Raw genomic sequence first — 139436 nt, 5'->3', positions numbered from 1 at the left:
ACGTTGAAAAAGAAGAGCACATTTGCTAACAGGAGCGGGTGGTCATAGCACCATTTCCAGAGAGATGGATGGTGTGAAGTGGGTGAGTAGTGATAGTGGTTGAGGAATGAGAGGTAGAAGAGGATGGATGGAAGGGGTGCCAAGAACGCTATGATGATATTCTTCACATTACCCATTGTGTTTACAATGAAGTACTTAGTTCTTTACTTCTTTTATATATAGCAATGAAGCAGCTAGTGGCTTATCGTAGCATGCATGATTCATCATCCTCTACTGTACACAAATTAAAGTTAGCAATGCCGGCTATGGTGGTGTCCCTAATCATTAATTGATATGATTAGGAATCCACTCGCATGGCATTGCCCCACCCCCTAATTATGAAGATTAAGCTGCGCAATTTACGCAAAATATGTCACACTTTCACCCTTTCTTCATCTGGGACGGGAGAGGGGCCGCCACACTTGTGCATGTGTTCCCTTCCAATTCAAAAACCACCATCATTCTTGTCACTTTGTTGCCTATTGCAGTCACGGTTAAGTGCATGCCTACTTATGTCTCTTTCTAGATTCCGCTGATCCTTGAAATTTTGCTATCTACTACTTTACGTCTTTTTTTTGTTCAAGGACTTGGATACAAGACAATCAATTATACTGGTTCAGTTGCTTTTTGAACTTTACTTATTAGCTTCTTTGTTTTTATTATTTTACGTTTTTAAGTTTTAATTTGGAGAATTTGCTTATTCTTTTTCATTGGGCGGAAAAGAAAAGGACAGAGCCGTAATTCTTTGGTTATGAGGCTTTACCGCAGAATTTGACCCATCTCATCTTTTAGGATTACAAAACTACAAATAGATATAAATTTGAACATTAATAAATCAACACTGACTCAGTTAAATGAGTTTAATTGATTAAGAAAGCGAATATGGTTTAATAGTGAAATTAAATTTGCAAATTTCATATGATGACTAGAAACGTGAAGCGGGTTGACATCTACATATATATGGAGGGTAAGTGTTAAGTAAGCAATATATAACATAATATTCTCATGATTGAATTAAAAATAATATAGAGCAAACAAATAATCTTGTTTTCGTTATTGGACGGCAGGGTCCTTCTTCCCTACCCCTTATTAGATGATTGATGCAGGGCTTGCATGATGGTCATCATGAGATTGTGGAAAAAGCATGCAGCACTGAGGGAATCCACCACATACAAAGCTAGCTAGGTCTCCTATCAGCAACAAAACCCAGCCATTGAATTGAGAATGAATGAGTCAAAAAGAGAGAGCGAGTAGAGTAGAGTAGAGTAGTGGATGACAGCAGGGTGCAATGTAGCCAAGCAATCCCTAATGAGCAAACAAGCAAGAAGGGTCAGTCATCTCCTTGAATGTACCAACAGAGAAGCATGGTGGCACAGCGGCGTAGGATGTAGAGACGAGCACGCTGCTCCTTAACCAAAGAAGCACACTTGTTGGTATATCGCTTTGACGATGATCTTCTTTTTCCTCCTTGCATGCTTGAGGTAGTAGGCTTCAAAGGGCAAACCCTAAAAAAAGAGAGCTTTCGAGCCTTGAGGGCGAAGGAGGGCAATATATATAGAAAAAGTGTAGGGACTACCAAGTTTATTAAATTCTAGCCAGTATGTAATTAGAAAAAAAAAATAAGTAATTTTACACAATTAAAATGAAATTTTATATCATTAAAAATATTATTAATAACTATTTAATAGTTATAAATCACAAAAGTTAATGACCCTAACACTCCTCTTATATGAATATATGGTTAAAACTTAAAAGTGGTGTTGCTTGAGAGGTAAGGGCGGTAGTTGTAAGTTCCAACCAAGGCAGGGGGAATGGATCTTGGGAATGGGATTCCTTTACTCTTGTGTTACTTACCCATATAAACTAAATCAAAGTAGGTGCCGTACCAAGTGGGAAAGGATACATGCAATACAGACAAAGCATGGCTATGGGAACACGCTCATCTGCTCACTGCTGCGGGAAATGTGCAGCTTATTTGCTAATTACACTGCGTCCACTTACTCATCTCATATTCAAAACTTTGGATTCTAATTCACCATATTTCAGTGGTGCTGCCATCTAGAAATTAGATTTGTTTTGATCGCTGGGTCAAATGGCTACTGGCTATTGGTTATTGTGATCGTGATCTATTTTGTTGACTTCATTAATGATAATTTAGATATTAATGTATCTCTTATTATTATTACAGGCATGTTAGGCATGCAAACTTTTTTTACATATAAATTTATATAAATGGATTCAAATCTAATAAAATTAACTCTCAATTTAAATTGTATGTAAACAGTACTTTCTTAATTTTTAAATAGTACAAAAATTATTATGACAAATGATTTTTCTCCGTCAATTAAAACTACAATACTCAAAATTCAAATAAATATTAAAATCTTTTAAAAATTTCTCCAAATCGTCAGTGAAAACTGAAAGAAATTTTAAAGCTGAATTCGAAATCTTCAGCAACAAACACAAAAAGAAAACACAAAAAATTATTGAAGATAATATTTACTAATCTTACATTTTTCTCACTTTTTTTTCTCTCATTCTGATCGCAAAACGCTACAAACTCATAAATCTCTTTATTTAATGTTCTTGCCTTTCAATTATTATTGTTCTGATTATACGCTTCATTTCGAAGTAAAATTGTTAGGTCGACGTAATTGATCTTATGATGCAATTTCCTTTTTCTCTGAATTGTGATTGGACTTTCCTGAACTTCTCGTGAGTATATATACATGTTGAAACTAAGCTTCTATTGAGGATTTTGTTACACACGGTATGGTGGTATGAAAATCTGTAGCATCCGATTCTCTCTACTCTTTACTTCCTAGGCAATTATCGTACTGTTTGACAAATTGGATAAGTGAGCTGTTGCGCGTAATAAACTTGTTAAAAAAATTATGTATGCTCTCGCTCCTTTGCGTGCTTCTCATCCCAACCCAAAAGTGGTAACCAAGATAAATTGGAATCCATAAATGACGATCTTTGAAAAGCTCTGAAAAAAACCTAAATCAGAACTAAAATACACCGAAAAACATACAATTTGACACCTCTACTGTACAAGCAAAACACATACTAAAATTAACAATATCAGTTAATCCTAATAAAAATAACATTACCTAAAAATCACTTGTTGTCCCCAAGACCATTCTTCATTAAAAAATCATTCCAATTCCTATCAAATAATTCTTTTGTAAAAGAGTTCTAAACAACATGACTCATCTCGTGCTCAATTTCTTCGTGTCGCTTGTAGCTATTTAATTTACTTTGGATCTTCTTCATGATATACCAAATATACCACCGGTGAATTGTTGTGGGCATACAAGCCTCAATAACCCTTTGTATCGATGCGCATTGATCGGTAAGAATGCCTTTCAGAGCATTTTCTCCCAAGCAACGAAGTCAATATTCAAATAACCATTTGAATGATTGAGTATCCTCATTTTTCATCAAAGTACATCCTAGAAGTGTTGACTAACCGTGGTGATTCACTGCAACAAAAGAACCAAAAACTAGATTATACCTTAATACAACGACACAGAAACAAAATCATTAATACACCAAAAGAATATCTCGATACACCGAAAATGATATCAAAATATACATAAATCAGAACAGCATATTACTTGTTTTTATTGTAAGTGATATCAAATGAAATAACATCTCCAAAATACTCATAGGCAGCCTTACTTCTTGTGTCGGCCCAAAAAGCAATCTTAATTGATTGATCAACCTAAAGTTCAAGCTCGAAAAAGAAATTATGATTCTTCTCTTTCATTCTTAATAAGTATTTTCCAAATTCTTTTGCATCCTCTAGTTCCAAACATTCCGCACTTCTCTCGTGATGTAATTTCTCACATATTTTCCAATAAAACTTAATTCACGATGACCCCCTGCTATTGCGACAAATAATTAGTATGATTTGCTTGGTCTGATTTCGGCTTCCTCGTTATTCTCTATTGTACGATGTACGGACATGCTTAATTCCATATGTTGTTGAAGCATCTCTACTTGATTTGCACAGCAGAGATGTGAATGATGCGACACAACCTTCGAAATGATCAAAATACCACCGTTCTTTAATGTATATATTCTTGCAGGACAATTTAATCCAGTTGAGGGATTTGTCTTCTCAGTTGGAGATATGTTTGATTTTCATTTCCTCTCTCTGCTATGTGTAATCAATTGGTTCTTAATTTCATTTTCCTTCTTATTTTTGCTCCGAATTTTTTATAGAAAAATTTGCAACTTTCGAATAATCTTTGTAGAATTTTGTAGCTTCTTCAAGTGTGTTAAAAGTCATCTCAACTTTTGGAACAAACTGTTCATCAACATCACACAGAAACTGCAAAGTACACCAAAAATAGTCCAGAATACACCATATTAAAGGATAACATACACCGAAACTCATCATCAAAAATAATAAAATCAAATTCAGAACTCATACATTACATTCAAATTCAAACCATCAACTATGCACAACAATTTTCACAAACAGAAACTAAATAATTTAACTACATAATCATAAACTACTAACAAACTACTTTAACTAGATTCAAACCACACCTCACTACTTGGTTCGATTCAAAACAATAATACAATTCACCCTTGTTCAATTGAAAAGTCTGAACCTATAATACACCGAAAAGTTTCTATAATACAAACCAGCAACGATGAATATCAATTTTCACAAACAAAAACAACATTATTCACCTACAGAACCATAAATTACTAACGAAAACATTAACTAGAATCGAAACGTACCTCAACCACTTGATTGGATTCCAAATAATAATCCACTTCGCTCTGATTCAATTGACAACTTGAACTTGAATAATTTATTATTTTCAACAACTAGATAACTGTTCAAAATTGATTTCAGGGCTTAATTTCAAAACATAGAGAACGAAGAAAATTCAAAAATAAAGAGAACGCAAAAAACGAAGGAAGAAAAACACAGAGATGGAAGAGAACGTAGATAGAAAATATTAAAAAAATTCACGCATTAATTGAAAAGTTGGTTAGATAGTAATACGTAAGGTAAATTAGATTAAAAAAATTTGTTTAAACTTGTTTGTATAAATGACTTGTACATAAAAAATATTTGTTATTATTATTATAAAAGAGAGCATGGTGAAGTGGAATTTCACGCTGTGAGTCCTCCTAAGTATGGTAGTACTGTTCATGGCATGCCCATCATTAATCACATGCCACGCAATGGTTCATACATACATAGAGAACGACTGATTGGTTTAATCCATGCTCTCATGTGTGTCATCTATTAGCATGATTGTTATTATGGTATTTATCCTCTTTTTTCTACTACTCTTTGCTTGCTCTTCCTGACAAATTTCAAATATCAAGATTTTTACATGTTTAATAAGCCATTTCATCCAATCATATATTCATATGATATATTTTTTACCAATTTTTGGTAGGGGTTATGGCAGTGGATGAGGTGGCGACCCCTATGGTGGTGGAGGAGACTATGGCAGTTGGATACAAGGAGGAAGCCGTGGAAAAGAGTGAAGAGTGATTGGTGGATACATAGAGCACATACAGCTAAAAAGATTTAATCTTAGTTATAATATAGATTTTACGTGGATTTACAAATCAAATCAAATAAATTATCATTTTGTATGTATTCCAAACAAAGAATTTAATTTGAAAATTAAATCAATGTTAATTCCATTGTATTTCAAAAACACACCCTTAATATTTTTCTTTACGCAGTAGTATTATCATTATTTATTTAGCGTTCATTTGATGGTAACTTGTAAGATATACTGTGGTCATAGTGTCATATCTTTGAATAATTTGTAGGGAAACGATAATACCACTCTTCCCTTTTTTTTTTTAGCAAATTTATACCTACAGTACGAGAAAAAAAACATGTGAGGAACCCAGACCTGCCAAGTGCACTCACTAACATGCTTCTGCCGATGAAAGCAGGCATGAGTGAGGCCTGTTGTTATAGAAGAAGGTGCAGAGTGGTGGTTGTAATTCACGTTTACAATAAATCACAAATCGCGCAACAAAATTTTGATAATAATTTGAGCTTACCAGAAACAGACACAAAAGGTGTTTAAATTATTAATTTACCCTTATAAAAAATATGTGTTACACTGGCTAACAGAAGCAATATCTCAATATAAATCTCAAAGATAAGCTGTTAAAGCTTTGTAAAGAAACAGAAGGCTACACTAATCGATCAGTTCTGCCTTCACTTCTTCTCATTGTACAGGCCACAGGGTATGGCAATTCTCGTTTCAGGACACAAAATTAATAAAATCTAAAGGCCATATATAGATAAGCTACAAGCTTTCAACCTAATAATTCATAAATTATAGATCAAAGAATAAAAGAACAGAATGTACTTGCCATTATTTATCACAGACTTTAGAAATCACTTTATCACTGATGTGCCTTTGCACTTTGGCTCTCAAGCTTCAAAGGGGTAAACATGAAATTTCCTGAAAACAATGCTTCTTTATCTGCCAATTCAAAAGATTCACATCTTGGTTAAACTCAAAAACTAAAACTCAAAAAGAAATATAAATATCTCCACCAGATCCTTAGAATGCTTCCAAAATCATTTCTTTCATGGTTTCAAGCATTCTAACAGTACAAAGACATGTAACAACCAAGGATAACCCAAGTTTAAAATTCAAAATAACTTTCTTCAGGAAAAGAACTGATAGGGTAGAAGTTTAAAATATATAGATAAGATAAGTAGGATATTCTGCATATATATATATATATAGAGCGAGAGAGACCTTTGCAGAGTGATAGGAAGCACTTCAACTCACTATAGTTTACAACATAGTTAGTATACAGTACACAGCAATAGGCATAGTCCCATATTTATCATCCACTTTGTGACAACTAATATTAACAGTTTGACACACACAGAAAGTTCTCACAGACAAGGTCTGTGACAGTCTTTACCTGTTAAAGTCATGCAACTTACTTCCCGACGAGCATACCTGGCCATTGCCTATATGAAGGTTTGAAATTCAGTTTACTCGTATGAAAGATGAAACAATAGAAAATCAACTATACAATTAAAAATGAAATGCAAAGGAAACAGTTTAGGCCAAAGTGCTGGGGGGAATTCTCTTTTGAAATTTGTGTGCCTAAAGAAAGTCAAAATTTAAGTCTCTTCAATCAATCCTGTAGATTTAATCAAAAGTGACCACCAAATGATCCCAGTTTTAGCAGACTCTAGATTAAATATAATATGTAAAAAAAAAAAAAAAAAAAAAAAGAGGGTGGGGGGGGGGGGGGGGGGGGGGGAATTATGAAAGGGGGAATGCTTAAAAAGTCAAACCGAGACAAAATTTTGATCCAGAGCAGACGCAATTGGTGTGTTAATGAACGGTTAATAAGCTGAAGGACTTGATTTGAATATTCAAGAAACCTCAGGCCTCAAGGTTCAGTATATTGGCTTTGTTATAACTTTTCACAAATTGTCCAATTTCAAAAACGGTATACTATAAATGCCACACAACATCTATTCCCCGAATATAATTAAAAATATTAACATCTATTAACATCATTCAGAGGAGAGCATACATTCACCAACTGAGAAGCAGCAGCATCTGGCATTGATGAACCATCATCAGAGAAAATATTCCTGAAGCAAAAAAGATTGTAGATAACGATAAACTATGAATATTGCATAAATGATAATCTTGAAAGAGTGAGCTATTCTCATTACGCAAAATATTTATATAAGCACCAATAAGTTTATCAAATTCTCACAACTGAACAAACTCTGCTGAGCTGTGTAACTAACAATAATTGTAACTGCCAACTAACTCAACTGAAATTATTCTGTTATAGTGTAGTGATAACCAAGAAAAGAAAAAAGAAAAAAACTAGTAACTATTATATGGTGTAAGCAATAATGTGATAAACTGTGTCGTCACTTGTCACTGATATAGTACCTAAATTAGGAAAAGTCAGAGAAAGGAGTATAACTTCAGAGGAGAACCTACCTCCATAAAACAGTAGCAAGATCACTAGGTTTAGCCTCTGGAAGCATTGCAGTGTCATATGCAACGATGTTCCCGTAAAATATCTTCTCCAGATCTTTCATCCACTTAGTCAACAGGAGGTTAACCTGTCATTCCAAACCAAAATTGTCAAAATTCAATAACATAAAAACCAACTGCTACATGCCTCGTACTGATTTGCACAAAAGGAATTCGGATAGTTAAATTATGCCCCATTGAGGGACTATTAATGGATAAGTAAATCAAGAAACAGATAATTACTTAAGTGGTTAACAATTAACATTCTATAAAATATAAGTACTTAGGCGAGTGTTTCAAATTATACATTCCTGGAGAAAAAATATCTAATCTAAAAGGCTACTCACTCCAGCTTTGGACACTCTCAGCTCCACATCATGATTGTATATCTCGTAAAGGTACTGCCCAAATTCAACACCCTCCTTCCCCTCTTGTTTCAAGCGACGCAAACATAGCCACATATGAAGTACTAGTAAAGAGAACGTTGTTTTGAATGTTTTCTCCAGGTTAAACACTGCAAGCAGAATAACGAAGTTTAGAATGCTACAAGATTTAACACAAGTTTGACAGATACTAATCTAAGGTGGGAGGGAGAAGAGGCTTTACACCTTCCCACAATTGGTGAACAACAAGAAACTACCTATTACAAGATGGGGAATGCAAGCAAAACAGCTCCAAGTCTGCAAACTACCGAGCTATAACACATATTTCAGATGTTTTATGTTGTATGGGAATCATTGTTCGTCAAATTATGTGACCAAAAACCAATAAGAAGATGAATTGGTTGGATATAAATGCACACGTGCATGCTACATATTTGCATAATGCATCTGAGCATGTTTTACATCTATCAGAAGAACTCACCTTCATAAATCGGAGGTTTATCAACTTGCGAAATGATTCTTTGGTATACGACATTAGCCCCTCGAATTGACTTGCTCTGCTTACTATAAAATAGCATGAGTTTTAGAATGAAACGCTTGATGCCCTGATAGTTTGGTTCTTCAACTCTTCGTGGTGAATCCGGGGGCAGGGCCAACGAACAGGGTGCAGACCAAAACATTTTGTCTAAGTTTACCTGCAAAACACATGCTTTCTTTTAGCAGAACCTAATCAAGTGGACAGCACAAATTATCAAATAAAATGCAGCTCTATAATATGTATGTTATGATTGCTAAAATTGGCTCATATTGCATAATTCTTTGTGTCTCGCACAGAAGCAAAACCACATAAAAATTAGAAACCTTATCAGAGTAGCTACCAATTAGGTTTAGTTCGTTAATTTGGCTACGCAGCTCTCTACTCAAGTATATTCGAATAGAGAAGAGTACTCTAATAACAAAGAAGAAGGTTTATGAATATGATACCAGTGGCGGTTGGGGGGTGAAAGGTTTGTCTTCGGTGGGTGGTGGAGGAGCCGCAGCAACCCTGGCGTAGCTATGGCGTGTCCCAGTGGCACCAGAAACAACATTCAGAGATCCAGCCTTGCATAAAGGAGTAAATGCTCTTCTCCATCTTTGCAACATTCTCGATCACTTCTCTGTTCCACAGCATACTCAGAAATCAGAATAAATAAATAAACAAATAAGTAGATTGCACGCTGGGACTGAATGAAACAAAAGAAGCAGGTAGGTACCCGGGTTAAGTGATTGAGCTCGATCACAGTTGTTGGAGCTGACTCTTAACCCTTTCCAAGAATAACTGAATCTTGGAAGCGGAAACGACCAATATGATGAGAATTAGAATAGCAAACAATCTAGTAAAAGACAGGAATAAATGCGCGGCGGTGAAGGCGACGGAGATGGCGGCAGCTTGAGAGAGATTCAGAGAGAGTTGCTCACGGATGTGTTATGGGCTGAGAGAATACGTATTGGGCTAGTATTATTTTTTTGGTCAGGCATATTGGGCTAGTATAGCTAGCATTAACTTGTATCGTGGGCTTCAGCCCATTATAGTTTCAGTATGAGAATACTAAGCCATCAGAGGCCATTTTCCGATTTGGGTTCAATCCCTCAAAAATCACGTTCTGAACCGGCATCAAACCTCACTTGCACAGACTTCTCTTTCTCTGGCTATTTTTTTATTCATTTGGATCTGGCGATGAGTTTGTGCTCAGTTCTTGATTCTTTTTGTGCGGTTGTATTTGCGGCATTGTTTCAAGTTAAGTTGTTTTACTTCCATGGCCGAATTGAATTCATTATTTTTTGATCTTTTGGTTTACAAGTAATTTTAATTTTTGATTTTTTGAAGTAGAAATTGTACATCAATTTTATATAATCCAATGATTCTTCTAGCAAAAATAACTAAAATTCTGTGACTATGAAGATTGAAGATGCAATAACAAGCTAGGGAAGCAATAGGAGGATTTGGAAAAGAGGGAGAGTTGAGAAGGAGAACACGGGGATGAGGCGAAAGTGCGAAAGGACGGAAGAGCGGCAGTGGCGGTAGAGGAGGAAGAAGCTGCCACCATGAAATAGAGATGGGTGGTTGAAATTAAAAATAGAATTGAAGAGGGATAGGGTTTTGGAGGGTTGGGGTTGAGGTAGGTTCGGATAATTTCGGATAATAACAAAGCAAGTGCATAACCAAAATAGGATACTTTCGGATAATAACAAAGCAAGTGCATAATCAAAATAGGGTACTTTTGTCACACGAAGGCAACTTTCGTGGGTATAAAATTAGTTTCGATCTATCATGGATACATATATCAGCATTATTCTCTTTTATGGGTACAAATAGTCATTTATTCTAGTAAGATAAAAAGATACTTGGCTATAACTCAAAGTTTTATTTGATTGTGGTATAGGATAAGTTGAAAATCATGCATTTTAGTTTTGTCTCCCACACAACTTTGCAGACAGAACCTGCAATGCAAACATAATATAATCACATAGAACTACTAAAGCATGTAATATGTGACACAAAAGCCTTCAATTTCCCTGTTAAATATGGTTACAATATACTTGGGAAATAAATAGTCTTATTAATAAGAAAAAATAATTTGAAATGCTTCAAAGTAAATATATAGCATTCAAATGCTTGAATCTTGAGCTAGCACTACCTACAGCAGAATGCTGAAGAAAAAAGAATTGCAAGCAGCATTGTTAAAACAAAGACCTCATTTTTACAGCAGGAGAAACCATACTCCGTCGGCTATCCGTGTACCAATGCAAAGCAATGTAAACCATGAGTCCATCCATTCAATTGGTTATTCCCATTCCTCCCCAAATAAAAAAATTGATTCTGAAACCAACATATCCCTGTTTGAAAAAATAGTGGTGCTTCATTTCAATCCTCCAAAGATAGATCATTCCCACCACTTTTTGGTACCTTAAGGTCCAAAAAAGTGACAATTTTTTCCTTTTCGGTCCACATTTTAGCTTTCCACTAGAATATATACAGCGACACTTGAGATTCCAAGGCGCTATAATAAGAATTGTTCTTAGAAAAGAATCAATCAAAGGTTCATAGCTGCCATGTCAATAGAACCCATCATCTTCTTGATCACTGTCTTCATCATAATCTTCTATGTACTCATCCTCACTACTCCCCAACATGTAATCGTCTTCATCCTCATCTGAAATTGTCGCAGTAAAATCAGTCCTCACTGCTGCAAGTTCATCTACAAGCTCATCCAAATCACTACTCCCATGACCACCACCACTGTCAAAGCTCGACAATGAAAAAAACCCATCATCATCTTCTTCCACGACAAAACCGTCCCTTTGAGCTCTACTCCTGTTCTTCTCGATCACCAGATCCTTCTCCGAGACATTCCCATTCTCAACATCAATCCAAGGAAACCACAAATCGGCTTGCCTCCCCAGTGCCCTATCCCAATCCCCAACCACCACTGTCCCCAATTCCCTCTCTCTTGCTCTCCTCAACATCTCTGTGAAATCCGAATCATCTGAAACCAAAACCAGCCAATCAATCCCCCTGGTCATTGAGTGCTGCATCTGCCTCTTCAATGCCCAATCTGCAGCCTGAGGCTTATCCTCCACAGTCTTCACATATACCCCAGCCCTCCTCAGCTCTGAAGCTAGCCCATAACCAACCTTGTGTTACAAGAAACAAAAAATAAAATACTAATATACTATATAGAAAGAGATGACAATATGAGCTGAAAAAATTTGCATAATGGAACAGAAACAAATTGTTCATCGTAACTACAGTGAGGCGTGTAAACATCAACCTTATGTATATGCCAAACCAACTTTAAGTTGAATAAGTGCAGAAATTTCATGTAAAACTCTAAGCTTTACTTTGTTATGTAATCAAATTCAACAAGTTGATGTATATGGTGTGTATCCAACATAATTTGTGAAACTATTAGGTTTTCTTAGAGTGCTCAAATGGATTATGCTCATACCATAAATGGAATGACATTTCAGCTTAACATACAAGATAGTTGCTGGTGCAAATGAAATATCATGATCATACGATCGTCATCCACTAAGTAGTCTCTTTTCTCATCTTTGTAACACCCGAACCCTATTATTATTATTGTAAAAAATCTGACTAATCTAACTCAAGCAACTAGTGGCTACCACTCCCACTATATGTTTCCTCCATCCCTATGACTCAAACTCCCAAATTGGTTATGATTCTAGAACAATGCATAAAAATGAACAACATTACATGGCACTAACATATAGCAAGCAAAATAAAAACAAGGATGATTAACAGAAAAAGAAAAGGAAGAAACCTTGGGCCTAATGAGAGACCTAGCAGCCTCATTATACTTTTCATTCCCCTGAATAAACCTCTCTTTAAAACGCTGCCGTTTCTTCCCTTTCAAGGACCTCATCCGATTAAGCTGCTTCTGCCTCTCTCGTTCATGCAACTGCCTGAAATGCTTTTTCAGATCCAGATTGGTGCGACACTTTCTCCCGCAGACGGAACACCTGTAGGGCTCCGACGGCACCACCAGGCCCTTCCGTTCCAGCACGTCGAGGTGCTTTCTCTGGCGGCGATCCTGTAGGACCCACTGCGGGAGGTGGATGAATGTGTGGCGATTGGCATAGGCAGAGATGTCGACGACGTGGCCAAAGTGAGTTGCGAGGCGTGTGAGGGAACGTGCGGCGTCGTATGGGGGTCCTCGTGGGGGCTTATTGTCCAGGTCCCAGAGGACGACTACTTTGGGGTGCTTAGGGGTGTAGATTCCTTGGTTGTTCTTCACCATGTCGATTTCGATCGAAGAAGAAGAAGAGCATGCTGTGATGATTGGCTTTTGATGGTGGCATTTTAGGTTTGATGATGTGTGTGGGAAGAAGAGTGAGATTGAGAGAGAGTGAGAGTGGAAGAAGTGGAGTTTGTTGACTGGTGGTTGATTTGTGGGGTTCAAAACACTGGCTGTGACTGTGAGGGACTTCATGTTTTCATGCTTTGCTCTGTTTTTTGCAGTTTTCGTTTCAGCAAGATAGATAAGGCTGCCAAATAACCAAATCACCCTCTTGGATATAGGATGGGTTGAACCGCTTTAGTTACTGATTCACTGATTCAACCGGTTCGACCGTGATTCAACTGAAAAAACCATTTTATAATAAAATAATAAATAAATATAAATGAAGACACTAAAACATAATTATAGTCTAATATAAAGTTTAAAATATCATCCAAATTAAAAGTACTATCTAAACCATAATATTATGATGTCATTCAAATACACACTCAAAAGTCAAATAACAAAAAAAAAAATTCAAAATTATCTTCTTGGGGAAAACACCGTTCAGGTATGATTGATGAACGCCGATTAGGCATTATCAAGTTTCTCCTTATCAGATTGAAAACCTTGTTCAATTAATTAGCTGTTGTCGATTTTTATGCTTTTACTGCATGTTCTGCGCAATGAAATGTTAATGACAAAAACTAAGCAGAGCTTTTCAAACTATAGGTGTGCACTTGTGTTATGATGCATGGCTGTGGTCTTGTGAAGAAACTATATGATGAGCTTAAAGACTTCATGGGAAAGCACAATTTCATATCAATAGAAGATTTCAGAGGGTAATAGAACTTAAAACTTGCCCAAATACGTTTTTAGTCCCCATAAAATCGTAATTTCTTTTTAGTCCCTGCAAAATTCAGAAGATGATTGGTCTTGGGTCCTGTTAAATGCTGACGTGATATACAGAAATCCAACCCTTGCATGTCGCATTTCATCACATTTAACAAGAGACAAACTAACGACAAGGACCGGGGATTAAAAGAGAAAATCACAAATTCTAAGGGACAAAAACCTTATGAACAGAAACTGATCTGGTTTCAACTTTCCAATAGATTGAAATACAAAAATGGAAGAAAAGCATTTTGATATTTTCCTTTTCTTTTTTGTTTTCAGGGGACGAAAATTGCAGGGCTTCGAAATTATCCAATAACAATACAATTCAATTACAATATCACAGCAACCCACTCCAACCAGTAATCTCAACAGTCAAAATTATTCAAAATTATTCAACCCAGTAACAACAGCAAGGTTCACAGATTGACTAACAACAATTATTCAAAATTATCCACAATCCTAAACCACAGTAATGAAAAATCACAGTTCACAGATTAACTAACAACAATTAGTCAATTATAGTTACAAAAAAAATTAATACCTAGAAGCTAGAACAGAGCAGACTGAGCAAGAGCGGGACAAATTCAAAGGTTTCAATTTGCCAGGAACCGAAACAAAGCATGTAATCCATGTTGATCATATTTGACATAGGCAGCCATTTACATAACCTGTACTAATCCTGGTTTGATAGTAACAGACAATACCCCAGACACAGCCAGTTACAAGTCAGTGAGAACTCTAGACCCTATCTTATCCGCCTTCAAAGTAACAATCCACCAAATAAGATTTACAAGACCAGCTAATAAGTTATCAAATTAACAAGTTAATAAGATCAAGAACATATCAAAACAAGAACATAACAACACAAGTTAATAATCAAAACAAGTTAACAAAACAAGTTAATACAGCAAACCAACAACAAAACAAAAAGTGGAAGTCTGGAACAGCAACCTAATAATTAAAACAACAACAAACTAAAACAATAACTGAAAATCAACAGAGGAGGGAGAGGGAGCTGGAGCTTACCTTAGGCTGTCACACGTTCTGAAAAATCGACAGAGGAGGGAGAGGGAGCTGAAGCTTTATAACTCGACGGAGATGTCTGAACAGAGGGATGAGCAGCGGCGGAACGGCGTCTGAACAGCGGCAGAAGCACGGCGAAACGGCAGCAAAAACACTGCGAAACAGAGGCGTTGCGACGACACTGGAGAAGCGCGGCCGGCGGCGGTGGCTGGACTGGTTGAAGAACAGCGACGAGATGGAAGAACAGAGGCTGCTGCGTTCGAAGTGGTTATGGTCTTCTGGAGTTGTGAGAGAGAGGCGAGAGAGCTGAGGGAAGATAGGGCTTTTTGGGTTTTTCCTTTTCCTGATTGTTAAAACGGCGTCGTACACCTCTTTTTTCAAAAACCCGACCAAGTATCGGTTCGGTCGACCGACCAGTTAATTTTTCACAGGTATCAGAGTCCAGTCTCTCTTCCTCAACCCTCACTCAGACTCGGCCCCTCTCCAGTCTCCTCTTCACCGCCGGTCATCCCCTCCACCGTCGCAGTCCCTGCGTCACCCTTTCCCACCCTCGCAGTCGAAGCGGCCGTTGTTCATCGCTCGTCGCCCGCAGTCGCACTTCGAAGCCGTCGCCCGTCATCCTCCGCGCAGCTCGCAGCCGCTGTCGTCCTCCGCGTTGCAATCAGCGCAGTAAACAGTCGCATTCCTCCACATCCTTCACCCCCGCTCTCTGAATCTCTTCAACTAGAGTGTAGATGTCTCGGGTGAATGATTTGGTTCTGTTTTTTTATTTGCAATTAGCTGTTGAATTACTGTTTTTTGTTTTTCTAACCTTCTAATTATTTATTGAAAGTAATTATCCAAATTAGTAGAAGTGGATATTTTAGTTCCAAACAAAATTAATACACAGATTAATTTTTAAAGTTTTATTTTGGCAGATAAATTAGTTTTCAGTTTATTTTTTGATAAAGTAATTACTCAAATCAGTTCCAAAAATTTTAAAAATAGATATTTTAGTTCCTAAAAAAATTAATGTACAAATCAATTCCTATTATTTTTTTTATTAAACATAACAATCATTTATCTAAAAATAAAATAAAATAAAATAATTATTATTATATTGTACTATTATTTTTATATTTTTAAACAAAATAATAATAAATTTATTTATTATATATATATATATATATATATATATATATATATAATCATTCAATAATAATAATAATAATAATAATAATAATAATAATAATAATAATAATAATCAATAAAATTATTAGAGATTATTCCACAAGATAATTTTGTTAGCATGTTAATTTTGTTATTGTATTTTTAACCTTTACATGATTTATTTCAATCAATAAAAAATCTAAACACTAACCTTTACATCATGAAGAACTATCTCTATTGTTATATTTGAACCTTATTTTTATTTCCCCTTTAACCTTTGACAGGAACGGCTGAACAATTCCTTCTTTGGTGGAAACAAGTTTTCCACCATTCTGCTGAAAAGAAGGCTCAACTTGTTCTGTAATATATAAGAATATTTGGCAACTACTCTCATAAAGATGTTAAAAATATTTTCTCATGATGTTCTTTATTTAAAAAATATAACTTATTTATTTTGTAACATTTTAAATAAAAGTAATATTTTTATTTTAAATAAAATCAAACCCTACAATCTATCATTCAATAGTCAAAATAATATATCTTTACATGATGACAATCATTAAATCTTTATTGGAGTAGTCACCAAAACATTTTGGTGGAAAAATAGCTCCACCATTTGAATTTAAGACATTTAAATTTTGAAATTTGCTTCTGATTCCGGATTATTATTGTTCCGGGGCTTACCTAGAACCGGACGGTGGTTGGACTTGTTTGAGGCCCAAGCGCTGGAGGAGTGTGGTCTCCGACTTGGTTTATGTCTGGGGGCCGCCTCCGAGTTGTGTGTTCCAAGAGATGGGGGGTGGTACCTGCAAAGACACTCCGATGCCTAAGTCAGCATGGGGTTAAGCAGGTTTAGAATGTATTGGAACTTAGAGATACCTGAGGGGTGTCAGGATATTTATAGTGGTGATCCAATAACCACCGTTGGAGTAGTGCCACCTTTTTAGGTGGATAACCGTCCCTTTTATCTAGGGATTGTTGGGATATGACTTCTAGAAGTGGGTTGAGAGATTTTAGGGGCAGTTACTTATTTGAATAAGTGTTATCTGCCAGCTATTTCTTGAGCCCGACTTCTTTGGAAAGAAGTCTGTGTTGAGTCCGACCTCTTTTGAAGAGGTCGGTGAATAACGAAGGCCAATCTTTGGATTGGGCCTTTTGGTGTATTTGGACCTGGGTCATACCGTTGGGTCAGGGTAGGAACAGTGCCCCTACTCGAGTCCAATCTCTTTTGCTTATGAGTTGGATTCGAGTATTGAACTTGGTCTGTAGCTGACATGACTTTTAAAACTGACGTGATTTTAAATTTCTTAACCGCCAAGTCTAATCAAACGTCGCGTCTGTTGGGGTTTTCGCATTTACACGTGGGAGCAGTTACATTGGTAACAGCGCGTTTCTTTAATGATCGCGTCAATTTACCCTTATGCCCCTGGCGTGCTATAAATACTTTTCCCTCTTTAAACGACTTGTTTTTGGCCAAGTCTTTTTTCTAAGACTGATTGGTACAACTCGTTCTTTCTGAGTTATTTAAGGCTTGTAGGCTTTGTATGACTGGTTTTAGCACATCGTGCTTAACCAGAAAACATTTCTTATCCTAATTTTGTACAACTCGTTCAGTTCGAGCTGTTTTGAGGATGCATGACTTGTTTTAATACAAATCACCTTTCTGAAACTTATTCTGATTTCTTACGACTTGTTTTGATACAAATCGTTTATTTCAAAACTCGTAATTATTTTTTAGTATAACCTCATCTAGCTCGTTCGATGCGAGTAGTTTTAAGGTCTTACGATTTGTTTCATTTCAACTCGTTTAATTAAAACGTGGCTATTTCTTGATCTAATTTCATACAACTCATTTAAATTCGAGCTGTTTTTTAGGACTTCACAACTTGTTTCAAGTACAAATTGTTTATTTTGAGTCCTTTTAAACTATCAGATCATCTTTATAACCATCGGACTTTGTTGCTTTATCCATTATGCCCCTGCTCGAGGTCGAGCTTTATGAAGTCGGACTCGAGCAATCAAGCAGAAAGGATTTTCGAATGATGCCTTTTTTTGTTGAACTCATTCATTCTGAGTTTTCTAGATGACTTGTTTTTTATACAAGTCACTTTTTTGAAGCACAACTCGTTATATATCAAGTTGTTTTGCGCAATTTAAATTACTTAGATCATATGGTTATTTTTTACTCGATTTTGTTCAACTCATGGGCTTGAGTTGTTTTAAATCATCAAGCCGTATTATAACTATTGGACACCAATTTATATCTCGTCGCTTTATCCGAGCGACCATTGAAAAGGCCAGCTCGTGATTTTTGCGCTTTGTCGAGCATAAATTGGCGCCTTAGGTGAAGGGATTATATGCTTATTCCCTCCCCTTTCTAGTTTTTACAAGGTTGTCGTCCTTGTGTATGATACAACTTGTTTTATCCAAGTTGTTTTTTAGGATAGTTTTTATGTTTCGATTTTGTTCAAAAACGTTTACAATCCTTCCTTTTTAACTCGTTTCTATACGAGTCGTTTGAAGTGATTCATTTTGATACAAATCACTTTTAAAGCTTTGCTTTTAGATAAACACGACTTGTGCTTAACACAATTTCGTTGAAAATATGGTTGACTGGCATAACTCGTTTAATCCAAGTTATCCTTATGTTGTTGTGAATGCTAGAACGAGTTTTCTTGGAACAACTTGTTTTTGTGAAAGTGTTCCATTTTATACGACTAGGTCGTTTATTTTTAGAACTTGTAGAGATGAGATTGTGGGCTTGAGATTTTGTACGATCCATTCGTTATCCGTGTGGATCGAGTTGTTAGATCGTATTTATGCCTCAAGGGGCATATTTAATTAAGTTACTTTTGCGACTTGTTCTAAACACAACTTTTTCAACCCGTTTGGCCCAAGCTGTTTCGAAATGTTTTCTTTCCAATTCGCATATGTAACTTCTTTCCACCAATTGGTTCTTCGTCGCTTCATCCAGGCGATTTCTATATGATCGGCCCGTGACTTTCGCGGTTTATCGAGCTTCAATTGGTGTGTGTTAATTGTAGAAAATCAATTTTCATAAGGAATTGTTTTATCTCCTTATGTTGGAGGTGTGTTGCGACCTGGGTAGTTTTCCACCCTCGAAATTAGACACTTTGTAGTAGCCCGTTTCTAAGATTTCAGTAATCTTAGAAAAAACCTTTTTGATCTTTGTTTTGAAAAACCTTTTTCTTGGCTGACTGTCCCTTTCTTTAAGTTAAGTTTTCCTTAACAACTCGGGACAGCCTTTTGCCTTAGTGCTTTCAATAGGTTTCCTGATCTCTTTTTGGTATTCCTTATACTCAATTTTTGATTTATTGAGCTCTTATGATTTAGGTTATTTTTGCGATGCGTTTCCTTTTTTCTCGGTTTTTCCGACTTGTAAGTCAGATAATTTCCGAGTTTATTATGATCGACTTTTATAACCTCTTTACACCGACTTGTACCTCGTCGTTTTATCCTGACGACCATCTAGGTCGGTTCATGGGATTTTCACGCTTTGTCGAGCTTAAGTCGGCGCGTTTCATAGAAAGAAAGAAAAACGAGAAGGAATTTATAAGAGATAAAAGATCTTTATTTATTTGCGAAGGTACTTTCACTGCTACTAAGGGTTTTTCACTATCTATGATCCCTTAGTCTCTACTATGATGCCTCGTTAAAAACCCTTCTTTCAGAAAAAATCCTTTAATTTTTGGGAAAAAATCATGAAGTTGGAAAAAGAGTATATCAGGGAGTAGAGTTCGCTTTTAGCTATAGTACCTTTTCATGTTACAAGCATGCCACGACCTTGGTAGCTCGGTGCTGTTTAAGTCGGTCACCTTGTAATAACCTTTTCCTAAGATCTCAGTAATCTTGTAGGGTCGTATCCTTTTTGTTGTCAGCTTTCATTCGCCCAAACTCAGTAGCCTGATATTTTTTCTTATCAAGATGAGGTCTTTTGCGGCGAATCTCGTAGCCATCCTTTGTCTCAAGAGCTCTTTCCTTATCTGAGTTTACTCTCAGGTTTCTGGAAGGGGGTCACGTTCTTCTTTCGTGCTCTAGCATCATTGTAGAATGTTGTCTTTAGTTTTTAATAATTTTGGACTTAGCTTTCATGATAAGCCAGTGCCCCTACTCGAGGTCGAGCTTCATAAAGTCGGACTCGAGTATTCAGTCATGCCATTCTTGAATCTTACTATTTGTTGCTATGTGACTTTTACAAGTTATTTTGGACTCTCTTTTTGGGAGTTCGGATAACTTGTTTTATACTTGTTGTGTCAACTTAGTAAGGTTGGATACTTATCTCTTGGCTTGAGGAGGCATTCTTATAAATCGCCATCCTTTCTCAATTTGTTTTAAACAAATTGTTGTGACGTCGGGTTTACATCCTCTTTGTGTTGATGTTTGATTATGATCACGTTGTCCTTAAGTTATTTGTGCAATTCGTTTTAGGCTTTGCCTCTTGCCAGTTTGATTTAGTACAAGTGGCTTAATGAGGTCGGACCATGATTTGCATTTATAACTTCTTACGCCACTTTGGATCTCATCACTTCAAGTCAGAAAAAGTGTGCATTAAGGAGTAAGGTGCACTTTCTAGCTATAGTATCCCTTTTGTTATAAACATGGCACAATCTAGGTAGATTGTTTTCGAGTAAGTTGAGTATGTTGTAGTAGTTCTTTTTCAAGTCTTAAGTGACTTTGTTGGATCTTTTCATTTTGGTGTTGGCTTTTCTTCGTCCGTTTTTGGTCCGATGTCATTTTGGATCAAGACGAGGTTGTCAGTTGAGAAATTTCTTCGTATGACCTTCTCATGGCCATTTATGCTTGGGATCTGGTTCTCGAAGTTGTACCTCAAGAAAGAAGTCGGACTTTTCTTTGTAAGCTCTTAAAGGAAGTCGGATTTTTATTTGTAGACTTGAATCCTCAGAGGAGGTCAAATTATCTTCATAAGCTTGGATCTTTAGAAGAGGTCGGATTTTTCTTTCTAAGCTTGGAAAGAGGTCGGACTTTCTTTCTAAGCTTGGAGGTTTTCGACCTCATTGTAGACTCTGATCTTTAAAAGAAGTCGGAATCTCTTTCTGATATTCTTCGAGGTTTTTGACCTCATTGTAGAGTTGATCGTGAAAGAGGTCGGATTTTTTACAGACTCCAAAACGAGGTCGGATTTTTTCTTTGTCGGATCTAAAGAGGTCGGATTCTTCTGAGCAAAGAGATTTTAGACCTCATTGTAGAGTCTAACCTTTAAAAGAGGTCTGACTTTCTTCATGGGATCTAAAAGAGGTCGGATTTTCTTTGTGAGCTCCCAACTCATCCGACCTTGTTGTAAAGTCCAACCTTTAAAAGAGGTCGGACTTTTCTTCATGAGCTCTCTAAAAGAGGTCGGATTTTCTTTGGTGAGCTCCCAACTCATCCGACCTTATTGTAAAGTCTGACCTTTAAAAGAGGTCGGACTTTTATTCGTGAGCTCTCTAAAAGAGGTCGGATTTTCTTTGGTGAGCTCCCAACTCATCCGACCTTATTGTAAAGTCTGACCTTTAAAAGAGGTCGGACTTTTATTCGTGAGCTCTCTAAAAGAGGTCGGATTTTCTTTGGTGAGCTCCCAACTCATCCGACCTTTGAAGAAAAGTCTGACCATCATTCCCTCCAATGAAGACTGGGCCTTTGTCACCCCGACTTTCTTTTTTCTTTGGATCGAATTCCAGTTTTCTTCCTGGAAGACATCCATCTTTATTGGTGTGCAAACAACATCAAATTCTACCACAGGAATATTTCTTTCCATATTCATTGGCAATGATGTAATTTGTGAGCAACCAACGAAAGATATACCATGAGAATTCTTTGTGTTATTCACTGTTGTAATTGACAGGTGAATCCACTGAAGAAAAAACTGGATTCATCACTCCGTTGTCGGATTGGGTTGCGTTCAAATTGGCTGATGCTGTGTATTTAGAACATGCAACTGTTCCATTTTATGAGTGGGTATCATGGATTTTTCCGAGATTGTAAGTTGGCACAGATGTCATTGTCCATCCTATTTCACGAAGAGGTTGGGATTAGTCACGTTCCCTTTTTCTCTTTTTTTTTTCTTCACGTAACTTCTTTTGCCAATTGAATTTTCTGAATTGAAAATTCTTTTATTCAATTGGCTTTCGAGTTCATTCATTTTTTTTTCAAGTAACTTCTTCTGCCAATTGAATTTTCTGAATTGAAAATTCTTTTATTCAATTGGCTTTCGAGTTCGTCTTTTTTTTTTCACGTAACTTCTTTTGCCAATTGAATTTTCTGAATTGAAAATTCTTTTATTCAATTGGCTTTCGAGTTCATCTTTTTTTTTTCACGTAACTTTTTTAAGTGTTATCTGCCAGCTATTTCTTGAGCCCGACTTCTTTGGAAAGAAGTCTGTGTTGAGTCCGACCTCTTTTGAAGAGGTCGGTGAATAACGAAGGCCAATCTTTGGATTGGGCCTTTTGGTGTATTTGGACCTGGGCCATACCGTTGGGTCAGGGTAGGAACAATTATTATTATTATTATTATTATTATTATTATTATTATTATTATTATTATTATTATTATATTTTAGTTTCTCAATTTGATTGAAAGGGAGCTATTTCCACTGCCTATAATGTTAATTTGTAAGCACTGATGTAGGGTAGATATGAGATTGTACTCAAACACATGAGATACAAAAATATTTGAAAATCCTTGCGTACCTATTTGCAAAAAATCAAATAGACTAATATACATATGATAGACCAATGAGCTGATGCCACAGTAAATGAGCACACATCTAGTTTTGTGACACTTTGATAGCCTCTCCTTTTGGACTATCCAAGAAATTTATTACAAAATAGATAAAATAGATAATAAATAATAGATATCTTATTAACCTTTGACTTACCAATAATAACATATGGACATTGAAGGAGTTTATTTAGCATTTGGTGGACTAAGAAACAGAGACTAAGAGATAAAGATTAAAATAAATATCAGTATTCTGTTTGGTATAAAATAAAAGACAAAAATAGAACCAAGAATGAAATTATAATTTAATATGCATAAAAAATAAAATTGGAATTAATTAATTAAAATGAAGGTATTTTAGGTATAAAATGTTATTAAAATTTTAGTTTCTATCTCTAAAAATTTTAGTTCCCTGTGTCCATACTTTTTAGAAGTACTAAAATACAATTTTAGTATCAATCTCTAAACCAACAAACATGATACTGAGTTTCAATTACTCAATCTCTATCTTAATACCTCAAAACAAACGCTACCTAAGAGGACTACTGTCAACAATTTTTCACTCCCTCATGTCAATGGTCTTAAGATACTGGAGCTCCCAAACAATATTTACATTCGAACACAAACTACAATAATATCAAGTTTTTTCTATTTTTGTGGTTTAAATGCATATACATAGTTTAAAAAGGAAATTTTCAATTAATTTAAAATAGAAGAAGAAATTCATATAACAATATAATACAAATAAAATAATTGGAAAAACGTGCTGTACTGTGTTGCTATGTATACGCCATACGTGGTAAACTCCACGTAATTGTCAAGAGAACATTTTGGTCATATTTTAATGAATATATAAAGATGAGCACATATATGTTAGTATGCTACTAATTGAAGACGGTTAGTTAGGTTGATGAAGGAATAGGCAAGTTATGAAGGGTAGTTGAAACCAACGGTCTTGTTATGTTCTTGGTGTTGCATATCCATGGTCAAATCTAATTAAACTTTGTTGGAACCCACAATATGCATGCTGCATGGATTTTACCAACCAGTCAGACACCAATTCCATTTAGATATGCAAGTAATGGAACTATCCATCCTTCTTTGATTCATTTTTGTGTAACCTCCCTCTCTTGGAAAAGCAGGTAATACTCTAAGTTTGAACTATATATTGATATATGGATTATTATATGGTCTTAATTATTGAACTTACTGCACTTCACTAATCCTAAGAACTGAATCTGCTTAATTTGTAGTTGTAACATGGCTGAGGAACTGGATAAGCCTCTGCTTGATCCTGAGAATTTCAACCGAGATGGTATTGATTTGGTAAGTAATCTAACAAATGCAGAATAGTCAGTATAATAGTGCATTTTCAGTTTCATACTCAATCTTTGCAAATTGTAGAATAAGTAGCACTCAATAATTTTGGTCAGGAGCGCATACCATTGGAAGAAGTATTTCAACAGTTGCGAACATCGCGAACCGGGCTTTCATCTGACGATGCTGAAGCCCGGCTGCAGATATTTGGCCCCAACAAACTTGAAGAGAGGAAAGTAAGCTAAGAACAATCTTCTCTGAAAAATATCTGATTTTCTGCATGTGAAGCTTGATAGAAGTAGAACTGGTTATCCAATAAGATATATGCATCAGAGTTACAACTATGTAGTTATTTGAAAGAGCTTAATCATAGAAGGGAAATGCTGAACTGGAATAGGATAATATTGGAGGTTGAATATGAGCATTCTGCTGTCATTAGTTCGTATTGATCAAAGTTCAAGGTGTTCCTGTTTGTTTCTTCCACCACAAGAAATCTAGTTTCATATTATTTACAAAAATTTAATTTAAGGGTGAAGTTTGTCAAAAGTTTTAAAATACTCGTAAGTTTTATTTTATTTCAATTTGTCTAAAAAATTTTCGATTTGTATCAAATTTAATCAAGAAATTTAGGACTAATTTATCAATAATTTCACAAGGACAACCTTCAACACAAGCAAATTGGCTCCTAGTTGTTGGGTATTGTCAATGCATTAGTGCTAAACTTTTTGAAAATTTAGCTACTAGGGGTGCATGTAATGCAAATTGAAAACTTCTGGAATAAAATTGAAACAAAATAAAGCTGAAAGGGCCGATGGATTTAGACTATTTATGTTCTATAATCTATATATTTTGTGCTAATTTATTGTAGAACTGAAAGGGCCGATGGATTTCGTATCAAAGGCCACCATCCATAGCTCATTGACTAGCAAGAACTTATGCATATAATTGAAGAAATTCTTCTAACTATAACCTCATCCTCAACTGTTATTGCAGGAGAATAAAATACTGAAATTTCTAAGTTTTATGTGGAATCCTCTATCATGGGTTATGGAAGCTGCAGCATTGATGGCCATTATCCTTGCTAATGGGGGAGTAAGTAGAGAACATATTCACCTTCACTCTTCAATCCTTTGGTCCCTCATCACATGGTTCTTTAACCATTCATTGGGTACTTATTTGGAGAGATATTTTCAGGGGGATGGTCCTGATTGGCAAGACTTTGTAGGAATTTTATGCCTGCTGGTAATAAACTCAACAATAAGTTTCATAGAAGAAAATAATGCTGGTAATGCTGCAGCAGCACTAATGGCTCGTTTAGCTCCTAAAACAAAGGTATTATTCTTTCTCTTTGACATCTGTTTCTGGAATTCATTAGCTATATTATATGCATATGTTACATAGAGTGATTCCTTGCCATTAATGAGTATAATTGCATTGTATGCAATTTTGCAGGTTCTAAGAGATGGGCTATGGCAAGAGCAAGATGCAGCTATATTAGTACCTGGAGACATAATCAGCATAAAGCTAGGAGATATCGTTCCAGCCGATGCTCGATTGCTTGAAGGGGACCCTCTAAAAATTGACCAGGCAAGTCATTCTCAAAGAAATAAAGAAATCTAATACTACACTCATTTGTTACAACTACAATTATTTGTTGTTTAATGGTATCAAGAATCAAGATGCTTTCTTATGCAGTCGGCGCTTACCGGAGAATCTCTACCTGTCACAAAGAGAACAGGTAATGAGGTATTTTCAGGTTCAACATGTAAGCAGGGAGAGATTGAAGCTGTAGTGATAGCAACAGGAGTTCATTCCTTTTTCGGAAAGGCAGCACATTTGGTAGATAGCACAGAAGTTGTTGGGCACTTTCAGAAGGTAAATTTGGAAAGTTGTTAACATATTTTGTATCAGGTAATTTTAACAAGCCCAATTATTTAAGTATCTTTTTGTGCAGGTCCTTACTTCAATTGGTAACTTCTGCATTTGCTCTATAGCTATAGGGATGCTACTTGAAATAATCATAATGTTCCCAGTGGAGCATCGTTCATACAGGGATGGAATTAACAACCTTCTTGTTCTCTTGATTGGAGGAATACCCATTGCCATGCCTACAGTACTGTCTGTGACACTTGCAATCGGCTCTCATCGTCTTTCTCAGCAGGTAAAACTCTCAACAATTTGTTATTGGAAGATATTTATGCTTGATACTCAATATGCTCTTTGTTCTTCTTTCAAGGGAGCCATCACAAAGAGAATGACAGCCATTGAAGAAATGGCTGGAATGGATGTCCTATGCAGTGATAAAACTGGAACTCTTACACTAAACCGGCTAACCGTTGATCGAAACCTTGTAGAGGTAAGAGAAGGAGATGACATACAAGGTCATTATCTCTGTTGTTATTGTCCTTATTGAGATTTTGTTGAACAGGTCTTTAACAGAAACATGGACAGAGATATGGTTATTCTATTAGCAGCCAGAGCATCCAGACTGGAAAACCAAGATGCCATTGACAGTGCCATTGTTAACATGCTAGCTGATCCAAAGGAGGTAAAGACATCCATGTTACTTTGATACAACAATGCCAATGCATATGTTTTCAAACCCTCTTCTATGATTTCTCTGCAGGCACGTGCAAACATTACTGAGCTTCATTTTCTACCTTTCAATCCAGTAGATAAACGCACAGCAATCACATATATTGATTCAGAGGGTAACTTTTACAGGGCCAGCAAAGGAGCACCCGAACAGGTGTCTAATTTTTAGTCCTAGTATAAGATGCTTGTCATTTCCTTCAGTTTTGTATAAAAAACTCATAAAGCTTCTTTAACATGTTTCTTGAAAACCAGATTCTAAATATGTGCCAAGAGAAAGACGAGATTGCTAGAAAAGTGCATGCAATCATTGACAAATTTGCTGAGAGGGGACTGCGATCTCTTGCAGTGGCTTATCAGGTAGCGTGGCATGCCATTCCTCTATTTCCATGCTTGGTAATTGATTGTATACTAAAAATATAAACCTTTTTTGTACATAAATAATTTTTAAGAATGACCTACAAATGTGGTCAAACAAGAGTCAAGTTCCTCCTAAAGGTATTGGGTCAAAGGATGGAATCCAAAAGAACACCTTGAATCTCTCATCTTACCCAATTTTTTTACACTTAATCTATTTTCCACTAAACGCACCCGAATCAGTAATTGAATGGACTTACTCAAGGTAAAATCTTTCAGGAAATCCCTGAAAAATCCAAGGATGGTCCTGGAGGTCCATGGACATTTTGTGGTTTGTTGCCTCTTTTTGATCCTCCAAGGCATGATAGTGCTGAGACCATCAGGAGAGCACTTAACCTGGGAGTCTGTGTTAAGATGATCACAGGTAAGTATGTAGTAATGAACTTAAAATGATATAACATATGCCTCCAATTCGGTACTTTTCTCCCTTATTATGCAAGGAAATATTTATTTCTAGGCCAAAAGATTAATGTATGTAAATATGAGCTAGCTTACATGGAAATGCAGGGGATCAGTTGGCAATTGCAAAGGAGACTGGCAGAAGACTTGGTATGGGGACAAACATGTATCCTTCTTCATCTTTATTGGGACGTGAAAAAGATGAAAATGAAGCACTCCCAGTCGACGAGCTCATCGAAAAGGCAGATGGCTTTGCTGGTGTATTTCCTGGTACATTATTCTGAGAATTGTTCTAAGAAAAGTAAACCATACTTAGCATCCAAATAAGAAGTGATCCAAATGAACTTCTTTTGTATGATGTTATCTATTATTTCTGTAAATGATACCGTTTCACTAGATCTGTTTAACTGATTATTTTATCAATGTGATACTTTCAGAACATAAATATGAAATAGTGAAGATTTTGCAAGAAAAGAAGCATGTAGTTGGAATGACAGGAGATGGAGTGAATGATGCCCCAGCACTGAAGAAAGCAGATATTGGAATAGCTGTGTCAGATGCTACAGATGCTGCAAGAGGTGCTGCTGATCTGGTCTTAACTGAGCCTGGCTTAAGTGTGATCATCAGCGCCGTCTTAACTAGCCGAGCTATATTTCAGAGAATGAAAAATTATACAGTTGAGTTGAAATTAAACTTGAAAGCATGATTCCCAGAAAGTAGTCTTACATGATACTTCACATTTACTTGAGGCAAAATTGACACCTTTGTTACATGCAGATATATGCTGTTTCCATCACAATAAGGATAGTGGTAATTAAACAAAGTTCCAATTCTATTCCACACGCATTTCTACTTTCTAGACTTCCATACAACTTATCTACCTAAACTCTCTTACAGCTTGGCTTTGTGCTCCTAGCTTTGATTTGGGAGTTTGATTTCCCACCTTTCATGGTCCTTATTATTGCAATACTGAATGATGGTAATACTTCTTCGGATTGGATTGATCCAAACCAAATCGCGAACACCCCACTTTGTACTCATAATTTTATTGTTTAGGCACGATCATGACCATATCGAAAGACCGAGTGAAGCCATCCCCTACACCTGATAGTTGGAAGCTACCAGAGATATTTGCCACAGGAATTGTCATTGGCACATACCTTGCTTTGGTTACTGTCCTATTCTACTGGGCAGTAGTTGACACCACTTTCTTTGAGGTACAAAACTAATTTGCAATTAGACCTTATTCATGGACAAACATTTTTTTTAAGCTGAATGTTGCATTACTGCAGACTCACTTCCATGTAGCATCCTTATCCAGCAACAGTGAGAAAGTTGCATCCGCTGTATATCTGCAAGTTAGCATCATCAGCCAAGCTTTAATTTTTGTGACTCGCAGCCGCGGCTGGTCATTCCTAGAGAGACCAGGAGTTCTACTAATGTGTGCCTTTGTAATAGCTCAATTGGTAAGGTTTCCTCAAAATGTCAACTGCAAATAAGTATGACTCGAATTTCGAATGGGTTTGTTTTTAACTCTCCAACTGTTCAGGTAGCCACCTTGATTGCTGTCTATGCACACATCAGTTTTGCTTATATAAGAGGAATTGGATGGCAGTGGGCTGGTGTTATATGGTTATATAGTTTAGTGTTTTATGTGCCTTTGGACATCATTAAGTTCATAGTGCGCTATGCTTTGAGTGGAGAAGCCTGGAATCTGGTATTTGACAAGAAGGTTAGTGCAGATATTTTTTCTTTTATTGACTTTGGTCCCAATAAGATAGGATATGATCTTGCTTATTGAAATGTTCTTGTGTGTTTCATCAAAAGACTGCTTTTACATCAAAGAAAGACTATGGAAAGGAAGACAGGGCTGCAAAGTGGGTTCTTTCTCAGAGGAGTCTGCAAGGACTCATGGCTGTGGACCTCGGAGCCAACGAGAGGAGCTCTTCTTGGATAGCTGAACAAGCCAGGCGCCGCGCCGAAATAGCCAGGTACTTTAATATATATAATTTTAGGTGGAATCTCACGTGTAGCTGTCTTCACGTGAAGTTGATAGTTGAAAATCACTAGATAATAATTTAGTCAAATATGTCAAATCATTTAACAGTTCTCAATTATCAACTTTACGTCTAGTCAGCTAACTGTACGTGAGTTTTCACCATAATTTTATGAGAAATGTTATATATGCTACCTTTATATAAGAATCCTTGACAAGTCCCATTTGATAATGAATGCATGCAGGCTGGGGGAATTGCACACTTTGAGAGGACATGTAGAGTCTGTTGTGAGACTCAAAAAGTTAGATTTGAAAATGATCCAATCAGCACACACAGTCTAATTAATATGCTAATTATGTTTTTCTTCTTCTTCTTTATGTCATGGCAATGAAAGAGATTTCACACCAAACAGAACTTCAAATGAATTACACATAGTGGATTCTCACTGAAACGCTTCACGGGTGGGATTCCTCCTGACACCATAAATTTTGTATTCTAGTGTTTTGATAATAAGGTTACCATGAAAGTTTCATTCATCAATTATTGGCTTCGATCCAATTATTACCTAGGAGGACCGCTGAATCGTGACTCTGCATTTATAAATTGATGTCTCACAAACACATAATAATAATTTAATTCAGAACTTGAAATTAGCTTCCTATGCTTTGGTTCTAAGGGGTGTAACTGTGTAAGTTACCGAATTGGACCGAAAATTACCGCAAATCGAACCGAAAATTATAACAATCGATTTAAAAATCGAAAAAAATGGTTTTTTTCTATTTTTTTCTAACAAAACCGATCGGTTCGGTTTAATTTTCGGTTGGCTCGATAGAAATCGAACCGAACCGAACATATACATCAATTTCAATCTTTTAACAATTTTAATCTTTAATCTAACAACAAAAATTTTCAACCTCTAACCATTTCAATGTCTTACTCTTATTATTTTAGTTTATTGACTATTTTAAACCTCTAATTATTGTGATTCATATTTTGCTCATTAAAAATTATAAACCAAAAAATCAATCGAACCAAATCGCTATTAGTTCGATTTGATTCGATTCAATTATTGTAAAAATAACAAACCAAACAATTGTGTATCTGTAAAAACCGAACATATCAATTCAATTAATTTTTTATCCAAAACCTAACCAAACCGAACCGATAACACCCATTCTATCACTTTCATTAGAGTTATATGTTCATTGCTGAACATGGAATGTTTCTTCATGGCTATTGTTGAGGCCAATGTATTGCACAAGTGGTGTCATTCCAAATAAGTATAACAATTCCCTCCTTAGGACACACTTTATAGTATTTTCCATCCAGTACCCTTGGAAAGTGCTTTTGTAACATTTCAAACGTGGAGTTTTCTGTCTACATCTATGGGGCTCTTTAAACTCTGCGACTAATCATTTTTCTATTATAAGACCTACAATTGATTACGTTATAAAATATCTATCACACAAACCTTGAAAATTCACACAGGACAAGAACATGTGATAGATTTATTTTGGGAGTTGGCCAAATAATCACACCGATAAATAAAGTGAAAAATTTGTGGATTGTGGCTGTGTTGTTTAGTCACCATCCTAAAATAATAAAAATATTATTTGTACATTAAAATTAATTATCAAAATTAATTATTGTGTATTTATATATAAATACATGTATTATTTAATTTATTTTTAATATATATTTTATATTCATAATTAATTTAGATATACATATAGCATAATTGCTAAAATAATTACAACTAGATTTAGACTTACATATTATGCAAAACTAAAATGAAATAATTTTTATATATAAAAAACTATTTCAAAATTATTTTTAATAGAAAGACCTTAAAAGTTAATATTAAATATATGTCTGATACAATTTTTAAAACATTTTTATTTAGAATTTTTTTATAAATTAACTAATTGTTTAAATTTGTAAGTTAAAAATAACTATTTAGTGCTATTTGCTTTTTGTAGCGCATCCTCTAATTGTAAGAATAAACTTCTTCTTAAAAGAAAATTATGATTAGTTATATGAATATTGTTTGAGGGTTATCTAAAATTGGATTGCTTTGGGTTTGAATATGAAGTCCAAGTGCTTTTGAATCGTATGTCCGACGTCTTCTCCAACGAGGGTGAATATGTCCGAATTGTTTGTAAAGAGGTAGGGGATAGTACCTGTAAGGGACTCCGATACTTAAGTTAGTAAGGGTTTAAGCATATTTTTAGTAGATTGGGTTATGAATATACTTAAAGGTGTCAGTATATCTATACTTTTATAGTAGAATACATAACTATTTTTTAGAGTAGTTCCACCTTTATTGGTGGATAACCGTTCTCTTTTTTTAGGAAAGTCATTGAGATCTCCCTTCTAGATGAATTAGAGATATCTTAGAAGTCGATTACTTATTTGGATAAGTAGGGACAGACCCTTGTCGCAGTGTCTGACTTCTACAAGGTTAGGTAGGTATTTACTGGACTGGTTCTCTTAATTGGATCTCATTCATTGAGTCTGGCTATGTTTTTAGGCCAGGGTATGAATAGTGCCTCTACTTGAGTGCGAGATTCATGAGGTCAGACTCGAACATTTGTATATTAGACTGGTCTCATGTGTGTTAGTGCATCATGTCGGGCATGCTGCCTTTCTAGGGATTAGGTCGGGTACTCAACGTGTGTTTATGAACTTGAAGTGTCATGTCTTTTCGCAATCATTTACACGTTTCTCTACAATTACTTTGGTAACCGTGCACGTCATAAATGGGAGGGATGAAATTACTCTTTTACCCCTGGTGTCTTATAAATACTCAAACCCTTTTCTTTTTCTTCTTTTTTCTTCTTTTGAAATGTTTTATGCATCACTCTCCCTTTTTCCAAGCCTTTCATTTTCTTCATCACAACCTTTTCAAGATTTCTTTGTCTTGAGGTTCTAAATTTTTGCTTTGCATTTTTTCTGAAAAACTTAGAATGTTCGTGTGTTTGTTATTTTCATGCATTCTTCCCGCTTCGTATTTTCTTAAGGTTGGTTTTTTGGCCTTTTGAGCTTTATTTTTTGTATTTTTGTGTTTTTGTTGGGTGATATACTTCTGGTGCTATCTTTTTGACGTAAATGATAACGATTTCTTGTTGGTATGCTCTTCGTGATTGCTTTGTTGTTTTTTTTTCTTAAAAATTTTATTTCTTTATTGTGCATTTGAGTGTGAAATTTTGCCTTTTGGTGTCCCAAATAGTGTCATTTTTTCCTTCTAGAAACGGTGCAATTTCAAACTTGTAGTGGTGTTGTTCAAAGATTTGGGTCATAAGAGGTTTTGAGAACTTTGAAGTTCTTTTTTTGCTTGTTGGAGGTGGTCCGACCTCTTGTGACTTTATCGGAATGTTTTTATTTGTCTTGCCTGGCTTACCAATTTGTAGTGATGATTTTTTTTTGTTGTATTTGTAGGTATAGCTTTATATCTCATTTAGTAATACTCAACATGTCGTTTAAAGTCCCATCCAATCTAGATTGGGTAGATATAACTATGCTTTCTGTTGTCCCTGTTATTGATAATGAATATGCCGAGACCTTTCGTAGACAGCATAGGTTGTGTAGAGATCTGGAGGATAAGAGTAAATATAAAATTATAGTTGTCGATCCCGAGGAAAGATTTTGTTTCCCTCGACTTGACAAGTCGGAACACCATTTCATATATGTGTACGAATGCTTTTTTACAAAGTTTGGAGTTAGCCTTCCTTTTTTTGATTTTGAGTTCGAGATTTTTAGTCTTTATAAAGTTGCCCCTTCTCAATTCTATCATAATTCTTGGGATTTTTTTAAAATTTACCAGCTGCTTTGCCGTGAATTCGACCTCCCTATTTCTTCAAAAGTTTTCTTTTATCTCTTCCAACTTACCAAACCATTCAGTTCTAAGAAGCAGGGCTGGATCTCTTTCCAAACTGTTCAGGAGAGGAAGGTCTTTCCTATTTTTTATGATTCTTTTCATGATTTTAAAAATAATTTTTTCAAAATCTGATCTGTCGAATGTCTCCGACCTTTCTTTCTTAATGAGAGGGATGAAGCCCTTTTTAGTTTGTCTTAGGAGGAGTCTCCTATAATTATTAAGTATAACCTTGATGATTTGGATGAGGTAGAGGAATGTGTAGTTGCTTTGTTCTAAGAGTGTTGAAGTCGAGCTCCCAATCTTAACACCAAAAAATTCTTACTAGGAAAGCCAAGACATGTTCGTCTCGAGTTAGGTAGTATTTCTTTGTATCTTGTAGATACTTTTTTATTGACAATTTATATGCCGATGCAATCCAACTTTGATGTTTCAGGTTTGTAGAAAAGATGACTAGTGGATCGGGAGTCTTGAAAACTCTTCATACAATATTTCGTTTGTTTGCTCGGACAAAAAGATTATATTATTGGACCATTGAAAAAAATACGTGTAATTAGATCAATTTAAAAGATAAAATTCGTATACTTGGTTATGATTTAATTTGTAACAATTTAATTTTATTTTTGAATCTAATATAATTTTATTTAAATGATTGCGATTTACATTTTATTAATTTGAATTTATTTTATTATTTCTCACGATATTTCTCAATTTGATAAATCAAAAACTAATTTATTGTAATTTAAATTTTATTATATAAAATAATATTTAAATCCTAATACTTATTTAAACGAGTGAAATAATCACTCGATTAAACTGAATTGATTTAATTTGAATTTATATTTTATTACAACCAGAGTTAGATTTAGCTTGATATAATTTAGATTGGATTGAACTATATAATTCCGATTTCATATATCTTGTTTGTAATAAAATTGTATTACTTATTTCATTTATACTAATGGCTTGAAAAATGTAAATAATTTGTGCGTATATATATATATATATATATATATATATATATAATTTATTTTATTTTATTTAAAAAAATCCCATCGTCGGTCCATTATTATTACTCCAAAACGAGAAATAAGGAATGGTGAATCCCACGTTCTAGTTTATAATAGTAGTAATCTTGACTTGGACTCATTGCATTGCATACATCATGTTTCCATTATTATTATATCCCAGAATCTAAACAAAACTCGTTGAAATTATTGAAACCTCACAGACACAAAGACGGAGGTAAAAGCAAACCGAAGTGGCTATAGTTCACGAGTCTTTTTCCACCATTTTTCTTGTTAGTAATGTTAAAAAGATAAAAAAAAAAAAAACTTAAACCAAGTTGGGTTGGTCTAGTGGTTAGCTCACTAGTCCACTTAAGCAAATGTCGGGGGTTTGAATCCCGCCTTGTGCATGCAGACGGATTAGTCCTTGACCAGTCGGGTTGGGAAATACCGTGGGAAACAAAAAAAAAAAAACTTAAATTTATGTTATTTAAATAATTTATATTATTTTTTGTTATTAAACAATTTTGTTTTTTATTATTAAATGCATTTATTTCGGTATAAACTATTCAAAAATAATTATTAATACCTTTTATTAATAAGTGCTGCATTAATAAAGATTTATTTTGTTTGACGTATTACTAAACTACTATATTACTGGACACCAAAAAAATACTACTATATTACTTAATATAAATACAATCAAAATATGTATAAACAAAAAATTAACTATAATATAAAATATTTATTAAAAATATATAAAATAAAATATATATATATATATATATAAATATATAGACATAAATACAATTTTTTATTTTTTTTATACGCAAAACATTTTTTAATAATTTTTTATTTTTCATTTGGGTACCTGGTAGCCGACACACCATCAAAGCCACATATACGAATTCCACCAAAATATGATATGATTTTTCTTTTTTGTTATTTTTCAATTTTCACCATAGCCTGAGGCGTGCGTGCCTTACATGTTTGTGCTTTGTGCACATCGAAAGCTACCTAAATTGGCTTATTGAAATTGGTAAGCAAAAATCCAAAATCGATAATAATAACAAAAATAATGTAACGATTAAAATATAAATTAAAGGTCAGTTATTTTTGTGATTTGTAATCATCAAATAACTATCAATGATAATTTTAATGGTATAAAATTTTATCCAATAATTTATTTTTTTTGCTGATTTTATGTGAGTCAGAATTTAATAAAATTGCTAGCCTAGACATATATATGTACCGTGAAAGAGAAATACTGAAAGAGAGAGTCAGAGTCACTTGTGAATTGGGATGAGTTTGTTTATGAATACATTTATGGATATTTTTTTTTGGTGTTTATAGATTTATGGATATAAAAACACAAAATTATATTTAATAGATAAAATATAAATAAAAATATTATAAAAAGATAAATTAAATATTTTTATTATTTATTGTATCTAATATTTAGTTTATTATAAAATAAAATTAAAGTAATTATTTTTGTGTCATGTTTTTCGGTATCATATCTGGTTTGGAGTCGGAGTAGAGGGAGTGATAAAGTATACAGAAATTTTCTGTGGCTTTGGATTCTTGTGGCGATTCGTGCTAGCCAGCTTTACTTGGGTATGGTGGGTGCATAATCCCGTAAAATCATTAGAAAAATTGAAACTTGGCCAAAAGGGGTGACTCCATATTCATCCCCCTTTAGCTTTTAGCTTTCTGGGTTGTGAGCAGAAATAAACATGGCGGTAGGAGAGGGTGGAAGAAGGGTGCTGCTACTGTTGTTGTTGTTTACCAGTAACTGCATTCTTCATTGGATGCCCGTTGCTGTTAATGGTAACACAGATCCGAATGATGGTTAGTCAACACATCAACACTGTCTTCGTTCATTTCAGTTTACTTTTCATCACACTTTCTAGCTTGGGTCTCTTGCATTGTGTTATGCTGTCTTCACTCTATTTTCTTTGTTTTTGCTCTCTGTTTCCACTTTCCACTTTCCACTACAGTTCTGTTTATTCAGCTGATCTATTCATTTCTGATAGTTGAAATAATGTTACTCTTTATTTAGATTCCTAATATTTTTATCGGTTCCTCCTTTGCCTAAAGTCTTAATGATTTCAACACAAAGATTATTATTCTCCCTTTTGTGTTTGTGCCAGAGCTATATTTGCTATGTACTTATTTTGTCGGTGTCATGCTATTTGTGGATTAATTTCATTCCTTCCCTGTCATTATTGTTTTCATGGGATACCTTTTGCTAAATATAAAATGGTTACTTCATCCTTTCAGTGTGCATTGTTAAATGCTTGGTTGCATTATAAGTGTGTGGTATCATCTGTAGGTTTTCTTTCCTTAAGTCACTGGAGAAAGGGGCTGCCTTTTGTCTTTTTTTTTTTTTTTACTATCCATAATTTTCTAAATTTAGATTTAAGACTAAGCACCCAGATTGTATACTTATGTATAGAAGTAAAATATTGAAGGTTACTGCTTAATAGTTCACTTTGTCTAGAGAGTTATCCCATATCTTTAGATATGTAAAATCAATGATGATGAATGCATGTCTTGGGTTTGCTAAATTATCTCTTTTCTGATGTTTGATGCAGCGGCCGCTATAAGGATTTTATTTCAATCTATGAACTCACCTTCACAGCTAGGTTGGCAAGCGAATGGTGATGATCCGTGTGGACAATATTGGAAAGGCATAACATGCTCAAACAACCGAGTTACAGAGATGTAGTCTCACACTCCTCTTCACTTTATACCACTTTTTATCATGATTGCATTTTGATGCTGATTTCTAAAATTATTGTTTTATTTACCAGTAAGTTATCCAATCTTAAACTAACGGGAACATTGCCTTATGGATTACAACCCTTGACATCTTTGACCAACCTGTAAGATTCACTATTCTTTCATACAATATCCAGTTTTGTGTGGAAATGTAACTCACTATGTGACTCTTCTTTTTATTGTAGAGACCTGAGTAGCAACAATCTTGGAGGTGGCATACCATACCAGCTTCCTCCAAATATGCAGCGCTTGTATGTTTCTATATATATATGGTTGTTACCCTTAAGTTTATTTCACCCATAATATTATGATTATAAGTTCTAACATAATTAATTCTTTGTATGCAGAAATCTGGCTTATAATAACTTCACTGGGGCAATCCCTTACTCTATTTCTGATATGACCTCTCTTACAGACCTGTGTGTAATTATCTTCTTGAGCATTTATCATAATAATACCTTATCAACCAGCTCCATGAGCTATTGGAGTAACTTTTTTTATTGTTTTTGAGAACATAGGAATCTTGCTCACAATCAGTTCCAGCAAGGATTGAACGTTAACTTCATGAAGCTTTCTACCCTCTCTTCATTGTGAGACTTCCTCCTCCTGTGAACTGTATAGAAATGTAATCTAGATGGCTGTCAAGTTATTGTTCATGTGCAGTCTAAAAGTTTCACGGTATTGCTTCGGTTGCATGTTAAGAGATTTTTCACTGTCATCTGTCAAATTTCATATATACTATTGCACACTCTCTTTCATATCATATGGTACTCTTTACTGCTGCGGCTATGTTTGGTTTTTCTGATTATTTAGGACCAAGATGATAAAACAAATTCTTTTAACTTTTTGCAGGGATCTCTCCTTCAATTTATTGACAAGTGACCTTCCGCAGACTTTGAGCTCACTTTCAGGCATTACCAGCATGTGAGAATCTAGATTATCAATATTCTTTCTGTCAATACTTTACATCATATTGATTATATTCCAAGTTGACTTGTTTATATTTGTGCAGGTATCTGCAGAACAACCAGTTTACAGGCACTATTGATGTCCTTGCTAATTTGCCTCTTGAAAATCTGTGTGTTGTCATGCTCACATAACATACCTGAAATGTCCTTTTAATATATTTTCAGAGAACTTGAAACTAATTTTATTTATTTATGTAAAATTATTCTCAGGAATGTGGAAAACAATAATTTTACTGGATGGATACCAGAACAATTGAAAAGCATAAATTTAAAGTAAGCATTGCAATGAGAATCTGATTTTCATCATAAATCTCTCTAAATCTTAAAAATGGGACTAAATTAATGACAGGACTGGTGGTAATACATGGAGCTCCGGACCTGCACCCCCACCTCCTCCCGGGACCCCACCATTACCTAAAAGCAATCGACACCACAAAGCCGGTGGCGGAAGCACCACTACCTCCCCCTCAGATGCTGGCAGCAGTAATAACATGAGTGAAGGCAGCAAAAAATCTGGTGTTGGAGGTGGTGGCATAGCTGGAATTGTGATCTCAATAATTGTTGTTGGGGCAATAGTAGCATTCTTTTTGGTGAAGAGAAAATCCAAGAAGTCATCTTCAGATTTAGAAAAACAGGACAATCAGTCCTTTGCTCCTCTTCCCTCAAATGAATTCCATGGTTTGCATCTTGCTTACTGTTTTGATTATCTTTTTTCCTCCTTATCTTTTCCAAATGAGGTCATCATTATTTTATGTTACTTTTGTTTATCATATTCATATTTTTTTTTGGTGATGAACATTTTTTTATTCTTGTAGTTTTGCAGTTTTTTGGTACCTATATCTGCAGAAACTGCCTACTCTTTTGACTGTTCTGATATATTATAATGCAGAATTGAAATCTGTGCCACCTTCCTCTATAACTGAAATGAAGACATTTGAAACTTCTGCCTCAATAAATCTTAAACCCCCACCTATGGATCGTCATAAATCATTTGATGAGGATGAACTTTCAAAGAAGCCTGCCATTATCAAGAAGACTGTCACATCTCCTGCTAATGTGAAATCATACTCTATAGCTGATCTACAGATTTCAACTGGAAGCTTCAGTATTGATCATCTTGTTGGTGAGGGGTCCTTTGGTCGTGTTTACCGGGCTCAGTTTAATGATGGAAAGGTATTTCTCAATTGTAATTCCTGCTGTTCCACTATTTGTAGGATTCTGGTGGTTAAGACTAGTATCTCCGAAATAGTGTTAATTTGTAATGCAGATTACCTTTTAACTGAGTCAAATCACAATCTGAGTGTTGACAAACAAATAGGTGGATGCAAGATTATATAACATAATGCTGCTAGTGTCTCTTTTCATTTCCAACACTCCCTCCCCTAACCCAAAGAAACAAGGAGAAAAAGAGGCCGAGAAGTCGAAAAGTTCTTGTGCACACTGTCACCACAGTCCACAAGAAGATGAACATTTATATAGTTGAACCAGACCTTTAGTCTATGCATATGCCGACAAGTTATATCAATGGTTTTGACGTCTTTTATCCCCATCAAATGCTGTAGGTTCTTGCAGTGAAGAAAATAGATTCATCTGTCCTTCCCAATGACCTTTCTGAAGAATTTACAGAAATAGTTTCAAACATCTCCCATTTACATCATCCGAACGTGACAGAACTAGTAGGTTATTGTTCAGAGTATGGGCAGCACCTCTTAGTCTATGAGTTTCATAGAAATGGATCACTGCATGACTTCCTTCACCTATCAGATGAATATAGTAAGCCATTGATATGGAATTCCCGTGTGAAGATTGCATTGGGGACTGCGCGTGCTTTAGAGTAAGTTTTTTCTGAACTAATGAAATTAGAAGATCATGATGTGGAAGTTGTGTCATTGCAGGATAGATTATTTTCTTCTTGCAAATCTAAGCTTGCCATGTTGTTTTAGCTCCTCGTTTCCACTCTCTTCCATTCCCATCTTTCTTATTATATATATTTGAAAAAGAAAAATTGTTTCATGGTTAGCTTTGCACGTAACTTGTTGATTAATTCACAGTGATCATTTTGTTCTTTTTTTTTTTTCCTGATTGATTAGCTTTATTTGAGATTACAAACTGTGGTTTTTAAATTTGATTTTATCCATTACCATCTGAAAATCAATATTTTAGTTTAGCAGTAATAGGGAAGTTGCCCCTCATTGAAGTAACTAAGTTATTTACTTATGATAGAAGCTTAAAAACCGATTATTCGTGTGGCATTGTGGCAACATATATTTGCACTAACATTGACCTAAATGTTTGCCTCAAGAGTTAAGACTCATTGATGTGACTTCACTCGCTCTTTTTCCCCCTAGGTACCTACATGAAGTTTGTTCACCATCAGTTGTACACAAGAACATTAAATCAGCCAACATATTACTTGATGCAGAACTTAATCCTCATCTTTCAGACAGTGGATTAGCAAGCTATATTCCAAATGCAGACCAGGTGATTTTGTAGGCTTTTGTATCTTTATTCTGCAAATGAATACTTGTATGATTGAATGTGACTGTATTTTGGCCAAAATAACTCTTAACTCTGTTTCTTAAACTTGGTTTCTACTCCTATTCCCTGTGGATTCACCTAATATGTTGAGTTATATGATGTGTAAATAAAGATACTAATGATTGAACATATACTTTTAAAATGATGACCACTGGCCCTAGTTGTTCTTGAATTATGACTAGGTTACATAAGCTTGGTTTTTGGTATCTTTCAACTTTTAAGATCCTCCTGACAATGTGACAACTACACAAGTAATTTTTATAATGTGAATGCATGAAGTATAAGTTGTAGCGTAGTGCGAATGTAGTGTAGTGCGAATTCAGTGATTAGCACAGAATGATAAAGGGCACTAGTTGCCTAGTTGGCTCTTCAGGCTAATTAACTAGGAAATTTGATAAACAGGAATACTGATCATGCTATTAACAAATGCAGCTTATCCTTTTATTCATTGAAATTAAGCTTACAAAAACTGCACAATTTTAACTTATGTCTTGTGATTAGGTGTTGAACCAAAATGCCGGATCTGGATATGATGCACCTGAAGTTGCTTTGTGTGGTCAGTATACCATGAAAAGTGATGTTTATTGCTTTGGAGTTGTGATGTTGGAGCTACTCAGCGGACGTAAACCATTTGATAGGTGAATGATTGGCATACTTTTTAATGCAAACAGTTTTCTTCTTTCATGTGATCCCAGATGTAGAGGGCACATTCATGTGCTCATTCTGCAGAGATTTGAGATTATGCAATGATATTATAACATTCACACATTTCCTCCTTGGTTTTTGAAACATTTCTCAACAGCTCGAGACCTAGAGCTGAGCAGTCTCTAGTTCGTTGGGCGGCACCTCAACTCCATGATATTGATGCATTGACTAAAATGGTTGATCCTGCGCTGAAAGGGTTATATCCTGTTAAATCTTTGTCTCGTTTTGCAGATGTTATTGCTCTCTGCGTTCAGGTATTCGGCCAACTTTTTTTGTTGATTCTATGTGCATTATTTGTTTTGGGGGATAGAAACCTTTGGCATGTTTTTGTTTCATTCTACTAATAAACTTTTGGCACAGCTGGAGCCTGAATTCCGACCACCAATGTCAGAAGTGGTTCAAGCCTTAGTACGGTTGGTGCAGCGAGCCAACATGAGCAGGCGGACTACTTTTGGATCTGATCATGGAGGATCCAATCGAGGGAGTGATGAACCCGCCATACATGATGTGTAAATGAGAACATAATCCTTGTGTCATTCTTGAAAAGAAATGTAGTTCTCTTTTTTTTTTTGTTCAGAAACAAAAATTCAATTTAACCCCAGTCAATACCTCTATCTTAGGTGGATTGGTTGCTCCTTTGATTAACCGAGTTAGAGGATTGATTATGTATGTTGTTTGTGCAACTTATTTTAATTGTAACTAAATTCAGTTAGCTAACCGGTTGCAAAGTGGAAGCTCGGTGTAGATGGATGGTTGCTAGTCTTTTGATGTAAATGGGGAATTATATTTCGTACTCAGTGCCAGGCATAACTCTAAACTACTTACGAAGACGATGATGGTGAAAGAATCCAAAGTCTAAACTACTTGGTACTAGTTTTTTTTTTTTTTTTTTTTGGATTTAGTACTTGTTGATATCTATATCTAACCCTGCACATTCCCGATTTACTGTTGTCCATAGTATAGATCTTTTATTATATGAAAGCATCGATTCATCGTATATTCACATGGCTTTGGCAACCCTAAGTTCTCTAAATACAATGCTTTATAATCTACTATCTGAAAGAGTAGAACTCTACACGTTGATGAGAGCACAACTCCATTACAGCCAACTATATTTCAAACTTCGAATATGAGCATAATGGATCCAAAGAGAAGGACCAATTTAAAGAGAGTAAAATTTTATAGATGTAAGTATGTAACTATGTAAAAATGCTTGGTACCATGATTTTAAAGTGAAAGGTGATCGTGTTAGCCAATGACTCTATTCAAGTGACAAACCCAACTAAGGAAGAGATGTTCAACGGGCCAAAGGTCCTGGATTCAATCCTAGGTGGAGGGGGGAAAAATCGGAGCCCTTCGCACTATCAAGTTCCTCGGTATTTCCACGCAATTGTTAAGGGACTGAAGGGCTTAGTTTGGCGATGCTGGCATAACCGCCAAATGTTGAACGTGTTAAACACGGATACTAAAAAAATGTATGAAAGAATATCTCAATTGTAGACCATATATTTGGGTGTAGCACTGAACTTCTGGTATCCTTTGATGACTTTATTTACTGCATCAAGGAAGTCTTTCTCTGTTACAGTCTTCCTTCGAGCTCGAATTGCGTACATACCAGCTTCGGTGCAAACACTCCTTATATCGGCTCCTTCAGAGAGAGAAAGAAAAAAAATAAAATTTAGTCAAAAAATAAAACACCAATCTCTAGAAGTAGAAACACCCAAGCCTACAATATTTAACAGCAGGCCTCCTACAATATTTAACAGCAGGCCTCGGGACATGAGGAAATGAAGCAGAAGACATCTCTCACAAGCATAGTCATACTATCCAGTATCCAAAGTACCAAAAAAATCAGTTTCATAGTCAAAAAGTATAAGAATGAGCAAGAAAATTCAAGTTTTTAAGGTGTAGTTACCTGTGGAATTCGGGCAAAGCCGAGCCAAAAGTTCAAAGCGGATATCCCTTTCACAGTTCATGGTTCTAGTGTGGATCTTGAATATCTGTGTCCTACTCTCTAAATCAGGAAGCCCAAACTCAACTTTGCGATCCAATCGCCCAGGCCGCAGTAGTGCTGGATCAAGAGTGTCAGGCCTAGAAACAATGGACATAAAGCCACAGTTGATCAGCCCCACCTGGAAGTAATAGTAATAATTCCTAACTTAAGAAAATAAAAATAACTCTGCAGCCATGAAACAGATTGCAAGGGTGTAACATGATATTGGATTTTATTTTATACTTCTTCCACGAAAGGAAGGGACCAGGCTAACATTTGGAAACTCTAACCTCACGAGGTAACACACCATTAAAACTTTATTTCTCAACATAAAGAAAACAGAATTTGATCAGTACACCCATGACCCAACATCAAAGGCATCCAAGCAATATAATAAACATAACACTATATATTACAGAATTTATTATTCGAAATTTAGCAGCTCCAATTCTTGCATACTCCTCTAAACAGCCACAAACATGTGATTGAAGAAAAGAATATGCCTTCATGTCAGACTCAGTTGTTACATTTTAGGAGGTGGGGAAAAAGAAAACGCTGAGAGATGAACGAGAACATAATATAATCGCTAATTCAACCAACCTGTTAGTTGCCATCAACACTTTAATATTTCCACGGGCATCAAATCCATCTAGCTGATTCACAATTTCAAGCATTGTGCGTTGAACCTCATTATCACCACCTACACCATCATCAAACCGTGCACCTCCAATTGCATCAACTTCATCAAAAAAGACAATGCATGCCTTCTTTGAACGTGCCATCTACAGGATACAAGTTTAGTGATATTATACCAAATCAGGTAAACATGATCAAAAGCTTAAGATGTGTATTAGTCATTCACCTGAAATAATTCACGGACCATTCTAGCACCCTCGCCAACATATTTCTGAACTAACTCACTTCCAATGACTCTTATAAAACAAGAATCAGTCCTGTTAGCCACAGCCCTAGCAAGAAGTGTTTTGCCTGTCCCTGGTGGACCATAGCAAAGTACACCTTTTGGAGGATCAATTCCAAGTTTAACGAATTTCTCTGGATGAAGCATGGGAAGTTCAACAACCTAAAAGCAAGAATTCAAAAAACTACAGCCAAAAAACTTATTTCCTCAATTACAATTGTAACTGAAAACCAATGTTCATTACTCACTTCTCGCATCTTTTCAATCTGCTCCTTACAACCACCAACATCATTATATGTTACATCAGGCTTCTCTTCAACTGTCATCATGGTAACACTTGGATCAATTTTTGGAGGCAAGGGAATCTGAATCTGATATTTGTTTCTATCAACCCTGCAATGATAAAATGAGGTCAATTGGAAAAACCAGACAGTAAAAAAAGCAAAACCGTCGTTCTTTCTCAATAGTGAATCTTTTAGCATCAAAAGATACTGAGTGGAAACATACCCTACGCGCATCCCTTCTTCTACGTCAGTGGGGGAAACCTTGTCACCAAGCCCAACAACGAACTGTCGACAAAAAAGGCAGACATTAGTCACACTCACAACTTCTAACTTCAAGCCCCCACTATTTAAAAAAAATTAAAAAAAAAAGCAACAACAACAACAACAAAACACAACTACTTTGCCAAACCATTGTCGTTTTACACAAAATACAGAATATATTATAGTTGCTACACAAGTGATATCTTTATAACAAGTGATATCTTCAAGGTTAATGGAACAACTGACAGAATACAGGTACCTTTGCTATCTGCTTCACATTGATAACATATTTGGCATCTTCAGAATTTGGATTTATAATCTTCGTGCACCTAGCTACCTGAAGAGGCTGCTCCTCCTGCATCATTTGCTTATCAGCAACAAGATCCCACTGGCTTGGTGCAGCTAAACCAGTATCAGACTCTTTGATACCTATAAGAAAAAAGAAAGCTAAGATTCATTGAACTTTAAGAAATAAAGATAATCATCGGGAAAGCAATATAAACAGCACATGCAGAAAATATCAATAATTAGCTGAACTCCATTGATCATTTGTTCTGGTTAATGACTGAGTATGAACTTGTAAACATGCATTCGACATTACTGGCCAAGAATATGCAATAAAACAGAGAATCCACATAATTATGATAAATTAATGAATACAATATCTCAAATATATTAGCTACATGTAGTAGAATAAAATCGACAAACATACCGCATAAGTCATTGACTTTCTTTGCCATATCTTTGATTTCCTTCTCTACTTTCTTAATAATTGTGGAGTAAGGACCTAAACCCTGCACAAAGACGAAGAATGCTGGTAGGTCAAAAAATGTAGGTGAAGATGGAGAAGCAAAGAAGCGGAAAGGTGGAAGCAGAGGCAGCAAAGCAAGAAATCCCAAATGAAAGTGGTGAAAAATATGAAGTAGGGTTTGAAGAATAGAAAGATAGATACATACATAGGTTTTGAGGAGTGCGATGTCATCCTCGTCGAGAGGGCGGGGGTTCTTCTCGTCCTTGAAATCGTCGTCGTGCTCATTCCCCATTCTTTCTATGCGACCAGCAGAGCAGAGGGAGACACAAGACGAATGAGCTGCACTACAGCAACAAACTTATTCCACAAGTCAAAGCAAAAGCGAAAAATAATTAAAAGAATTTAACTAAAAAATTTATTTTAAAGTTTACAATTGCATAACTCATATGTAAAGGAACACTTTTTATTTTTATAATGATTAATCTCTAGTGTTTTGCGCTTGTTTAACAGATTTTTAAATCAATTTAAATTAATTAATGTGCAAATATATAACTTTTAATTTTTAAAAGATTTCGTTTCTTTTTTTGAATTTCTTGTCAAATTTGTTGGATTTTCTTTTTCTTTCGTTTTTTTTTTCGATTTTCATAGTTTCTGAAATCAAGTTTTGAAATTATTTTGAAAATAATAAACTTCAGAAATACACACAAACAATTACAGAAAAGATTACTTACAGAAATACACTTGAAATCTTTTAATGTTTTGATGGTTAAGGATATGCACATGGCAGAGACAATCTAGAAAAAAAAAACCTAGAATAACAGTAAACAGTACCTTGAATAATGTTTCTTCGTTTTTTCTGGTAATTTTTATGGAGATTTGTATTTTTTTTCTTGATTTCTTCTACTCTTCGCGAAGAGTTGGAACGTGTCTTTTGTTTCGAATGTCGTTTGAATCTTGACGGTTTGTGTTTTGATTGACGAAAAAAAGAAGAATGCGGCATAATGAACGTTGGACGCTCGATTTTAAAGGAGTGGTGCGCATGTTTTTTTCTTAGACTTGGACCAACTTGTATAGCTTGTAAACCAAAAATGCTTATATGTGTAGCAAGCCTCTTTTTATTATTGAGAATGTAGTGGTGTTTTTAAATAATGTGGAGAATTTGTGTGTTTTTTTGTGTGAATGATCACAAATCAAAAGCACAGTTTTGTGATTTTTTTTTTTTTGATATTACAAATGACTATCAGATTTGTGGTTTTAAAATTTAAAAAAAAAATACAAATCTAACCCTCAGATTTGTGGTTTATAATTTTTTTTTTATAAAACTGACCTACCAATTTACTTATCTCATAAAAAAATTTTCAACCGGTACAAATTGAGGCTCAAATTTTTCTATTACTCCAAATCTGATCCTAAATTTTGTTTTCAAAAACAAACTGAACCTCTAATTTATGAATTTTAATTTTAAAAAAAAAATCTCTATATTCATAAAAAATACACTATTTTTTCATAATTAAGTATAACAAATTTTCAACTTCCATAACTAAAAAAATGAGCGCAAAGGAGTGGTGCGTTTGCCAGATTTTGCTTGAAAATTTTAGACCTATATAATGAACATGTGTGCATATAAAAAATGTTCTAAAGTGAGAATGGATAAAATTGAGACCATAAAATATATTTTATACCATTGATCAATTATAAAAATATTATTTACATATTAAAATTAGTAATTATGTATCTTTATATCTTTTAACTATTTTTAATATATATTTTGTATTTTAAATTTTTAATATATATTCTATCTTAATGACTAATTTTAATAGTTAATTTTAATATACATCTAACATACAAAATAAAAATTATTTTGTGACTAGCATTTTTGGTTAAACTATGCATACAAAATTTTACAAATCAAATAAATAACTAGAAAATTATTTGATTGATTTATAGGCTTGTTTGAGTGAACTTTTTTAAGAATAGATTTTTTTTTAGCTATATTTTTTTTTTAAAAATTATAGAAAAATAAAAATAATTTTTTATTTAAATATTTCATATAAAAAAATCTTTTTTATTAATTATGTTTGGATATAACAATATAAAAATATTTATTTATTTATTTTAAAAAATATATTTTAGAAAAAAATTGTAAATTGTAGTTTTTCAAAAAAATATTTTTTTAATTTTTTTAATATTTTAACTTTTATTACTAAAAGTTTACTAAGTATACAAAAAAAAACTTTTTTACTGAAAATCATTTTTTTATTAACTTAATGATACATAAACAAGTACATAATTGATGAATAGAGATGCACTTACACAGTCATGTATTCACGCCTGTTCTTTTGAATTATCATTTACCCGTCAATATAAGAAATAGTTATTTTTATTAATGTGATCTTAGGTAATTAGATATACGTATAAAACAAGAATCAAAATTAAATTCTTTTATTATATAGAGGATAGGCGTTTTACGAAGACTGTTGAGGTTATGCATTTTTAGATGTCCGGCTTTTCCGTTCTTTTACCATTGGGGAAATCACCTCAAAAGTTGCTCAGGCTGTAGAGGTGATCCAGAGTTACATTTCGGACTCCGAAATTGCGATCAGAATTGGGAACAAATATGTAGATCGTACAAACTATACTCTCATTGTGATGATTAGAATTTAGAATATGAATGTGTTACAAGCAAAGGCTAATGAATAATGAACCAAAGCAAAAACGCTACTTGTATTATCGTACATGACAGTTACACATTAACAAATCCCCAACCATAAAGGGGGAAAAGTGGAGCCCTCTCATCTCTCATGAACTGTGGCTTGTATCCCAATCTAATCTGTACTGGGTATCTTCATTCATTCAATTTTCGCTACCACACTTGGCTCCTCACCTTGGCAAAGGTACTCATCGCACAATGATGCTGATCCCCAGTCCTTTCTTAGCCGAAGGATGTCTTCTGTGAAAGTTGAACCGGAGGCTCCGATGAACACACTTGCCATCGCACATATTGTCTTGTCCAACATCGCTTCCACCTTAACAACAATTATTCATGATGCATGTCAGCACAGGAAACACACAATTGTTTAAAATAATCTCTTTATTTTGTTAGAGAACCTCAATTCTCCTGAAAGGAGGAGAATTATGGTCTTTTCTTAGAACACACACATAATGTCAGTCATGTTGATCTGAGATGCCTAGGCGGACACAATAAAACAATGAAAATATTAAACAATGAAAACAATAGATATATCGGATGGTTATTTTAATATTAAAATTTAGAGGGTTAACTTAAAGGTGTGGTGTGTTTTAATTTGATTGGTAGTTGTTCATATTGTTCAACAAAATCATTGTCCCCCTAGCATTCCCCTATTTATAAACATATATAGCAACACCAGCTGAAGCCGAGCTTGTTTGCTCCCTATCATACAAATGAACATGATGGTAGAGCTTTTAGATGGTATTCAACACCTCTCACTTAAAAAACAAAAAAAAATAAACTCATTCTAGAAGTTGCAATGCATAGATATATGCAGGAAAAATAAAGCATTATGAGCACATTTTGCGATCTTGTAGACCTCTTAACCTTTTTTATTTTTTGGGGTTAACAATCTATTCAGATCAATAAAAAAAAAAAAAAAAGAAAGCTGTGCTCCTCACCTGAGAGTCTCCTTCAATATGATGCCTGTACAACAAAGCATCCCATTTTTCTGCAGAATTTCGAGGTGGGCGTTTAACAAGAGGAACTGGCCTTCCATTAAGCGTGACTAATGACTGAAGCAGAGTGGTTTCACTTTCTGCTGCGTCCGTAGAAAGATAAATAACAGGTGCATTGGCCCTTTCAACCACGCGCAAGATGCAATCCGCGGCTTGAGGAATGGGATAAAAGCAGCTTGGCTTTTTGGCATTGCTGCAAACATGAAATTGATCATCAGGCAGAATGTGATATTACGTGATGAATTCAAAGTTTCAAACCATATGTAGCCTCTTACCAGAACTTGAGGAAGCCGTGGCGGCGAAAATGCAACGCAATGAAGTTCCTTCCAAGGAATGTTTGGATGAAACGCTGAGCAGTGTGCAGAATGAGACGGCTGGGTTCAATAAGGGTCTTGCAGTGGTGAGCAAGTGGACCACCCGGCTGCATCACCCACTCCCGCTCCACGTCAGCATAGAAGACATCCCCGATTGCCATTACGTCATCGTCGTGTGCAAACTTGGACACCACTTCCTCCACCGTCCTCCTCTTGGGCTTGCGGGTATCCTCCTCCCACACCGCCTGAGGCTTACTCATCGACAAGCCCAGCGATCTCAGCTTCTTCAAGTGCTCATCGTCGAGATAACAGGGTTCCGGCAATGAGAAATAGCAGAGGAACTTGTCAATGTGCATGTGGTTCTTCCTAACACTGGAGAATTCTTCAAAGGAGATCACCATCTTTCTACCAAGGCATTTATTGATGTGATCAATATCCAGAACTCTATCATACTGGTAATCCACTTTCGAACTAGGAATCACCAAAACCCGCTTAAGAAGAGCCGCGAAAAGCATATGTTTCTCTAAGCAAATTAGATGGTTTGACATCTGACCCGACACGCAAATAGCAAGAAGGAATTTTCCAGCTTTGGGCTTCCACTCAATGGTCTTCCTCTCTGAAAATCTCTGATCCACTGTTCGACATGTGCCACCGTTCAAGCTAGCATTCGCAAAATCAAATTCGGCTTCGAAGGAGTTGCCAACCCTGTGGGGATCCAAAATGACCTCCTGAATCTGTTTGTTGAGGGAAATCTGCTTGAACAGCAAGGACTTCAACTCGTCGGAGGAGGAGGAATTGGAAAGAAAGGAGGAGTTCCAAGCGCGGAGGAGGGATGATTGCTGCTGGCGGAGGAGGTAGAGGGCCTGCAATTGGGACTCCTTGATGCGGTCGGAGAGCGAGTCGAAGTGCAGGGAGGGGAAGTTGGAGGAGGAGAAGACGGAAGAGCGAGTGGCGTCGGGGGTGAGGTAGTAGAGGAGGATGATGAAGACGGGGAGAATGGCGAAGAGGTATCTCTTTTGGAACTTGAACTTCCGACTGATTCGTGACCTCAAATCCTCGATGCGGAAGGCGGTGCTGACGGGGGGAGGAGGTGGAGGTGTTGAGGGCTTCCTGTCATGCTGCTCGATGAGGGTGTGGCGGTCGTCTTCCTCATCAGAAGAAGAATCCCGCTGCATTGCTGGCTGGCGTGGATTACCGGAGACTGAGTCAGTATCCGGGTGGGCTGAGTCAGTGACTCGTTGGTAGTAACAAGTTTACTGAATAAGAGAAATTGAGGGAGTCAGTCGGTGGATGAAAATGACGGCTCACCAGCCCACTTCTCACTCACAGATACCGAGCCCGCTCCAACCTTCCAACAACTGGTTCTTCATAAAGCCCAAACCCAACTACTCAACCCATACATTTATGATTCTTTTCCTCCTTTGGCCAAAAAAAAATTATTCTTTTTTTCTCTACAATTAACATGAATAAACAATTAAGCAAGCTAAAATAATGCATATTTAAATAAAATATACAAATACACATAATGCATGTTTTTTTTATTGACTGTGAACTTACGTGTTAGTTAACTGCCAGAACTCGACACACCTAATAGCTAATTTAGATACCGTCTCTCGACTGCGCATCTCCAGAAGGCATAAAATCGGGAGATTAGTGCCCTAACTCCTTTTTCTGGAGATATACACTAGGAAAAATCAATCAGAGGATTAATATCTTACCACCTTTTCCTAGTGAGGTCGTGCCATACCAATCGGGGGATTAATGTCCTACTACTTTGCCGATAGAGAGAAAAAATGTGAGAAAATACGTCGGGGAATTAGTGCCCTACCACCTTCCTCACATCCCACAAAACACAATTACAAGAGATTCGGAAAAATGAATCGAGGGATTAGCGCCCTACTGCCTTTCTCACTTTCCAGCACACCCATACCATCATTATGTCAATTTATTCTCAAAATTCATCATCATCATTCCTTTACATTCATTCATTATAGCCATGGCATCACACGTATACCTCATATCTTTGTATTTTTGTACATAATTCATTATTTAAAATATTGCTTCACTCCCAAATTACCACCTAATCCTAACTTCATCTCATTATTAGACATACTATTAAGATCTAGGGCTAAAAGAATGAAAACAAAAATTTAGAAATTTGAAATTAAACTTTAAAACACAAAATCTATGTTTGTTGAAACAGGAGTTACGCGTACGCGTGGTTTACACGTACGCGTGGGAGTACAATTTTGCCCATCACGCGTACACATTACCTTGTCTGTGTACGCATGTACGCTGGGCAGAATTAAATGTCCGCGTATTAAGTCCTATACTCGCGTACGCAAGGGTCTCTTTTACTCATGATGTATACGCATTGTTTCGTCCACGTACGGATATATGCCAAATAGAGACGATCTTTCGTATATAGAAGAGTATGCGTACGCATACACTTACATTGCAGTTTGATAAAAAAAAATGGCTAAGTTTACAGAATTTTAAATTTACATACCGAACTTTCGACGTGCATAACTCTATTATTTTAAAATATTTTTTATTCGTTTTTCAAATAGCGTCAATTTAACGGACCCAATTTTCTTTGATCAGCGTCGTTCTCGCTATTGCTCTTTGTTCTCAGCAGATGCTTCGAACAGGGATATTAGAAGGGAAAGGTGGGGTAATTATGAAGTTCAATGTTTTGGTAGTGAAGGTAAATTTGAAATCACTCTTGAGATAATAGTTGCTGATTCTTGCTTGTGTGGGTCGAGTCCTATGGGCCCATATTAATCAAATCAAATGAGTTAATGAATGATGAATAGTCGTTGGAGGTGATATCCGCAACACAAATTTGCGGCAGATTAACTTTTGGGCCGTTAAATCGGGGAACCGTGGAAAATAAATGAACAATGAATAGATATGATATGTGCAGATGACTAGATGGTTCAGGAGCTTAACAAAACTTTAAGACACGTAGGCATGGAAGATTGGTGCTACCGCCACGTAGCCCATATTGCATGGAATCCTCGAGACAATGCCACATTTCCGTGGACCGTCATAACTACTTGAAGATTCAGGAGCAAATATACATAGTTACATACATGCATGTAGGTATATATCTGCTCAACCAACTCTACTGATTTTTGTTATAGACAAATGGAGAAGAGTACTAAACCTGCAATGACATTGATTGGGAGAGTTTGCAACACTGGTGGTTATTGGAAACTGATGACAACCAAGGCCTCTAATCGGGCTGCGGTTCACGGTGTTAAGCAACCTGCTCCCGACTTCATCCCAGTAACCCAACCTAACCAAGCCACTAGCCAGCCTCTCTTCCACTTTATTTTCTTGCTCATTTTATTATTAAATAATATATGCATGCCTGTGCTTTTATTTTGCAGAAGGAGCAAGTTCAGGAGGAGATTGAGAAAGCCAAAAAAGACAAAGAAGCTAAGAGGAAACACATTGAGGACACTCTCAACTCCCATCTCTCCAACTTCTCCAACTCTGATTCCTCTTCCTCTCCTCCAAATTGATCTACTTACTCCCTCGTATATATTCACTCTTTGTACAGTTGTACTTAATATTAAACAAAATCCAACACTTCTTTCTCTGCTAAACACTAGTAAGTTTTATTTTCTTATTTATTTATTTATTTATTATGTATCAACATAATTGGCTAAACCTATAATCAACATACAATCAACTTGTGCACTGTAAAGTAACAAAATATTCATATGATAATTGATAAACTCATAGTTCAGTTCAACATGATTAAAAGATCAACGATCCTGAGAACTAGTAAAAATAAATCCTCTCCTTTCGCTATGGCCATTCAAGTCTTCCTTGGTCTGGCCTAGCAGTGGTTAATGATTGGAATGAGAAAGCAATGATCACACTGTTAAAAGAATAAAACTATTGATGGCATTTACTGTGATCTATATAACACGGAGCAAAACAATATGACATTGCTTTATATCATGTTTGAGAACTGAGCTAGTCAGGTAGCTGCACCGGTTTTATTGTTTCTCTTAAGCCACTTCAACGAGCCTTCCGCGAACCCACTTTTTACTTGCTATTGGCGAAAGTTGCGTCTCGCATTTTCTGCTTTCATCCTCTTCTGTCTCCCCTTGTTCATTTGATGGACCCGATTCCATTGTATGACTATTCAAACAAGGTACGGTAATGCAACCATTGGTGCTTGTTAGACCAAGTTCTAAATCACCATCTTCTTGCAACTCCTTGGATAACTCGCCAAAATCTTCAGAGAACTTGTAGTCATTTGATGAAAATGCTTTGTGACCATTTACATGAGACTTGAGTGATTGGCTTAGAAACTCAGAAGCCGACCCTTCCTCATTGAAATCACTCGATGCAACCGATGAAACATCACTCTCGCTCATCTCCTCTGCATCAATGGATTCAAGTGCCTGAATAGCTTCGGCAATAAGCTTTCTGCTTTCTATCAACGAAGCTTGCGCAATGGGACTCTTTGTTGCAGCAACCTCAAGTGCCTTGGCAGCTTTCTCGGCTTCGGCGATCAATAATCTGTGCATTAAACACAATCTCATTAGTGTGTATACAGAGAAACTAATACAAATCAACAATTTGAATCAAATGAGAACAAATATGCCGTCCACTGATTTGTGTATGTAAAGATAGGCTTACCTTGCTCGTTGAATGACTTGAGCTTGTCCAGTTTCTGCAGCAGCTCTTTGTGCTCTAATGTTCTTTATCATCTCAAGCTTGGAATTTACAAAAGGATCCTTAAAGACAGGGGACGTGATTTTTTTCAAAGAGTCACTCTTAGTCCTGATTTTGGAGCTGCTACTGACGCGAGTGCTAGTATTAGTATCTTTTCTCATTATAGGTTTCTTCTTTTTGGACTGTGAACCATCACTTGGCCTTCTTCTAGGTTTCTTTTCGGCCCCAGCTTCGCCACCATGATACTTGGCTAACCCAGAGCAAACTCTCTCGCGATATCCCTGATATAATGCAAATAATTTGGTTAGGAAACAGGAATCAGAACTCAACTAATGTGGCTCAACAATCAATCAATGTGGTTTTATTAGATTGTACTTCCTCCTCCTCCAACTCCTCCTCCACACACCAACTTTGGTACAGAAGGAATTCACAGTTTCACACCATGGACCTTCTCCTTAACTTCTTAGCAATACTGTTAATATTCTTTATTTATTTGAAGAAAACTTTTAACCTAGAAAGAGCACAGCTTCAAGAAAAAGCTGCTCACAGGAGATGTCTCTATTACTATTCAGGAGAAAATCTAGGGGACCATCACTTTTATTGAAATATGGCCAGTATTTAACCATCAAAAAGAAAATGAGTAATTTTACACCGTTAGATGTCATCTCACACCATTAAAAATGTTAATGATGGCTAATTGATGGCTATACATCACAAATTCTGCTGACACCCTAGCATTTCTCACTATTCAGCCTCATGTTATAGTTAATCCTAATTGCATATAGAAACGAATTACAAGCGATTTGTAACATAGGTCACGACTCTAAAATCTTAAGGAGCATAATGAGAAAAGAGCGGTAATGGTATCAAAATCAAACTATCAAATCATTTGACATACAACTCTTAAGAATTTAAATGCAAGAATTATCAAATGTCGTGTCTTTCTACTTAATCCCTGAGAGGGTAAACCTTGAGTATTTAACATTTAAAGAAAGAAAAACTGACTGTTCATCAAGTTGACTCAAGTTGTTGCTGGCAGAGGTCAAGATCTGGCACACATTTATTTGGGCTAAAATGAAACTTGAAGGTATTATTAATATATACAAACACTTACTGGATCAGCCCATTTTGCAGCAATAGCTTCTGCGATTTTCCTTCTCTGCTCAGGAGACTTGGGCGCTCGTTTGCTACCTGGTGGCCTCACCATTTGTTTCCTTTGTTCAACACACTCTGACCACTCTTGCTTCAGCTGTTTATCCAAGATTCCATAGGAATTCCACTGCAGCTCTTCCTGCTCAGCATATCCTTTTCTTGAAGCTTCCGCAATTAAATTCTGCCACTCAAAACAACATGCCTCCTGCAACATCTTTTTTCTAAGCCTCCTATCCCATCCCATTTTCACTCCAGCGCCTATCTTCAGTCTTGTTTCTGTGCTGTGCAATCAATATGGAAGATAAGTTTGAGTAAAAGTAAGTGAAAAAGGAACCAATCAGCAGAGCAGCAGCGAATTAGCAACATCTTTCAAGAAAAGACTTACGTCTGTGCATGCCCAAGATTAGCCAGCTTCATTTTTATCTGCATTACCAAATTTTATGAAGGAAATCAGTTAAAATTTTGAAGCTAAAATTCGAAAACCCAATCATCAATCTAAACCTGTTGTGTCGGTATTAATACTGAATAATAACCCATTCAAAAATTACTACCATTAAGAAATTGTTTAGTGAGACCAGAGAGAGACAGGACAATCCTGTTTTCCATCAAAATTGTGCTGTTGAGTAGTGAATTTTACAATGGATTATATTTTAATTTGTTCATTGTCTAAATTGGGATAAGTGATAGATTTCAATGATATCGAACTAAAATGGATGTTTGTGAACCTAATATGAAAATCTAGTTTAGCAAAGACAAACATATTCTTACATGACATCACCTTAGGATTCTGCATTGCAAGCTTTGTTCTTTCCCTGATTTTGCGCAAAGTTTCTGTTTAGAATGAGAAAGAGAGCTAAATGATGGAATGTCAAGGAAGATAAAGAAAGAAGAAAAGAAAATATAGTTACCAGGAGTATGCTTTCTTCCTTTGTTCCATGGGGTGTTTCCTTTATTAGCTTTGGAAATTCTCATTCTTCTCAACTTCTCCCTCTCGTCAAGCTCTTGTGATTCTTCATCAGAAGAGTCAAGGTGAACCCCTGGTGCTGAGTTGGCAGTAGCAAGGTGCAAGTCGGTGGAGTGTGTGCATTCAGGCAAAATCTTCGGTTCAAAGGTAGCAACCGCCTTAATGAGAAGCGTCCCCGTCCTCGTCCCCCTGGGAAGGCGAAAAGGGACCACACTCAAGTTTTCCTTTCTAAGCTTGTTCCAGGCGCAGGGAAGACAGTGGTCATTGCCAAAGGTCAAAGAGTTAATGTGATACGGCATTGGTGCCCTCAGCGATGAATACAAAGGACATTGCAAGCTTAGCTGTGCATTTCTTATCTCTGCTCACAATAACCAACAATTCATATTAAACATAAGAGTTGAGGAGAGTGGAATTTATAAGAGAGAGACAAGTGTAGGTACCAAATAAAGGCATGGGAGCTCATCCAGCGGGAGTGAGGAGGGAGGAAGAATGGAGCAAATTAGAAGAACGGAGAGCGTGGATGAGTTGGTGGAGATAGCATCTGAATCGAAGAAGAAGAAGAAAGTAGAAACACACATCCAGCAATAGCATCAAGAACAGGATAATGTAACGTGGAAGGTACATACTCATACAGTCATACCTTTCCCTGCCCATTACCCGCCACAGGCCCATGGGGCTGCTTTCCCTTCCTTATTCTTTGGGCTTCACCACTTAGCTCCGTGCCGATAATTGAGAGGACGATTATCAAGCGGCTAATTTTTTTTTTTATGGAAAAAAAAGTGGTGATATACTTTAACATGGTAATTTTTGGTGTTTTTCAAAATTGTGGGAGTACACAAATCGCTGGGTCCGATTTCTGTACTTAAAATTTTTTAATTTTTTTTAAACACAAATCCCTGGCACCGATTTGTGTACCTCCCAGAAATCGGTGGCACCGATTTGTGTTTCCCAGAAATCGGTGGCACCGATTTGTGTACCTCTCAGAAATCGGTCGCACCGATTTCTGCTTCTCTAGTTAAACGATCCCACATTTGAGTAAAACATCCCAACAATCCACATTTACGAAAAACACTGCTACCACTCCAATATTAAAAATAAAATTCTCTTATCAAGCATCATTAATTTAATAAAATCATATTTGCCAATATAAATTAACTTAATTTTACCGAAATACTGATAACAAAAAAATAGGTGATATGTTATACAAAATAAATCATTTCTAAGTTTGTTTTTTAATAAGTTATTCACATGGTTAAATTAATCAAATACTCCGTTTTATCTTCCTACTTGATTTGCATAATTAGATGCTTAAATAAGAAGTTAACTTTATTTGACTAATTACACTCTTTTGAAAGAATAACTTAAATAATAAATGATTATATTAAAAATAGTTTATAGATAAGTTATTTTGTTCTTGAATTTTTAGTTTTAAAAATACATTTTTATAGTTTTAGTATTATGAGAGAAGTCTTTTTTTTTTAATTTCTCTATAAGTTTCTAAATAGTTTCTTAAAAAGCCGCAATTTAATTTTAAAAATTGTACTAGATATTAATACTACTATTTTTTATAAGTTAAAAATTAAAAAAATTACTTTCAAAGTTTTTCAAATGGACCTTTGAAACCCGTTTGAAAAGTTTTAAAAATAACTTTTTTGAGCTTTTGACTTATAAAAAAGTAGTAATATTAATGTTTGGCGTAATTTTCAAAACCAAATTGCGGCTTTATAAAAAGTTATTTAAAAGTTTATAGAGAAGTTAAAAAAATGACTTTTTTATAATATTATTATTTTTTTATCACATTTCTATAAAATAAACATTTTTAAAATTAAAAATTTAAATATAAATAACTTATTCATTAACTATTTTTAATATAATTATTTATTATTTAAATTATTTTTTAAAAAATAATTTAATTAATCTGTTTATTTAAACTGAACCCGTAATCATGTGAACTGTAGTAGTTTGTATGAAAAGAAATTGTCTAAACTATACCAGTGCAGCTTCGAGAATTGAGAGTATTATCCCTCCTACTAAATTGTGTCGGGCTTCCTAAGTTTTATGAAGAAATGAAAATATTTTCATTTTTGTGGGGATTTACATAAAATTAATAAACAGATAAATGTGTAATCAAAATTTGATGAATAGGATATAATAGTTTCTTTTAACATTTATTTTATATGAACATTGTAATAATAAAAAAATTAATATACCTTATGAATAGTATTAATAATATTTTTATGTATATATAAATTATTTATTAATACTAAATTAAGAGTTTACACTTTGTTCATAATAAAGACTTAAATATTGTTCTATCATTGATTCACAATCTATCAAATTTAAATTCTAAAAAAAATTAAATTTAGAGAATTAAAAACAAGTTAAATAAATCATAATATAAACGACATATAAAAAATGATCTCAGTGAGAGCATTTTTTTTATTTTTCTTTGATGTATTTGTAATTTTTTTTCGATACTTGACTACAATAATTTTTTAAGACATTCTCTTATTTTTACATGTGGTGGACTTTAAAATTCATTAACATCATTTAGAGAACTATATTCTGTGATAATATAATTCTTCTTTTATCTTTATATTTATATCTTTGTATATCAGCCATTACATTGTCAAATGTACAGTATAGAATATCAATCAACTCTGGACATTTTGACTCAAATTTATAAATATTGTGCGAACGAAGCACTAACTCATCAAATCTTTTACGTTTTAACTCTAATAACAGTTCATCATGGCTGTTCTTGATATCTTTATGCCTTCTTCTTAAATTCTTACTCCATCGTTCTAATATGTATTTTGATTCAACTTTAACTACTTGCTCAAAACTTAGCACACACAAAGAATCACGACATAATATACCTCTTGATTCAAATAAAGAGCATTGTCATCTTATTTCACATAACAATGCATCATATGTAACTTCAAAACCATTAAATTTGGAGTTTACAACCTGTTCTAAGACCTCATATGCCTTAATGCCTAGAAAATGATGCTTCAATCTTGCAATGCAATTCACATTTTCTCTAAATTGTGCTTGCATTTTTCTTGAACTTTGCATAAGTATAAACATGTTGAAATTGAGTTTCTATCGATGATTTTATTACACAAGTTATAACATAATTAAAATCTACAACATCTGTTTTTCTTTCTTTTTGTTCTTTACTGCCAAGACAATTATCATATTACTTCACAAACTGAATCAATGGTTTTATTCGCACAATCGCACCTAAATTGTAATAAGAAAATCACTCAAACTATTTTCAAATGATTCTTTTGAAAGAGAGCTCCAAACAATATGATTCATCTCTTGCTGAATTTCAACATGTCTCTTATAACCATTTAATTTATGTGGAATCTTCTTCAAAATATATCAAATATACCACCTATGAGTTGGCATGCAAACCTCAATAGTACTTAGCATCAATGCACATTAATCAGTAATAATTCCTTTTGGAGTTTTTCCACCCATACAATGAAGCTAACATTCAAACAACTACTTGAATGATTCAATATCCTCATTCTTCAACAAAATACATCCAAGAAGTACAGAATGGCCATGGTGATTCACACCAACAAAGAAAGTAAATGGCAAATCATACCTAAAAAATTCATATATTCAGCACACAAATTCACATGGTCAACAAACAAATACCTGTTCATATTATAAGTGGTATCTACATCACCAAAATACTCAAATGCAGTTCTACTTCTTGTATTAGGTCCAAAATATATTTTTAATTGACTTATCAACATCAAGTTGAAACTCATAAAAGAAACTTTAATTTTTCTCTTTCATTCTCACAAAGTATTTTCCTAATTATTTTGTCATCTACTTTAGAAACATTACGAACCTCCCTACTAACATAATTTCTAACATCCTTTCCAATAAAATTTAATTTACGATAACCACCAACTGCTGCAACAAATATTTAATATGTTTTACTTGTATAATACCGACTTTAATATTGTTCTCAATTGTTTAGCAAACATGAATGCTAAATTTTTTGTGTTGTTTAAGAATTTCAACTTGATCGAAACAATATGGATGTGAATGAGTTAGAACAACCTCTGAAATAATTTAAACATTTGTATCCTTTACTATATGTGCATAGATTCTTGTAAGACACCTTACAATAGATGTTGAATTTGTCTTCACAGTAGTTAGTAAATTTTCTATTTCCCTGTATATAATGAGTTGGTTTTTTATTTTATAGACTAAAAATCTATAAGATATTTTTTCTTATTATAAGCATCACATGTGTTGGATCCTAATTTGTAGATTAAAGTATTTTTAATTTTTTTTAAAGACATGAAATAAGTTGGTTATTCATTTGTTTTTACAATTGCATCTTCTAAAAATAATTTATGAAAGATGGGTATGCTAGATTGTTTCAAAAAATAAAAACCAATGAAAAGTTTATACTATAGTTCAAAGACATGAAGTTACTTTTCTATAATTTGTTTTATAGAAAAAAAATATTATTGGTAATTCTAAATTTTAGACTATCACATCAATCAACTTTATACCTAATAATTCAATACTTTTTGTATTTACTTTAATAATACTATAAAATACACAAATAATAATTATAATAATGTTAGATAAAATTATAACTTATGTTTTGTCTTTGTAAGGTTTACTTTTAAATTGATTCAAGTTTAAAAATAGCGAGTTTAAGTCTTTTTATTTTTGGTAAAAAAAATAATTAAATTCACTCTTTAGTCTCCAAAAAAAGGAATAATTAAATTCACTCTTTAGTATAAAAAAAGAAATATTATTGGTAATTCTAAATTTTAGACTACTACATCAATTAACTTTATGCCTAATAATTCAATATTTTTTGTACTTACTTTAATAGTACTATAAAATACACAAATAATAACTATAATAATGTTAGATAAAATTATAACTTATGTTTTGTCTTTGCAAAGTTTACTTTTAAATTGATTCAAGTTTAAAGACTTTTTATTTTTGATAAAAAAAATAAGGGAAAAGGACAAATTAGTCCCTGAGCTTTTAAATCGTGGACAAATCGATCCCTTAAGATCAAAAAATACTAAAACGCTCCTTACCATTCAAAACGTGTGATGGATCGATCCTTCCGTGCAAAATGATGTGCCAAACGTAACGGAGAGGGGTGACTTGTCGCTTAGTTGGCGTGTGTTGGGCCTAGGTGGCAAGACGGGACCGTTGAGGGAGCTTGGTGTGCCCGTTGGGAAAAAGTCTTGGACAAATACGTCCTTATGATTGAAAACGACGTCATTTTTCTGTTTGCCCTATTTCTTCAAATGGAACTCCTTCGCCATTACCGTTGTTCATTTCTGTGACTGGTTGAGTGTGGGGACATTGTGCAAGCTTAAATGGCCAGTGACGGAGCCTCCTCCAGCTCACGATGAGTTCGACTGCCGCCAACTGTGAAATGCGTGGAAGCTTCAGAGGAGAAGGACGAGATTGCTCCGATGTGTAAATGCCGTGTGTACGCCATATTGTACAAATCGAGGACGACGACGAACCCCAATAGATTGTTCTTTGGGTGTCCATTCTTTAAGGTATGTTGGTGATTTTATTTGGTCAGTTTGATTATAGGGGAGTTGATTAAGTTCTGTTTGTTTTGGAATGATGAACATGCAGCTGAAAAATCCCAGTCACTGCAAGTTCTTCTTATGGCTGGATGACCATCTTTCAACAATAAGAGTCCTTGAAAAGTTTACTACGGAGAACGAGGTTGATGATCTGAAAGTGTATCTTGGGAAGAAGGTAGTGGAACAGAAGGTGATTGATTTGGAGAAGAAGGTGTTGTATCTAGAGAGGAAGAAGAATGTTAATCTGTATTTGGTTATTGTAGTAGTAGTTTGTGTAATGTTTGCTTATGTCATAGTCAATCTTGGCTGAGAAGTAGGTAAAAAAAACCTTGTAATGTAGTATGGGATGAGTTTCCATTTTGTTGTATGCTATTCGAACAAACAATGTTGTAAGGTAAATTATGATATGTGCAGCAAAGTCATTACCCTAAGCAAGTGAGTGACATAATTATTTAGAGACATCATTATATATGTAAAGCATAATTTAATCTCATGAAAGAGTTGTTAGTATTGACAAAAGAAGTCAAGTACATGTCAACTGCCATAGTAAGGCATAACTTAAGCCTGACAGCTATAGCTGATCACATTGTTTTCAAAAAAGAGTTGCTTAGCAAAATAAAAGTGTTTCTCAAAAAGGGGATGAGGTCATGACTAAAGTCTAAACATGTAGCATTAACTACTTGGCTTGTCTAGTCCTGGAGTGGGGATGAACTTAAACCGCCGTTGGGTTGCTTTGCCTGCTGCAGCCAAAGTCTGTGGAGATGCTCCTGATGCAGTTGGTTGTTGTGGAGAGGGGAGATGCTGCTCACTCTGGACAGGTGGTACAGGCTGCGAGTGTTTATTTGTCACAGTCTTCCTCCTAACTGGTTGCTTAGGCCTGAATGTACCTCGTGCCGGGCGTGATGTAGACTGGGCTGGGGGCTTGAATGGTGCTTTTGAAGGCACTGATTGTGTCTGAACCGCTGCTGCTGAGGGACCAGATACTTGCTCATTCATCGATGCAGTGTTTGCATTGGAATTACCCTGCATGAAGGTCGAAACAAGTGTGAAATGCAATGAAACCAGCAAGCAACAACAATGCAATGTCACCAAGATTGTTACCTCATTAGCAACAGACTCATTAGCAGAATTTTGTTCAACATGAGGAGGATTCGTAGCACCAGGGGGACTGTCTTCGACAATCTGAGATGAGGCATTGTGTAAAATGTATCCAATTAGTTTAAACAGTCTCAGTAAAGCACAATATATCATAAGACATTTAAAACCTTGAAGTATGAAAATATAGACAAATAGATCCCTAAATAATAATAAAATAGACACATAAATCCCTGAGTTTATTGTCAGGGGGACAATTACATCCCTGTGAAACTAAGTATTACCTCTTCCTCGGGGGCTGACTGTGACAAAGGTAGAACCACAAGTGATTGAGAGTCCTTGGCCTTTGTTCTTGGTTTTTTCGTCTTTGGCTTCCAGTTTGGGTTGGATGGGGCCCCTTTGCATGTCTTGTAGTTGTGTCCCCTCTCACCATACTTGCTACATGTGACATAGAAACTCTTCTTCAATTTGTCCCCATCAATGACAGCCTCAGCTGGGTCTTTCTGTCTGTTATGCACCTTGGGACGTCCAATTGGCCTTTTTAACACAGGTGGAGCAGGCTTAGTAAACTCAGATCTTGTCCAGTATTCCTCACTCGTTACTGGCTGGATGAAATGCTCGTATGTCTTTCTAATGGATTCCATACATAGCCATGGATGAACATAATCATCGGGATTATCATGCCGTTTTCTAATTGCTGCTATAGTATGAATGCACGGCATCCCTTCATAGCAGGACAGCGGTTTCACAACAACAAAATGGCATAAACATGACTAAGAGTTGAATGAACTAATATAAATTTACAGCATGGCTAACAGGTTCACAACATACTTAATATCAACACAATCACAGCATAGTTAAAATCAACACAATCACGACATGTTAATTAGATTCACACCAAGCATGTCCAAATTCACAGCATGGTTAACATCATCTATGAGTAAAATTAAAAATCACATCAACTATGAATTCACAGCAGGCTTAAATTAAAAGAATACACAGCATGGTTATGTTGAAATTCAGGAACCCTGACTAACCTGTGAGTTGCCATTTGTTACACGAGCAGCTGTGTTTGATCAGATCCACATCAACTTTGGATCCCTTGTGAGTGACTTCAAACCGTTTGCGCTCATTATCACCAATCCAATTCGCTGTCCATTTGTTGCTTGGTTTGATAAGTCTTTGTAGCCTTTTCTCCTGCACTGGTGCCAGTTTTCCCTCATGAGTCCCCAGAAGTTTCTTGTGTTGAACCATTCGCCGCATCACGTAGCACCATAACTCCTCGCACATTGTAAGTATGGGCTTGCTTCTGTACTTCACCACCTTTGCGTTAAACGAATCGCACATGTTGTTTGTTAGGTTGTCGACCTTGGGACCATGGCTAAAGTATGCTCTAACCCAGGTAGCAGGTTCAAATTTCATGAGATAGGCCCAAGCATCCTTGTTCACAACTTTGAGTCTTTCCATGGTTGCCTTGAACTCTGATATGGTTGTGCATCTAGCACATTCCCACACCATTTCTCTTATATGCAGATCCTTGAATCGGTTTATAAAATTTTTCCACATATGCATCACGCAGTTTCTAACATATGCACCAGGCATTACCTCCTTCAGTGCAGGTAGCAGTCCCTAACAACAATGAAGGCATGAAGCAATGTTTACAACAATATATAATACAGTGAATGACTAAGACAACAAACACGAAATGACAAAAAAGGAACTAACCTTCTGTTGATCCGACATAAAATTCCAACCGTGGTTTCCTACATCACCAATATCCTCCTGTAAGCATGTTAGGAACCACTTCCAAGATTCTTTGTTCTCGGATCTTGCAACTGCATATGCAACCACGTAAAACTGGTTGTTGGCATCCTATGCAATGGCAGAAAGTAGTTGTCCCCCATGGTATGTTTTAAGAAATACTCTATCTAGGTGGATCAATGGTCTGTAGCCACTCTTGAATCCCTGTTTGCAGGCCTCAAAACAAACATATAACTTGTCAAACATAGGGGCTGCTTGAGGCTGGGGGATCAGGTCTAGCAATGCAGAAGATCCAGGGTTACTTCTATGTATCTCTAATAAGTAATCCCTCAATTTGCCATACTGTTGCCTTTCGTTACCCATCATCCTATCCCTTGCCTCCTTCACAGCTCTATACACCATCTTTGGGTGTGCAGTAAGGTCAAAGTCCTCGCTTAGAAAATCAATTGCTTCATGGGTTGTCATATGCGGGTGCGTTGCCATCCTATTCTCCACCTTTTTACTGATCCAATGTTGATCAGCGGCGTTGCTTCCAAGGTCTCTTGCACAAGTGTGCTCGTTTCTATACGTCTTGACTTGGAAGCATTGTAGTTGCCGATTGTAAGACAAGTGGGCAATCCAACCGCACTCTTCATCCTTGCATCCAACCCTAACTCTTTCCCTACCATTCTTTATCCACACCAACTCCCGGCCTTCAGCAATGAAGGTGTCCTTTACCACCTCTTTGAACCTCTCAATTGTTGCAAACCTTGTTCCAAGCTCAAATCTTTCCTCTCCGAAACTATATTGGTCATTGAACTCAGGCCAATGATGTTTGTTTCCCTCATCATCAGAAGAGACAGGTGTATGCAGCTCCTCAGATTCATACTTCCATACAATATCATCACCATCAGTTTCTACATCACTCACGTAGTCTACTAGTGCTGGCCTTGGTCCTCTGGCCCTATTGGGCTCCGTTGCAGGCCTAGGTATATTGGGCTCCCCTACAGGCCTACATCCACTGGGTTGTCCACCAGGCCCACCTGCCTCGGGCTCATGGACAGGCCATTTCTTTCTTGCAGCAGACCTTGTTCTTTGGGACACACGTCGCGCTTGCTTCCTGGGTTGATTACTTGACTGAGGGGTTCTCTTAGAGGAATGAGGCACTTGTTTCCTCTTCTCTCTGCTAGACACAGACCCACTGACAACATCTTCCCTACTATCACTGTTACTTTCATCACTGGGAGGCGGAGGTGCATACGGCTCATCCTCTGCGCTCTCGTAACTATCGTGCTCCGTCGATGACTCACCCAATTCATCCACCTCGACACCAACATCATCTTCCTCTGCCTCAACGTTTTCCTTTCCACCACAGTCTACAGGTTCTGGGTCATCAATAGGATGATCAAAGAATACATAGAACTCATCAGTATCTTTGTTTGTCATCTTTGCTTGACGCATCTGGTTGATGCCTGCATCTCCCCTCAGAACATGCAGCCCTGACTCCATATCCTTGCTCTTTGGATCATACCAGTACGCTTCCTTGTATGATTGATATCCCAATCCCTTGAACAGTGTTATCAAATCACCGAAATTTACAAAATCCAGGTCCATGGAGGGAAACCTCTCAACCTTACCATCCACATAAACTAACTCACCATTCGGAGCCCGTTGAAAGTAGCCCCCGTGATGGAAAACAGGAATCACGAAAATATCTACCATCTGCATCATTGTTTGACTCAACGATTACCACTAAGCATTAGCAAATAAACAACTACCTAAGCCATAAACCACACACAACTCATCTTCCATGCCCCTCCCAACACTACATTACACCTAAACCCCAACCCACGACATGCAAAGCAGATAACGTTCGAAAGTAAATATCACATTCAGTTTCGCAGTAAGGGTACTTACCACTACCGATGACACCCGCAACTCCACCAATGAAGCTTCACTGGCGCAACCTTAGACGAAGACAACGACGGGAAGAAGATCAATCATTTTTTGGAGGGAAAATATCATACATATGTGTGCTAGGGCTTCTTTGGAATTGTGTATGATTTATATGGACTTCTTTGGAATTCTGACTACACCCAACGTTCTAAAAGCAACGTCGTTTTCAATCATAAGGACGTATTTGTCCAAGACTTTTTCCCAACGGCCACACCAAGCTCCCTCAACGGTCCCGTCTTGCCACCTAGGCCCAACACACGCCAACTAAGCGACAAGTCACCCCTCTCCGTTACGTCTGGCACATCATTTTGCACGGAAGGATCGATCCGTCACACGTTTTGAATGGTAAGGGGCGTTTTAGTATTTTTTGATCTTAAGGGATCGATTTGTCCACGACTTAAAAGCTCAGGGACTAATTTGTCCTTTTCCCAAAAAATAATTAAATTCACTCTTTACTCTTTAGTCTCCAATGATTCATATGTTATTATCTTATCGTTTTGTAGCTCACTTTGACATTCATTTTCCCTGGTGGTGTAAAAGAGGGCTTGTCAACACTCAACATCAACAATCAACATGTTACGGCTTTACAACAATTACCTTCCCTTGACGGTGGTAATTTTGTACCCAATGTTTCGTTCGCCAAATAGCTCAATCATCACAAGACGACGAAAAAAGAAAAAAGAAAGAAAAATGTGGGTCTCAACTCTTCCTGTGCTTTTGAGCATCTGAACAGTTCAGATTGAGGAATCGATCTTTCGTTCCACTTTCAGACTTGCTGTGGTCTGTGATCTTTTCATTTATCCAATTTCTCAAACCTCAACTTAAAGGTATTGTTAATTGATTCTCATAACCCTTGATATTATCTCTTCACATAGAATTAGAGCTGTTTGGAACAGTTGTTGTTGTTGTTGTTCTGGAGTATGGAGAAACAGAACAGTTTTCGGGCATCTACAATGGAAAAACAGCAGAGTTTTCGGCGGGTGATGGAGAAACAGAAAAGCTTTCGCGGATTTATGGAAAAACAGAAGAGTTTCCGGATTGTGATGGAGAAGCAGCTGAGCTTCATCGGCAGTGAGAGAAAAAAGAGCAAGGAGTCACCTGGGAAACGTGGTGACTTGCCAATTCATTTAGCAGCCCGGGGAGGGAACTTGAGCAGAGTGAAAGACATAATTGAAAACTCTGCTAATTCTGATGTGAAGGATTTCTTATCTAAGCAGAACTTTGAAGGGGAGACCCCTCTTTATGTTGCCGCAGAAAATGGACATGCTTCCGTTGTTAGTGAGATACTTAAGTTCTTGGATCTACAAACTGCTTCTATTGTCGCCAGAAATGGCTATGATCCTTTTCACGTCGCAGCAAAGCAGGGTCATCTTGGTAAGATCAACATGGCCTAATTTCAATGATTTGTTTGGCAACAAAATTAGGAATGGTAGAAGGACGCTTATGTTAATTGTGGCTTATTGAATTGGCATGTAGCACTAATCGTTAAAAGTGATAAATTTTCACTAGACAAATAAAAATATGGCTTCAGTGGTTTTAACTGCCTTGTGTTGTTTGAACTGTAGCATGTCTGTTATTAAATGTCTTTGGCCATAGGTCTGACTTAGAGTAGAAGAATATTGCAGAGGTGCTGAGAGAACTGCTGCACTTCTTTCCCAACTTGGCCATGACTACAGATTTGTCCAATTCAACTGCTTTACACACAGCTGCAACTCAAGGTCATATTGATGTGGTTAACCTCCTCTTGGAGTCAGATTCAAACCTTGCGAAAATAGCCAGGAACAATGGTAAGACTGTCCTTCACTCAGCTGCTAGAATGGGGCATTTGGAAGTTGTGAAAGCCTTATTGAACAAGGATCCAAGCACTGGATTTAGGACTGATAAGAAAGGTCAAACTGCACTACACATGGCTGTGAAGGGGCAAAATCAAGAAATTCTGCTGGAATTGGTAAAACCCGACCAATCAGTTTTAAGTCTAGAAGATAATAAAGGAAATACAGCCTTGCATATTGCCACAAAGAAGGGCCGTATTCAGGTATTCCCTTATTCTTTTCTAATTCACTCTGCATTAGCCTTTAAAAACTAATTAGTATTTAGAAAGCAAGTCTTTGTTTCTAAGCCCAAAAATAGTCATGTTATCATACATTTGGTAACACTGTGTTCTTGTTTGCGCCAAGGTACACAGTGTACTAGGATCAAGGTAGCTACCTCACTTAATGGGCAGAGCCATGAATTCAACTTCATATATATATATATATATATATATATATAGTCATTCTAGTATGACTATGCTACGGTGGTTACAGTGACTATGGTGTTTCAAAAAGTGTTGCTAAAGTTAAAGTAACACTTTTTTTTATAGTTAAACAACGCTTTTAAAAATGTTACCAAAATGTAAAAAAAGGTGACTTTAATGTGAACAATACGTCGTAGCTACTATAGCATAGGCATACTAGAATCCACCATATATATATGACAATCTGTAAAGGAGAGTGTTGAGATTACCTCCTCCACACACAACCCTCCTTCTAACAAGAAATAAAATAAAATAAAATATTTGCTCGCTTTATCTATAAAGGAATTTGGAAATGCATTTAATTGAAGTTGGGAAGTCAAATTTTGTTGCCTCTGTTATTTATGTTCTTTGTGATACTTCAGTTGTACTATTTTAGTATTTTTGTTATGCTCCATGACAAAACCTGCTTTGCACTAGAGCAATGGAACATCTTTTTGTAAATTATGCTGAGCTTAGTTGCATGGTTTCAAACACCAGGGTTTTCTTCAGTGCTCTAAGCATTAATTATAAAGAAAAGAACTTCCCGTGATTTAATTATAAAAGGAGGGAACTGTAAGGGTATTATAGAAGAACTATTACCAGCTATCCTAACTCATAGTTCATAAATTTGGTGACAAGGTATGCATCCGTTTTGGAAATAGGCTTGGGGCTTGTAGTTGCTTAGTGCTGCTCCTTGTTCTTTCATTTTCTGTTCATTTCACACTGTTCCTTCTTTTCCTAAGCTGATATCACACTGATATTTGCCTGTGGTGTGAAATATTATACCCTGTACTTCTTATTTGCCTATCTTTGTGTGGTTTCTGACTTTCTGTCAAAAAACTAGTATCCCATCAAGTTGTTAAAACTGAAAAAATATTGTCGTGAAACCAATTGTCTCAAAAACTTAAGCTGATAGGAGGAGACGCATAAATGGTTATATTTCTAACAAAAAAACCTCATTTGGCATGGCAAATTCATATTTATGATGCAATTATGAAATGTTGATTTCTCCTTTTGATGCATGCCTTACAATAGAGTCAAGTTGAGTTCTGCATTCTGCTTGAATTGCTGGTAATTGTAAATTAAGCATTTTTCTAGGTTAGCATGAAGAATAACTCAACATATACTTCACACCCCACCACCAACCCTCTCAAGGAATGAAAGCATCTGTAATATAATTTTATATCCATTATGTAGAATTGAATGCTGAAACAATTCCATACAGCTGATACTAAAGTAATGAAGGTAATCGATTTTGATATCTATTCTAAAGTGGCTGTTACTTCGTGCAGAATGTTCGCTGCTTGTTATCTATGGAGGGTATCAACATCAATGCTACTAATAAAGCTGGAGAGACTCCTCTAGATATTGCAGAGAAATTTGGAACTCCAGAACTCGCCTCCCTTTTGAGGGATGCTGGGGCTGCCAATTCCACCCACACTGGGAAGCCAAATGCATCAAAGCATCTTAAGCAGACTGTCAGTGACATAAAGCATGATGTTCACTCCCAACTTCAACAGACTCGTCAGACTGGAGTGAGGGTCCAAAAAATTGCAAAGAAGCTGAAAAAACTCCACATTAGTGGCCTGAACAATGCAATAAATTCCGCTACTGTTGTTGCTGTTCTCATTGCTACAGTTGCTTTTGCAGCCATTTTCACAGTTCCGGGTCAATATGACGAGACGAAAACCCCCGGCTTTTCACTTGGACAGGCAAATATTGCAAAAAATGCAGCTTTCTTAACCTTTTTTGTGTTTGATAGCCTGGCTTTATTCATCTCTCTGGCAGTTGTGGTGGTTCAAACTTCGGTAGTCGTGATTGAGCAGAAGGCGAAGAAGCAGCTTGTTTTTGTCATAAACAAGCTCATGTGGTTGGCTTGCCTTTTCATTTCCATTGCCTTCATTTCTCTCACATATGTAGTGGTGGGATCACACTCCAGATGGCTTGCTATATACGCAACAGTTATTGGAAGCTTGATAATGCTCTCTACCATTGGCTCCATGTGTTATTGTGTCATTTTGCACAGGATGGAGGAGACAAAATTAAGGGCCGAGAGTCGTTCATACTCCATGTCTCATGCATCAGATCAAGAGATTTTGAACAGTGAATACAAGAGGATGTACGCACTTTAGGATAGTTCATAAATTAATGGAATGACCTTAATCCTGCTGCATTCTTGCAAGTGATCATTGCTTGGCAGTTGCTACTATGCTCTAGCTATGGTCTTTGATAGTCCACAGAAACTGAAACATAAAGGAGGCCAATTTTGTATTTGGAGTTTACTGCATATCGGTTTCCAATTCCATACGTACTGTGCAGATGTGAAGATTTCAAAGTCATGTGTCCCTCTTATACATAATAAAGTTAATGCATGTAAGATATTTTTATCTTTTGGTGTCTATTCATGTAAGATATGGAATGGCTTTGTAATGGTAATGGATCGATTCTAAAGGGAGTTCAATGACGGATCAATTCAGAAGAGGGAGAATGTGTGTGTTTATATTAAATTAAATCTTTTAATAAAATAGTACTAATTTTTCTAATACTATTCAATATTTTTATTTTGGATTACCTTGTTTCAATATTTTGGTTTACTATAATTTGTGGATATAGATTCTTTTTCTTACGAGTAAACTACTAAAATGGGATTCGAAAATTTACATTGTTGACAAAAATAATCCTAAAAAATGTTATCAATAAATAAGCCTTAAAAAAAAAATTTAAAATGCGACAAAACAAATTAGATATTAAATAGATATTCTAAAAAATTTTAAAAAAATCAAATTTTGACATAATTTTTGCAAGCATTACTATAAAAATAAGATTTTTTATTCTAAAACTTTGGTCATTTTATGTCAGGTGATTTTTTTTAAATATTTTATTGTGAATGATCATATTATTTTGAAAAATAAAAAGAAAAATATAGAAATTAAATTTTGTTTCGAATTTTTTTGGTTCATTTTCTAAATATTTATTCAAATGTTGCTGCAAAAATTCGGTTCAAATAGATAAATTGTTTGCTAAATAAAAAAGTTTTTTTATCACTTATAAAAATATAATATTTATTATTTTTTGTTATATTTTTTAATCATTCAAAAATTATTTTATCGATAATATCTTTCATAATTTTTTTTGTCGATGTCTGAATCTTTTAAGTACTTAATAGATAATTAACCTTTTCTTATAGGAAAAATTTGTTTTTCATTATTTTGGTCTTTTTAGGTACATATGTAAAGCATTATAATTTGTAGATTCTAACCGTTAAAATATTTTTTTGTTGGTAGCAAACCAACTTGAGTCACACCAAGAGAATAACCTTGTTCACAGTTAGAGTAAATTATCAAATCTGTATTCCAAAGATTTTGGTGATGATAAAAGAATATAAAAGACGAAAGTCTTTAAAATATAGATAAAATAGATTTTTTATTTTTAAAATTTGTTAAAAAATTTAAAGATATTTTTAAATTTTATTTTGTTTCAATTGTATATCTAAAATTTTTTATTTACATCAAATATATATTTGACAATTAAATTTTTAAAAAGTTTAGGATCAATACAATAATAATGTATGATAATTATGTCTAATTTACTTGTATTGAAGTTTGTTTTTATGAAAGATGAGTGCTAAGGGTCAGCAAGTTTTGTAATTTGTAACTATCAATTAATCATTATTAGTGTTTTTAATGGTGTAAGATTACATCCAATGGTATAAAATTACTCACTTTTCTTTTGATGGTTAAGTGTTGGCCCCTAAACTTTCTCTTTATGAAATTATTGTTGAATTAATCCTAAGTTTTTTTGAAAAATTAGTCCTCAGTAGTTTATTTGATGCAAATTGAAAATTTTTGGATAAAATTAAAATGAAACTTATGGGTATTTTAAAAATTTTTAATAAATTTTAGAGACAAAAAATATACTTTACTCTTAAAAAATTACTAAGTTTGACAAATGTAAACAAACGATAATGAATCACGTTTTCATTAACAAAAATCTCTTATCAATTCCATCCATCTCTCCTTCCAACAACCCACATTCAAATTCAATTTCCCCTATTCCAACCTCATGACCGAAAGCCCTCCCACCCCAACTATAAATAACTCCCTCTTTATCCATTTCCACCATACCTCCTACTATTCTTCCCCTCTTACTTGCATTCCACCATACACACTTTCTTTTCTCTTTTCCTTTCTTCCCACCCAAAGGCCAAAGCCTATACCCCCTCCCCTCTATCTCTTTCTTCTATCTTCTTTTCTTTTTCTTATCTTCTATTCTTCTTTTGCTTGGAGACGAGCAAGATTTTTAAGTTTGGTGTTGGACGCTCTACTTTTTGCTTTGTTATTCTTACCTTCATGGCACCCAAAACCGGAGAATCTTCAAGGAAAAGAAAGGAGAAAGCCCCCACTTCTGATCCCTGGGACTTCACAAGATTCCTCTCCAAGACCCATCAAGATCATTTTTATGATGTGGTGAGAAAGAAGAAGGTGATTTTCGAGGTCTCCTTCAAGCTGAAGGATGATGAGTACCCGAAAATCCTATATCAGATTCTAAGATGGGGTTGGAAAGTTCTGGCCAACCTCGTGACAGAGGTTGGAGTGTTGATGGTGTGAGAGTTCTACGTCAACACTTGCGTGACGAGCAAGCATGATAGAAGTGTGAACCCATAGCCGAAGAATTGGCGCACCATAGTCAGAAGACACATCATGGATTTCAAACCGGAGAATGTGAGGGTGGCGCTACAATTGCCAGAGTCACGAGAGGACCCTCATTCATACACTCGCAGGGTCAACACTGACCAGCGATTGGATCAATTTCTTATTGACATCTGCGTACCTAGAGCTCAGTGGAGGAGGGATGCTCAAGGTCATCCTTATCAGCTGGGTAGGCTTGACCTTAGGCCAGTAGCTAGAGGATGGTTGGAGTTCATCCAACGTTCTATCATCCCTACGAGTAACCACTCTGAGGTTATAGTCGAGCGAGCAGTGATGATTCACTGTATTATGTTCAACAATGAAGTGGAGGTACATGATGTGATCCCTCATGAGTTTTATAGAGTAGCTGACAAGTCCTCCACCACTACGAGGCTGGCATTCCCTCATCTCATTTATCTGCTATGTGCAGCAATTGGAACTCACATTGAGGGAGATACCTCAATCGATGAGGAGAGACCGATCACAAAGAAGGGTATAGAGCACGCTAGGGAGCCTGTACAGGGACCGCAACAGGAACCAGTTTCACCGCCTCCACAAGAAATTCCGAAGATGCCTCAGGGGATGTACTTCACTCCCCGTGATTACTGGGATCAGTTGACCACATCTTTAGGGGAGCTAACGTCATCCGTTGATCAGCTGAGGCTGGAGTATCAGGATCAGTCTGCTCTCCTCCATCATCTGATGGAGGAACAAAAGAGGCAGGAGCGTGATATTGAGGAGCTTAAACGCTCCAGAGAATTCTTCGGAGGGAGCAGCAACCATTACTAAGGTGGTTAAGTTTTATTCTCCCTTTCCTTTATCTTATGACTGTTTTGAGTATTTTATTCTATTTTCTATTTTCTTGTCTGAGTTTGCATGATCACTCTTAGGATTTCTTTACTTTCTAGTTTAGTAGTTTACTTTTGAAAATTCTTCAAGATGTCTTATGTATTACGCATCAAGCTTAAAAAAAAAAAGAAAAATCTATTGAAAATAAAGTAGTAAAATGCATAAGATCTTGAGTTATATTATGAGTTATTCTAGTTGCTTTGATGTGGTGGCCTTACCTCTATTTCTGAATGTATGAATTAAATGCGCATATTTGATATTGGAGTTGAGTATATTGGTTCTTGAGGAACAGAAACCTAGAGAAATATTATTGACTCTCTGAAATAAGAAAAGATTGATTCTTGAAGCAAAACAAACAGCAAAAAGAATTGAAAAGAAAGGAAAAATCAAAAGAAAAAGGTCCAAGGCTTTGAGTATCAATGGTCATGAGGGTCAAAATTGATCTAAAGCTTAAAAGAGTAGTTTTCCCTAACCATATGCTTGTGGTGTGATGGTGTCAAGTAACCCTTGGGACTAAGCACTTCAAGTCGTGACCCATTGCTGTTGCAAAGTTTGCCTAAGGCTCTGAGCACCATTGTCTGGGAGAAAAAGTAAGAAAAAATTCGAACCCAAAAGGTTCCCCAGTTAAGTGCTTGTGGTGCTCTTGTTTCAAGTTAAGCTTGAAGACAAAATACTTAGAGTCACGGCTAGGCTCAAGGTGCAAAGCACTAAAGAAAAGAAAGAGTTGTGTTCAAGAATCAATTAGAGCCTAAAGAAGAGAATCTATAATACCATCCGAGTTCTAGTTCTGAAGGATACTGATATTTGTGAGCTCCAAAGAAGAGTGAGATGCCAAAGCTGTTCAGGAATAGAGTGTCATTAGCCCTATTCAGTACTTAGCCCTAAGCTTAAATGACAACTCAAATCTTGTATATTTTCTCTTCTTGATATTACATTGCTTTTGGTTGCTTAAAGACAAACAACAATTTAAGTTTGGTGTTGTGATGCGTGAGCATCTTATACCCTTTTTTCTAGTTATTTTTATATTATTTTTAGTTAGATTTTATTCATTTTCACTTGATTTTAGTGCAAAAATCACCTTTGGATGTTATTTTAAGCTTTTTTTGTGTTTTTTGTAATTTTAGGTGAAATTTGAAGCAGTTTGGAGAAGCTTGAAGCAAGAAAGGAAAATGCTGACAGCACCCTCCCGGCGCTGAACGCCCACCCGGCGTTTCACACCAGCTGGGGGGCACAAACCAGAGACATGTGCTTCCTCCTTGGGCGTTTAACACCCAAACAACGCTAGCTAGCAGCCCGTTTCACACCTCTTTGGGCCTCTAAATGGATTTAGCACTTCTTATTTTTATTCTATTTTTTTATAATTTTTATTTATAAAATAATATCCTTTAGGCCTAGCATTTATTATTAGATTAGTATTTAAAAGAAAAAATCACTTAGGTGTAGGATCTTCTTTCTTCCGCACTTTTTCAGAAACTTGTTTTCTTTGTAAGTTATAAGTAACTAAACCCTCTGGTTAAGGTTAGGAGCTCTGTTTATTTCTATGGATTAAGATTATTATTCTTCTATTTCAATATATGTTTGATTCAATTCTAAGGAGTTGTTTTCGTTCTTAATCTTATGAATTGGGTGGAATGGGAGTATGACCCTTTTTTACATGTGTTCTTGTGATTCTTGGGAAAGTTATCTCACTTGAGCTACAGTTCAAAAATACTCCTCCTAGACGGATAATCACACAATCTGATGGGGATAAGCAACATCTATTCAGCCGGAATTGGGGTGATTAGGGCCTTTGTGGTATAAATTAGTGACCACGGGAGTGGCGTTTGATGAGGATTAGAGGAGATTAAATCGTTAAGGGATTAGGGTTTAATCACTTATGGTTTGCCATAGAATGAATCATTCATTGTTAAAATAGTTAGTAAGAAGTTTTAATCCGGAAAGATAAATATCTCCGAGACCTTAACTTATTTCTCATCATTGTTTTTCACTAAACCTTTACTTGCTTTTCTTTACTTGCTTGTTTATTAATTTTATGCGTTTACAACAACAACAACAACAACTCTCTTTTACTATTTGCCTGACTAAGTCCAACAGGATAACCATTGCTTGCTCAGTCCAACAATACTCATAAGATCGACCCTCACTTACCTGAGGTATTACTTGGACGACCCGGTGCACTTGCCGGTTTAGTGGTGGATATTCCAAAAATCTGCACCAATACCCTATGTTGACAATAAGTTTTTGCAAGTGCGAGACTTTGAATTCCCTTAAAAAGTTGCTACCGATGTGCCTTATATAAAACATCCACCATGCTCTTGGAGGTTGCCAATCAACTCTGGAATGATTTACTGCTCGGATTGACTCATGTCGGTCTGAGATCATACCTACACCGTCTCTTCTAACAACATGTCTTCGTAGATTCCTAAGAAAAAAGTGTCATGCATCAGCTGTCTCCCCCTCCATCAGAGAAAAAGCAATAGGCACACTGTTCTGGTTCCCATCTTGTGCAACAGCAACCAGAAGTGTACTTTTGTATTTTTCGTAAAGGTGTGTGCTGTCAACTTGAATTAGAGGATTGCAATGCTTGAACGCCCTAATGCATGAATTGAAACTCCAAAATACGTGGTGAAGTATTCTGACACCGTCCGCCTTCTCACTCCCGTTGTATAGGGGTCGTGTTTCTATTTGGACAATTGAGCCAGGCATCTTCTGAACCATGACCAAGAGCAACCATGGCAAAGCTTGGTAAGAATCCTCCCAACCACCGAAAACTTTGGCTATGGACTTCTGCTTTGCCAACCAAGCCTTTCGGTAACTGATGGTATAATTAAACCTTGACTGGACTTTCGCAATTATAGATTTGACATTGATGGATGGGTTGGTCTCAACCAATAGCCGTATAGCCTCAGCAACTGTGTCCGAGTCAAACTTGGAATGATCCTGTGAAATCGTTCCCATGGTGTACGTGTGCCTATCGTTGTATCTACGTATCTCCCAACAACCTTTTTTCTGTATCAAGCTGGCTCGGATAAGCCAATCGCACCCACGCCCATACGTCTTGCATTTCGCATAGAACATCTGTGGCTCAAACTCATAAACATTGTAATCGACTCCTTTAGAGATAGTGTACCTTCTTATTGTTGCGACGACAGACTTTCTAGAGCTATATTCTATTCCGATCCTAAACTCCCCGTCTTCAAGATCAGCAACACCTACACAAAACAGAAATTGTTACTAATTGATCCATCCAAAATATAAATGAAGACAAACGTATTATTCACTCATCACATACCTATATTTGCATATTTGGGAAATTTCGGTGCATGCATGGCGTTAAGGTCCAAGTTACGCATAAAAGGCGGAACGTCCATCGGTTGACTAACTGCGGGAGGAACCACTACATTCTTTGTTGCTGGCTCAACTCCCACGCCACCATCCTCATCTTCGTCGCAGGCTTCATAAGTGGCTTCGAAGTCCTCTTCGTTGTCACCGTTCATTCCTTCGTACACTGCAACTCTATCATCCTCTATATCTGAATCATTTTGAATCACATCTGCCTTTACATTCTCAAACTCAACACACAACTCAATCTGTGGTTGTCGCACCTGAGTCTGCTGATAAATTTGGAATATATTCTGCATACTCGCTTCGTCAATGATCGGCATAATATCAAACTGTATTCGACCATAAAAAACTATAACGGAATTCTGGTACAAAATACTGCTCACTCTTCTCAACATACCGTTCTCCATGCTTTGACAGAGACTGTTCTAAAGTTCCATGAGCGTCATAGTACATGAAACCACAAACAAAAATGGATTCTGACACACAAACCTTACTCCTTCATGAATATTTCATATAATCTCACCGTTGCGATACACTACCAAATTTGTGGTATCCTCTATGACACCAAAAATACACTTAAACAACTCTTCTCTCTGCAATGAAATGGTACCGAGTTTGGCCTTATATAGACAGAACACTCATTATGTACACCATGTGTTGCATCGCCATCAAATCACAGAGTAACACATCAGTAACACACACCCCACATATTGAAGCTGTCCTCCAATCACACTTCAACATGTCATCAACACGTCCCCACGTGTTGAAGATGTCCTCGAATCAGACGTTGCTATGTTAGCAAGCCACCCCCCACATATTAAGAATGTCTCGAATCATACATTGACACGTCAGTAACACGTCTTCACATATTGCCAGCTCGTTTTTCATGTGTTGCATCAGTACGCTTCCACGTGTTGATACTGCACATCTGATACCTCCATCAACATGCAAATACACTAAAAACATTCATTTTCATTCAAAACACTAATGTGCTCTTTATATTAAAAAAGTGAGCCTTAGTTTTATTGTTTTATAATTAATTTTAAATAGAAATAATAGTTTATCCAAAATGATAGAGAGGGGAACACAGAAGACAGGAGCAAGTCCATAGTCCATAGTAGTCTAAAGGTCTGTATTCCCTACACCTCCCATCAATCTCTTTCTTTGTGGTACGACAAGGCGATGGTGCCTGCTGCCACTGTCACTGCGGCCTTTATCCATAGATTCCCTGCTGTTTTGTCAAACAAACAAGGAAAAGAAAAGATTCTTTTATTCTCTTACAGTCCAGCTATGCCTATGAGACACAGCCACAGTCCACAGTCCACAGTCCCCTTTGGACCATCTCCATTCTGCACCAACCTCCACTTTCTCTTTTCAGTGAAAGCAGCGAAGCCAGACAAAATGCATCCCACAGTGGTTCCCTGGAGCTGACACCTCCTACCCTACGGTTACCATGACCCTTCCACACGCGCCGCTTCTTTGCGCGTGTTCTCTAATTCTTCCCTTAAAATCCACACCCACTCTCCACTCTTCTGCTTTCTAATATCTTCCCTTGCGTTTCGCGGTTCTGCCCCGCTCGCTGCTGCTTCCAGCCACCTCTATTTTTGGACCTCCTAACCCTTACTGGTAAACAATTAACCCCTTCCTTCCTTCCTTTCTTTTCTTCTCCTCTGTCTTTTGCTGTATTCATTGATTTCTGGCCGTTTGATTGTGCTTGTGCCTGTGGTATTCTGTTCATGGAGTTTAATTGCGTTCTTATTGCTTGAGATTATCCTGAAAAATAGATCATTAACTCTTCTTCTTGAATGATGTTGGGGCTGGAGTTTTTCTGTATTTGGTTTTTGGTTTCCTCTGCTCCTATACTTTGTTCCTGGCTTGGGGAATTTCTGAGCAACTTATTGGTCAGGGTTATGATATTTGGTAAATATGCTTCTTAAGTTTTTTTTTTCCCTTATTTTCCTGATGATGGATAGTTTATGTGCCAAGTTTATTCCTTGTTGATTTAAGTGGTTCTTACTTCGTGTGCCTGATTATTGTCATGTTCTTTTGTTTCATTGTGATTTCTCTTGGGATATTGTGGAGGATTGTGCAGATTTCTCATTGTTGTGTTGGTTTTAAACTTCAACTCCTTTATGTTTTGGGTCAATTTGCCGGGTTAGATTCTTTGGATTAATCATGTGTTACCATTGTGATTTTTAATTGGGTTATGGCCAAAATTGATGAAATTGTAATTCCTGATGGTCATTTCCTGCTCCTTGATTGTGCCTGTCATATTGTTTCTGGACTTTCCTTGCCTCTAAATGTTAGTAGAGCTGTTTAAATATATGCTGGAACATCAATGTCATCCTAATTTGTTGCTGCATATACTGATGGGTTGCTGTGTTGTTGGAACTTGTTGTTTCTTACCCCGTGCTCCTTAATGTTGGTATTGGATCACATTTTTCAGATTGAGTTGCTGCGTGGGTGACTAATGCCCTTTCTGATGGTTCTTGTCTTCTCATGGATTACAATGGCTTGGAAGTTTATGAATTTGCTTCCATTTTTGGTTGAACATTTGGATGTTTGATTCATTAACATGAATTGAGTTCCTAGTTGCGAAAAAAGAAAAGGGGTTTGTGCATGATTGGTTCATTGGAGGCAATTTGAAATTTACTGGTTCTCATGCTTCTCTTATTTTTGTCAGTATTGTGATCTTTTACCGAGGGATATTGAGTTGTTCTCTCAGAATATTACTGACCGTTGCCACATCGGTGGCTGTTTTCTTGTGATTAGTCTTGCGTTTTTCAAATAGTTGAGAGTCTCTAAGGCTATGTTTGGTGCTGTATTCTAGTGCAGGACTCTATTTGATTTTGCTCGCTGTCACATCACAGGTAGCAATGGAGTATCTGAATGTTTATCGTTTATTTGGAAGAGTACATCCATTTAATTAATAAGTTGAATATAATGCATGAGATTAAAAAGAGAAGGAAGTAGAAGAAAATTTAAGATTATATTTTGGATATATATGTATATGTTTGTGGTTTTCATAAAAGTTGTTGGAAACCATTTTTCAGCTCAGAACATGGAGATGGAGGCGATCACAGCTTCATTAGAGAGGTCTCTTCAAAATTGTTCCTTAAACAACCATAGCCATGAGAGCAGAAGGGAAGAAGGTTCAGTCACAGATGCAGAGGCAGATGCCGAAGCTGGCATAGGAATCTCATCCAGCTCAGACGATGTCCTGAACAACCGCATCTCCAACTCTGACACTACTCTAGAACTCAACTCTCATATCTCACTCCCTTACCACTGGGAACAATGCCTAGATTTGAAGGTTATTGAATTCTCTCCTCTTTTTTCTCTAGGTTCTTCATTATATAAAACAATAGTGCAACCGCACAGATGAAGCCCCTAGAAAGTTAAGATTTCTGCTCTTTTGTTTTCTGATTGCTTGTCATGTCCTTTTACTTTGCCTACTCTTTGGGGGAAGGTCCGGCTTTCCTTAGTTAATCAGCTGTCCTGAACATTTGTTCGATATCTGAATTGTGAAGATTTTGAGTCTTTCTAGCTAGGCCCGGCGGTTGGGTGCTTATTTCCTTTTAGAAGATGATTTTTTATAGAAGTTATCTGCATATAATTTGGTGGGAATGAATGAACAATGTATTGATTGTGTACTTATATACATGTACAGACGGGGGAAATTTATTACATAAACTGGCAGAACGGAATGAAAGCAAAGGAGGATCCAAGGAGGGTAGCAGAATACAGTAGCAGTATGAGTAGGGATTACAAGTCAGAAGAAGAGAGTTGGTACGATAGCGAAGAGTCTTCATCGGAGTCATGCCCCTCTTCATCCAAAGACCAGTGTTACCAAGAGCTGGGACAAGTAGAAAAGCAGAATAATAGTAGCAGCAGCAGTAGCAGTAGTAGTAGTAGTTATAGTAATAATAAGGGTAATGTCTTGGTTGTGGCTGGGTGCAAGAGCTGTCTCATGTATTTCATGGTGCCCAAACAGGTTGAAGACTGCCCAAAATGTGGTGGTCAACTCCTCCACTTTGATCGATCCGAAAGTGGCTCTCCATGATTCCCATTTCTCAATTCCACCATCCACCCCCTCCCCGGCTTCCTTTTTTATATTTTTATTTTTTGCTCTTGCCCTTTCAATTTCTCTTGTTTCATTTAGCTTGCCTGAGTGTAAACTACTAGTTTTGTTCATTATTAGGATGAAAATTTTCCAGCTTTCATCGTGCTTGCATCAGAATAGGTTTCCATTTATTCGTAATTCAATTTTTTTAAAAGAAAATAAATAATTCAATTACTCTTCTCTTTTGATAGTAAATATACTCTTGTTCCTGTTGTTTATAAGTGTAAATCAACTTAGTCGTCCCGATAATAATCCAATTAACAGTTAACAAAGTGCTGATGCGTACTGTATATTGCAATATTTAAACTGGTTTAACCCAACGGTACCACCACCAATTCCAACAGAGTCCCAGAGTCAAACAGAAGCACCCACACCACCTCTCCCTCTCTAATTTGAAAAACCCAATTTCAAGATAGTTTGAAAATTAAAATTCCATCACTGCCTCCTTCAACCGGGGCACCACTTAACCACCCCATCTTCACGGTCTCTAAACCAGAGACCACCAGACATCAAGCATTGATTTGTTCGCTACACACTAGATCTGTTTCCTTAGCTCCACTACGGGACAACAGCATGAAGATAGATGTTGTTAGCGAGGCTGGTGCAGCCAACAACGATGCAATATTCCAAAGGGATTCGACGGTGTGAATGTGTGCTGTGTTGGAGTTGGTAATGGTGACGTTGACTGTGGATGTGGGATTTCAACGGTGTCATGCTAGTGTTGGACTGTTTTTGATTGTGTTAGGTGCAGTGTTTTTACCTAAACAAATTAATAGTCAAAATTATATTATTTTATCATAAAGTAATATACTCTCACTCTACTTGGAAGTTCAAACTTACCGTATCAAACTGTTAACAAGTAGCTAGAAGCTACTCACAGAAAAACTAATACTGCTTTGACAATTTCGGAATAACCAATTGAACTGAACTCCAAATTCATATTTTAATACTGCTTTGACAATATACTGGGGTGCCGGGTTCCTTTGGCCTTACATCTCACTAGAAAAATAGGATGTATTTTTCTATATTGGTCAGATGGGAAAACACAAGGATCGATAATGGCCTTAAATGGAAAGACAAGAGGTTTGACCGTTTGACGAGTTCTTATATCACCATTCACCATGTCTAGTTGTTCACACGTTATAGGCAACGGGCAGACTGACTACTTTGTTCTATCCTTTGATTTCACTTTTCTACTTTTCCCTCATTAAATATCTGCTTCAGACTTGCCCCAGAAATAAACTCGCTATAAGTACAGTAGCACAATATTATGCTCAAGGTATATTAACAGCTATGGGCTTCCCCCGACCCATGGAAAATCCTCTTGTACCATCTGGCATCCGGGGCCCTGGAGGTTGCTTGGCGACAACTTGTTCAGTAAGAATTGAATTATTGGAATTGGAAGTTTGTGTTCCCAATTGATTATTCACACGACTATGAACTCGGCCACGACCCTTCCCCCTGCCCCGGCTACGCCCTTTCCTCTGCCCACTCTCTTTTTCATAGGCATGTTCTTCCTGCCAAATGAACAAATATATATAAAGGCAAGGCATAGAAACCGTAAATCCAATTAACAAACCCAAAACCAATTAACTGGTTATGGAGTATCCATGTAATCATTTGCCATTAAGCAACAAAGACTTGGTATATCACATAATCAGCAATCAAAATATCCAAGCACTTACCACATGTCCATGAGTATGAGTATCAGCAACGGGAGCATCTTCTACTGGTTTTTCATTTGCCTGCTGCTCGGGAAGAGAAGTATAATCCTCCTCGCAGTTAGCTTCAGTATCAAATCCCTTCTTTCCCCGTCCTTGAGAAGGTTTTGGCTGAACATGAAATATTAAAGAGATATTATGTCTAAAGTCTAAACTATATTGAATATTGATCTATCCATCCAACAGTTTGAAGACTCCTCAGCCTTGAGTCGCCTTATCAGGCCAAACTAGAGAGGGATTTTTATTTTTAATTTTATTAAAATAACAGGATACGGCTGTTGTAGATAAGAAAATAAGAATTATGATTGTCAATGCCCTATATTCAAAGAAAATTAATTGTATACCATGCATCTAACCATTTGACGAACCCGGAGGCCACTCCGCCAGTTTCGCTCATCATTCAGCTCCGCAACCTGCCAATAGTACTCACTCTTGTCATAATGCCAAAAATGCCATCGCAGTTTGCTAACTCAGAAATAAAATGGTACTTACTGCTCTCTCAGCCAGCTCAACAGATTCATATTCAACAAATGCATGCAACTGGAACAGAAAGCTCCGTTAGATTCAATAAATTACATACACTTCATTAATACTCTCCATGAAAAAGAAAGGTAAAGGTTCTCATTACTTGTCTTCTCAACTCCCATAAATTGCAATCCAAAATCAAATGTCAATGCCCAGAAATGATTGCATCAAACAAAGGTAGCCATGTCTATACTTGGAAACCATAGTATCATGCTAAGGACTATGGAGAACCATTAAATGGTCATTTTAACAGTCAATTATAGTATATATTGGAGAACTTTTGCCAAAACATAATGGAAACAAGAACAGAGCATGGTAACTCAACAGATGAACCAGTAGTAGATGAATTTATGCATGCATGTATGTATGTAGACCTTGTTAGCTAAATGTACGCCATCAACTTTTCCCAATCTCGAAGCTGAAGAAGCACCACTATTGGAAGTTTGAGGAGGACATGTCCGGATGGTCTTCACGCTGCAGAATCAAATGCAAAATGGCAGAAATTTAAAATTTAGTAGCAAATACCTAACTTAAAAAGATTATGGGAAAAAGAATACTGTGACAAACATTGTGCTGCTTAAGTTACAAGTTGCAATAATACCTCCCAACAGCAGAAAACACCTTCATAAGATTCTGATGGCAATGATCCTCAGGTAGGTTTTCAGCTACAACAATACGAGACTACAACAAAAAATAATCCTAGATGTTAGAGAAAGTGAGAGGAAAGAAGTCTAATTAAGAGCCACCAATAGTAACCAAAGAAACGTCATTAATTAAAATATTATGAAAAGAATAAATAGCATGCATATTACAAGGGAAAGAATGAATAACATGTATAATATTAGTATCATATTTAATCCATTCAACAAATTGTTTGCTCATCAATAACTTGTCCAGCATAATCTATAGCCAGTCACAGAGTTGTAGTAAAATTAACTTGTAGCTCTTCTATATCAGACTCAGTTAGGGGATGCTGGCGTTTGACTTTCTTTCCATCTTCACTTACTACCTGGACAAGATACCAAAAATACGAAAAATAAAATTACGAAAAGATACACAGAGAAGAACATGAGTTTGATAATATTAATTAATGAAGTATGAGAGCGAAGAAGCTTACAAGTTTTGTCGAGTTCCTCAAAGCAGTCGCAAGTTGAGAGTGACTGGTTATGAGGGCCTTGATCTTCTTGAAAGATGCAACAACAGATATAGGAACTGCATAGTTTTAGAAAAGCATTAATACAAAAATCGCAGCTCATGAAAACTTAAACCATTTAGCAACCATCTTATTACAGAACAAAAAACAATTCACTAAATATGATAATCTTTAAGTAGAAACTGCATCATCTCATTCCTCTCTTTAAAGTTAGAAAGAAGTTCTGGCAGTAGTAGAATAAAATGCTTTGGTTCATGGTGATTCTGCCACAAAGAAAAAAAAAAGAAAGAAGGAAACAGAATATACATCTTACCAAAACCTTCAGAATCTTTGTTGATGAACCTCATTAAATGATCAGTAGTAGCTAAGTTTAAATCACTGAAATAATACTCCACCTACAAATTATGGCATATTTAGATAAACCAATATAATAGTCAAGTTCCAGCATTCAGTCAAGAAATCAAGGATTATACTAAAAAGACATTTTTTGGGGGAGGTAAATGTTGGTAACAAAATAAGAAAGATGATAGTAAAAAAGGGAAGCTACTGATACACAATGTCTTCCTGCACCTCACATAGTGCACCATCCCCCAACCATTCCTCAACATCGGCAGTTTAAAGTATTCTATGACGGAGAAAGATATATGTAACAAAAAATAAAAATTTCCCTTGATTGTTATCCATTCTAAATTTCCTTTATATGTAACAAAAAATAAAAATTTCCCTTGATTGTTATCCATTCTAAATTTCCTTTTCTGCCAAATATGAAAAGGCATTAATGTTCTAGAATTCCACCAGAAATCCATTATAGAAAAGTACTAATTCCACCTGAAATTCATGATCCAAAAGCACTCTTGACAGCTAATTGAGTTATTCAATTTCCCAAAAATTTCAGAAAATTTCAACAAAAAGCTTCCCTCTGTCTATGTTATAGAAAGTAAACTATTTCAGATAATAGATATATAACTTGATAGTAGTGCCAAGTGCTAACTTAGGACTCCTGAAGACTTTTTTATGAGTAAAACATATCAAAATTTCAGCTTCTTGCAGATTTTAAATGCCACTCTATAGCTGATATTTAATCAGGAAAAAACAGGGGTAATGAAGTTCTATTGTAGGCAATTGAATACATCAACGCACATCCACTATCATAAGCAGTAAATTGTTCCAACTAATCTACAACAATGACAGCAATGAACCAAAGGGGAAAAAAAAAGAAATGGAAGATTAATCTGCTATTTCAGCTTCATACTGTAAAAAGATATTGAGGCAGCGTAAAGCTGCAGTTTCTTCATAAACTTATGACCAAATTTTATCACGATCCATTTTATCTCCACCCCCGCCCTCCAATAAAAAAATAAAGCATCCGACTCTCATCATTATCAAATTTCAGCCCGAATTAACACATCCAATTGTGCCCGAGAGCCAGTTTACAGGCAAAATTACCAAACCTCCCCCTTCCAAAAATGCTTCCTCGGGTCAGGTGTGGTGATCAATTTGTCCCAATATGAGTTACTGTTCTACGGCACTCAGACGAGGGAATGACTGCAGTGTGGATTTTGGATGGTAGAGGAGGGGAATAGGGGATTATTTATCATGCACCATTTATTGGTTTTAAACTGTGGTACACAACTGCACTTGCAACCACAATAAAGCAGTTTCAAAGAACTCAAGTTGCAACAACCACATATGAAAACAATTGCAGTTGAAACACCCAAAATTTATCCTACGAAACTTTAAATCCAAGAAACTTCCAAATCATTCTTTATTAATTTTTATAGACACAGTATATAAACCTCTTAAGTTTAGGAACAAAAAACTAACCCTTCCCTCCAAACTACTAAACTCCCAATCCAAATATAATACCTAACATCCAAAACCTAAATGTATAGATGAAACGGGTAATATCAATAGGATAACAGAAGCAAGGAATATTCCGCCTACTTGCATAATTCAAAGAACTTGAGAAAGAGCATCCATTCAATTTGGACACTAAAGTAGACCTGATTCAAAATCTTCTGACTAGCTTCCTCAGATAGCTTGCTTTTGGAAGAAGGAGTGTGATCTGACTCGCCGTGAGACTGCTGAACTTGCGGCACACCGGAATCGGAGCCAACATGATACTGATTCGGGTGATGGTGAGAACGGTAGTGAGCCTGAACATGATGATGATGCTGATGAGCAAGATGATGATGGTGGTGATTCTGGACGGCTGGTACGTGACCTTGAATCTGTACGTGGAAGGGTGAAGTCGGGGGCGGTGGATAAACATGCACCATACCAGAAGGCGGCGGAGGAGGAGGCGGCGGCGGCACCACTAGCCGAGTAGTAGGTCGCGTGGGCACGAATTCAGGAGCCTGTGCGTTGAGGCGGCTAGAGGAAAGGTTTCTGGAGAGAGATGGATCTGCGTGCGAGGAAGAAGGGCACATGTCTGGGGCTTCTGTCAGTGATTCTTGAGCCATGTCACAACGATCTAGAAGCTGCTTCAGCTTAGACCACACTGGCAGTTACCTTTTTTAGAAGAGGGTGGACTATGAGTCTATGACAGGAAAAATATCAGTGAGATGGGAGATTCGTCAAGCATAACCCCAAGAACAATTCTCAAATTATGACTCTTGTTCAATTAGTTTCGGGGTGGTACTGTTACACTGGTCAGAGCCCCAGCGAGATCATAGGTTTTTTTCTGGGGTCGTGATAGGATCATAGATGGATGACTTTATGAACTATGATTGACGAAGATGGACGCGGGCCCAACGGATGACTATCCAATTTTTCTGAGAATGCTATAAGTGTAGCGTGATCTTTATTGCATAAAAAATTAGTTTAAGAAAAACTTATATAGATTCAAACAACAAAAGACTCTTGTCCAAAAAAAAAAAGCACCAGACTCAGACTACTAAACAATACAAATATTGGAACATAAAATATATAATTTTCATAGAATATTGAAAATAGTTTATTTATTAATCAACTTGGGATGGTTGAGCCGTCTGCTCACTTATTTATTTAAACAAGTATCGAAAGTTTTAATCTCGTCTTTTTTATACTGTAATTCATTAGCCAACGATAAATTCTTAAATTAATCTTTGGTTTTCCAAGTTCAGTAATACCATGGTAAACAAAAAATACTGAGATTTTGCTGTCTATCCTCTAAACATACACGAGAAAATTGACATTTTTTATATATTTATTTTGAAAAATATCAAATTTCTCATTAAATTAAATTAAAAGGATAAAGTATATTTTTTACTCCTGAAATTTTTTAAATTTTATTTTATTTCAATTTTGTCCTAAAAACTTTTAATTTGTATAAAATGTATCCATGTTAGCTCATTTTTTAAGAAGTTTAGGACCATTTCAACAACAACTTTACAAGGACAACATTTAACGTAAACAAGTCAGACACAGTTTTGTCGTTGACTCTTAGTTGTCAATCATTATTACTGCGTTAGTCCTAAGTTTTTTGAAAATTTAATATGCAAATAAAAAATATATGGGATAAAATTAAAACAAAATAAATTTAGGAATATTTTAAAACTTTTAACAAATTTTAGTAACAAAAAGTATACTTTATCTTAAATTAAATTTATATATGGTGAATCTGCTGCAGTTGATCTAAAGCTTCTAGGTTATATGCTCGTGGTCAATCGATCATGCTTCTGGAGGTGTCACATCAGTTGATGTGAGTGAATTTTTAATGCTAAATGCAAGCGTAATTACAATCATGCTCTCATCCCCACACTATTGGTTTCCTTCGCGCCCGCTAAAGTTATATAGCTTTTGAAAACCGTTCATTTTCTGCATTGATCTTCCCTTTCTACTTTCGTCTTCTTTCTTTCTCTCTTCTTTCCTTTTTCATTCTGCCTATTCTGCGGCTCACAAGAAGTGGTTGTGCTCATTTGTTGCCTGTTTTTGTCGACATTTCTAGTACATTTTGTTCATTTTTCATTATCCCTTTCCTCCTAATTTTCTCTTGCTACGTTTTTGCTTTTGTATTTTGCTCTTAGTTTAATAAGTAACTCTAAGAATTTTGAATTTTCATAATAGGATTATCTGGTAAAAATAAGGGGTACCACTGTTGTATATGTGGTGTAGTCTTATTTTAAGTAGGAATAGCTAATTGAATGGCTTAATCTTCTTCGTTAAAGTATAATATTAGGCTTATGATAGTGGTGGTTCCCCATTTGTAGGTATTGCATGAAGGAATCCTAATCTCCAATCTCGGGGGCTTGTTTTTCTTGACCTAAGAGTTTCCAATACTCACTATTAGTGTACTTCTGACGTGACGGAAACCCCTCTACGGCCCAGTGAGGATGATTTGAAAGAGCTTCGAGAAATCGGGGATATATGTGGAGGTGGTACTGCGGAGGAACAATATGACCTTTCCTTCCTGGACGCGCAGGAGTGTGCTTGCTATATAAATCTCTCGGTCCTGCACATTCCAGATTGGATGTAGGTGTACAAATTCATGTTAACTATACTGGTGATTAGGTTCTAGTTTTCACCCTTTGTCATTGCCTTCCTTAACTGTTGCTCCGTGACTCTCTCCTAACTTCATCCTAATAGTTAGGCTACTATTAGTTGCTTCGAGTTGGAGGTTTTCCTATTCTTTTTCCTTTTGACCATACCGAATCGGGAGGAAAAGCGTTAGAAAGGGTACATGTCCTTTTGTGCGGTTTAAAATTGTAAAATTTTTGGGCTCTTTGAGGATTTATTTCACAAATTCAAGGAGCAATACTTTAAGGTTAGGATGGCTAAGGGATAACATCCATTTCGGTTAACTCATGAGGGTTAGAGGAGGTTTCCGACTTACAGGAACTATGACGTTGGGGTTGACTATTTGATAAAGGTCACGTATCAAGGTTTGTACCAAGTAGGTCAGAATGTCACCGATGTGTTGTGTGATATGAGGAACTAGTGCCCTTAATCCTTGGCTAGACAAGGGTGACCGTGAAGCTAAATGTTAGTACATCGGTAGGTTTCTACTATTTCTTTCATGCTCTTTCCTATGACGTCTTTATATTTTTCAAGCTTATGATTCTAACTTGCTCATTTTTCTTTTGTAGTTGCTATGGCTGGTGGACAGGTGACTTTGGCCAACCTTCGTAAGGTGGAGCAAGAAGAAAAGGAGGAGAATGCTACTGAAAAAAGTAACTTATGACGCTATCCTTCAGCATGACATATCTCATGGCACGGGAAAAGATGATGACCTGCATGTCATCTTGGACCCTGATCCCGAGAAGAAAAAACGAAAGAAAAGTGGGGGCAGCAGTAAGGGTAAAGATGGCGTCTCTCCGATGGTGATGTAGAAAAGTTTTAATTCCCTAGGTTTCATAATTGAACACTTGCTTCCTAAAATTGGGAACTTTTTCCTGGATTGTGATCTTTCCGCTCAAGCAAAGTAGGTTTATTGTTCCTTGCTTCATTCTGCAGCAATTGTTTGAAAGGCAAAGCCTATTCCTATTTAATTTTGTGTGCTAGATGGGAAACTGTGTCAATCTCAAACTTATCTTGTGAATTTGAAGGAACGGAAAAAGGCTGCTGAGACTGCAAAGGTCGATGCTAAAAAGAAGGTTAAGGATGCAGAAAATGAAATCCAACGGCTTACCGATAGAGCTTCATTTGTAGATTTCAATAGCTAAATGTCGTGCCAAGGAAGCAAAGAAGAAAGCTAAAAAAGCAAAAGAGGTAGCTGCTGGTTTAAAGAAGAGGAACATGGAGATTGTGAAGAATGCTAAGGAAGTACTTTTTGACAAATAAAGATATCCTAAAATCACATGTGTTGCTTCTTGCCCCTGATATTGATGTCTCACTTCTCGACGCTTGTAAGATTATTAAGGATGGGTGAACTGTTGATATTCCAATCCAGAGAAAAGCTTAGTTTATTTTTCTCTCTTTTATCTACTTTGTATATTTGTCTAGAATGTTTGTTTGCTACCTAAGGGGCCGATGAAACTATTTTGTATTTTTGGTTAAGTTATTACACTTTTATTGTTTCTGTTGGCCAAGTTGTATACTTTATCATTTTCCGCTTTATTATGTTGGATATCCATTACTATGGGCAAAATGGCTTTGAGATTAATCACTTCCCGTGGAACCGATTTGAATGATAAATAGAAACGAAATAATAAAATGCTTGGGCACCATTAAAACCTTCCTTCACCGTTAATGGGTTCCTTAGGTGAGGTAAGAGTACCCATTTATTAATGAATTTGCAAACCAATCCAATTTACAAGGTAAAATAAAACTAAGAACAAATGCTAAAGGAAAACGAAATATATCTAAATCAAATAAATGTTAAATGAATAGCGATGTTCACTTGACCTTAATAATAAAATCACTTAAGATTAGCAACGTTCAAGGATCTCGAGATCTTGATATTGACGAGTTTTTCGAGTTTGTATGCTCCCTTTCCATAGGACTCGCAAACTTGGTATCATCCTTCCTAGTTTGGTGATAACTTGCCTTCCCTTGGCCTAACAGCTCCGATGTTATTGTGGCGTAATACCAAATCACCGTTGTTAAAGGTCCTTCTTCTTACTACCCGATTGTACCTTAGAGAAATTCGTTGCTTGAGAGCTGCCTCCTTTAAGCGAGTCATAGCTTTTACCTCGTCTATTAAGTTTTTCTTAGCTTTTACATTGAAATTTTCAAAAGAGCCTAGGATTAGGTTCCCCGATCTCAACTAGTAAGATGGCCTCAATACTATAAGTGAGATGGAAAGGCGTTTCACCTATCGAGGACTTTGGTGTAGTTTGGTAGGACCATAAGACGGAATTGAGCTCATCCGCCCATGTCCCTTTCTTTTAGTCCATTCGCTTTTTGATCCATTTGAGAATAAGCTTGTTTATTTCTTCTACCTTACCGTTCACTTGCGAGTGTTCTACTGAGGAGTAGTGCTACCAAATTCTTAATCCCTCGAGGAGACTTCGGATTTTTTTAGTAGTGAATTGAGTGTTGTTGTTAGAGATGACATCGATGATTTTGAATCGGTTGATTATCTAACTCCAGACGAACTTCCTGCAGTGAGTTTCCGTGATGCTAGCTAGGGCCTCTGCTTCCACCCATTTCGTATAATAATCGATGGCTATGATTATGTACTTGAGTTGTCTCGGGACCGTCGGGGAAGGCCCCTTGAGGTTGACTTCCCACATTGATAATGGTCGGACGTCAGTACTGAGGTTAACTCTTGGGCAGGCACTTGGTGAAAATCATAGTTTTCTTGACATTTGACGCGTTTTGACAAATTGCATGGAGTCTTTGATCATTGTGGACTAATAGAAACTTGCCTTCACCAACCTTTGTGCCAACGACTTGCTGTGTGGTATCCGCAGCACTCCTCATGCAATTTCCTCATAACATACTCCATTTGATCTAGCCAGAGACATGTTAATAGTGGCTGTGAAATGCCTCTTTGGTATTGCCTTCCTTGTAGTATGGTATGTTTCACGACCTCACTTTTTATGGTTTTTGCCTTAGTCGGGTCATTCGGGAGTATACCCTCTTTGATAAACCACTTGATTGGAGTTATCCAATCCTCCCCTTTTTCTTGGTTGATGAGTAAGGTCAGAGATGACTCTTTAACTATTTCAAGGATCAGAGAGTGATTTTCGACATTTGGCTTTGTAGTGATAAACTTTGATAACAAGTTTGCCCTTGCGTTCTTCTCTTTAAGTATATGTTGGATAGTGACTTCGTTGAACGAAGCACAAAGCTCTTTTACACGGCAGTATTATCCTTTTCTGTTATCGTGCATAGAATAGTACAGTCCTATATAATTTATCTCAGAAAATATTTGGATATGAACCACTTCAAAATAATAGTATGAAATGCCAGAGAAAATTTAAACAATTTAGAAAAACACTTGAACATGAACTACTTCAAATGATAACATAGGCATCACTAGTCCTAAGCTGAAGCTAAACAAAAACAACAATAACGAAAAAACACCACCTAAAGTTTAAAAAAACTAAAGGAATACTAATAATTAATGACATTTCTAACTCTAACTCATATGATCCTCATCATTTTTAAATTGAAAATTCAATTATACAAAAAAATCAACCACACCAACCTCAACCCTAATTAAAATTCTCAAAACCCCAAATTGACTTGTACTTTTTAAACATTTAATACATCATCAACGTTTTTAATGCAAACTTAAGTAACAAACCCTTAACAATACAGAAACAATCACTTTTATTCTTCATGATATAAAAACAATAAACAGAAATCATAATAATAAATACAAAATCATCAAAATAAAATTCAAAATTAGAATTATAAACAAAATTTCAAACACAACATTATTAAAATAGAATTAAAAAAATCCCTAAAAATAAAAATAGAATTAAAAAATTCTAAATCTAAACTAATAGATGAACTAAATCTAAAGAAAAAGGAAAAAAGAGGAGGACAACATAGTTGGAGGGAGGAAGGAAGCAGCTCCGACAAAGTGGTGGCAATGGTGACCAACCAACAAGATTGTATTATTAGGATATTTTAAAAATAAATTAAAAAATAATTGGAAGAAGGAGGAGGACAACATAATTGGAGGGAGGAAGGAGGCAGCTCCGGCGATACAAGGAGCAGCGGCGACAGAGGTGCAACAGTGGCGGCGGCAACAGTGGCAGAAACGACAAAAATGGTAGTGATAGAGTGACCAACGCAACGCAAAGAGTCTACGCAGTCTTTGAACGTTGTTGGTGGTGGTCGACGTTAGTGGAGGGACTACCGAAGGTGGTTTGTGGGAGAGGAAGAGAGGGAGAGAGAGAGAGTAGTTCAAAAATGAGGAGAGAGGGTTCGCGGTTTAAATTTAAGACAAGATTACCGGCGGATTGCTTTGCGAATGACCAAAATGCAGCATTGCACTAATTCGGATTATCAACGGATTTATCTGCCAGCAAATTCAACGGTAATGATCGCACCATTTTTTCTTTTTTTTTCTCTCCAATCATTACTGGCGAATTTACCGTCAGAAAACCGGATCCGATGGTACTTTTTTTATCCGACAAATTTATTGTCAAATCCGCCAGTAAATCTGCTGCTAATATCCTACGCTAAATCTGACTGTAAATTCAACGGTATTCAGCATTCTTTTAGTAGTGTGAGTTTCAATTGTGTGATGACTGGGTGCATCTCAGTATGCACCACACTTTGTATTTGTCCACCATTTACCTCATAGTTCTCCAAGGGGACGTGTTCCTTGTTGGCTTCTGGTAAATTCTATGAATACGAGTGATCAGAGGCCATTGGATTTTCATTTGGTTTCTCGGTACACAAATGGCTGCCAAGCAATGTTAACAAAAAGAGGGGGTGGCCGTAAAGATACTCTAACTCTCAAGTTAGTGGGTATCTTAGATGCAAGGTTAGTAGGATAGATTCTATCACTGTTAGCAGAACCGGACCGGACCGGCCGATTCGACCGAAAAACCAGTGAACCGGACTCTATACCGGTCCGGTCCGATGATTGGACCGTACAAGGTTAAGAACCGGTACAAACCGGTCAAACCCGCAAAGAACCGGTAAAAACCGGTCAAATTCGGTAGTAACCGGTTCGACCGAACCGGAACAATTTAAAATTTTCTCAAAATGGAGCAGTTGAGGTTCGAACCCCCACCCCAGTTGAGGTTCGAACCCCCACCCCTCCAGAAAATAAAAGGGAGCTACTTCCACCAGGCTAGCTTATCTATTACTAATATTTATGCAAATTAAAATATATATTAATATTATTCAGTAAATAATTTATTTTTATTTAATTTATTTTAATTTTAATTATAAGTTCACTCATTTTTAAATTAATTATATTTTTATTTAACAGTAATTATAAACTCACTTATTATTTTTTTCATAATTATATAATATCTATTAATATTATTTTTCAATAAATACTTGTAGTATATAATAGTATAATAGATATAAACTAATTAATAAATTATTAAAATTAAAAAAAATACTTATTTTAATATAAAAATAAAATAAAAATATTTATAATAGAGTAAAATTAATAAAATACTTATTGTTTCTGTTCCATATTGTTTAGAATAGCTAGATATTTTTAAAATATTAGTAAAAATATGTATTTTAAATTTTTAATTCTAAATTTTTTACTATATTTTATTTTTTATTTACATAGGACCGAGTTAATCGGTTCAACCAGTGACCCACCAGTTGAACCAGTGACCCAATGACCCAGTAACCTGACCGGTTCGATCATCGGTTCGGTTCTGACAACTATGGATTCTATACTTGAAAGAGTTGAATGCTTCTATTAGATCCTAAATCTTTGAGGATAGTTATGGATTGGAGGATCTTTTCGAATTATGAATTCGAAAAGCTGTTAAGGCGATATCAAGCTGCACGGAGCTAGTCCAAAAATATGTGGGCCTTAAAGGAGCCCAAAGAGTGGAAATTAAGTTTTTTGGACCATAGGTTAAATCTAAAAGAATTTAGGCCTCTTAGATAATAGATTGTGTCCAAAATAAATTTTAATTTTTAGAGTAAAGTATCGTTTTTGTCCCCAACGTTTGGGGTAAGTCCTATTTGTGTCCCTAACGTTTAAATCGTCCTATTTGTATCCCTAACGTTTATAAAAGTAATTCAATGTTATCCTACTATCAATTATACTAACAAATCAGATTATATTTTTCAATTATTCTCATTTGGATGCATTCATTCTCAATTAGGTCTCACTTGGATGTGTTCGATTTTAATATTATATCCACTATTTGTGTTTAGATTCAATTATGTTCCTAGAAAAGTGAATTATGTAAATGTTGTAGGAATTAGTTTCAACTTTTGATGAGCTATTTTTCGGAGTCGATCATCGATTCTATCCCAAACATTTGTATTCTAACTTTAAGAAGAGATTTTTAAAACTCAAATTAAAGCGTTCATGATGTGTAATTGACGATAGGATAACATTGAATCACTTTTACAAACGTTAGGGATACAAATAGGATGATTTAAACGTTAGGGACACAAATAGGATTTACCCCAAACGTTGGGGACAAAAACGATACTTTACTCTAATTTTTATCTCAAATAATATGTAATTTTAACATCCCTATGAACTTGGTAAATATTGTAAAGTTTTAATTATATATATTCTTTTTAATAGATTCCAGCATTGAAGAACAATTTGTCACCCATACCACGTTTTTATCTCAATAATCTTAAGTATGCCTATAAACTTAGTTTACATAGTTTTTGAAGATACAATAACAACAACAAAGTCTTGTTCAACTAAGTGGGATCGCTACATGACGACGCCATTGTGAAGATAAGTTGGGTAAAAATATGGAAGATGTTTGCCTTCCTAATTCTCATGATGAGTGTAGGATAACAAAATCCATAGTTACAAATTTTCTCACACTGTTCTTTTAAATAACACGTATACTGTTTGTTTTTTTTTCTTCCGTTTTACTTCACATAAGAACTCCATAAATAGTAAAACAATCATCTTTATGAAGATTGTATAAAAAGTATGCTACTGGATACCTAAACTTTTGCATTGGTTCAAGCAATCCATTACAATGCGAAACTACTAATAAAAACTAAAAAGGATACCTTACCTTCATATTACCAAAATATACGGCTTCCAAACAATTTCAGAAAGCCACGACGTTCTCCTAGAACTAATACCAAGACGACTACTTAAAGCACATTAGATGAACTATCTGAAATAAATAAATAAATAAATAAAGAGGTAAAATATATTTTTTATTTTTGAAATTTGGCAAAAATTTTAAAAATACTCCTAAGTTTTATTTTGTTTCAATTTTGTCCCGAAAGTTTTTTATTTGCATCAAATATACTCTGAACGACTAATTTTTTAAAAAATTTAAGACCAATCTAACAATAATGCATGAAAATTATGCTAGATTTTTTTGTGTTAAGTGTTGTTCTTATGAAATTGTTGTTAAAAAAAAATTAAAACAAAATAAAATTTAAAAATATTTTTAAAACTTTTGTCAAATTTTAAGGACAAAAAGTATCCTTTAGACATTACAAGACAATTTAGTCGGACATATGAAAATGCCCCAAAAAGCACCAACTATTCGGGCAAACAAGTGTTTTCCATAAGACTTCAGAACTGGTATATATCAGCATTTTTCAAATAAGCTATTCTTTTCAATTTACAGAGCATTCAAGAGCACTTTAGAATTCCAAGATCAACAGTGTGGATACAAATGACAAATAACTCATTCCTTTTCAGTAATGACCACAAAGACATCCTTCAATGACCACTTTCGTCTTTCAGTTTTCGCTGGGGGGTTAATAACAGCCCTTTCTGCATTCACTGAACGGTACCCTATCACTATCTCTCTTCTCTGCCGAGCTCGTAACATTATTTCATAAAAACTTAATTCCTCACCTTCACGGAGGTAGAGATCTGCTTGCCTTATGTGCATCTCATTTCCCTGATAAAGATCCAGAAAAGAAATTATTAAACTATCAAAAAACTTGCTCTTTTTGCTCCTATAATATCAAATAACTAGTTTATCAGTTCTTGCTATAAGAACAGTACCTCCTCTGCAAAGAGCTCTTCCAATACATCATTTATTTGCCGATCTTCTGCAACCATGGCTAAAGCCATGCTGACAAGTTCATTTGATAAAACGTAATCACTAATCTTTGACATAGATAACAAATTTTTTGTCCTAGGATCCAAAATTTCGCTTATTATAACTGATTTATCCGAAGCCTGCTTCATTTCCCCAATCCATGAGCCTTTTGAGAAGCTTCCTCCATGAGCTTGACTGGCCATAGCTTCATAAGGAAGACGTCTAGCCTGAGCTCAAAACATACATACTTTTTAGATACAAAACATTAAAGAAAAGATAACTAAATATTCTAGTATTACTTTTTAGCCTAAGACACTAGAGAACAGAAAAAACTTAACATTACCATCTACCATGAAATTTTACCTTGTAGATGAATCCTAAAGCCTCTGAATTTAGTAAGAAGAAAATTATGATTCTTTCAACCAATTGGACTTAGAATACAAACCAAAGAACTTCAGCAATAATGGTTGTAACACTTAACAAAGGAGGCCACACATGATGATCCAATTATAAATGTACTGAACTAAAAGCAATTTAATGGGACAATGTGGACTACATGCTGCATCATGGGGACAAAACCATATAGAACAAATAATGGAATTCTGCCAAAATATCCGATCATGTAATCCTACATATTAATATGTTTAGATGTTATTATTGCTTTAGCTTAACAGCTACAGTTAAAGGACAAGAATGCTTGTTGAGTAGCAAAAAGCTCCATACTCTATACTCACTTGTATGTCGCGAATTAAAAGTAGCGTGGCAAGAGATCTGGAGTCAGCTTGAATTGCTGAATCTTCTACAGATTCATCAGCCAAAATTAATATCTGCAAATGCCAGAAACTAAATAAGCTGCCAACATAATTAAATAGCATTGGCATAATCATATAGACACAATTTAAAAACTAACACCATATATGATAGCATAACTTCAACCCTACTTGCACTAGCTACAGGCTACTACCATAATTATCTCTACTGGATAACATGTAGTAATAATGCCTAAAAAGGAATTTCATAAATGTCACATACAGAATCAAATGATTCCAATGGAAGACTTTCTAAGTGACGACGTATAACAGCATTCCCCTCACGATTAACCAGAGATATATTTTCCAATCGATTTATGTCAAGGCTGCCCTCAGTTAGTTTCTTTTCCCTCTCTTTTTCAGGAACATCATTGAACATCCAGAGCTCTGAACCATGTGCTAGAGATGCATCCAAAACCTAGAAGGAACAGAGAGAATTTGGACAACCAAAATAAGAAAGTATAATAGCTCATAAAAAATAATACGTAGAGATGAATAGATTATTAACATAAGACTACTAACATAATAAGAACATTAATTCAAACAAATAAAAACATGGTATGATAGATGACAAACATGTCACATCCTTTAATGTTGGAATCATGTAAATCAATGTCAGTTTTAAGGGCATTCAAGTATGCAGTTTCGCAAGAAACCTATTCGGCAAGATGATTGACCCATTTTAACACTATATTCTCTGTCAGCAATCAACATGTAACAGTAATCTCACAAAAATAGTTCAATTCGTCACAACCAAGTGATGAGTTTGAAAAGGTTCCTAAACCAAAAATAGAATCACCATGATCATGTCCTCCATATCACGCCTCCAACCGCAAAAAAGTATTCTTTCAGGAGACTTTGGATAAACAAAGTCCTTCGGTAAGCTTCCCTTCCAAACCTGATATCAACAAGGAATGGAGTCAAGGAACCATATCATTTGGTGTTCTCATCCATCTGCAAAATATAATATTATTGAATTCTTGGGCTAGGACTATTCTTTGAGCAGTCTGTGAAATGTTCATTATTAGACCTTAACAAACAAAACAAAAAAATGAATTCCATTTTTTATATTATCAGTTCTGTCATGCTTAAGAGTTCACAAAGCACCATAGGCAAGGACGCTGGGGCATAAGTATCATCATCCTCTGCAATAACCAGAACTTCATCCCCTTCTTGTAAAACATAGGAGTCATCTGGATTCAAAATAATTTTACCACCATATGTTGCAGCTTTGATCCCACAAGGAATTGCAGCAGGAAAGCTGATTAATACATCTTCAAATTGCATTCCATCCAACTGTGGCCATCTTTTGATGTAGAACTCACAATTTTCAAATCCAAGTATATCTTCCCATATCTGACAATGAAAGCCCACAAGTTTGCATTTCACTTACTAGCATGTTAAACTTTATTATAGAGGAGATATCATAAAAGGGATAGAGTCATAATATCATCACAAACTGATCTGTAATGGAAACTAAGAGAACATACCATACGGAAGCCATAAAAACAACATCATCCTATAAAAAAAATCTCAATATAGCGAAGAAGCCTAAAATAATATAAATGATACATGACACGTTGTAATTTGTAAATGTAAACTATCAACCACAATGTAGTTTGTTGAGGGTTTTTTTTTTTTTTTTTTTCCTGTTTAAGCAAATTAGTATCTACCAATTAGTGGGTGATAATTGCAGTACGATATATTGTAGATCACTTATACAATTTTAAACATCATATAACACACATTCAATTTTCTCATAATAGTTTTTCCAATCAGGTCTATAAACTAATCATAGGCTTGCAAACAATTTTTTTTTTCTATTAAAAAGATTTTAACAAAAAAACTAAGCAAAAGGCAAACTAGATTAACCTTATGCATCATATAACTAAAATTTTATCATGAAAAGTAGTAGACTATGACCTGTGCAAGACCAGGCTGCCGGGCACATTGAATCATCAAGCGGCCAATGACATCATGAGCTACAACAGTTTCAACAAGATCACCCCCAACAAGTTTAACAAGGACCTCATTGTCCAGGTCACTCAATTCGACCACTATGTGCCCTCTTAATCGTTCTTTGACTCCAGTTAAACTTAAGACTGTTCTCAAAGCACGTGCATCACTCTGCACCAGATTAAAAGCAAGTTAATAGTTGTCCCTTCTTATTAATACCTGTAGTAGATTTCACTCAATCTGACCTGATCAGCATTCCCATCTTCAGCAAGGACAATTATTGCACGCGCCTTTGAAACAGAAACCTGTAGATCACATAGTGTGAGATCAAGCGGGAAAAGAGACCTAAAAGAAACAATGAACACATTTAATTATCTAAAACATGTAAAACTAAGCCAAATAGCCACCTTAAAGAAAGGTATTCCCTTTCCTTAATAATTCCTTGGCCAGACCTCAACAGAAATGGGTGAGACATGGATCAACATGGATACTTGAGGTTGGTTGACACTCTTAATATGTTGGTAAATGTTAGAATTCATATATCAAACTAGACCAACAGAAAATAACAATTCCAAATGGAAATATAAAGAAGAATCATATACCTTTTTAAGATCAGCCAGAATCAGTGGGCTCCCAGTTCTGCATATGACGGATGTTCCTTTGAAATCAAATTCCATTTTTGCAATGTCAAGCTCCATTTCTTCTTTGTCTCGCTCAGCCATCACTACAACAGTTCCTCCACCCAGGCTCTCATTGGCTATGGCAAGTTGATTTAGTAATGAACCCTGCACACCCAATCATATTATTGTGGTTCAGATACATGAGAAATTAAAATATCCAAACGGAGATGCACAAAATCTTGATAAAAGTAAATAAATAAATAAACAGCTGACATATATATGTTTGAATTGTTTTGTTTTTAACGAATAAATCATTACTACAATGAAATCCGGTAGAAAGTAATTCCAGAATCTTACCAATTTATCACTCCAACCAAGAATCAAAGTATGATTTTGCTCAACTACCTCACTTTTTCCTTTCCTCAGTGAGTCGAACTTCTCAGAAATGGCATCAGAGACAAGTCCAAGCATCATTGCAAATATAAGCATCCCACCAAAACTAATTGAAACCGCAACTAACCTCGGACCAGAACCTTGGGAGCTAGCATGATTGCCAGAATCAGCAACATAGGTCCAAGATAGCCAAAGACAGTGGGCGAGATCCTCAGTAGTTACCCCAAAAAGGGCCAATCCTCCTAGTAAAATTAGCAGTAATGTTGCAACTAACAGCACAAGTGGCTTAGCATAAGGATGAACTGATAAAAATACATCAACCCGGTATGCTATTTGCTTGTTTAGTGAAACTTGTTCTGATATATTGTCAGAAAATCTTGATTTTGAAACGTAGTCTATATACTTGAAAATAAAAATGGGGATGAATAGAAGTGTAAAAGAGAAAAAGAGAGATAGATTTCTTCTCAAGTTTTCACTTGAAAAATGATCGTCCAGTAATGTGGAACTCGTAGTGTTCATGGAGTCCAACTCATGGAATGCACGTAACCTGAGGTTGAGGTTGAGAATCTCACCCTACGAAAGAAAAAAAAGTAAATGAAGATGATTAAGGACAAAAGTTTGATTAAGCAGAAAAGAATGAGCATATATGTAGCATTATAGAGAACAAGAATTGCCTGCAGCTTTTTGACTTGGCTCTGAAGATGCATATTTCTGAGTAGCAGCAACAATAAAGCAGCAATTGTCAACGTCTGCTACCACACCACGCGATTATTGAAGTTATAACAAACGAAACACATAGATAGATAAAGAGAAGGTTGAGCAGCTACTTACCGCGAGTGCGAAGTGGCAACGAAATTGAGAAAGGAAAGAGAGGTTGTTTTTGGAAGCATTTTTGGCATCGGATATCTGTGGTAGCTCCTGAGTGGGAGCGGGAGTGGGGGCGGGACTCGGATTCCGAGCGAATTTGACTCTCCGGCGATGACGGATGCCTGAGGCTGACGCTGGCGGGGGCCGATTAGAGATCGGATGAGAGGAGGAAGGCTTTGGGTTTGAGTAGAATCGACGGCCGTATTGCGAAGAAGAAGAGCGAAAGAACGACGGTGACGGGAAGAACCAATCTCTGCCGGACGTGGCGGCAGTTGAAGTCTCCGAATCAAGGGACATATTCGAAATTACAACCTGTCCATTAGTCCATCGTTGACATTATGTTGGTGATACACTGCTGCTTTGGCTGCTGCCTAGTGCCAACTGCCAAGCCTCCCATTACAAACAAGTAGGAGCTGAGGTGAAGTTCATCGTTAAATCAAAATTTAGTTAACAATGAAATCATCTAACAACTCTTAAATATTAACTTTAGGTGGATAGCAAAGTTTCCACTATAAAACAAACAGGTACGTATGCAAGTACGTAAGCTCTCTACCAAAATTAACTAATACGTATTAAAAATAAATTAATTAGTATATGTATTTAAAAAAAATAGTTTAATTATTCTATTAATTTTTATAATTTTATCTCATTTTTAATTAGATTTTTATATATATATTTTAATTGTATCTCTATATTATTTTAATTTTGTAATTAAATTTTTTTTAGTATAAAAAATATTAGAATTAACTAAATATTTTTTAATAAATTAAAGATATTTGTAATTAAAAATTTAATTAAATATTTTAATCGTATGTATTTTGATAAAAATATTATCTTAATTTTAATATTTTTAACATAAAAATGATGTAATTACAAAATTAAAATTAGTGTTAAAATCTAATTAAAAAAAAAGTGCAATGACATAATTAAAAATTTGATAAAATTATAAGAACTAATTGAATAATTAAACTTAAAAAATATATAGCAGTTCAATTTGGTGTGTATATAATATTTTAGTTTTTTTTTGACATATAATATTTTAGTTTTTTATTGAAACTGTTGGTTTTCTAAAGTTCATTTTAATATAATATGTCAGCCGGCCTTTTGTTAATTATTAACGGAAATAAACAAGTTAGACGTGAGTATAAACAAGTATTTTTTATTTATTTTATTTTATTTTAACTTTTTTTTACAACAACTAAAATTAAAAATCACTATAAAATATTAAAATATTACGAAGATTAGAAAAAACTCATGTGACCTTTCTGAATGTTAAAGATTGTGTAAAGTAATTTAACTTATTTTATAGATAGGCCTTTTTGTAATTGCAGAGGAGAAGAACTTGATAGGTATACTCTTGAGTCTTGAGTCTTGACATGTCTTAACTATTGAACAAGGTTCTGAAAACCGGACCGATCATCAAACCGCTTTAATCATTGGTTTACTGGTTTAGTGGTTCAACCGGTTTAACCGGTGGTCTAATCGAAAAAACCGTTTTAAAATAAAATAATAAATAAATTATAAAGGACCAAAAGTTGAGGATATTCCAAGAAATCCTATAGTCCTATTAGATGCAACAGCATTCAACATTATCACATATTCTCACACACACACACACAAATACAAAGCCTTACATCAAAAAACAACCATGATTTGGAAAGAAAATGTAAACACCAAACAATCACAAGCATACACAACATGTGAATATTATTATAGCAAACATAATACAAAATAGCTCTTCTAATGCATCTCCTAAAATATCTCAAATAAAAAAGCTACATGATCTGATCCACTTGATTCAGAAAGTTATATCTATTGGAAAAATTAAGAATTAACCAAAAGAAAAAGAAGAGAAAGGCCTGGTTGATTCGATTCAATTCGCTGAGAGAGTTGGGATTTTGATTCAGAAATCATGCTGATGGTGGATTCATTTCAGAGGACATGATACTTCCTCCCAATATAAGAAGCACATTGAAGTGTCTCAAGAAGCTAAACTACAGAGGTTCCAATATCTGAATGCTCTTCGTATACTTGAAATTCATTGTTGTGACATCCTTTATTTCTTGCCTGATGAAGAACTTCCTTCCACCCGTAATCAACTTTATGTCCAAGAATGCCCTTTGCTGACTCCAAGACTTAAACCAAATAGTGGGAAGGAGTGGTACAAGGTGGCTCGAATTCCACACATACAAATTGATGACCAAATACTCTATTTAGGGAACTAGTGCCAAAGCTAGGCACTCAGGTTAGAGGACTATAAACACTATGCACAGGCAACATGTTATGCATTCTGATGAGGACAAAAGGGATGAATCCATGTTGTGTCGGTTTCATTGTGTCTTGATTTATACTACCCTTTGATTTTCATTTTTAGCATTCAGCAAAAAACATTACAAAACAGCAACAAGTAATCCCTAATCACTAAACAAAAATTTCAATAATGATTTGATTTTCATTTTTAACAGCAGCAACAAAAATTTTAATAAATATTTCAGGAATTAAAGAAAGAGCAGCATCACAAAATTAGCAAAAATTAGCAATTTCACAGTTTCACATTAAAAACAGCAAACAAAGGCTTTGGGGAGAGAAGATGGAGACACGAACAAGAATCGAAAAAGTGAAAGCAGTGACACTAACCATCGACGAAGTCACGGACGGCGACCGGGGAGACGACGGTGAGTGGCGAGCTGCTCCAAGCCAACAAAACAGAGAAGCCATGGAGGACGGATGGAGGACAGGGGGAAGGAGGAGGCCGAGCTACAAGAGAGGGCCTAGCCACAGACGGCGCCGACAACACGGACGGCGGCAGCACTACGGCAGAACAGTTGCAGGGAGGACCTAGGGTTTTGGTTTGGTGATTTAACTGTGCTTCAAAGTTCAGAGGAATTCACAAATTGGAGGGGTGTGGTGGGGGAAGGAGGGAGTGAGTAAAGCTGTAGAGGTAACGTTTTTTCTTTCTTTTTTTTTGCAAATAATCAAAACGGTGCCGTTTACAGAGAACCGGCTGGTTACCGGTTCGGTCTAACCGGCCGGTTTTCGACCGGTTCGACGGTTTTGAAACGATTTTCAAATGGACGGTTATTAGAGGCGGACCGGACCGTTTACATCGCCAGTTCCCGGTTGGATCGGTTCAACCGGCCGGTCCGATCCGATTTTCAGAACATTGCTATTGAACCACAATGACACAACCTATCAAGTACGGAATATTTTGTTGAGTTACCGTATATGTATGATAGATATATTTTGAATATAATATTTATTTGATATCTATTAGACATATGTAATTTTTTATATTCAATTATATTTTAATAAAAAAATAGTTTTTTAATATATTTGGATTCATTTTAAAATATATTTAAAATATACTTTTTTAGTTTTACTAGTTGGATCACCAATTCAATTTTCAAAACATTACTATTTATTGAAGTTGTATCATAATGTCATCTTACCAATTTTATTGTTTAGATGTGTGACATTTTTTTATATATATACTACATTAGATTGGAATAGATATAGATTAGATTATTAACTTTAACTTGTTTAAGTAAATATTATTACTATGTCTGATCACTTTTATGACATTATTGTGGAATTATTATTCAAATTGATTCTTAAAATTATATTTATATTTTAATTTTTTTATTATTTTATTTAGTGTGCTGGTGAAATTGTTAGCGGCGTGCTTACGGCTGTTACGTAGGATTTACCTTAATTTTTTTTTATATGAAGACTTTTAAATCCTAAACCTAATCTCATTTTAAGTGTTTTAAAGGCTTTTTAAAAAAAATAAAATAAAAACTTTCAATTATCATATTAGATAATAATTAGAGAATTCGTGTGATAATATATCCGTCTATTTCATATTGGTTTTATGACAAAAACAGAATTTGAGATTAACGTGAATCATAAATATTAAATTAGAAAACTAAATTAAGATACAAGTGTAACTTTAAAAACTAATCTAAATATTAACTTCATTATTGTACATATGACTTTTACGAATTATGATATTATTTTCTGGTAGAAATAAAATCACCAAAAATATCCCCTTTTTTCTCTTCTTTCTTTCTATCATATAGATTATTAAATTACTCTTTTAATTTAATCTACAACAACAATAAATAAAAAAAAGTCTCACACCAACTCATAAATTCAACCTAACGAAATATAGATAAATTCGATTATAATTTCAATTTATATATTTTAGTTTTATTTTTATAATTTTATCAATAAAAAAATATATAACACAACATTCTTTGTCTTTATATATTCTTTAGGTATTCTTTCAGTTTCATTATAAATCATATCCTTCTTATTGTAATATAAATCTAAATTATTTATAATAAATTTATAAATCTAATCCTATATTTATACACATGATATACATGACACACTCACTTGCATACCATATATAATCTAAATTTATGAATTCATTTTAGAATAAGGTTAAGTAATCAATTTTTTTTAAAATTATTTTAAATTTTAATAATTAAATCATAAATATTTAATTTTAAATTTTAATTTATAAATCTAAATCCTAAAATTAGTTAATGTTAACTACCTAAAAATTAGTTTTCTAGATTTTTGTTATATAAACCTTAATCACTTATCCTGTAAAGGTAGTGGTGCCCTTTCTCTTAGCATTTGATTCCAGCACGGGACTAGAAGAGAAGAGGAGTGATTTATTCCATACATAGATAGATAGAGACAGGGTGCTACTTAATTATTATATTTGAGTGTGGGCAGGGTGAGGGCTAAAGAGAGTTAGCTCCCCTCTCTTCTTCAAGTTGATAGCTTCTTCTGCGGTCAAGCGAAAGGAGTTCATGAGCACAGGGAGAGGCATTGCCCGGATCAGTGACAGCTTTCCGGCAAGAGGACTTATCATTGGGTTATCACTCGTCTTTACCGCTATCCAACCAAACCCTTCATCGCTGCCTTCTGCAGCCTTCTTCGCCACCACAAACTGCTGCGGCACGATCAGTATCTGCCCCTCCCTCACCTCTCCCTCGTACACCTTTCTTCCATTTTCTCCCACCACCTCGATCCATCCCCTACCCTCTGTTCCGTAAATCACAGCGTGACAGTTCAAATTGTAGTGTGGCGCCATCACAGCATTCTGCATGCACATGCATCTCATCAATAATTCATTGTTACTGTCAGAAAACTTATCTATTTTCAAACAGGCGAAAACTCAGGTGAAGTTAATATCTAAGAGCCGTTAGATAATTTGACTGACTTTTAAGTATCAACTTCACGTGAAGCCAACTGAGTTTCCATCTTTCAATAATGTATATACCTTGTAGAGAACACCTCGATCAACGCCAAGTTGGACATATTGAAGGACGGGAAGGTTAGGGGTGTTGAGAGCAGTCAAGAATCCAGCGCGTGGGTTGTATTTATCAGCATCTGTGGACTCAGCTAGCTGATGAACAAGTCTCAGAGTACACACTGTTTCGTCCAAGCCGTTACCATTACCACTCTCTTCCACCGCGGGGCTTAAAGTCTCCAGCTCATCTTCCACAATGATGATCGAACCTCTTGGATCGTCCACTCCTTGCACTTTTCCTGCTATCCCCATATCAATATCCAACGACTCCGCCACTGTCTTCAATTCCAATCCACTGAACATGTTGCCTTCCTCTCCCTTCTCTTCTTGCGGTTTCCCACCTAGAAAGAACTTCTGCAATAATTTTATCTATACTTAAGTATAATATACACACATTCGACAATAATATAATAATAATAATAATGAAGGTTGTGCTATGTGTACATTAAAATCAGCCACCAAAGTTAACTACCAGTATAAAATATATGTTAGAATACAAATATATATTAAAAATGAATTAAACCACACATATACTTATACACAAATACATTGGTGACTGATTTTAGTAACTGATTTTAGTGTACAAATAGCATTTCTCAATAATAATAATAATAAGATGAAATGGTAATAATGATTAACGAATTAGCTTATTACTCTGACTTTCAGGTCGAGCTGGTTATCTTCATTGGCAGAGTCTATGACTGAAAATATAACCAGATGAGTTTCACCAGTGTTATAAATCCATTGCGCAGAACCAGTTGGAACTACGATAACATCTCCCTCCCTCGTGGCATGGATTTTCTGATGCTGGTCTCCGTGACGTGTTTGCTCTCGGAAAGTTTCAGGGCATCCTGGAACCACCGTTTCCAAAATTCCTGTTCCTGCATGCATGCAATGATGGAAACTAAGATAGATCAGATGATTAATTAATTAGAAAAAACAAATATAATTGTAATGGCTTAACATGCATATACGTGCCTTGAAGTACATATTGAAGTCTTGGAGCGTTGATGTAGTGAGGCAACAAGAGCCCTTTGGGTTTGATTGAGTAGCGAAGGGCTGAAACTCCAACACACTGAAACTGGTCATTCTTGGAGTCCCAGTACTCAGTAAAACCACCCTCAGACTCAACCCGTTTGCTGGGTTCGAGTGCGACTAGTTTGTCAAAGCTGCACTTGGTTGGGTAACGGTGAGCTAAAGACAGAGCCAACAAGCTCTGGAAAAGAACAAGAAAGGCAAGTCTTAGAGAATTGGCCATAATTGGAATTTGGAATTTGGAATGAAGAGGTTTGAAGCATCGGGGACCAGCTTATAGGTGCTGTATTTATGGAGGTATAATTCTACAATATTATTAGGAATTTGGTGACCAAGCTGAGGAGGTGTTAGTTTGAATTTGTGCTGTATGTGTATGGTGTGGCTGCATGACTGCTTTGCCCTTTATTGCCAGGCACGTATGTCTCCATCGGAAATACCACCTCTCCATCAAATGGGCAACATTTTCTCTTTAAGAAGTGCTAATCAAGGAGTTAACTTTTATGATTTATAGTTATTATGTAGTTATCAATAATGTTTTAATGGTGTAAAATTTCATTTAATAGTATAAAATTATTTTTTTATTAGTTATATAATGGTCAGAATTTAATAAAGTTGTTACCCCTACACTTTTTTTTTCTCTTTTTCATTTATTTTTTTTAATTTAATTTTGATACACATTAAATATAAAATTTTATACGTATATTTAATTATATAATACTACATTAGCAAAATAATTATTTACTTTAATCATATAAATATAATTAAATAAATATATAAAATATTTTAGATTATTAATATATCTAAATTAAACTTTAAAAAACAGTTAAATAATAATATATCTATAACATTCATAAATGGTTAGAATATATATATTAACTATCTTCAACAATTTTTTAATAATATAAATATTTAATTTAATAATGTATAAATTAATCAACACTAATATTAACAACAGAAGAGTATCAAATAAACTAATGATGATAATAATCATCTAATAATATTTACAATATGAATTTGTATTAAGAAACAAATATTTTAAAGTGACAAATAAAAGTAAAATAAATACAGTATAGTTTCTTTTTTTATATCAAAAAATAAATCAGAGTAAGAGTCAATTTAGATTATTTTTTAAAAAAATATGTATTTAAAATAATATTTTGTATTTGGATACAATTTTTAATAGAATATTTTAAATATTAAAAAAATATTTCTATTTTTCAAATAAAATATTATTAACTTTTAGAAAAATATAAATAATTAATTTTTAACAAAAATAATAACATATATTTAAATATGTTTAACATTTAATAAAAATATTTTATTTTTAAATTTTTTTTTTCACTTGAACCGAAGCCAAAACAATCACACTAATAGACTTTTACGTTTATATTATGCTAGATAATTAATAATTTTTTTGAACAATATAAACTACCATCAATTAAATAAAATACAGTACATATTTAAATTATTTACTTAAATTTTAATATTAAAATAATCATCTATATACCTAATAAAATAAACTTTTAATACATCAATTATTCACATCGTTTAATATTTCTATTATCTACTAATACTTTTTCCTTTACTATATTCCCTATTTCTCTTTTGTTTGCATGCAATTAATTTCTCTGCTTTGAAATTTGTTACATACTCACATTTGATAGTAGATGACTAGATGATGCTTTGTAATTTTCTTGTTGGCCCGACGTTTCCAAATGTTTGTGTTTAGAATATTCTAGTGTTTTAGCGTGAACAAGTTGCTTAAACTATAACAAGTGTTCCTGACAATAATAACAAGTGTCCAAAGAAACTAGTTGAGCTATTAATAATAAGGTGTTTAATTGGAGAAAATTTTAAAGCGAAAATTATTACAAAGTAAAGTTATTAATATGAATTTTGCTATCTTGTGTTTTACGACACACGTTAAAATTATAATTTAAAAAAAATTATTAAAAATATAAAAAATTTAATTGATTGATTTCAGTGTTTTTATTTTTATATTAATGAAAATAAAAATATGATTAATTAAATATTTTAAAAATATTTTTTAATAAAAATATTTTCAAAAAATAGAATAAAATGAAAATTACTATTTCTATATTTCCGTTATGTTCACTTTTAATTTTTGAAAACGTTTTCAATCTAAAATAAGGTAATTTTGGTTTTAAAATAAACGCTCGAATCTCTCCTACTTTTCTTTATATATTTTTTATTTTAGACTTTATTTTTGTAATTTTTTCGTATATATATAGACGAAGTAATAAAAAAAGAGAAGCTTTAGTTAGAATTAAATGTATATTTATTGAGTTTTTTATTTTATACAGTACTGACTACCTACTCTTTCAATTAACATGTACTACTCCTTTATTTTGGACAAGAAAATTGCCTTTTGTTTTTAATTTGTTTAACTTTAATATTTGTTTATTCATTGTTTTAATAATAAATTATTTTTTTTAAAATATATTTGCATCAATAAATTTTAGTATTAATTAATTAATTTGTTTGGTGCAAAACTAATTTTATTTGCAATTTTTTGTTTCAATTGATGTTTTTTGTTATTATATAGTGCCACGAAAAATATAAAATTAACCCTAATTTTTCTAAAATAGCATAAAATAGTAATTTATTTCATATTGATTCTGTATAAAAATTAATTATTAATTTAATAAAAATCAAATAATTAAAATTGTATATTTAATAAAAATATAATTTTTTATTTTAAAAAGATTGGAAATACACTTTAAAAATAACTAACTAAACATATTTTTATTATTTTATATTGATATTTAGAAATGAATCTTCTTGTTATAAACTAATCGTATTTTTTAAAATGTGAAAAATTAAAAATAAAAATTATTTTTTAAAAATAAAAACAAAAATATTTTTTCCAATCAATCAACTTTTCATCAATGCACTTGTTTTGCGTTTATTGAAAGAAAAATTTAAAATTTTGTGCTATTGATAATTTTATTATGTATTTAAAGCACATGTTAATTAAACATTTTTAATATATCTGTAATGTTTTATTATAATAAAATATTTAACAAATTACGCTAATAATAACTGATTAATAGTGAAAATTTATGTGCAATGAAGTTAATAAGTAAGAGATGTTAAATAATTTGAATAATTTGACTAAATTTTTATCAAACGATTTTTAGTTATCAACTTCATATAAAGTTGACTGCACCTGATTAATACTTTAGTAAACGACTTTTTAATGAAATTCAATTTGTCGTTATAAATTGTCCATAAAAATAATTGGTTGTGAGCCTTTTCCCCCTTTTCTTAATAATCCTTGTTAATTAAACATCAATTTAATATAATTAACTAGATATTTTATGCCGTAGAAAGCTAAATTAAAATAAAAATCTTCAAAATAATGATTTAATATATTTCAAGTGATTTTTTAGTGTTTGAGTGGGGAAAAAAATTTTGGAAACGATTGATGAAAAGAGGTATGAACAGGAAGTTGAAGAAAGCTTATGCTTATAAAATAGAGATAACTGAGGGAGAAAAAAAATTCAAAATCAATAGTGTAATATGATACCAATAATTTAATACAAGTTTATTTGACTTGTTGCCTTACTAAATAAAAAAATTATATATACCGCTAAATATATACAAAATATGGAGCGTAGAATGAGATTGTGAGAAATAAGATACATTTTGACTAATAATTTGTTGAATTAATTAATGTTATGATTTATGATTTAAGTGGAGACACTATTAGGAACTCCTCTACATGTAACGCCAGGTTGGGAGGTAGGTGCAAGCAACTCATAAGGCAAGACACCAGCCCCGCAGCGGTTCCTAAGTGTTGGATCACAGTTCCTTCTATCAATCTCCTTCTCTATGCCTCTGATCTCCGCCGAGAACGCGTAGAATGCCTCCACGATCTCCGCATCGCCCGACCATATGGAGGGCTGCTGCCGCTCTCCCAGGTACTCCTCGTCAGGGGAGTGAGTGGAGAGTGTGTCCACCACAGCCATATACTTTGTGGCCTGCAGCAGGCTCGGTAGAGAGTTTAGGAAATACTTTTGCGGGTTCGCTATGAAATTCTTATATTCAGCCTCGCCCTCTTCCGGGATTAGTTTTCGCATCAACGGCGGACGATTTGGCACATAACCACCGTAAGGGTATTGCCCGAAGTTAAGAGCTGCATGCTGTGCGGATGCTGTCCAGATGAGGGTGGTGAGGATGGAGACGAGATCCTCGTTGTTGTTCAGTGGGGGCCACCAGCTTTCATGGCTGAGATCAGCATGGCCCACGTTGATTGACTCTGAGTACCAAGCTTGTAGCTCTTTGTCATTGCAAACAAGCTGGCCATCGTGGCCGTGGTAGTAATGGTTCACGTAAGTGCGGACCCAGTTTTCTATAGCAGACCAGATGAGAAGCCCGTCCGTTGCGTAAGGGTAGTCTTGTATTAATAGCTTTAAGCCATTTGGTTGGGTTGGGTCTGGTATTGCTATTCCTCTGCGGATGAGATCGGCGGGGAGGCCCTCCGTGTCAAAGCGCCACAAGTTCTTGTAAGCAGCACAACTGATCTCCATGCAGTAGCGTCCAGGAGTGAAGCAAGACTCGATGACTCCATCGGCATGGATAAGGGCCTGCCTAGCTATGCCATTGATCTCTAATGTGTATCTCATGTGTGGATCCAACAACTTGAAAATAGGATGCATTTCACTCAATTGCCTATGAGCAGCCAATATAAAAGGCTCCATGCACGCATGTGTGCGTAACCTATAAATACATACATAAAATTTTTAGCAATTTTTTTTTTCAAATTTGCTGCTAGGTGCATACAAAAAAAATTAGTCTCTGAATCGGTCATTATTTATTTATAATAAATATGTGTATAATTTAATTATTTTTAATTTATATTTTATATTTAATACATATTTTACATTAATTGATGGTTAATTTTAATATATCAAAAAAATATCAGAATAAAAAAAATATTAGACCATTAGAATTTATTATTTTTAGCTATTACTTGATCATTAATCTAATTTATTTAGTTTAATTCTTTTAATTTATTAATCTAACAATATACTTTATTCTATACTTATAAATATTGATGATTAACTAATGGCCAAAAAGAATAAATTCTAATTTATATATAAAATAATTTGTCATTCAATTTTACTGATAATGGAAATTAAAGAAGAATTTAATGAGGCTATGGCTCTAGCTAGTTAATTACCAATGGTTGACAAGTTGATGCGCGCCAGAATCATTGGCGCAAACATGAGCCTTGGCAAGCTGCCACATCCAATTACTAGTTGCATCTACAGGTGGGGTAACAACTCGTTTTGATCCAGGCAGGCTAAGTTCTATAGCTATAGGCTTCAGAGTCCCAAGGGGTGTCTGGAAAAATAGGGTACGCGTAGCGTAACATTTTCTACCTTCAAAGCTGTTGATCCCTTCCAGAAAAGGAAAGTAGATATCATGGTAATCTAGCATAAACAATTTATTTTCCTCTATTGCCTGCAAAATTCAAAAAAATAAATTTAGATCAATCGTCTGTGTGTGTGTGTGTATGGAAGAGCATGTAATCCCAAGGCAGGTACCTGATGCACTGTCATGCCATTAAGTTGGCTTAAAATGTGTTCTTCTTTAAGGGCAGACTCTTGGATATCGTATATTCTTGAGTCAAGCTTGCTTACGGGTGGGAAAACTTGAAGCCTCTCAATGTTAACAGGGTTCACTCCTGCTAATGCTTGGCGGGCAAATTCGTCGTCTCGTAGCCAGGCATACTTGTCCACTGCACGTTAAAGTATATATTGTTAACCATTGATTAATTATGAGAAAAAAAATATAACATGATTAATAAAATTTATTTTTGACATCAATACTAAATACTTAAATTCACATTTTTTCATCATTAAATTATCAGAACGATTGTCCATAGATGGATAATTCTTCTTTGTAATGTAGAATTAAATTAAATATCATCATTCAAATATAGATATATATGTGTATATGAAAGAGATAATAACAATAATAAGAGAAATGTTACGTATCCAAGACGTAAAGTTGATAGTTAAGATTAGTTAAATAATTTGGCTAATTTAATTAAATTTTTATCTAACGATTCTCAGTTATCAATTTCACATGAAGTTGACTGCACCTGATGAGTTTTCACCCTTTTATAAAACTCTTTTATAAACCAAGTCTAATTAAGTTAAATAATAACACTTGAAATAATATTAAATATAACTGATTTTTATTTATTTATATCAACTTGTATGTGTACCATCATCATCATAATAATAATAATAATAATAATAATAATAATATTATTATTATTATGTATATGTTTTGACTAATTTATATATCTAATAACTTATCATAAAGGTTATTATTACATTAACTTTGTTTATAGTTAAATATAAATAAAATTATAATAAAATAATTTATATTTATGTATATTTTAAAATTTTAATAATAAGATAAGATTATATCATTGTTAATTTTAATTTATAAAAAGTATGTCAATTAATTTTAGAATAGATAATTTGAAAAAATAAAATGAAGTATTATATATACTTACGGGAAATAATCTTGGGGGTGTCAAACTTAAGAAGTCCCTGGCTGGATTCTTGTATCTTGGTGACCAATTCTGGGAGTGGGATTTTGTTTAAGACAGAAGATTGGTCGTCTTTCAAGCGGGACTTAATGAGCAAGCCTTCACTGAAAAGGCAATCAACGTCTGAGAAATCGTTGAAATCATGGTTATTAACAGAAAGGCTAGCCTTAAGGCGAGGGATCAAGTTATGAAGCACTGCTTTGAGCCTCTTGATAAAGAATGTGTTCTGCTTAGACTCCTCGAATTGTTCGTCTCTTGGTACGTACATAGGATGTGGTTTCTCCACACGACTCTCTGCACGCATATCTGCACCATACAATCAATATAATCAATCCAACCAAAAAAATTCACAACATATATACAAATATGAGTTATGCTAAATGTCCACCAAAATCAATTTCTAAAATTAGCCATCATTATAAAATATTTGCTGAAATATAAATATATTGAAAATAAATTAAACTACACATATATTTATACACAAATATATTAGTGGCTAATTTTAGTAACTGATTTTATTGTACAAATATATACATCTTAGATCTTACTCAGCTGAAACTCATCATAATTTTTTTATAATACTTTTTTAAAAACTTAATTTAATTCAAATTAGGTTATTCATATATTATTTAGAGAAAGTCTAGGGATCAGCATTTTTATTAAATTCTATTCAGTACTTAGTCAGTAAAACAATGAATAATTCTCTATTATTAGATGAATCCTCATCTTATTAAAAACACTATTAATAATTAATTAATGACTATAAATCATAAAATTTGTTGACCTTCTAGCACTTCTCATTAATTTATTCAACATTCTATGCTAATTTAACACTACCTCTGTATCTATCATTTTTGGATATATTCTATGCTAATTTAACACTACCTCTGCATCTATCATTTTTGGATATTTTCATACATTAAATTTTAGAATTTGACTAACTTGTGCCTTAAACACATAGTTTTTATATATTATAAAAAAATATTTTATAAAAATTATTATAAAAATTAATTTTTTTTACATTTTTAATACATTAAATACATTTAAAATATTAAAAAAATTTTATTACTATATTTTTAAAGGTAAAATGTGTTCTTAGGACATACACAAATTAGTTAAATCCTAAATTTTAATTGAACAATTTATATATGTGAAAAAAATTTAATAACTAACTTTTTATGATCAATATATTATTAATTTTAATATTTTCTTGTTTTCAAAAAATTTCTTCTTCTCTCTTTCTCTTCCCTTTTTGATTGTTTACTTAAAAAGAATCATGTTTAAAATTTTTGTTAGTTTGTTATCGATTGAAAATTTTGATTCTCTCGTTGGACCAATTTCTAATATTCTATGACTGCAAAAATCTTAAACAATAAATAATACATTGAATGACTCTGCTATTACCGGTATCAGTTGGGGAGCGGCCAGTACGACAGCGTCTCGGGTATGGATGTTCTTGGGATCCACCGAGAGTTGGTCTGGAGAGGTCAGCTCCTCTATCTGGATTTCCTAAATCATTGTAGGTGTCAAAATCATATATTCTGTCGGATAATTTTCTAACTCCTGTGCCATCTCCTCTAAGGTTTTTTAGCTCCTTCTCCCTCATTACTCTAAGCCCAGTAGGTGTATCTCTAGGTAAGTATGGCTGTGAAATTAAAATCAATAACAGATTATATATATAATTTTCAAAAAAAAAGCAAAGAAAAAAAATGAGAATTTTCCTTTCTTTGATAAAATGCATTAGCAGTACATGATAATTGATTCAACAAATATTGAATATACAAAAATTTAGGGCATTCGAAACATAAAAATAATTAAATATGATTAGGTGTGCTAAACTTTTTTTTTCTAATTTTTAAATAAAATGTTTAAATTCTTTTCTTAATTTTTTTAAAAGTGATATATATTTAAATCTTTTACTTATTAAAAATTAAGCAGATAAATAAAAAATAAAATATTAAAATTCTCAATTATTTTTTAAAATAATTCACATTTAAATATTTTCTCTTTGATATTAGAATAAACTATTTTTATCTATAAAAGTTCAGAACATAATTTTATACTCACAAAAGATAATTTTAATATGACAAAAATATTCAAATATTGATTTTATTTATAATAGATTTTTTTAATTTTTAAAATTTGATAGATAAAAATAATAATTTATTTATTTATTAGAAGTATAAAACTAATTTTGTTCATGAATTAATATATTTTTTAGTGTTTAAGCTTTATAAATAAAAGTAATAATTTATCCTTGGCGTTAATTATATGAGATTATGAGAAGCCTCAAAGTCAAACATCCATCAACAGTGATACAATACTGACGAAAGCTACTATAGTGCTTCTGAAGTCAACATCGCCGTGGCTCATTTTTATTATTTGTAACTTTCTTTAGTTTTATACATAATTAATTTCATTTAGTTATTATATCTATATATATAGAAGTCAAACTCGTTATCGAATGTTGATAGTTTTCTGTTTTCCTTAACTAATTATAAATTCTAGAATGATTTAATTTATATATACTTTAGTCAATATCTATTTAATTGATATAATTTAATACTCAATATTCATTGCTGGTTACCAAGGAACGAAATACCATTTCTCAAGGTAGATAGATATAAATAAGTTTGCTTGTTTAGAATGGCAGGTTTGAATATTAAAAAGAATTGGCGGCCAACAAGTTCAACTAGTTGGTATATATTGAAGAGTTTGACTTTGACATGAACATTTGAAGCTCCATCAAGAGAAAGGATAACAAAACTTGATAATTTTTTTGGTCAAATTTATATATTTTAAGGTCTTTTAAAATATTTTTAATTTGTAATATTTTAAATAATATTGTATATATTAATTTTTAAAATAATGATATAACTTTAAAAAATAAATATATTAATATTATTTTTTATGTAAAAATCATTTTATTTATTCACATAATAATTATTAGAATAAAAAATAAAAAATTAAAAAAAATAAAATCAACTGTACCTAAATTTCAAAAAAAAATATATTGATTAGCAAAATAGAGAAAAGACGTACCTTGTTAGAGAAGAAAACCCTCTTTCCAGGATGATCCTTGGTGGTGGGCCTTACCCATGAATTGCAAGGGAAATGAAGTGGGCCAGTGGCAAACCCTTCGATGGTTATAGTTTCCAAGAAGAACTCTCTCTGGTGTTTGTTGCACACCGTAATCGCACCCGGATCCCCAAAATTGGAGTCAACAATGAATTCAGCCGTGTAAGTAACTCTCTCCGCTTTAACATTCGATTTCTTCGACCAGTCCTTCACCACTGCTTCCTTGCTCTTCTTTGGACCTTTCGTTCCTAAACAACACAGCGCAGAAATTAATTAATTGTTTTCCTAATTAAAGTACTCTGAGAGGCAGAGAAAACGAACTATTAATTAATTAATCAAATAATTACTTGGATCAATGTCAGTGCTGATGAGCTCCAGGAAAATACATCTTCCTATCATGCTATCAGCGATGGCGTCAACATGCTTGACAACTGTCTCTTGAAAATCCTCTTTGATTTTGTTTCTCACCGTCACTACAGCTCTAACCTTGAACTGCACTGGTTTCTCTTTTTTTGCGTGCAAGGGGGCGGTGGCGGTGGCGGAGGTGGAGGCGGAAAGCGTATTAACCAAATCCTCGCTGACAACTGCTGAAGGAAACTTTGCAGCCTTCGTCAACCTCACAGATCTTGTGTTTTCCTTTCTCATTTCTATGAACTGAAACACTGGTTTTGATTTTGAATTTGTTGAGGAGGAGACAACCCATCGTGAGGACCGCTCTATCAATGAAGAACCCATAAATTCGTTTACAAGTGCCATCTTCTTCTGCGGAGGTAAGTGGTGGTGGAGTTGAGGAAAGCAATTTGTTTTGTTGGATAATATATATAGAGAGAAGCATCACCCATAATGTCATTGTCAGCTCCCATGCCACGCGGTGTCTTTCAGAAAAATAATACTTACGAATGGTTGCTTTATGCTTTGAATTCCTCTTCTTCTTCTTACTATTATTTTATTTTGATTGCAGATTTCAAAATAATTGGGCTCCCCGGTCAAACCGTGGTTTAAGCTCGTTAACGCCGTCTGTGGGCGGGAAACAAAGGGGAAAACGATTAGTCAATATATATATATATATATATATATATGGTGACTTGCTTAAACATGATTAATGAATATATATTTGAATTTAAAAAGTAGTTTAAATTTAGTCATTTTAAATCAATCCAATGTTTATAATTGAATTCTCCTGTTCTCAAATACAAATTCTATTCTTAATTATAGAATATATTCCCTATTTGAAGTGCCATATCACCTTTTTTTTTTGGTTTGTAATTTCCCAATTAATAAACTCTTTTCTTTTAGTATTAAAGTCAATCTTACATTGTATTATTTTTATGATTGACTCTATAATATAATATAATAATATGATGATGATATGATTGTTTTTATAATAATAATAATAATAATAATAATAATAATAATAGGATTTATTAGTTAACGCGTCCTCTTCCATGTTAAGATTATTATTTTTAAATATTTATTTTAATAAATATCTAACACTATATAAAAAATAGACACCAAAATCTTAAAAATATAAATTCTATATTTTTATAAAAAAAATTAATATATATTTTTAGAACAAATATTAATTGAATGCATAATAATACAAGGTGTGGTTATTAATAAGCAAAAGAAAAGATTTTCATTCAAAAGTCAATCTTATAATATAATAATAAACCATGCTGACTTGAAAGCTAATTGACGTTGAAAGAAGAAAGAGGCAAGAACCAGCAATGCCAAAGGGTGAGCAGATAACGAAAAACCAAACGCTGACCAAGGCAATAGGACCATTTCAACACAGTTTTCTTGCACACTAGAGGTTTTAAACCTGGAAGGATGGTTTAAATAAAATTTGGACCTTAGACTGCTTGGAAACTTTTAACTTTGAAAAAGAATTTTATTCGATTCACATTACAAAAAAAATTATTGAATACTAACAGATTTATTGTCAAACATTAACATTAGATTTATCATCAGATTTATCAATAAATTTGGCAATTGTCCCAAAAAAAAAAATGCCGTGGAATTCTACTTTCCGAAAATATACTTTAGAAAAACGAAAATAATAATAAAAAAAGTATTTTTGAAAGATTTTTGAAAACTTTTTGAAAAGAAAATTACCTAATCTGAGCAATAAGATGAACCGTCAGTTGTCCATACTCAAACAATCCCCGGCAACGGCGCTAAAAACTTGGTGCACGAATTTGCAATCCGTACAACTAACCAGCAAGTGCACTGGGTCGTCCAAGTAATACCTTACGTGAGTAAGGGTCGATCCCACGGAGATTATTGGTTTGAAGCAAGCTATGTTTATTTTATTATTCTTAGTCAGGATATTAATTAAAATTATCAGTTGGAATTATTAGATTGGAAAAATAAAAGAGAATAAAATCGTTACTTGTTGTGCAGTAATGGGAAATATGTTAGAGTTTTGGAGATGCTTTGTTCTCTGAATTTCTGCAATGTAATATTCAACTCAATTGTTTGTAAAGCACGTCTACAGCAAGCTGTATGTAGGGTGTCACCATTGTCAGTGGCTACCTCCCATCCTCTCAGTGAAAACGGTCCAGATGCTCTGTCACAGCACGGCTAATCAGCTGTTGGTTCTCGATCATGTTGGAATAGGATCCATTGACCCTTTTGCATTTGTCATCACGCCCAGCAATCGCGAGTTTGAAGCTCGTCACAGCCATTCAATCCCAGAATCCTACTCGGAATACCACAGACAAGGTTTAGACTTTCCGGATCCTCAAGAATGGCCGCCATCAATTCTAGCTTATACCGCGAAGATTCTGATTAAAGAATCTAAGAGAAGCTCATTCAATCTGATGTAGAACAGAGGTGTTTGTCAGGCACGCGTTCATGAGTTGAGGAAGGTGATGAGTGTCAGGATCATCACATTCTCTATAATTAAGCACGAATGAACATCTTAGATAGGAGCATACAAACGTTTGAGTGGAGGAATAGAAACAATTGCATTAATTCATCGAGACGCTGCAGAGCTCCTCACCCCCAACAATGGAGTTTAGAGACTCATGCCGTCAAAAAGTATAAAATTCAGATCTGAAAATGTCATGAGGTACAAGATAAGTCTCTAAAAGTTGTTTAAATAGTCAACTAGTAACCTAGGTTTATAGAATATGAATAAACTAAGATAATTGGTGCAGAAATCCACTTTTGGGGCCCACTTGGTGTGTGCTGGGGCTGAAACTAAAGCTATCCACGAGCTGAGGCTTTTCTTGGAGTTGAACTCCAAGTTATAACGTGTTTTGGGCGTTCAACTCCGGATCATGACGTGTTTCTGGCGTTTAACTCCAGACAGCAGCATGTACTTAGCGTTCAACGCCAAGTTACGTTGTCTATCTTTGCGCAAAGTATGAACTATTATATATTGCTGGAAAGCCCTGGATGTCTACTTTCCAACGCCGTTGAGAGCGCGCCAATTGGACTCCTGTAGCTCCAGAAAATCCATTTTCGAGTGCAAGGAGGTCAGGATCCAACAGCATTAGCAGTCCTTTTTCATCCTGACTCAGATTTTTGCTCAGCTCCCTCAATTTCAGCCAGAAAATACCTGAAATCATAGAAAAACACACAAACTCATAGTAAAGTCCAGAAATATGATTTTTGCCTAAAAACTAATAATATTCTACTAAAAACCAATTAAAACATACTAAAATCTACATGAAATTACCCCAAAAAGCGTATAAAATATCCGCTCATCACAACACCAAACTTAAACTGTTGCTTGTCCCTAAGCAACTAGATGAATAAAAGAGGATAAAAAGAAATCAAGAAGCAATAATATCTCAGAGTTTTAAGTGAAGCTCAGATTCTAATTAGATAAGCGGGGCTAGTAGCTTTTTGCTTCCAAACAGTTTTGGCATCTCACTTTATCCTTTGAAATTCAGAATGATTGGCATCCATAGGAACTCAGAATTCAGATAGTATTATTGATTTTCCTAGTTAAGTATGTTGATTCTTGAACACAGCTACTTTTATGAGTCTTGGCCGTGGCCTAAGCACTTTGTTTTCCAGTATTACCACCGGATACACAAATGCCACAGACACATGACTGGGTCAACCCTTTTCAGATTGTGACTCAGCTTTGCTAGAGTCCCCAGTTAGAGGTGTCCAGAGCTCTTAAGCGCACTCTTTTTGCTTTGGATCACGACTTTAACCACTCAGTCTCAAGCTTTTCACTTGGGCCTTCATGACACAAGCACATGGTTAGGGACAGCTTGATTTAGCCGCTTAGGCCTGGATTTTATTTCCTTGGGCCCTCCTATCCATTGATGCTCAAAGCCTTGGATCCTTTTTACCCTTGCCTTTTGGTTTTAAGGGCTATTGGCTTTTTCTGCTTGCTTTTTCTTTTTCTTTCTTTTTTTATTTTTTATTTATTTTTTTTATTTTTATTTTTTTTGCCACTTTTTTTTCGCAAGCTTGTTTTTCACTGCTTTTTCTTACTTCAAGAATTAATTTTATGATTTTTCAGATCATCAATAACATTTCTCTTGTTCATCATTCTTTCAGGAGCCAACAGTTTTAACATTCATAAAATTCAATATCAAAAATATGCATTGTTCAGGCATTCATTCAGAAGACAAAAAGTATTGCCACCACATATAAATAATTAGAATTTTTCTTATTAAGAATTCGAAAAATATTGCCTCTTTATTCTAAAAATCTACTACTTTATTCATGTTTGATGATGATGAGAAAATAAATTATAGCTTAATTGGAGATAAAATCAAAATAGAGATACTAATTATACTACTCCTATATAACTTCTAAGGTAAATTTCTATAAAAATACTATCACAGAGTTAAAGCTTAAAATTAGAACTTAACAACCTGTATTTTGGGAAGTGGATGTTCCTCTAGTCTGTGGGGTGCTTGGTCCTTCAAGGAATAGCTTCTGACGCTTTAGTTCCTTCAGTTCACATCCTTGCTCTTCCTGTTCCCTTAGGTGCTATGATCTTGATGAGTTTTAGCTCAGTGATCATGGCAAATCACACCAAACTTAGAGGTTTGCTTGTCCTCAAGCAAAAGAAAAGAAAGGAGAGGAATAGAGGGAGAGGCAAATTCGAAATCCAAAAGATATGATGAGTTGAAAAAGATTTGAAAAAGATTTGGATTGGAAAAAGATTTGTGTTTATGAATTTAAGATACATTTGATATTTTTGAAAAAGGGATTTTAGAAATTAGGGTTTTTAGAAATTAGGATTAAAATTTTTGGAATTGAAGGATGATATTTTGAAACATGTTTATGCAAGAAATCATGAATTGAAACATAAAAATTTAGAAAATTTGTAAAGAAAAACGAATTTTACCTCCTCCCCACCATCCTGGCGTTAAACGCCCAAATGCTGCATGTTTTGGGCGTTTAACGCCCAATTGCTGCTTCTCCTGGGCGTTCAACGCCCAGCTGTTGCTTCTTTCTGGCGTTGAACGCCAGGAAGTCCTTTATCACTGGGCGTTTTTCTGAACGCCCAGGACGCTGTCAATCTGGCGTTAAACGCCCAGAAGGTGCTTCTTTCTGGCGTTCAACGCCCAGAAGATGCTCCTTTCTGGCGTTTAACGCCCAGATGGCTACCCTTACTGGCGTTAAACGCCCAGTGGGTGCTTCTTTTGGGCGTTCAACGCCCAAAACGTTTTTTACTAGCTTTTTCATGCCAGTAAGCTTCCAAATTTCCCTGTAACTCTGTGAATTCAATCAATTGCTATTTTACCTTTTGAAGATACTCTGACATATACCTGTAAAAATCAATTAATTAGCAAAAACAAATAAAATTAAATTTTGTAAATGGCTGGGTTGCCTCCCAGCAAGCGCTTCTTTATTGTCATTAGCTGGACTATTACTGAGCTTTAATCAAGCCTTAGTTTTGAGCATTCTTGCTCAAAATTGCCTTCAAGATAATGTTTGACTCTCTGTCCATTAACAATGAACTTTTTATTAGAGTCATTATCCTGAAGCTCTACGTATCCATATGGTGATACGCTTGTGATCACATATGGACCTCTCCACCGGGACTTCAATTTCCCGGGGAATAATTTGAGCCTAGAATTAAATAGCAGAACTTTTTGCCCCGGCTCAAAGACTCTGGATGACAATTTCTTATCATGCCATCTTTTTGCTTTCTCTTTGTATATTTTTGCATTCTCGAAAGCATTGAGTCTAAATTCCTCTAGCTCATTTAACTGAAGCAATCATTTTTCTCCAGCTAACTTGGCATCAAGGTTCAGGAATCTGGTTGCCCAGTAGGCCTTATGTTCCAGTTTCACTGGCAAGTGACATGCCTTTCCATACACAAGCTGGTATGGAGAGGTCCCTATAGGGGTCTTGAATGCTGTTCTGTATGCCCACAGAGCATCATCCAAGCTTCTTGCCCAATCCCTTCTACGGTTAATTACAGTCCGTTCCAGGATTCTTTTGATTTCTCTATTTGAGACTTCAGCTTGCCCATTAGTTTGTGGATGATATGGAGTGGCCACCCTGTGGCTAACTCCATAACGAACCAAAGCAGAATAGAGCTGTTTATTGCAGAAATGAGTGCCCCCATCACTGATTAGTACTCTAGGGATGCCAAATCTGCTGAAGATGTGTTTCTGGAGGAATTTTAACACTGTCTTAGTGTCATTAGTGGGTGTTGCAATAGCTTCCACCCATTTGGGTGATGAGCGGATAATTTATACGCTTTTTGTCATTGTTTTTAGGTAGTTTTTAGTAAGTTTAAGCTACTTTTAGGGATGTTTTCATTAGTTTTTATGTTAAATTCACATTTCTGGATTTTACTATGAGTTTGTGTGTTTTTCTGTGATTTCAGGTAATTTCTGGCTGAAATTGAGGGACTTGAGCAAAACTCTGAAAAAGGCTGACAAAAGGACTGCTGATGCTGTTGGAATCTGACCTCCCTGCACTCGAATTGGATTTTCTGGAGCTACAGAACTTCAAATGGCGCGCTCTCAACGGCGTTGGAAAGTAGACATCCAGAGCTTTCCAGCAATATATAATAGTCCATACTTTATTCGTAAATTGACGACGTAACTTGGCGTTGAACGCCAAGTACATGTTGCTGTCTGGAGTTAAACGCCAGAAACACGTCATGATCCGGAGTTGAACGCCCAAAACACGTTATAACTTAGAGTTCAACTCCAATAAAAGCCTCAGCTCGTGGATAGATCAAGCTCAGCCCAAGCATACACCAAGTGGGCCCCGGAAGTGGATTTATGCATCAATTACTTACTCATGTAAACCCTAGGAGCTAGTTTATTATAAATAGAACTTTTTACTATCATAATCTCATCCTGGATTGTATTTTGAATCCTGTGATCACGTTTTGGGGGCTGGCCATTCGGCCATGCCTGAACCTTTCACTTATGTATTTTCAACAGTGGAGTTTCTACACACCATAGATTAAGGGTGTGGAGCTCTGCTGTACCTCAAGTTTCAATACAATTACTATTACTTTTTATTCAATTCTCTTTTATTCTTATTCCAAGATATACGTTGCACTTCAACTTGATGAATGTGATGATCCGTGACACTCATCATCATTCTCACCTATGAACGCGCGTGATTGACAACCACTTCCGTTCTACTTTAGGCCGGGCGCATATCTCTTAGATTCCCCAACAGAATCTTCGTGGTATAAGCTAGATAGATGGCGGCATTCATGAGGATCCGGAAAGTCTAAACCTTGTCTATGGTATTCCGAGTAGGATTCTGGGATTGAATGACTGTGACGAGCTTCAAACTCCTGAAGGCTGGGCGTGATGACAAGCGCAAAAGTATCAAGGGATTCTATTCCAACCTGATTGAGAACCGACAGATGATTAGCCGTTCTGCGACAGAGCATAGGAACGTTTTCACTGAGAGGATGGGATGTAGCCATTGACAACGGTGATGCCCTTCATACAGCTTGCCATGGAAAGGAGTAAGAAGGATTGGATGAATGTAATAGGAAAGTAGAGATTCAAGAGGAGCACAGCATCTCCATACACTTATCTGAAATTTCCACTATTAATTAACATAAGTATCTCTATCCTATTTTATTTTCTGTTTATTTTTATTAATCATATTTGATTTTCTAAATTCCATAATTTATCCTCCTGACTGGGATTTACAAGATGACCATAGCTTGCTTCATACCAACAATCTCTGTGGGATCGACCCTTACTCACGTAAGGTATTACTTGGACGACCCAGTACACTTGCTGGTTAGTTGAACGGAGTTGTGTCCACACATAAGTGCCATAATAATGATTCCATACAACAACAAAGAATACTACATTGATGTGATCACAATTTCGTCCACCAAGTTTTTGGCGCCGTTGCCGGGGATTGTTCGAGTATGGACAACTGACGGTTCATCTTGTTGCTCAGATTAGGTAATTTTCTTTTCAAAAACTTTTTCAAAATTTTTCTTTTCTTTTTCGTTTTTTTTTTTCAAAAATATTTTCGAAAAAATTAATAAAAATCCAAAAAAAAAAATTAGAAAATCATAAAAATAAAAAATATTTTGTGTTTCTTGTTTAAGTCTTGAGTCAATTTTTAAGTTTGGTGTCAATTGTATGCTTTAAAAAATTTTCTTGCATTTTTTCGAAAATCCCATGCATTCATAGTGTTCTTCATGATCTTCAAGTTGTTCTTGATAAGTCCTCTTGTTTGATCTTGATGTTTTCTTGTTTTGTGTTGTTTGTTATTTTTTATATGCATTTTTCGTTTGTTAGAGTCCATGCATTAAAGATTTCTAAGTTTGGTGTCTTGCATGTTTTCTTTGCATCAAAAATTTTTTCAAAATTGTGTTCTTGATGTTCATCATGATCTTCAAAGTGTTCTTGGTGTTCATCTTGACATTCATAGTGTTCTTGCATGCATCTTGTATTTTGATCCAAAATTTTCATGTTTTGGGTCATTTTTGTGTTTTTCTCTCTCATCATTAAAAATTCAAAAAATCAAAAAAAAATATCTTTTCCTTATTTTTCTCTAAATTTTCGAAAATTTGAGTTGACCAAGTCAAAAATTTTTAAAATTAGTTGTTTCTTATGAGTTAAGTCAAATTTTCAATTTTAAAAATCTTATCTTTTCAAAATCTTTTTCAAAAATCACATCTTTTTCATTTTTTTATATAATTTTCGAAATTTTTTTTTAAAAAATATTTTTCAAAATATTTTTCTTATCTTTTACATCATATTTTCGAAAATATAATCAATAATTAATGTTTTGATTCAAAAATTTGAAGTTTGTTACTTTCTTGCTAAGAAAGGTTCAATCTTTAAGTTCTAGAATCTTATCTTGTAGTTTCTTATTAGTGAAGTAAATAATTTCAAATTTTTAAATTAAATATTTTTTATCTCTTATCTTATCCTTTTCAAAAAAAAAAAATTTATCTTTTTATCTTATCTTTTTTTGATTTCAAAATATCTTATCTAAACTTCTTATCTTCTTATCTTTTCAAATTTGATTTCAAATCTTTTTCAATCAACTAACTAACTTGTTGTTTGTTTCTTATCTTTTTCAAAACCACCTAACTACTTTTTCCTCTCTAATTTTCGAAAATATCTCACCTCTTTTTCAAAAATTCTTTTTGTTTTAAATTTTAATTTTAATCTTATCTTATCTTTAATTTTCAAAAATTACTAACCCCTTTTTCAAAATTATTTTCGAAAATTCTCCCTCTCTTTTCTTATTTTATTTAATTAATTATTTACTAACACTTCTCTTCACTTCTCTTCATCTAAAAATTCGAACCATTCTCCTTTCCTTATCCCCTTTCTTTTTCTACTAACATAAAGGAATCTCTATACTGTAACATAGAAGATTCCTCTTCCATTTCTTTTTCTCTTCTCTTTCATATGAGCAGGAATAAAGAAAAAGGCACTCTTGTTGAAGCAAGGAAGAGACATAGAGGAGCTCAAAGAGCACCATTGGTTCTTCAAGAAGGCGCCACCCTCACTAAGGTGGACTCATTCCTTGGTCTTATTTTCTCTGCTTTTTCGGTTTTTATGCTTCATGTCTATCTAATGTTTGTGTCTTTATTACATGATCATTAGTAGTTAGTAACTATGTCTTAAAGCTATGAATAGATTCCATTAATCCTTCACCTCTCTTAAATGAAAAATGTTTTAATTCAAAAGAACAAGAAGTACATGAATTTCGAATTCATCCTTGAATTTAATTTAATTATATTAATGTGGTGACAATACTTTTTGTTTTTTTGAATGAATGCTTGAACAGTGCATATGTCTTTTGATCTTGTTGTTTATGAAGGTTAAAACTGTTGGCTCTTGAAAGAATGATGAACAAAGAGAAATGTTATTGATGATCTGAAAAATCATGAAATTGATTCTTGAAGCAAGAAAAAGCAGTGAATGGCGAAAAAAAAAATTGGCGAAAAAAAATAGAAAGAAAAAGAAAAAGCAAGCAGAAAAAGCCAGTAGCCCTTAAAACCAAAAGGCAAGGGTAAAAAGGATCCAAGGCTTTGAGCATCAATGGATAGGAGGGCCCAAGGAAATAAAATCCAGGCCTAAGCGGCTAAATCAAGCTGTCCCTAACCATGTGCTTGTGTCATGAAGGTCCAAGTGAAAAGCTTGAGACTGAGTGGTTAAAGTCGTGATCCAAAGCAAAAAGAGTGTGCTTAAGAGCTCTGGACACCTCTAACTGGGGACTCTAGCAAAGCTAAGTCACAATCTGAAAAGGTTCACCCAGTTATGTGTCTGTGGCATTTGTGTATCTGGTGGTAATACTGGAAAACAAAGTGCTTAGGGCCACGGCCAAGACTCATTAGTAGCTGTGTTCAAGAATCAACATGCTTAACTAGGAAAGTCAATAACACTATCCGAAATTCTAAGTTCCTAGAGAAGCCAATCATTCTAAACTTCAAAGGAAAAAGTGAGATGCCAAAACTGTTCAGAAGCAAAAAGCTACAAGTCCCGCTCATCTAATTAGAATTAATATTTCATTGATATTTTGAAATTTATAGTATATTCTCTTCTTTTTATCCTAATTGATTTTCAGTTGCTTGGGGACAAGCAACAATTTAAGTTTGGTGTTGTGATGAGCGGATAATTTATACGCTTTTTGTCATTGTTTTTAGGTAGTTTTTAGTAAGTTTAAGCTACTTTTAGGGATGTTTTCATTAGTTTTTATGTTAAATTCACATTTCTGGATTTTACTATGAGTTTGTGTGTTTTTCTGTGATTTCAGGTAATTTCTGGCTGAAATTGAGGGACTTGAGCAAAACTCTGAAAAAGGCTGACAAAAGGACTGCTGATGCTGTTGGAATCTGACCTCCCTGCACTCGAATTGGATTTTCTGGAGCTACAGAACTTCAAATGGCGCGCTCTCAACGGCGTTGGAAAGTAGACATCCAGAGCTTTCCAGCAATATATAATAGTCCATACTTTATTCGTAAATTGACGACGTAACTTGGCGTTGAACGCCAAGTACATGTTGCTGTCTGGAGTTAAACGCCAGAAACACGTCATGATCCGGAGTTGAACGCCCAAAACACGTTATAACTTGGAGTTCAACTCCAATAAAAGCCTCAGCTCGTGGATAGATCAAGCTCAGCCCAAGCATACACCAAGTGGGTCCCGGAAGTGGATTTATGCATCAATTACTTACTCATGTAAACCCTAGGAGCTAGTTTATTATAAATAGAACTTTTTACTATCATAATCTCATCCTGGATTGTATTTTGAATCCTGTGATCACGTTTTGGGGGCTGGCCATTCGGCCATGCCTGAACCTTTCACTTATGTATTTTCAACAGTGGAGTTTCTACACACCATAGATTAAGGGTGTGGAGCTCTGCTGTACCTCAAGTTTCAATACAATTACTATTACTTTTTATTCAATTCTCTTTTATTCTTATTCCAAGATATACGTTGCACTTCAACTTGATGAATGTGATGATCCGTGACACTCATCATCATTCTCACCTATGAACGCGCGTGATTGACAACCACTTCCGTTCTACTTTAGGCCGGGCGCATATCTCTTAGATTCCCCAACAGAATCTTCGTGGTATAAGCTAGATAGATGGCGGCATTCATGAGGATCCGGAAAGTCTAAACCTTGTCTATGGTATTCCGAGTAGGATTCTGGGATTGAATGACTGTGACGAGCTTCAAACTCCTGAAGGCTGGGCGTGATGACAAGCGCAAAAGTATCAAGGGATTCTATTCCAACCTGATTGAGAACCGACAGATGATTAGCCGTGCTGCGACAGAGCATAGGAACGTTTTCACTGAGAGGATGGGATGTAGCCATTGACAACGGTGATGCCCTACATACAGCTTGCCATGGAAAGGAGTAAGAAGGATTGGATGAATGTAATAGGAAAGTAGAGATTCAAGAGGAGCACAGCATCTCCATACACTTATCTGAAATTTCCACTATTAATTTACATAAGTATCTCTATCCTATTTTATTTTCTGTTTATTTTTATTAATCATATTTGATTTTCTAAATTCCATAATTTATCCTCCTGACTGGGATTTACAAGATGACCATAGCTTGCTTCATACCAACAATCTCTGTGGGATCGACCCTTACTCACGTAAGGTATTACTTGGACGACCCAGTACACTTGCTGGTTAGTTGAACGGAGTTGTGTCCACACATAAGTGCCATAATAATGATTCCATACAACAACAAAGAATACTACATTGATGTGATCACAATTTCGTCCACCAAGTTTTTGGCGCCGTTGCCGAGGATTGTTCGAGTATGGACAACTGACGGTTCATCTTGTTGCTCATATTAGTGAGTTATCAAAAAACCCTAGCAGAGAAAGAGTACGTACTCCGTACTCAAGGAGAATGAGAGAAGGAGAGAGCGGGGGCAAGCAGTTGAGGGTGAAACACGGTGAGGAAGATGGTCATGCCATCGGAAGAGATAAGGGGGAGAGCGTGGGTGGGTGTGTATCCGGTGTTAAGGAGGGTTCTTCTCGAGATGGGTTAGAAAAGCCATCCAATGTCTCTTTTCGAGATAAAGTTATTGGTGCAGAAAAGTCTAAGGCCTTTGCATTAGTAGGGTCTTTATCTGGGGATGGTATCGCGACGGTCACAGGTAAGCAGGGTGATTCTCGTCCACCAAGTGTCAATTTTACCAAGGAGGCAAAGAGCTGTCTGGCTGAACCTTATAAGGAAGCCATCGTGATCAAGGTGCTGGATAAGCATTATGGCTACACGGCTCTCATGCATAAGCTTCGGATAGTATGGCGCATCAAAGGAGGGTTTGATTTGTTGGATGTGGGGTTTGGATATTTTTTGGTTAAATTTGATATTGCTGCAGATCGTGAGAAAGTCACTCTTGGTGGCCCGTGGTTGATAGACGGTCACTATGTTGCAGTAAAGCCATGGGATGTGGATTTTAGGCCATGCGAAAAATCCTTTGGATCAACGCTGGTATGGATTCGAGTCTCGGGACTTCCAATTTGGTGCTACCAGGAACAAGCAATGCTGCGAATTGCTTCTGCAATAGGGATTCCGGTGAAAGTAGATTTGGCCACTAAGCTTGCAGAAAGAGGAAAGTATGCCCGAGCTTGTGTTCAAATTAATCTTGAGTTGCCTGTAATTAAACATATTATAGTGGAAGGTGTGACTTATGAAGTGGAGTATGAGAGTTTACAGTTGATTTGTGCTACTTGTGCACGGTATGGGCATGATAAATCGTTGTGCATGGAGAAGGAGTCCTTGGAAGGAAACGGAAATTCCTTTGGTGATGGAAAAAATAATGAATCCCCGACACTAGTGCCACACAACAATCATGAGATTCAAAAAGAGACTGAATCAAAAGCTCGTGATTTAGGTGAGAATCCTCGTAATTTGTGTGAGAAATTAGGAGTTGTTAAAGGGAAGGATGTGGTTATGGAATCATTGGCTCCTCACGTGCCTGATGGTCATGTTAATGAGGCATGCATGGATGATGAAGAGGGCTGGCAACAAGTGCTGCGTAAGGGAAAATTCACAATGGGCCAGTCATCAGGTTTGAAGGACCAAGATGGAAAGCAGCACAGGTTTGATTCGAGAAGGGTTCCAAGGCCTAATTTGAATGGTGATGGAGGCAAATCAATTGGCATTAGGATGGGGAAGCGAGAAAAACATGAAATTGCGCCATCTCCATCGCGCAGAACTCCTGCACGTCGTGGAATTTCTCTACGGAAGCGTCCTCGGCCTTCCTCCTTGCAGAACTCGCCAGTTGATAAAAATGGTGGCACAACGGAGAAAACTTTAGTAGATGGAAGCATGGCAGGTGCAGTGTCAGGAGGTCCGAAGGTGGCAATTATTAAGGATCAGAGTGTGCTAGTACCGCAGGACAAACCACCTATTGAGGTTGGTGATTCTGTTTAGAGTTTATATTCTTATTTATTCTGTCCCTATTATTTATGGATAGTTTAAATATGATTGTTTGGAATATTAGGGGTGCTTCTAATAAGTTAGCCCTGGTGCATTGTAAGGAACTTGTTAGGAAATTTAGACCTATTTTCTTTATTGTGGTTGAAACTCACTCCCCTTTTCAGCATTTAAAATTATTTTGGGAAAGGTTGGGGTATCACTCTGTTGGTATAGTAGAAGCAGAGGGGCATAAGGGAGGTATTTGGTTTCTATCCTCTATGAAGGGTGTTTGTTGTAAGTTCATTGATGCTTTTGATCAGGGTGTTACTGTTGAGGTTCACTTTGATAATTTAATTTGGAGGTGTAGTAGTATTTATGGCAGTCCTCAATTTAGGAAAAGGGTTCTCCTTTGGGATTATCTTGTTGCACAATCCATGGTTTTTCAAGGACCTTGGATTGTTCTTGGTGATTTTAATGAAGTCAAATTTTCTCATGAATCTAAAGGCTGTCAATTTTCTCATCAAATAGCAGACATGTTTGCTACTTCATTAGGGGATAGTGGTTTGTTTGATCTGAAGACTATTGGGAGGCAATTTTCTTGGTACAGGAGGGTGAAAAATTATGTTGACGTGGCAAAAAAGCTTGATCGAGTCTGTATAAATAGTAGTTGGTTATCTATCTTTCCAGAGGCTTATGCAGAAGTTTTAAATAGGCTTCAGTCTTATCATTGCCCTATTCTGGTGCGTTGTAAAGGTCGTCCTCAGCCTAAAGGGAATCGACCTTTCCGATTTGTTGCTGCTTGGGCTACTCATCCTGGGTATAGGGATATTGTGAACCAGTCATGGTGGTCTGGTAATAGAGGGATTCATGGCAAGCTTTCGGAAGTACAGAAGAATTCACTAGAGTTTAACTCGAAGGTATTTGGTAACATTTTTGTTAAGAAATGTGAATTAGAGCAGCAGATTAATTATTTACAAAAGCGTTTGGAAGTGGTGGATAGTATTTATTTGCGTCAGAAAGAGCAACAATTGCTTGATGATTATAATAATACTCTAGTGCAAGAAGAGCTCCTATGGTTCCAAAAGTCCAGAGAGCAGTGGGTTAGGTTCGGGGATAGGAATACAAGATTCTTTCATATTCAAACTCTTGCGCGAAGGAAGCATAATAAGATTTATAGCCTTTTTCTCAAGGATGGAGTGTGGGAAACTGATCCAGAGGTTCTAAGTCAAGAAGCAGAGTCTTTCTATAAAAGCTTATTCTGTCATTTGGATGATGTTGATTTGGGTTGCCTTGGTGATGTGCCTCTTCCTTCTCTAAATGAGGAAGCTTGCAATAATCTTACGGCACCAGTTACTATGGAGGAAGTCAGAACAGCTGTTTTTCACATGAACTCTTTTAAAGCTCCGGGTCCTGATGGATTTCAAGCTTTCTTCTTCAAAGAATATTGGGAGATCATTGGTCTTGATGTTTGGAAGATGGTTAAGCAGGCTTTCTCCGGTGTTACTCTTGATCCGAGAATGTTGGAGACTTTACTGGTTCTCATTCCAAAGGTTGAATCACCGGTATCTATGAAAGATTTCAGGCCGATTAGTCTCTGCAATGTAGTTTACAAGATCATCACGAAGGTCCTTGTTAATAGGCTTCGTCCTCATCTTGCGGATATTGTTGGCCCGCTTCAAGGAGGATTTATTCCGGGACGAGGAACTCCTGACAACATTATTATTGCTCAAGAATTCCTCCACTTTATGAAGAAGACTAAATCAAAGAAAGGCACACTGGCCTTTAAGATTGATCTAGAGAAGGCTTATGACAGAGTTGACTGGAGGTTTTTAGCTCATACCCTTAAGAGTTTTGGTTTTCCTATTCCTACACTTAATTTGATTATGAATTGTGTCACTGCTTCTTCTTTATCTATTCTTTGGAATGGGAGTCGTCTGAATGGCTTTACTCCTAGTCGAGGTCTTAGACAAGGAGACCCTATGTCACCCTATCTTTTTGTGTTGTGTATGGAGCGATTGGCATGCTTTATTAGTCATCAGGTTGATTTGGGCTTGTGGGAGCCGGTTGCTATTTCTAGAGGGGGACCAAGAATATCCCACTTAATGTTTGCGGATGACTTGCTTCTATTCTGTAAAGCTACAAAGAGACAAGTGCAAAATGTGATGTTGGTTTTAGAGACTTTTTGCAAAGCATCTGGGATGAAGATTAATGTGGAGAAGTCTAAAGCGCTTTGCTCTAAGAATGTCTCTGCAACAAGGAAAGAGATTTTCACTGGGGTATCCTCTATCAAATTTGTCCAGGACTTGGGCAAGTATCTTGGAGTTACCCTTAGCCATTCTAGGGTGACTCGTTCAACTTTCAATGGTGTCCTGGATAAGGTTCGGAGTAGGCTAGCAAGCTGGAAAGGGAGTTTACTCAATCGGGCTGGTAGACTCTGCTTGGTTAATTCTGTTGCCGCTGCTATTCCCACGTACCAGATGCAGGTCTCTATTTTTCCCAAAGGAATTATTAGTAAATTGGAGTCTATGATGAGGAATTTTCTTTGGAAAGGACAAGTTGATGGAAGAGGATTGAATCTTGTTAGTTGGAAGGTACTAGTTACTCCAAAAAAATATGGAGGTTTGGGGATTAGAGATCCTTATTGTGTAAATATTGCTCTTCTTGGGAAGCTAGTTTGGACTTTTTTCCAGTAGCCAAACAAGCTATGGGTCCAATTGTTGGATGCCAAGTACCGATCATCTCTATATGACTGTTTTAGTTATCCTAAGAACAAGGACTCTCCCATTTGGAGGTGTCTTTGCAAGGCTTGGGAAGTGTTGAAGGATGGGTTTGCTTGGTGTATTGGAGATTTGAACCAGAATTTTTGGTTTTCTAGCTGGAGGAGAGAAGGACGGTTATCTAATGAGATGGATTATGTTCACATTTCTGATTCGAATCTCCGGATACAAGATATTTGGTCAGTTGGTAGGTGGCATTTGGATACTCTTTATTCTCCTTTATCTCAAAATCTGAAAGGTAATATTCTCTCTTACAATCCAGATGAACAAGCAGGTCCGGAAGTGGGTTGGTATTGGAGTGGGTCTGCTGCCAAAGTCTATAACTCACGCAATGGTTACTTGTGGTTGTGTAAGCAACTGTTTGGTTGGGAGGAGCAGTAGAATTGGCTTTGGCTTTGGCGTCAGCTTGTTCCGGAAAAGCATAAGTTTTTGGCTTGGTTGTGTCTTAAGGAGGCTCTTCCTACTGCAAGTTTTCGCTTTAGAAGAGGAATGTCGTTATCGGATAGGTGTCCAAGATGTCTTTCTAGCCAGGAATCGGTTTTACATTGTATTCGGGATTGTCCAAAAGCTCAGCTTGTTTGGCATAGGTTGGATATTTCTTGTCATCCTTTGGATTTGAAGAACTGGTTCTTGTATCATAGCAGAGAGCATCCGTTCAAGTTCTTTTCGGGACTTTGGTGGATATGGCGAGCAAGGAATAATGACATATTTAATCCCCATGAAACTTGGCCTCCGGAAAAAGTGATTTGTCTGGCATTAACTTCAGAAAAGGAGCTTAGGAATATTTTTGAATTACAACGTATGTCCCTTCCCTCTACTTTAAATGGTTTTTGGAATCCCCCATCCATTGGTACTTTTAAGATTAATTGTGATGCTAGTTATTTTGGTTCGGGTGATAGTGTTGGTTTTGCTTGTGTTATTAGAGATTGTAATGGGAGTTGGCAAAGGGGGTGTTTGGGAATGATTGAGAGTAATAGTATTCTTCAAGGATAATTGTTTGCTATTTGGAGAGGATATCTCTTAGCTTGGGATGTGGGTCAACGAGATGTTATTTGTGAGACGGATTGTGTGGAAGCATTTAATCTTGTTACTCAAGATGGTTTTGGGTTTATTGATCCATTGGTGCTCAAAATAAGAGATATCATGCATTGGAATTGGCGTGTTGACTTTCGTTTGATTATGAGAGATGCAAACACGGTGGCAGATACTATGGCAAAGATGGCGATGAAGTTACAACTTTCGCATGTGGAGCTTCTTTCACCTTGGGAAGAGTTTAAGAGTAGTCTTAAACGGGGCTGCCCTTCTATTTAAGCAGTTCCTTGTTTTGTTTGTTTTGTTTTTCTTTGTTTAATTTATTTCAGTCACCAAAAAAACTAGTGAAACATTACATTTTAAAACATTGTTGGCAAATCTCTCTCTCTCTCTCTCTCTCTCTCTCTCTCTCTCTCTCTCTCTCTCTCTCTCTCTCTCTCTCTCTCTCTCTCTCTCTCTCTCTCTCTCTCTCTCTCTCCCCACCAAACACCTCTGTCCGCAGCGCCGGCCACCACCAGCATTTTGCCATCATTGCTCCTTGTGTCCCAGCAACAGTTGTTGAGGTTTCGGCCATCACTAGCAACCACCTCTAGTCACACATCTTTCTTTTTCCTTCTCCCTTCTCCAGTAACATGATCATTTTTTAATTAATTTTTCTTTTTGTTTTAGTTAAATTTAGTATTAGTTTATGTTTTAGTTGTTAATTAGTATTATAATTTAGGTTTTTGAGTTGATTAACGTTTTAAGTATTATAATTTACGTTGAAGTTTATTTAAAAGATGGAGTGAGAGTTGATTAAAAATTAAAAAGAAATTAATAGATCTACTAATAAAATTTATTAATAACAATACTTGAAGTTTTTTTATGGGTGAATTAGGATTTGAATCCTTCTTTGTTGCTTTAAACATGAATATTTTGTAATTACTTTTTTTTATTTTAGTTAAATTTAGAATTAATTTAGGTTTTAATTGTTAATTAGTATTATGATTCAGATTTTTGAGTTGATTAACATTTTACGTATTATGATTTATGTTAAATGATTGAGTGAAAGTTGAGTAAAAATTAAAAAGGGATTAATAGATCTACTAATAAAATTTATTAATAAAAATGCTTGAAGTTTTTTGGTGGGTGAATTAGAATTTGAATACTTGTTTGTTGCTTTAAACATGATTATTTTCTAACTAATTTTTCTTTTGTTTTAGTTAAATTTATGATTAGTTTAAGTTTTAGTTATTAATTAGTATTATGATTTAGGTTTTTGAGTTAATTAACGTTTTAGGTATTATAATTTATGTTTTTGAAATTTATTTAAATGATTGAGTGAAAGTTGATTAAAGATTAAAAGAAATTAATAGATCTACTAATAAAATTTATTAGTACCAATACTTAGCTTGAAGTTTTTTGATGGGTGGATTAGGATTTGAATTCTTGTTTGTTGCTTTAAATATGATCATTTTCAAATTAACTTTTTTTTTGTTTTAGTTAAATTTAAGATTAATTTATGTTTTAGTTGTTAATTAGTATTATGATTTAGGTTTTTGAGTTAATTAACATTTTAGGTATTATAATTTGTGTTTTTGAAGTTTATTTAAATGTCGAGTAAAAGTTAATTAAAGATTAAAAAGGAATTAATAAATCTACTAATAAAATTTATTAACAATGCTTGAAGTTTTTTAGCGGATGAATTAGGATTTGAATCCTTGTTTGTTGTTTTAAACATGATCATTTTCTAATTATTTTTTTTATTTTAGTTAAATTTATGATTAATTTAGGTTTTAGTTATTAATTAGTATTATGATTTAGGTTTTGGAGTTGATTAGCATTTTAGGTATTATGATTTATGTTTTTGAAGTTTATTTAAATGATTGAGTAAAAGTTGATTAAAGATTAAAAAGGGATTAATAGATTTACTAATAAAATTTATTAGTAACAATGCTGAAGTTTTTTGATGGATGGATTAAGATTTGAATCCCTGTTTGTTGCTTTAATGATTGAAAAAATTAATAACTTAAAGGCAATTAAAGATAACAAACCAAAAAAATTTACGTTGAGTAAATTGTTTGTTATTTGAAAAGTTAAGTAGGGCCGAGAGATATTTAGCTTGGATAAAACCCTTGAGAGGTAAAGATATCCGAATTTTAGGGGAGGTTCTCTTGAAATTTTTATAAGATTTTGAATAAAATTGAAAATTAAGAATGATGGAAATTGTCGTTGCAAATTTGAATTTAATTCGTATGCTCTTTTACAGACATGACGACATACAGAGGTGTCACGAATTAGACTCGTGGTCGTGG

The 139436-nt window shown here is 35.3% G+C and overlaps 16 protein-coding genes and 1 pseudogene across 24 annotated transcripts in view; 5 read left to right on the top strand and 12 right to left on the bottom strand.

Moving 5' to 3' along the window:
• The window catches only part of LOC130932515 (uncharacterized protein C594.04c-like), a 2702-nt gene extending 1189 nt beyond the window's left edge, over positions 1-1513 (bottom strand). Inside the window, exons 1-3 of the mRNA XM_057861845.1 lie at positions 1392-1513; positions 803-841; positions 1-201 (exon numbers count right to left, since the gene is read on the bottom strand). The exon at positions 1-201 is cut by the window's left edge and continues 46 nt beyond it. Of these exons, the coding sequence (XP_057717828.1) occupies positions 1-201; positions 803-841; positions 1392-1513 (362 nt within the window). The remainder of the gene's footprint in view (positions 202-802; positions 842-1391) is intronic.
• Positions 1514-6115: 4602 nt separating this feature from the next.
• LOC130933039 (uncharacterized) lies at positions 6116-9891 on the bottom strand. Of its 2 annotated transcripts, XM_057862535.1 has the most exons (8): positions 9706-9891; positions 9437-9609; positions 8934-9147; positions 8417-8583; positions 8034-8158; positions 7609-7669; positions 6982-7030; positions 6116-6527 (listed from the first exon to the last, which is right to left on the bottom strand). In XM_057862535.1, the coding sequence occupies exons 2-8, from the start codon at positions 9593-9595 to the stop codon at positions 6448-6450; spliced, it is 855 nt and encodes a 284-aa protein (XP_057718518.1). In that variant the 5' UTR covers positions 9596-9609; positions 9706-9891; the 3' UTR covers positions 6116-6447. The 2 variants fall into 2 exon arrangements, with proteins under 2 accessions (XP_057718518.1, XP_057718519.1); XM_057862536.1 differs by lacking the exon at positions 6982-7030.
• A 914-nt stretch (positions 9892-10805) lies between these two features.
• On the bottom strand, positions 10806-15901 carry LOC130936729 (uncharacterized). Of its 2 annotated transcripts, XM_057866869.1 has the most exons (3): positions 15157-15901; positions 12778-13595; positions 10807-12127 (listed from the first exon to the last, which is right to left on the bottom strand). In XM_057866869.1, the coding sequence occupies exons 2-3, from the start codon at positions 13444-13446 to the stop codon at positions 11549-11551; spliced, it is 1248 nt and encodes a 415-aa protein (XP_057722852.1). In that variant the 5' UTR covers positions 13447-13595; positions 15157-15901; the 3' UTR covers positions 10807-11548. The 2 variants fall into 2 exon arrangements, with proteins under 2 accessions (XP_057722853.1, XP_057722852.1); XM_057866870.1 differs by lacking the exon at positions 15157-15901 and having other exon boundaries at positions 10806-12127; positions 12778-13546.
• Positions 15902-24111: 8210 nt separating this feature from the next.
• LOC130935586 (ATPase 10, plasma membrane-type) lies at positions 24112-30188 on the top strand. The gene is made up of 22 exons (XM_057865393.1): positions 24112-24182; positions 24294-24366; positions 24474-24593; positions 25351-25449; positions 25552-25689; positions 25810-25944; positions 26053-26232; positions 26312-26518; positions 26594-26713; positions 26786-26905; positions 26984-27106; positions 27205-27309; positions 27586-27730; positions 27874-28035; positions 28203-28441; positions 28543-28575; positions 28663-28744; positions 28822-28982; positions 29058-29231; positions 29315-29497; positions 29593-29756; positions 30007-30188. The coding sequence occupies exons 2-22, from the start codon at positions 24301-24303 to the stop codon at positions 30101-30103; spliced, it is 2853 nt and encodes a 950-aa protein (XP_057721376.1). The 5' UTR covers positions 24112-24182; positions 24294-24300; the 3' UTR covers positions 30104-30188.
• Positions 30189-36144: 5956 nt separating this feature from the next.
• Positions 36145-42355, top strand: LOC130935084 (protein STRUBBELIG-RECEPTOR FAMILY 7-like). Its single transcript, XM_057864649.1, has 16 exons — positions 36145-36494; positions 37241-37370; positions 37460-37531; positions 37613-37678; positions 37775-37846; positions 37946-38017; positions 38280-38351; positions 38440-38505; positions 38606-38668; positions 38745-39073; positions 39285-39568; positions 39958-40229; positions 40744-40876; positions 41435-41571; positions 41736-41892; positions 41999-42355. The coding sequence occupies exons 1-16, from the start codon at positions 36380-36382 to the stop codon at positions 42149-42151; spliced, it is 2193 nt and encodes a 730-aa protein (XP_057720632.1). The 5' UTR covers positions 36145-36379; the 3' UTR covers positions 42152-42355.
• A 239-nt stretch (positions 42356-42594) lies between these two features.
• Positions 42595-46258, bottom strand: LOC130935085 (26S proteasome regulatory subunit 7-like). Its single transcript, XM_057864650.1, has 9 exons — positions 46052-46258; positions 45808-45889; positions 45355-45524; positions 45058-45119; positions 44799-44943; positions 44494-44712; positions 44232-44413; positions 43554-43729; positions 42595-43286 (listed from the first exon to the last, which is right to left on the bottom strand). Exons 1-9 carry the CDS (start codon positions 46136-46138, stop codon positions 43129-43131), a joined length of 1281 nt encoding a protein of 426 aa, XP_057720633.1. The 5' UTR covers positions 46139-46258; the 3' UTR covers positions 42595-43128.
• Positions 46259-48452: 2194 nt separating this feature from the next.
• On the bottom strand, positions 48453-51114 carry LOC130932397 (O-fucosyltransferase 36-like). Its single transcript, XM_057861717.1, has 3 exons — positions 49830-51114; positions 49498-49747; positions 48453-48872 (listed from the first exon to the last, which is right to left on the bottom strand). Exons 1-3 carry the CDS (start codon positions 51041-51043, stop codon positions 48696-48698), a joined length of 1641 nt encoding a protein of 546 aa, XP_057717700.1. The 5' UTR covers positions 51044-51114; the 3' UTR covers positions 48453-48695.
• A 2470-nt stretch (positions 51115-53584) lies between these two features.
• LOC130933364 (uncharacterized) lies at positions 53585-57335 on the bottom strand. Its single transcript, XM_057862956.1, has 7 exons — positions 57123-57335; positions 56627-57040; positions 56497-56549; positions 56104-56141; positions 55681-55999; positions 54531-54847; positions 53585-54410 (listed from the first exon to the last, which is right to left on the bottom strand). The coding sequence occupies exons 1-7, from the start codon at positions 57133-57135 to the stop codon at positions 53894-53896; spliced, it is 1671 nt and encodes a 556-aa protein (XP_057718939.1). The 5' UTR covers positions 57136-57335; the 3' UTR covers positions 53585-53893.
• Positions 57336-67682: 10347 nt separating this feature from the next.
• Positions 67683-71885, top strand: LOC130935771 (ankyrin repeat-containing protein At5g02620-like). The gene is made up of 3 exons (XM_057865655.1): positions 67683-68450; positions 68702-69111; positions 70644-71885. The coding sequence occupies exons 1-3, from the start codon at positions 67997-67999 to the stop codon at positions 71481-71483; spliced, it is 1704 nt and encodes a 567-aa protein (XP_057721638.1). The 5' UTR covers positions 67683-67996; the 3' UTR covers positions 71484-71885.
• Positions 71886-77324: 5439 nt separating this feature from the next.
• Positions 77325-78640, bottom strand: LOC130932490 (uncharacterized). Its single transcript, XM_057861820.1, has 2 exons — positions 78181-78640; positions 77325-78100 (listed from the first exon to the last, which is right to left on the bottom strand). The coding sequence occupies exons 1-2, from the start codon at positions 78638-78640 to the stop codon at positions 77325-77327; spliced, it is 1236 nt and encodes a 411-aa protein (XP_057717803.1).
• A 705-nt stretch (positions 78641-79345) lies between these two features.
• LOC130935054 (protein CURLY FLAG LEAF 1) lies at positions 79346-82473 on the top strand. Of its 6 annotated transcripts, none has more exons than XM_057864610.1 (4): positions 79346-79859; positions 81064-81103; positions 81287-81546; positions 81904-82473. In XM_057864610.1, the coding sequence occupies exons 3-4, from the start codon at positions 81295-81297 to the stop codon at positions 82294-82296; spliced, it is 645 nt and encodes a 214-aa protein (XP_057720593.1). In that variant the 5' UTR covers positions 79346-79859; positions 81064-81103; positions 81287-81294; the 3' UTR covers positions 82297-82473. The 6 variants fall into 6 exon arrangements, with proteins under 6 accessions (XP_057720593.1, XP_057720589.1, XP_057720592.1 ...); XM_057864606.1 differs by having other exon boundaries at positions 80680-81103; XM_057864608.1 differs by lacking the exon at positions 79346-79859 and adding an exon at positions 79917-80153 and having other exon boundaries at positions 80680-81103.
• Positions 82474-83267: 794 nt separating this feature from the next.
• Positions 83268-88542, bottom strand: LOC130935053 (la-related protein 6B). The gene is made up of 10 exons (XM_057864604.1): positions 87759-88542; positions 86069-86150; positions 85720-85814; positions 85540-85611; positions 85204-85283; positions 84977-85076; positions 84570-84617; positions 84422-84490; positions 84042-84188; positions 83268-83873 (listed from the first exon to the last, which is right to left on the bottom strand). The coding sequence occupies exons 1-10, from the start codon at positions 88215-88217 to the stop codon at positions 83631-83633; spliced, it is 1395 nt and encodes a 464-aa protein (XP_057720587.1). The 5' UTR covers positions 88218-88542; the 3' UTR covers positions 83268-83630.
• Positions 88543-97784: 9242 nt separating this feature from the next.
• Positions 97785-105884, bottom strand: LOC130935052 (ion channel CASTOR-like). Of its 2 annotated transcripts, XM_057864602.1 has the most exons (13): positions 105604-105884; positions 102931-103379; positions 102774-102848; positions 102064-102672; positions 101689-101871; positions 101332-101391; positions 101054-101257; positions 100238-100486; positions 99930-100028; positions 99354-99548; positions 99056-99148; positions 98285-98548; positions 97785-98177 (listed from the first exon to the last, which is right to left on the bottom strand). In XM_057864602.1, exons 2-13 carry the CDS (start codon positions 103261-103263, stop codon positions 97959-97961), a joined length of 2583 nt encoding a protein of 860 aa, XP_057720585.1. In that variant the 5' UTR covers positions 103264-103379; positions 105604-105884; the 3' UTR covers positions 97785-97958. The 2 variants fall into 2 exon arrangements, with proteins under 2 accessions (XP_057720585.1, XP_057720586.1); XM_057864603.1 differs by lacking the exon at positions 105604-105884 and having other exon boundaries at positions 102931-103396.
• A 1808-nt stretch (positions 105885-107692) lies between these two features.
• Positions 107693-108073, bottom strand: LOC130932484 (13S globulin basic chain-like). Its single transcript, XM_057861815.1, has one exon. It carries the CDS (start codon positions 108071-108073, stop codon positions 107693-107695), a length of 381 nt encoding a protein of 126 aa, XP_057717798.1.
• On the bottom strand, positions 108073-109550 carry LOC130933001 (11S globulin subunit beta-like). Its single transcript, XM_057862485.1, has 4 exons — positions 109271-109550; positions 108947-109173; positions 108267-108646; positions 108073-108085 (listed from the first exon to the last, which is right to left on the bottom strand). Exons 1-4 carry the CDS (start codon positions 109548-109550, stop codon positions 108073-108075), a joined length of 900 nt encoding a protein of 299 aa, XP_057718468.1.
• A 3362-nt stretch (positions 109551-112912) lies between these two features.
• On the bottom strand, positions 112913-119753 carry LOC130933041 (linoleate 13S-lipoxygenase 3-1, chloroplastic-like). Its single transcript, XM_057862537.1, has 7 exons — positions 119345-119753; positions 118962-119245; positions 117324-117564; positions 115884-116225; positions 114901-115094; positions 114534-114817; positions 112913-114070 (listed from the first exon to the last, which is right to left on the bottom strand). The coding sequence occupies exons 1-7, from the start codon at positions 119751-119753 to the stop codon at positions 113041-113043; spliced, it is 2784 nt and encodes a 927-aa protein (XP_057718520.1). The 3' UTR covers positions 112913-113040.
• A 12062-nt stretch (positions 119754-131815) lies between these two features.
• LOC130932481 (uncharacterized) lies at positions 131816-137421 on the top strand (annotated as a pseudogene).
• Positions 137422-139436: the final 2015 nt, after the last annotated feature.

Source organism: Arachis stenosperma, chromosome 6 (genome assembly GCF_014773155.1).
Source record: "Arachis stenosperma cultivar V10309 chromosome 6, arast.V10309.gnm1.PFL2, whole genome shotgun sequence".
Classification (NCBI taxonomy): domain Eukaryota; kingdom Viridiplantae; phylum Streptophyta; class Magnoliopsida; order Fabales; family Fabaceae; genus Arachis; species Arachis stenosperma.
Note: the sequence above shows the minus strand (reverse complement) of the source record. Positions and strands in the feature narration are given on the sequence as shown.

What these genes read in the sequence shown, in the direction of transcription:
- LOC130935054 (XM_057864605.1), top strand. Translation starts at nt 81,181, where the DNA reads ATGAGATTAAAAAGAGAAGGAAGTAGAAGAAAATTTAAGATTATATTT. An exon ending in AACAATGCCTAGATTTGAAG is followed by an intron (nt 81,547 to 81,903) that starts GTTATTGAATTC and finishes ATACATGTACAG; the next exon opens with ACGGGGGAAATTTATTACAT.
- LOC130933041 (XM_057862537.1), bottom strand. Translation starts at nt 119,753, where the DNA reads ATGGCACTTGTAAACGAATTTATGGGTTCTTCATTGATAGAGCGGTCC. An exon ending in CCGCTCCCCAACTGATACCG is followed by an intron (nt 116,226 to 117,323) that starts GTAATAGCAGAG and finishes TGTATGGTGCAG; the next exon opens with ATATGCGTGCAGAGAGTCGT. An exon ending in ATGGCATGACAGTGCATCAG is followed by an intron (nt 114,818 to 114,900) that starts GTACCTGCCTTG and finishes TGAATTTTGCAG; the next exon opens with GCAATAGAGGAAAATAAATT.
- LOC130933039 (XM_057862535.1), bottom strand. Translation starts at nt 9,595, where the DNA reads ATGTTGCAAAGATGGAGAAGAGCATTTACTCCTTTATGCAAGGCTGGA. An exon ending in TGAGAGTGTCCAAAGCTGGA is followed by an intron (nt 8,159 to 8,416) that starts GTGAGTAGCCTT and finishes TTGGAATGACAG; the next exon opens with GTTAACCTCCTGTTGACTAA. An exon ending in CTGCTTCTCAGTTGGTGAAT is followed by an intron (nt 7,031 to 7,608) that starts GTATGCTCTCCT and finishes ACCTTCATATAG; the next exon opens with GCAATGGCCAGGTATGCTCG.
- LOC130932397 (XM_057861717.1), bottom strand. Translation starts at nt 51,043, where the DNA reads ATGCAGCGGGATTCTTCTTCTGATGAGGAAGACGACCGCCACACCCTC. An exon ending in CACGGCTTCCTCAAGTTCTG is followed by an intron (nt 49,748 to 49,829) that starts GTAAGAGGCTAC and finishes TCATGTTTGCAG; the next exon opens with CAATGCCAAAAAGCCAAGCT. An exon ending in ATATTGAAGGAGACTCTCAG is followed by an intron (nt 48,873 to 49,497) that starts GTGAGGAGCACA and finishes ATTGTTGTTAAG; the next exon opens with GTGGAAGCGATGTTGGACAA.
- LOC130936729 (XM_057866869.1), bottom strand. Translation starts at nt 13,446, where the DNA reads ATGAAGTCCCTCACAGTCACAGCCAGTGTTTTGAACCCCACAAATCAA. An exon ending in GGTCTCTCATTAGGCCCAAG is followed by an intron (nt 12,128 to 12,777) that starts GTTTCTTCCTTT and finishes TTGTAACACAAG; the next exon opens with GTTGGTTATGGGCTAGCTTC.
- LOC130935586 (XM_057865393.1), top strand. Translation starts at nt 24,301, where the DNA reads ATGGCTGAGGAACTGGATAAGCCTCTGCTTGATCCTGAGAATTTCAAC. An exon ending in GTTTAGCTCCTAAAACAAAG is followed by an intron (nt 25,690 to 25,809) that starts GTATTATTCTTT and finishes GCAATTTTGCAG; the next exon opens with GTTCTAAGAGATGGGCTATG. An exon ending in CTTTGCTGGTGTATTTCCTG is followed by an intron (nt 28,036 to 28,202) that starts GTACATTATTCT and finishes TGATACTTTCAG; the next exon opens with AACATAAATATGAAATAGTG.
- LOC130932484 (XM_057861815.1), bottom strand. Translation starts at nt 108,073, where the DNA reads ATGGCGCCACACTACAATTTGAACTGTCACGCTGTGATTTACGGAACA.
- LOC130935084 (XM_057864649.1), top strand. Translation starts at nt 36,380, where the DNA reads ATGGCGGTAGGAGAGGGTGGAAGAAGGGTGCTGCTACTGTTGTTGTTG. An exon ending in ATGACCTCTCTTACAGACCT is followed by an intron (nt 37,847 to 37,945) that starts GTGTGTAATTAT and finishes TTGAGAACATAG; the next exon opens with GAATCTTGCTCACAATCAGT. An exon ending in TCCCTCAAATGAATTCCATG is followed by an intron (nt 39,074 to 39,284) that starts GTTTGCATCTTG and finishes ATTATAATGCAG; the next exon opens with AATTGAAATCTGTGCCACCT.
- LOC130935771 (XM_057865655.1), top strand. Translation starts at nt 67,997, where the DNA reads ATGGAGAAACAGAACAGTTTTCGGGCATCTACAATGGAAAAACAGCAG. An exon ending in AGCAAAGCAGGGTCATCTTG is followed by an intron (nt 68,451 to 68,701) that starts GTAAGATCAACA and finishes AGAATATTGCAG; the next exon opens with AGGTGCTGAGAGAACTGCTG. An exon ending in CAAAGAAGGGCCGTATTCAG is followed by an intron (nt 69,112 to 70,643) that starts GTATTCCCTTAT and finishes TACTTCGTGCAG; the next exon opens with AATGTTCGCTGCTTGTTATC.
- LOC130933001 (XM_057862485.1), bottom strand. Translation starts at nt 109,550, where the DNA reads ATGGCCAATTCTCTAAGACTTGCCTTTCTTGTTCTTTTCCAGAGCTTG. An exon ending in ACTTCAATATGTACTTCAAG is followed by an intron (nt 109,174 to 109,270) that starts GCACGTATATGC and finishes GCATGCATGCAG; the next exon opens with GAACAGGAATTTTGGAAACG. An exon ending in AGCTCGACCTGAAAGTCAGA is followed by an intron (nt 108,647 to 108,946) that starts GTAATAAGCTAA and finishes AAATTATTGCAG; the next exon opens with AAGTTCTTTCTAGGTGGGAA.
- LOC130935053 (XM_057864604.1), bottom strand. Translation starts at nt 88,217, where the DNA reads ATGGCTCAAGAATCACTGACAGAAGCCCCAGACATGTGCCCTTCTTCC. An exon ending in CAAAGATTCTGAAGGTTTTG is followed by an intron (nt 85,815 to 86,068) that starts GTAAGATGTATA and finishes AAAACTATGCAG; the next exon opens with TTCCTATATCTGTTGTTGCA. An exon ending in GCGTACATTTAGCTAACAAG is followed by an intron (nt 84,618 to 84,976) that starts GTCTACATACAT and finishes TTTCTGTTCCAG; the next exon opens with TTGCATGCATTTGTTGAATA.
- LOC130933364 (XM_057862956.1), bottom strand. An exon ending in AGGAAGAAAGCATACTCCTG is followed by an intron (nt 56,550 to 56,626) that starts GTAACTATATTT and finishes CATTCTAAACAG; the next exon opens with AAACTTTGCGCAAAATCAGG. An exon ending in AATCTTGGGCATGCACAGAC is followed by an intron (nt 56,000 to 56,103) that starts GTAAGTCTTTTC and finishes TTGATTGCACAG; the next exon opens with CACAGAAACAAGACTGAAGA.
- LOC130935052 (XM_057864602.1), bottom strand. Translation starts at nt 103,263, where the DNA reads ATGTCCCTTGATTCGGAGACTTCAACTGCCGCCACGTCCGGCAGAGAT. An exon ending in GCCAAGTCAAAAAGCTGCAG is followed by an intron (nt 102,673 to 102,773) that starts GCAATTCTTGTT and finishes TTTCTTTCGTAG; the next exon opens with GGTGAGATTCTCAACCTCAA. An exon ending in TTGGTTGGAGTGATAAATTG is followed by an intron (nt 101,872 to 102,063) that starts GTAAGATTCTGG and finishes TTGGGTGTGCAG; the next exon opens with GGTTCATTACTAAATCAACT.
- LOC130935085 (XM_057864650.1), bottom strand. Translation starts at nt 46,138, where the DNA reads ATGGGGAATGAGCACGACGACGATTTCAAGGACGAGAAGAACCCCCGC. An exon ending in ATGTGAAGCAGATAGCAAAG is followed by an intron (nt 45,120 to 45,354) that starts GTACCTGTATTC and finishes TTTTGTCGACAG; the next exon opens with TTCGTTGTTGGGCTTGGTGA. An exon ending in TGGTCCGTGAATTATTTCAG is followed by an intron (nt 44,414 to 44,493) that starts GTGAATGACTAA and finishes TGTATCCTGTAG; the next exon opens with ATGGCACGTTCAAAGAAGGC.
- LOC130932490 (XM_057861820.1), bottom strand. Translation starts at nt 78,640, where the DNA reads ATGGAGAACGGTATGTTGAGAAGAGTGAGCAGTATTTTGTACCAGAAT. An exon ending in TCCCAAATATGCAAATATAG is followed by an intron (nt 78,101 to 78,180) that starts GTATGTGATGAG and finishes TGTTTTGTGTAG; the next exon opens with GTGTTGCTGATCTTGAAGAC.